The sequence below is a fragment of the Jaculus jaculus genome, chromosome 1 (genome assembly GCF_020740685.1).
Source record: "Jaculus jaculus isolate mJacJac1 chromosome 1, mJacJac1.mat.Y.cur, whole genome shotgun sequence".
Lineage (NCBI taxonomy): Eukaryota > Metazoa > Chordata > Mammalia > Rodentia > Dipodidae > Jaculus > Jaculus jaculus.
The window spans coordinates 311,301,691-311,445,869 of NC_059102.1; positions in this window are offsets into that span (position 1 = coordinate 311,301,691).

A 144,179-nucleotide genomic window follows, 5' to 3' on the forward strand; every position below is an offset into this window, starting at 1 on the left:
GCAAAGACTCTCGAACCAGACCTTGTGAGGTTGACTACTATCTTTGTCATTAGCTGGTTGCATGACCTTAGGGAAGTTCCTGAACCACTCTGTGCCTCACTTAACTCATCTGTTAGATGGACATAGTAATTCCATCACATAGGTTTGATATGAGCACTTGATAGATCTATGAGAATGTTGTTAAAGTAGCTCACACAGGGCTTCACACATGGTAAGCACTCTGTAAGTGCTAGCTGCAATGTGGCTATGATGATTGCAATCTGTTGCATCTTCAGGTCACCCCATGTCTATAACAACATAATCTAGAGACATGGTTCCCTGGGTGACATTCTGAGTGAGAAAATGAGCCTCATAATTGGGCTAAGAGGTTGAACTTATCTGGGTCTGTGTCGATAATTCACCATGATAACAGATCATGCAGCAGGATCAACATTACACTGGATATTAGTGCTGTTGCAGATTTAATCCCTAAAGTGTTACTTAGGTTTAATAGTGAGTAGGGTTTAATTAATTGTGATTGTGGGGATATATTCTAGGTCACCCTCATGTAAACACTTATTTTATTTATTTATAGAGACAGAGAAAGGGGGAGAGAGATAGAGAGAGAGAAAATGGGCATACCAGGGCCTCTAGCCACTGCAAACAAACTCTAGATGCATGTGTCACCTTGTGCATCTGGCTTACATGGGACCTGGAGAAATGAACCTGGGTCCTTAAGTTTCTCAGGGAAGCACCTTAACTGCTAAGGCATCTCTCCAGGACCTCTTGTAAACAATTATAATAGTTAATTCTCAGTTCTTTGAAAGGGAGCATGAATTCCTAGCAAAACAAGTCTTCAGGTTCAGTATAAGGCCTTACCCTAATATACCCATTCCACAGAGGAATGGGGAATATTTCCAAGTTAATGCTGCCCATGGTGATAGCCAGTTAGTACTTTGCATAGAGAGTTTCTTCTGTTGTTATTTAAGTATCAGTTGGGAGCCCGCTTCTTGATCTGAGCATACTTTGATGATGTAGGAATTCACAGCTATGAGCAGAGGGAGATCCATTTCCTTCAACAAATGTAGTAGAGGTAGAAAAACATGCAGTAAATTAAAGCTGATTTGCATGACACTGTGCACGCATGCAGTCCTTCCTGTGAGGCAAGGACTGCTCTTTGATTGAATTTCTCTATTTCTCTATGCTTGTATGGTATTCTGGGAACAATTGAGGAGCCCTCTGTTGGCTAATTAACACCTGTAAATTCACATTGCCTGGTGTCTTTCTTATATTGTAGAGGTAATGAGTCCAAGTCCTGGTAGGGTTGTATTTTTATTAAAATTTCTTCGTATCTTTTTCTTTTCACGTCAAACAGATTGCTACACTTTTAACCCTTTAATGCTTTTCATGTTCTGTCTTTATCCTGGGAAATAAAGCAGAAATTAGAGAAGCTATTATTGGGTTGCTAAAAGGGAGAATTCACACAGCTGTGGAGGAGGTGACTAATGAAAGATAGATTCTAACTATGTATTTGTAGTGACATAATGGTTGGGTGATGAAATTACAGCTAACTAGTCAGAATTTTAGCTTATGTGATACCAAATAGATAATGATTAATTCATTAACAGATATTTTCTGCTTGACACAGAATGAGCAGGGCAAGTGGTTTGCAAGAAAGAGTAAAGACACAGTCACTGTCCCCTGTCCCCAGTCATAGTGTGATGAGAAAGATAACAGCATAAAATCAAAAGTGACCAACATATAGAAATATGCTTTGGGAACTATGGAAAAAAGGCAGTGATAAGGAACCCATTTTGAGAAAACAAAATACTTTTTTGTATGTGCATATATATGTGATATGTGTACATATATGCATGTATGAATGTGTGAGCATGCATGTGCCAGTGTGCACACACATTTATATGTGTGTGTGGAGGCCAGAGGGCTATATGCCTCTCTCTCTATCACTCACCACTCTATTTATTTACAACAAGATCTCTTACTGATCTCAGCATCTGCTGATTTGGCTCATCTAGCTAACTTGCCCTGGAGATCGGCCTGTCTCTGCCTCCCCAGCCTTATGATTACAAGTGTTTACCAATATCCTTGGTGTTAGTGTGGATTCTGGGGAGCCAAACTCAGGTCCTCACAACTGTATGGAAAGCCCTTTACCTGCTGACCCTGTGTGACTGTTAAAGAGAACCTTAGGTTCTCTGCATTTAAAAGTCTAATTTATTCATCATACACAAATGACATGTAAAGGGATTGTTTTAGACAGATGAGTGGCGAAATTTAGTCCATTATATTTATAAATTTGAAAAGAAACTTAACTAAGTTTGTAAATGAGGCCAAACATCAATGAAAGTCCTCCTTTACCAAAATATGATTAATTAGCTCAATTTAAGGGTAAAAAAATCATAAATTGAACTGAGCAAATTAAGGAAGGATCAAATTTTGGGATAAAAACTAACAAAATTGCTACTAATTACCACAATCAAAGAAGACACTGATATCTGATTTGAATTTTCTGGCACATAAAAATCACTCCAAAGGACATACACACAAACACACACCCTTTATGACTGACAAATTTTATATCCAGGTTTTATGTTGTCTGTGCACGCACATGCGTGCGTGTGCGCACGCACACACACACACACTTGAGATTGGTGCTTGTCTTTTCTTTCCATCACGCAAGAGAGACAGGGTCCCCTCTTGTTGCTTTCATGTTGCCTGCACACCCACAAGCTTCCATGTCTTCCTGGCTCTGCCTCCCATTGCCATGGGCACCCTGGGGCCACAGACGTGTGTGCCACTCTGCTCCCAGCTTCATGCAGGTGCTGGAAACGAACAACTACGGATGGCAGGCTTGCCAGCAGGCATTTCCTCAGCCCTTGGTTCATATTTCTTAGGAAGTTTAGTAAACCTATGAAAGATAAAATGAGTCAACAGTTTGATGCAATCCACCACCTTCGGTTTCTTACTCTGGAGTCTCCCCATGAACAAGGCAGCAGGGGCTCGATTCTTTCTGTGACGTGTTCTTCCAGCACAAACAGTGCGGAAAGCCTCTCTTCCAATGAAAATAAAATGCTCAAAGATTCCTCACTTAAATTATTATTCTATTACTTAAATTTATTCATCATAAAGATAGACATAAACTGTACTAAGAACTCTAACAGGCACAAAATAGCTTAAGCAAGTAAATACATACTGAAATACAAACACAGTAAAATTCAAACAGCATTAATGGGCTGTGATGAATAATGTTTGGCTGAAACTCCATCACAGTTTTTAACATGAACATGGTAGTGGCTATTACCGTGCAGCTTCCTTGGAGTTCTGCATGCTTATGTTATCATCTTGTGGGCTAACCCTGCACTCCGCTTTCCTTTACCTGAGCAACTTTGTACAGCCTACTGTGACGTCATTTGGCCTTCATTTGGCACTAACGCATCATTTACTATTCAGCTCACCTCTGTTCTTTTCTCATTAGCAGGAGCTGCTAAAGTAGTGGCACTTGGCAAAGACATAATTGCTGACAAAAGCACATAAGAAAGCCTTGTGGCGGTGCTCACATGTAAGTAAGGGAGCCAATGAGAGATCTCAACACAACAAGGGCCCTGGATTGTGAAAAATGAAAACAGCTTAAAGCTGTACAAGTTTATAGACCTTGGTGAATTTCCGCTTTGAGGACGGTGTGGTACGGTGAAGGAGGTTACACTTTGAAGAAAGACTAACTCAAGTTCGAGTCTGAGCCGTTCCACATAGATGATGGCTGTGTCCTTGTGCCTGCTTTCCCTGTCTTTAAAATCAGGATAATGCTATCAATCACACGGAAGTTAAATGCGATTAAAGATAAGATTTTTAAAGTGTTGAGTGAATGGTTGAGCACTCCGCAAAAGGCAGTTATTACTATCAGGAGAAATTAACTACTTTTCAAATACTGTGAACTTGTGTGTGTGGTGGTGGTGGTGGTGGGGGAATCTTTCAGTTAGACTTTAACTACACCAGGAATAAATAATACAGAGCAATGATTTTCCAAAAACGTTTCATGGAGAAGTAGGGGCACTGGGCTTAGGAGATCTGGTGGATCTCAGGGTCTTTTCTTTTTTCAACCTAAGCAAATTTATTTTACATACATGTTTCACACAGAGAGGTTCCAATTAAGATATTTTAATAATGAATTTTATGACTGAAAATAAAAAAATTGGAAACCATTTGCATAGTCGCCTTTTATAACGATTGAAACAATGGTGATGAGCATCAAGCAAATCTCATGAGTTAGGTATAATTTTTGCTTTGAAAAATTAAATAAGGATATATATGTACGTTTATATTCCTGTACGTATGAACGTGTGCATATGCAGATAGATATGTTTGCACTTGTGTACCTCAAGTACTTTCACCTAAAACATGTTCTTGACAGTACTATAATAACTTGGAATATTCCTTAGTTTTGAAAGCCCTTGTGAACAGACCTCCTGGTCTAAACTTCAAATATTACTTATGGCTTAAGTAAGACCATGTTCTCACTTTGTTTTCAAATACTAACCTCTAGCTATGCACAGCCAGCAGCTAGGAATTCACGCCTCTCCCCACAGCCTCTTAATGAGTCAGCATACTTCCTTGGATTCCTATCACAATGAAGAAGTGTAAACCAGTGTCCACCAAGTTGAGAAAAATAGACTTTTGCCTCTGAATTTTTCACTGTAATTTCATCCCATGGGCCCTAGAAATGTAGACACATGCACACTAATCTAATACACACAGACACGTACCATACACACACTCACACACACACACTCACACCACAGAAAGGGTTTATGATTGTTATGTAAATTTATCTGTAATTAAAAACTGGGATGCCAATTTTCTAAGAAATTTATTAATTCTAACTGGAGAAGGCCCTCTCACAGTGAGGGAAGATACTGTAACATTTCTTATAGAATGACCAACACCTTCAGCTACTTTGGTATTACAGTCCTTTTCTTGTCTTCTAATGTATGTTTCACTTTGGATTTTGGTCAGTGGTTTAAAAAAAAATAAAAATAAAAAACTCTTTTTGCTCCAGAAAAATGATCACATCTGCTTGGCAAAGGATCCCTTACATGTTATCACAACCAAATGGACATTTACACTGTTGCTCAAATCCTCAGACACAGGAGCTTTCGGTGCTGTTTTCCCTCCCCTGGGCTGTACAACTGTGGCACATTGGACTTGAAGATTTTCCTTAACACCCACAGATGGCCTTTGAATTGACAGTTTTTTCCTTACAGGGAAAAGTTATCTCAACAATTTTAAACAGTTTATTTGATTGAATCAACCATATCATTATTTTAATAGGTCATTAAAATAAATTAAAGAATTCAAGTGATTATAAAACCTGTGTTTTCTGTAATATAATCACAGCCAGAAGCTCTATGTATATAATAAAATACGGCAGCTTTACAACTGCCACATAATGACATCCAAGTATTTTATGAAACCAGGATATAAATAAATAAATTAGTGGAAAAAGAAATATCTAATTGGCATTGTCCAGGGTTGAAGAACATGCTGTGAAAGAAAGACGTTAAACTAGGACTTAGGATGACACAGAATTAGTGTCTGATTTCCAATAAACAAGCTAGATTATATGGCAAGAGTCCCTACATCTTTGAGTCTTGGTCTCACTTCTTACGTTAAGTAGAGAGATTTCCGGCATTAATTTAGGTAATTGCTTATTGTGATAATATGTATACTGTAGCTGAATAATGCAGCTCAAAAAGGTTTCCAGCCCTCCGATTGTAGTGCTGAGGCCAGACACAGTTTATAGGAGAAATGGAATTTATTGAAGCTTACAGATTCATGGGGCGTTCCATACTGGCAAAAGACGGCCGTCTTTCACAGATCCATGCACAGAGAACAAAAAGCAACCACCACCAGCACGAGCACACCTCAGGAACCCCATGCAGAACTTGGGCACTTTGCACACTTTTAGCCTAGAATTCCAGGTTCACCCCCACAGCTTAGGACTGGACCGTAGGATCTGCCCACCAGAACACCAAGATACAACCAAACTCATAATGTCACAGAATAAACACACTGCAAAAGATGGCATTGGGCATAGAAAAAAAAAAATACTCAACCAATACAAGATTTAAACAGGGCAAACGTCAAACTCTGTAGTTCCAAGTTCAACAACTCTATTCAGTGAGAAGTTTCCGAGTCCAATAATTCTAACCAGAAACAAGTCTCTGGAGTTCCAATTCCACCCCTTCAGCTAGGCTACTCACAGTCCCAGAAAACTTTATCTGGGGCCGGCAGCTCTCCTTAGCAGCCATCTCATGGTGCTGGTTTCTCCAGTGTGTCTCCTCCATGAACCCATGGTTCATCCTCATGGCTCCATCGGGTCTCCATGGAGGCATCCAGCAAACCTGCTTCACACTGCCCATGGCCATTTCCAAAACACAAGACCACATTGCAAACTCAATGACCCTCTCTTTCCTGCATTTCTTATATGCCACAATACCAGGTAGGGTGCCAATTTGTTAATCCAGGGGGAATAAAGCAGGCTTTGAAGAACAGGACATTCCTTAAGCACTTAGGCCCCTTCAAAGAGTCTACATTCTTCCTGTTGCCCTAGTGCTGGCTCAGTCTCTCAATTGCAGCTGAATGGGCAGAAGCTTTGGCCCAAAGATTTCATTTTTTTCTGTGCCATATCCCCTCTGCTCACATCAGTCTGTTTCTATGCAAAGCAACCTTGCACAAATTCTCAGGACATGGGCATAACAGCAAGCCTCTCACACAAACTGCTTCTAGCCCAGTTCAGGAAAAGCTCTTTGTCACCCTCACAAGGCAGACCTCACAGTCCATAGTTCTTACTGCATTCAGCTCTTTCAACTCTGACCAGAATAGTCCATCAAACCATACTTATAGCACTGTAAGGTGTCTCTCTGACCAAGATTTCAAATCCTTCCACATTCCTCTTGAAAACCAGCTACAAAAGGCCAAAGGCACACAGTTGGGTGTCTAGCAACAATTCCCCTCCTCTAGTATCAACTTTTCCTTTGCAGTCAGGTTCACAATGCTGGCAGAAATCATCCAACCAAGAACAGCTTGTGGGAAAAAAGAAGGCATATTTTGGCTTACAGATTCAAGGGGAAGTTGCACAATGGCAAGGGAAAATTATGGCATGAGCAGAAGGTGGACATCACCTCCTGGGCAACACCAGGTGGACAACAGGAACAGGAGAGTGTGAAAAGGCTGGCAAAGGGAGACTGGCTATAATACCCCTAAGCCCACCCCCTACATTACACTGCCTCCAGGAAGCATTAATTTCCAAATCTCTATGAGCTGGGAACCTGGCATACAGAATACCTCAGTTTATGGGAGACACCTGTATCAGATCACCACAGGTACATAAGTGACCATGATAAGCAAAGTCCCTATGCTAACCTATGATGGGTATGGAATATTCATAAGAATTATTATTTCATTAGTCTTTGGAGCTGTTTATTACTACAGCATCACCTGGCACTTCCTTACTGATACAGTGTATGCAGGCACTTTGAAAAGCATCTGGATCATTTATACTAAGAATAATGAAAACACTGTTTTTTTTTTAAAAGAAATTTATTCAGCACAGTTCTAGAGACTTTTATTTTTAAGTATGTTTATTTATTTATTTATTTGAGAGCAATAGACACAGAGAGAAAGACAGATAGAGGGAGAGAGAGAGAATGGGCACGCCAGGGCTTCCAGCCTCTGCAAACGAACTCCAGACGCGTGCGCCCCCTTGTGCATCTGGCTAACGTGGGACCTGGGGAGCCAAGCCTCGAACCGGGGTCCTTAGGCTTCACAGGCAAGCACTTAACCGCTAAGCCATCTCTCCAGCCCAAAACACTGATTTTTTTTTAAAATATTTTTTGTTCATTATTTATTTATTTATTTGAGAGCGACAGACACAGAGAGAAAGACAGATGGAGAGAGAGAGAATGGGCGCGCCAGGGCTTCCAGCCACTGCAAATGAACTCCAGACGCGTGCGCCCCCTTGTGCATCTGGCTAACGTGGGACCTGGGGAGCCAAGCCTCGAACCGGGGTCCTTAGGCTTCACAGGCAAGCACTTAACCGCTAAGCCATCTCTCCAGCCCAAAACACCGATTTTTAAAAGCATGGAGATACATTTGTTCTATTTAAAAGTTTAAAGATCTACAAAAGAAAAGAAAGAAGTTTGCTGTCTTGGCCCTTTTTGGTTGTGGAAAATCAAGATATAAGTGCACAGTGGTGACCTCATGCAAGAGAAATATAGGAAAGGCATTCCTAGGAAGGACAGCATAGTATGTAACAATACTGCTGGTAAGCAGGGGTGGTTTGGCTCCCTCCTCCCTCTCTTCCTCATGAAGAGGAGGAATGTGGGCTCAGGATGTAGGAAAAAATATTGTCTCATGTGATTCAGAAAGAAATGTGGGGAGGGCTTTCATAAACACACTTTGTTTTGTCAGCACAGTATTTTCTCTTTTCTTGTTCTGAATTGGTATTTCTTCTGTGGGCATGACCCTAGCTGTTCTTCAGAGCACCTCTTATTTGTTCTCCCAGCTCCTCTAGGTAGCTGTCACTGGTCTGACTTTTGTGGACATTCAGAATTTGGCAGTCCTTTTACTCAAGCATATAGATATTTGAAAGAAGTAGTAGCAACTAAAAACTAATACAATGATTATCTAATATATGACTTATTATATATATATATATATATATATATATATATATATATATATATATATATATGTTTTTTTGAGGTAGGATTTCACTCTAGCTCAGGTTGACCTAGAATTCACTATGTAATGTCAGAGTGGCCTCAAACTCATGGCGATCCTTCTACTTCTACATCCCAAGTGCTGGGATGAAAGGCATATGTACCATGCCCAACAACAAATATGTTGTTTAATCAAGGAAACACTGTTACATAAAAGTAAACAACTGAACTTCTCTATTCAACTAGAATGTGGTTAGCACTTGGACTAGGAAGATACTCAATGGATAAAGCACTTCCCACATCTCCAGCATACATATTAAAGAGAGACAAACATGCCTGCCTGTGATCCTAACAGTTGAGGGGCTAGAATAACTAAATTGGAGAAGTCTGACTTCAAGTAAGAGACTCTATTTAAATAAATGAGGCGGAGAATAATTGAGGAAGGCACTTGACATCAAACTCAGATCCTCATAATTGTACAGCAAACAGTCTTACCCACTGAGCCATCTCCCCAGCCCTCTCTTGTTTCTGAAGTGTATGTGAGTGTGTGTGTGTGTATTTCCATGTGTGTGGACATGTGTGCAACACAGTGGAGGGTACCACATACATGGGTCAGCCTGTGTGGCTGAAAAACAGCAGCTCCAGATTCCATGAGGGACTCTGTCTGAAGGACATCTCTGAAGGGCAATAGGAGGACAGTTGGCATTCTCCTCTGGCTTTTACACATATGCATATCTGTACACATACATTATATGCACACCCCCCACACACACAGACAAGAATATAAAACAGGAAAAATGGGGCCACTAGAATCTGTGGCTAAAAAATCGAGAGACAATGTTAATGTTGTTGTTGTTGTTGTTTGTTTTGTTTTCTGAATAAACCTAAAGCAAATTTAAGAGCCAAGCAATGACTGAAGCTTAAGCATGGACTGGGTTAGTTCAGAAAGCAGCTGTCTTCTCCTTTTGTAATGCTCTTCACAGAGACACTGCTTGCTGTACAATGTCCATCTCTGGTATTATGTCACCTCTATAAAGAAACACTAATGGCATGGCTTCTCCCTGTGATGTTTAATTTCCAATGCCATTTTGATTGAGTTAGGAAACGCCTAGGGCATTAGTGAAGTACACGTCTGAGTGTGTCTGCAAGGGTGTTTTCAGAGAGGATTAAGTGACAGTGTAAAACCCACACTGAATGTGGATAGCTCCATCCCATATGATGGGGATTCTGCACAACATAAAAATGGGGCAAAGGATCAAAACTCCTTTCTCTCTGCTTCCTCACTGCAGACTGACTGTGACCAGCTCCTTCATGCCCCTACCACCACGTCTTTCCTTTGTAATGGACTGTTCCCTCCAGCTGTGAGCCAAAGCGAACACTTCTTCCCTTAGATGCTCCTTGTCATGCGTTTGATCACAGTAACAAGAAGAGCAGCTAACAATTCCTCTAATGCAAATTTAGTTTTTTGTTATTAAACTTATTGATTTTTTTTTTTTTTTTACTTTGAGGATCTAAAGCTGAGAACAACGGATGAGCCATCACTCAAATAAGACATGCTAACTATGGCTCTAATAAAACATCCCAAGATTCATTTGGGAAGGGGGGTACTTAAAGAATGTTGGAGTAAGGATTTATTTAGAATGAGTGCCAAGTGGCAGAGACAAGAAGGCTGAATCCCAAGAGACCTATCTGTGAGAACTTAATACATATTTCCTAGAGTTTGAGGGTAGGGAGGAACTGGGACCTGGCTTGAGAATTAAGAATAAAAACCTTGCAGGAGGGATCTGGCTGATAGAGCCTCCGTGGGGACGTGTGGTGGGAGCCTGCATGGCCAAAGTTTGGTGGGAACAAGTATGTGGCAGGCTAAAAAGTGTTCCCTGTTCCAGAAGGTTAAAGTAACGTCATGAGAGGTAGAATGGAGGCTAAGGACTAGATTGTGAGTGGCTAGATCAAGGACAGAATGAAGGAGGAGGTGTCTAAGTGTTTGAGCTGAACGCACAGAACCCAACCAATGCAGGACTGTCCACCAAGATTATTCCCCTATTCATTCATTCGTTCATTCATTATTTTTTGCCATCCATATCTCCTCCTGGATCAGTGAACCTGGAGAGGCCAGCAACTGGGGAAGCTGGGGAGTATAGCCCATTTTTCACAGCAGGCTTTAGGCCTCAGTCAGTCCTGAGCTGGAAGGCTGGGAAGGAAGGAGAAGCTGCAAAGCAGTTGAGACTCAAGTCTTTGTTAATAGATTTGAGTTTTACAGAATGTGCAAAGGAAATATTGCCACATCTATTTTGCAAAACCGACTCCTTTTCCACCTAAAAGAAGTAGCTAATCTGTGTGTGAGGACTGTTAAACAACCTCATGTGGGACAGCTGTGATGGCAGCAGTTGGAGAGATGTTTAGAGATGAAAGACAGGCCCTCCTGAGTGGCCTGTGTCCCCTTCACAGGGAGGGGACCTTCCTTGGGTACCTGGTCTCAGGGTAGGGAAGTACCCCAGAAGAGAATTGTTCTGCAGGCTGTTTCCACTTTCAGGAGACCATGACAGTCTGGATAATATTTGTGGAGTTGTGACATTTGTGGATCCAAGACTTCAGAACTATTTTTATTTTTATTTTTTATTTTTTAAAAATTTTTATTAGCGTTTTCCATGATTATAAAAAAAATCCCATGGTAATTCCCCCCCCCCCGCTTTCCCCTTTGAAATTCCATTCTCCATCATATTACCTCCCCATCTCAATCACTGTACTTACATATATACAATATCAACCTATTAAGTACCCTCCTCCCTTCCTTCCTCTTCCCTTTATGTCTCCTTTTTAACTTACTGTTCGGAACTATTTTTAGATGTTGGCCACTGGGAAACATTCCTGGCACCTCTACCAGGAAAGCCTACTAAAGATTGTGATTTAACTTCTCAGTGTCCTAACAAAGGTGGGGGGGGGGGTCAGAGTCATGTTTCATTGACTTAGGAATATTATTCTAATCTGTTCTCCTACTAAATAGAATGAAATGGTCGTAAGCTCATACCCACCTCACAGGAGAATGAAGTCCTAGGGCATACCTGGACATCAAGAGGAGCAGCTGAGACCATCTCTAGTTACTGCTTTATACACATGTCATGGAAGGACTCTGAAGTGAGACACTGAGAGGACCAGAGGACTGGCCAGAGCTGGAGGTCAGACTGCCCTGCTGTCACCTGACCACCCTAATATTCCCCTTTCTAAATCTCTAGGGCTCCAGGAAGATTTAAAAAGAAACATGCACAGCCCTCACTGGAGACTGAATGGATGCCTGCCAGGGGGTGGAAGTGAATCAAAGGGGAATTTACAAATCCATCAGGGAAAAGAGAATTACAGAGAAAAGAGAGCAAGTTATAAATGAGAAGGGGTGGGAAATTAATGGGGGACTAAAATAGATTAGAATTTTATGTGCTCCACAGGGTTTACAACACTTCAAATGCAATTAGGAAAATCACAGGGACTCCCCAAGCCCCAGTTCCCTGGAGGCAAAGAAGGGAAGAGCTAGGTCTCTCTTTTTGTGTGTGTGTTGGGGGTGGGGAGAGATGGACTCAGAAAGGACCTCTGTTACTATGACATGCCAGGGTGGACAGCTGGACAAACTTCCTGTTTTACACACACTGCTGTGGAAAGTAAACCACAGAATGAGGCACAGCAACATTCTGCCAGCTGTGTTAATAAAACAGTCAGAAGGGAGGGTTGAAGCTCACTATGGACTCCTGGATGGCACTGTCTGAAACTGAGTCCTCACCTCTCTTGTTCTTTCTTTAGGGAGATTCAGGGACCAAGTGCAAACACGCACTATTGCAATACTCTAGCTGTATGTAGAAATTCTTGGTTCTTGATATGTGGATATGCCGAGACCACAATTCCCAGTGAAATGGGAGTTTTAGGGTGTCTTTAAGAGCAACAGAGCCTTTCCCCACTCCTGGGCAGGTAATAGCTCAGGAGCTAAGGTGCCAAATGGTCAAGGTCACTCAGAACCTCCACTGAGTCGGTGACCTCTGGATTCTTGTCTTATAAATTCTGATGAATGAAACCCACAGACCACTGCATAAAGTTTAGAAAGATTTTACTATAGAGATTGTAGAACTCAAGAGAAGGAAGGAATGTAGAGCTCCTGCCCAATGAGGGGGAAAGAAGGCCCACCTAGAGACCCAGATTGTTGTCTGTTAAAGGAGTTTACTGGGTTTATTGGGTTTACTGGGGGGTGGTGAACTGGATAGTCCTGCCTCAATAGCAGATGTCTTGGTGCCATCTGCAGAGGGGACGGAGTAATCCTGCTACATTCCTAGGAAAGGAAATTATCTTCCTTAGAAGGGGGTGATTATCTCTTCAAGAAAAGGGGGAGGCCCTTTAGGGAAGAAGAGATAAGGGAAGACAAGACCCTTATACATTTTTTGCCTCTAGCAAAGTGGAGGTTATAAGGACTCCTTTAGACAGAAAGAGATAAGAAAAACATATAGATTTTCCCTTATAGGAGGACAGTCCTCAATTTTACTTTTGGGGGACCCTGTTACCCCTAAACTGCCTCACTAGGTTATCTGGTAGTGAGTCCATTTTATTTCTTGTGTATGTGCATGTGACTATCAATAGCTCCTTCTTTTATTACAGAATGTGTCCTGGTTTGGATAATAAAATATCTGTTCTTCTTAATAAAGAGAGAGTAGGCAAAGGCAAGTCTCTATATCCTATACATCTGAGAAATAATTAATCTCGCTGATGATAGCTTGATCTTAGACTATTCCTGGGCCAGCTCTGTTTAGTGCACAGGACCTTCCTTCCTGGAGGTCCTGTGAATCATGCAGTCCTCCGTGTCCTGGCCCGGGGTTGTGTCTCTGCTGCTCACTGCTCATGTCTCTCCAGGTTCTTGGCACGGTTTGGGCAGAGACATGTGTGTTTTGGTTGGGCAGATCCATATCCTACATGTTACCTTCTAATTCCTCCTGGAGAGCGGCCCCCTCCATTCTTTAGACCCCAATGTTACCTTCCATCCCCACTGCAGAGATCTCTTACAAGGAAATGCTTCAGAACAGAGTGTGGAGAATCGGAACTTTTCTATAACTAGGATAAGAGGCAAAGCAGAGCTCAGGGCACGGGGGCGGGGGCACCAGGTACTCTAGTTTTGCAAGACTGTGCTGGAACTCTACAAATGTTCACCCTCATAGAAAGAGTCATGGTGACGTATGATCTAAGGACAAAGTCTGCAAATTAGTCATCACTACACCTCACAGATACTGGCACACTCCCTCTGCGGCCTCTCCTCAACGTCAAAGAACTCGGGTCTAGAGGAGGCTGCCCCTGTCTGTCACGAGGTGTGGCTGGAGAAAATGATATATTGAGAGGATTTAGGAAAACATGACTAGGCTGGACATGTGGCTCAGAGGTAAGATAATTTCCTAGGATAACTGAGGCATAGTTAAATTCCCAGCACTCCCGCCCCGTAAATTTCTAGGTACTCAATGTCTGATTCTTCTCTAGAACACCTCCATTGTCATGCTACAGTTATCCATTGCACAATAACAAAAATAACTTCTAGCATGTCTTGTATAATTATCAAACTTTCTAAGTATTGTTGTTTCCTCTGGAGTGTGAATTCCTCATGATTGTGTTTAGAATGGACATTCCTTCTAGGGAAATTAAAATACTATCTGCATTTTTTTCTGGAAGATGCACCTTCAGGTTGTCCCTCTGGAAGTATTTGAAACCAAATATAAACCATACCATACAGCCACACTTCTGAAAATTTTGTCAAGTATTTTTTCATAAGAGCAACACACACACACACACACACACACACACACACACACACACACACAATTCTGTACCAAGAGATATAAGCAGTTTGAGAAGTGGACACATCTTGTAAGGAAATGTGTCAAATTTTAGAGTGATGTAAGAGGGTCATAGACTGCCTATATTTCTGTGGCTAGTAATTTTATCTGCTATAAAGACAGTACATATAAAGATAGAAGTAGATGAAAATGATATCTTATTTTGCTTCCTGTATCTTTAAAAATAAATGGTAAAGTTGGACTTTTTAGTGTGTGTATTAGCAGGCTTTTATTGTCTTATGAATTGTTGGTTTTCATATTATTAGCATTTAAGACTCTGTTGTTTTGCTCATCAGTTAGCATGCATTTTTGAAATAGAGTTGCCAGACCTTTGTCTCACGCCATTTTCCGCAGATGAGGAGATGTGCCTAAGGTCACATAACTAGTGGCTCAGATCAAATTCAAACTGAGGTTTGTCTGACTCCAGAGCTTATTCTTTTCCAATTACACTGGACTGCTTTCCATCGCGCCAGGGAATGGTGAATTAGACAACGTCTGTGTTGGGTCTGAGGCAACTCAGAGCCAAGACCTACATAAATATGGAGCTTAATTACTTCAATGTAGGTCTTGGAAATGTCTCATAAATAATTTCTCATTTAACCTCAAAATACTCCTATTAAATGAGAATCAAGTATAATTACAATATTGACATTTTACAGATGAAGCTGCTCGGGGAAAGTAACATCCATGTGCATTAGGTCAAGTAGAAGGCCAGTGGAGTCTTCGACTCAAAACTATTATTTTATGTTAATATAGTAACACTCCATTTATCTGTCACCATCAGAAGGAAGAGTCGGGTCACGTAAGTTAATTTTCAGTTAAATAAAGATTACCCTGTTAAATACCAATTTATAAAGTCTTCTATATAAAACTTTCACAAAAATATGACTGATCACATGCATTTATTATTTCCTTCTCTTGAGAAACATCCAAAGGGCTAGTAAATAAAAAAGAAATCATACATAACAAAACACAGCAGTGAAGGGCAATCCTAAATTAAATTAAGGGTTAGGGTGGAATCAGTACAGAGTGGGGATCCGTAACTGTTAAAGCAGGGCACTGGTGGCTTCTCTCAAGAGATAGTGTTTTGCCATGATGCTTAGATTGGCAGAAACATCATCAGAAGCCATTAAGAGAGTAAATTCATGGGTCATTTGTAGGTTCCTGAATTATTCTGTATGGAGTTGGAAGTAGGAGGGGTGTGTGTGTGTGTGTGTGTGTGTGTGTGTGTGTGTGTGTGTGTGGTGTATATTAATGTTGGTGTGTATGTATCCACATATGTGTGCAGAGGTAGGGATGTGTGTGTGTGTACATGTGGGGTCCAAAGGGCAGCCTTGGGTATGGTGCTTCAGATGGCATCAGTAGCTCTTTTTCTTTGCTTTTTCTTCTTTTATTTTGAGGCATGGTCTCTCACCAACCTGGAACTCACCAAGGGGGTTGGAGTGATAGGCCACTGAGCCCCAGGGACCTACCTGTCTTTACCTCTCCAGCTCTAGGATTACAAACCGTGTCATCACATCTGGCATTTTTCAAATGTGGGATGTGGGAACTCGGGAACCAAACTCCAGACCTTATGCTTGCAAGGCAGTGACTTTACTGACCAAGCTATCTCCCCAACCCTGGCAATCTGTACTTAATATGGTCAGGTGATTTTTAAATATTTTATTTTTATTTATTTGACAGAGAAAGAGGCAGAGAGAGAATGGGCATGCCAGGGCCTCCAGCCACTGCATACGAACTCCAGAAGCATGAGCCCTCTTGTGCATTTGGCTAACGTGGGTCCTGGGGAATTGAACCTGGGTCCTTTGGCTTTGCAGGCAAATGCCTTAACCACTAAGCCATCCCTCCAGCCCTCAGGTGATTCATGTACAAGTTAAACATCTTTTATTTGAAAGGCTTGGGAGAGAAGTGTTTTAGGTCTCAGATTTTTTTTTCAGGTTTTGGAACATTTGCATATACCTAATGAGATTGTCTTGAGGAAGAGTCTAACATGAAATTCATTTAGGCCTCATATACATCTTAAACACATAGCCTGAAGGTAGTTTTGTTTTCTTTCCTTCTCTTTTGTTTTGCTTTTGTGACAGTCTCTCTCTGCAGCCCTGACCAGTATCAAACTCATGTTCCTCTTGGCTCATCCTCTGGAGGGTTGGGTTTATAGGAATGTATAACCAATCGAAACTAATTTTACATATTGCTTCAAAAAACAATTTTGCATGTGAAACAAAGTTGTCTCATGCAGAATTTCCCACTGGTGATCTTATGTTGGAAATCCAAAAGCCTGAGATTTAGGGGCACTTTGGAATTTGTATTTTCATATGTGAGTGATCAGTTGTATACAGTCAAACTTGAGGAACATGAATTAGGAGAACTTCTGGGTGTTACTAACAATAAAGCTGTGTTTTCCTCACACTAGAGAGGACTGGAGCTCATGATTATGAGGTACGAGTCCCACTGAAGCAAATAAGCCCCCTCTTATTATTCCCAAGAGCCAGAGCTACAGTAGAAATAAGGTCCCTATGGCCTTCAATAAACAATCCTGTTTTCCTTACCCACAAGGGGTTTCCTGTGCTACTGTGTTGTCATTGAATGGTTCCAATGCTAGCCAACTATGAACTATGATTGAGGCCTTTGTAGACTCTGGAGTCAACTGGTCATGGAATGCTATGTCCCCCAGTATCTAGATCCTGGCCTAGAAGAGGACCCGAGAGCTTTGCATGGCTCCTCCCTTGGTCCCTTGAACTCCTTGCTCAGTTCACAAAGCAGCAGTTTCTGCAACACAGGGGCTCTGCCATGAAGAAACGTCCCCTCGAGACTATAAGCAGAAATAAACCCTTCTACCAACTGTTTTCGACTGGGTGCTTTGTCCCAGCAATAAGGTAACTGCTACAGTGTATGATGCAATAAACACAAAGGAGGTTTGAAGAAAAGACTATTGTGGGTGGGACTCAGGGGACAGTTTTTCACACTTTTGAAAAGGACATAAGATTTTTCTTTTTCACTCCAATCCAGTTACATGAAAACATAATGTTCCTGGTTGCTGCCATCTTGAACTAAGAGTTTATTAGTCTAATGGTCAGGATGACCAGATGAAGCTACCAGAGGCCTTGTCATTAAGTAGCTGAATTAATAAACCCTATGCAATCCCCAATGGATTTTTTGACATGGAAAGACAATATCTTTCTCATTAAAACTATTTTGAGTTGAGATCTCACTTACTTGAAGGCCAAGAGCATCTTAATTGAACTATTAATTTGAAAGTTTAGAAAATGATGCAAAGAACAATCCCTCAAAATGTAGAACAAATAGGTCCATATGGAAGGTATAAGTAAAAGTTTAGGCTTTTAAGGTCTTCCCAGGAGGGAGTTTCAGAAGAGAGGAGAAGTAGATGGCGGGGTGAGGAAGGAGCCTAAAGACGCAGTGCAGTGGTATTGCCTAGAACAAGGGCCGCCACTTTCCAGAATGCAGTCTTCTCTGCTGTCAATCAGAATGAACGAGCAAACATGGAATAGCAGGACACATCCTAGTGGAAATTTAGAACAGCAAGGACAAAGGAAGCTTTCAGAGAGGAGGAAGAAAGGTCACTACAGAAAAGACTAGCATGTTCATGAGCAGCTGTAGAAGCAAGAAATCAGTGAGACATTTCCCTCAATGTGCTAAGGAAATAATATTTTCACTGAAGAATTTGACTCAGAAAGCTCTACATCACATGAAGGTAGACCAACCTGACTTTCAAATATGCAATACAGGACATGTGTGAAATCATACTGTTGTTCAGCAGAAATGCGCTTGTCTGTTCTGGAGGAATAGTCTTTCCTGCCTCTTCAGGTTGGGATGGTCATGTGACTTACTTTATCCTGCCAGTGTGAGCACAAATGCCATACCCCATTCCTACCAGAGACTCTAAGTGAGCATGGGATACACACTTACAATAATGGAGAGCTTGAACGTAAAGTAGTACAGCCCCAAAGGAAGGCAAGAAGAAATGCTAGAAATGAAACATACAAGTGACAAGGCAGAAAATATAGTCATAAAACCATACCATTCTCAGTAAATTTTAAAGATTTAACCAAAATGATAGATCAGGGGTCAATGTTTATATTTTCCCTCATACTAACTAGTATTTTTTCTTTCTTCTGTGAATTGTCTTGTATTTATTGAAAATGAATTTACTCTGTATGGGGTCTATAACTGGGCCTCAAATCTAATCTGTCATTCTGCCACATTTATTTGATTACTCTGGCTTTTTTGTTGTTGCTGTTGTTTCAAGGTAGGGTCTCACTCTAGCCCAGTCAGGCTTGGAACTCACTTGGTAGTTCTAGGCTGGCCTCGAACTCATGACAATTCCCCTCCCTCTACTTCCTGAGTATTAAAATTAATGGCATGTGCCACCAAGCCTGACTTGATTACTTTGATTTTATGGTCTTTCTCTCCTCCTTTGGTTATCACGTTTCCATGAATATTTTAGAACCAACATCTGAATTTTAGCTTTTTTTTTTTTGGTTTTTCAAGGTAGGGGTTTCACTGTAGCCCAGGCTGACCTGGAATTCACTATGTAGTCTCAGGGTGCCTTGAACTCATGGAAATCCTCCTACCTCTGCCTCCCAAATGCTGGGATTAAAGGCATGCACAACCATGCTCAGCTGAATTTTGGTTTTGAAAGCCTATACTTACTGTGAATAGGGTTGTGTTTAATCTATATGTCAATCTCAGAACCGGCATCCTAACAGCACTGAAGTATCAATGGATGGTGGATCTGCCTCACAGTAGTGTTTGGGTTTTTGAAAGTAGACCACTTGCATAAGTTTTGTTAAATATATTCTTATTTTCTGTTTATTCATGCTCTAATAAATGACATTAAAAATTTTTTCATTTTCCATGTCTTTGAAATAATTTCGGCATGTGTCTGTGTTCATGTGTGCATGCAGATGTATGCCACCTATGTGCACGTGTACAGAAAGCAGGACGTGTGTGGTATGTGTTGTACACATGTGTCTGTGCAAATGTGCTGTCCCATAAACACATGAGAGACGCAAGAAAATGTTGAATGTCACCTAGAATTGCTCACCTCCCTAGTTCCTTGAGATCGAGTCCCTTCAGTGATCCTGTAGTTTGCTGTTTTCATAAGGCTTAGCATTCTCTTGCCTCTGTTCTCTACTTGACTATGGTGCATGGCTATGCCCAGATCTTTATATTTTTTTTCTGGAGAATCAAACTCAATGCTTGTTCAGGGCCCTTCAGGCCCTCATGATTGAGCAAGAATCATCCTTAATCACCGAGCCATCTCTCCAGCCACTTTAAATGATCACACGTATTTTAAATAAATATCCGTTTTCGAATTGAAACTTCTTTCTGGTCTTAGGTTTCCTAATATTTTTTATTATAAATGTACATTGTATTTTGTGAAAGTTTCCTACCTCTACATAGATGGTCAGATGTTTTTCCATTTGTTTCTGTAATTTCAATTAATTATGTTAATTGATATTTAATTAAGTCAACATGGCTTTTCTAGAATGACTCCCATGTTATCTTGTTGATGTCTACTACCTTTTAAAATTGTGTGATCGTCTAATGATGGTTTTTAAATTTTTTTATTTTCTTGTGATACAATTTTTTGTCTATTTTTAAAAAAATATTGCCTAGGCTAACCTTGAACTCATGCTTCTTTGGCATCAGCCTTCCAAGATGGTGGGACTACAGGTGGATGTCACCATGTCTGTTCTTCCTTTCTTTACTCCTTCCTTCTCCCCCTTCTTCCCTCCCTCCCTCTCTCCCTCTCTTCCTTCCTTCCTTTTTCTGAGAGAGAGGGAGGGAGGGAGAGGGAGAGGGAGAGGGAGAGGGAGAGGGAGAGAGAGAGAGAGAGAGAGAAAGAGAGAGAGAGAGAGAGAGAGAGAGAGAGAGAGAGAGAGAGAGAGAGAGAGAGAATGGGCATTCCTGGTCCTCCAGTCACTGCATACAAACTCCAGATGCATGTACTACCTTGTGCATCTGGCTTAGGTGGGTACTGGGAAACTGAACTTGTGTCCTTTGGTTTTGCAGCCAAGCATCCTTACTGCTAAGCTATATCTCCAGCCCCATGTCTGTTTTTCTAATGGTAGTTTGTCAGATATTAATATTATTTTTTTTGTTTTTTACAAGATAAGGTTTCATTCTAGCCTTGGCTGACCTGGAATTCACTCTGTAGTCTCAAGGTGCCCTTGAACTCATGGTGATCCTCCTACCTCTGCCTCCCAATTACTGGAATTAAAGGTGTGTGCCACCACACCCATATTACTATTAAAGTTTTGAGTTTTATGAAGAAATTGAGTTTTTCTTCTATTTTCTGGATATTTGAATTGTGATTATCTCTGTCTTTGTATATTTGATAGACTTTATTACTGAAGTATATAGGTAAGGGTTTTCTTGGTGGGAACATTTTATTTTTAACTATCAATTTAACTTTTACAACACATATGAACTACTTATACTTTCTATGTATTCTTGTATCAGTTTTTATGTGTTGTTATTTTACAAAGAATTTGTCTATTTCATGTAAGTTAAAATGACGAGTATGGAATTTAATAGCTTAATATTGGTAAAATCACATTACCATGTTAATAAAATATAAATTACATTTTTTCATTTTAGTTTTAGTAATAGAACACCTATATAAAATGTCTATAAAGCTATGGCAATATCAAGCTATGCATAATACTATCAACCATCTTTAGAAAACATTAAAATAGAATATACATTCTTTGAAAAAAATCTAGATTTTACTTTGCTAAGCCATAGCTGTTTCAATAAATTTCAATAGACTGTTTTTAAGTCTTGCCAAACACCTGTGGTAAGGAATTTTGATAAATTTATATTAATGTTTAACATGCTTCCTGTATAAGTAACGAAATTGTAAACTGATTTTTCTACAAAAATATTGGGTTTTTCATTTATCCATGACACTGAATCCAGAGCTTTTGTTACAGTCACCAGAAAAATTTACAGACTTTTTTTTCACCCTAAGGTGTAGTCTCACTTTAGCCCAGGCCTATCTGGAATTCCCTATGTCGTCTCAGGGTGGCCTCAACCTCATGGTGATCCTCCTACCTGTGCCTCTCAAGTGCTTGGATTAAAGGATTAAAGTAAACCCATGCCTGGCTGGGTTATAGCTCTTAATTTACTATCTGGAGCCTGATGGGATCTGGATCTGGATATAGCTCTAAGAATAATGATAAGTTTTTGGAGAAGATCTTGTGGGGATCAGAACCTCCCTACAAATAGGAAATACCTTTACAGGTTCTTCAGGGAAGAGGAGACATCCCCTCAGAAAAGGGACAAGTTTAGTCACAAACTGGTCTTTGTACAATATGGAGAATTGAGGTCCTTAGCTTTATTTGAGTCTGTCTACTCATATGCTTTCCTTTTATTTATTTTAATTTCTTGCATATGTATGTGTATGCATGTTTGTGTGTGTGTGTGTGTGTGTGTGTGTGTGTTTGTGGAAGGAAGAATTCAACACTGAGTATCTTCCTTTATTACATCTCCATCTTTTATGTGATAAGGTCTCTCATTGAACCATGGGATTCACCCATTTGGCTAAACAAGCTAGATATCAAGTCCCAGGAACCCTTCTGTCTCTTCCTCCCCCGGGTTGGTTTACTCAACTTGTCCCCATGCCTGGCAGTTTTACACGGATTCTGGAGATCCAAGCTCAGCTCCTCATGCTTGTGGGCACTGCGTCACTCACCGCGCCGCTTCCCCGACCTCGTGTCTTCATTTTAAGTGCTGATGTTCTTATACTGATGCCCTAACTGTATATACCATGAAGAGATCTTGCAAGCTTGCAAATTCAATTTACATTCTAATTCAGCCACTCACCAGATTAAACTTGTAGTTCAACCACTCTCAAGATTAAACTTTGGTTTTCCCCCTATCTCCGTCCCCACCCCCGCCAGATATCTCAACCAGAAGCTGGAAGAATAGTGAGTTACATGATTGTTTGATAGTCATTTCACCGAACTGGGAATGTTAAGTTCAAAACACCTTATTTTCTTTCTTCATTCTCACAGGTATACTTCTATGCAACCAACTAATTCATAGCTTTATATTCTTTATTTCCACTATTTTACATGTACGTGCATATGGTCTGTGTGTGTGTGTGTGTGTGTGTGTGTGTGTGTGCGCGCGTATGCATGGATAGGTGCACATAGACGTGTGTGCATGTGAAGGTCAGACGTTGGCATGGAGACATTTTGCTTTCTCACATGGCCCTTCATTCGGCTGTGGCAGAGCCTCTCAGTTGAGCCCGGAGCTCCCCAGTTCAACTACTTTAGTTAGCCAGCTTGCCCCGCAGGTTCCCTATCTGTGCCTCTTGCATGCTGAGATCGTAGGTAGTTGTAGGTCCCCCAGATACATGTGTGGGTGCTGGGGACCTGAACCATGTTCTTTGTGTTCGTGTCGCAAGCAATTTACCAACTGAGCCATTTCCTCAGCCTCCACTAAAATGTTTCAAATTTGCAGCAGCTTGATCACTGCAAGCCTTCTTCTGCAAGCACTTGCCCCCTAGTGACCACCTATTGCTACTTCATCCTACAGACTAGTATTCCCTCATCCATGTCCTCCATTTGCTGCCAAAAAATGGGGTCCACTCAGACAGCCCTGCTTTAGATTCTGCTCACCTGGAAGCATTTCTGGATCAAGCAACTGCTATTTAGGGTTCAGTGAGGTACACAGGAAGATTCAGAATTTTATAAGATGAGTTATTTTCCATGCAAATGCTACTGGAAATCAGAGTGTGGCATGAGAAGTTAGACAATAAGAGGGCAAAGGTCCTGTTGTCTAGCGAACGAGTTATAACTTCTAAGGGAACAGAACCACCAAGCATGCTAGGTGGTCAAAAGGGGGAAACTGGCAAGGACACTTGGAAAGCTGCTCTCTCTGCAGGTCTGCCTCAGTGAGTCTGCTCCAAGATGCTGGATGTGGACTGGGCTGCTGCTGCTCAGTTGGATGATGAGTTAGACAGAAGGGCTCCGTGACAGAGTAAGCTACAAGTAGACAGGCACCTCTGCTCCCTGTTTTTCCACTGCTCAGACCCCAGACAAAGTCTTCTGCTAACAACTTCACCCCATAATCATGTAGAAAGGGTCTCTGGGAACTATCATGTTCCTAAAAGGACACAAATATATCTTGTATATCACTAATTTTCTCATCCCAAAATTATTTCTCAGGTCAAGAGGCATAACATTGGATTTACTGATATAGATCTTGGTCATAAATTTGTATGTTCTCAGTAAATAATTCTGCATCACTCTCAGTGAACATTAAAATTAAATTATAAGCACATGTATCACATTATGTGTGCTCAAGAATTTTAATGTTAATCACATTAAGACAGTGTAATCTACATATATATGCCAATCAGGACATGGTTGAAAGACAAAATTTTTCTAGTGGTTCTGCTGGGGTGGCAGATTACATATCATTTGTATTTTTACAGCTGCTTCATATGAATATGCATCATCTTATAATCAGAAGTGTCATAAGTTAAAAGCAAAAAAAAAAATAACATGTTGTTTTGCCTTTATTTTGAACTAAATATTCGGCATATATGCAGAGAGTCAACATTACATTGAACCTATGACATTTATTATCTGTAACCTCAGAGTTTCTGGGCATTGCTGGGCTGTATTCTCAGTTTTAAATTTCACAAAAGGATCCCTGATCTCTTTTGGTACTTTTTACTTCCACCTTTGGTTAGAATACGAAGAAAAGGCTTATTATTTGATTGTTTTCATGTATCCATAACCACCCCCATCTTCTCTTTTACATAAGTGAAAGCGCTAACCTCTTCAACTGGTGAAAATCGTGGCCCCAGGTTTTGACATTGGACAGAGGCATGGACTCCCTGCCTTTGAAGGGCAAAATTGGAGTTAGGTGCCCCTGGCTGGACCTTTACACTGTACACCCCCCACACTATAGTCAATGACTTGGCCTTATGGAATGGTATTTGAATTTGGCTACCGGGAAGTAAGGGTAAGCATCCAACAACTGTGTCTTGGTTTCATCTGTGAGTTAGAGGCTAGGGATAGGGTTTTCTGTGCCCCTCGGGGAACAAAGGAGCTGGGCTGGCATTTAATTTCATCATGGGAGTCATCCACTATGACCATCAGGGGCTGTGCCCGCCAGTCCCATTCTTTTTACTATATTTAGTCCATTATGAATATGGAATAACACTGAAAATGATTCACATCGACATCTCTCTGTCTAGCCTAATAACGTCAAAGTCATTAACAACAAACCAAAGTTCACCCTGACAGTGTGATTTGGAAATCTCAGCTCCCCCAATGTCTTCCCCTGCCTGTGCTGATAGATAGCCTGGTCTCAGCTCAGCATGCATGCTTTTCCACTTCCCCTCCCAAGGAGGGAAAAAAAGAAATTCTGAGGAGAGAACAGGTTGCTGTTGGCTAAATGGACTGCTGATAAAACATGGAGCCAGGGAGAGCACGAGGTGAGCGCAGAATGAAAACTAGAGAACTTTGTTCATCCCCCTCCCTCCCTTTCTGCTCTTTTTTCTCTCTATGGTCCGTTGCCTCTGCACATCTATTTGAGTCCTGGATGTGCTACACCACCATTATTCCCTTATCTGGCAATCTAACATCTCCATTGTTTTTATTTTCCCACAGAGGAAATTTCCATATATAATTTTTCCATATGTTACTGTTAAGAGGTGAGTCATGGGCTGGAGAGATGGCTTAGTGGTTAAGTGCTTGCCTGTGAAGCCTAAGGACCCCAGTTCGAGGCTCGATTCTCCAGGACCCACGTTAGCCAGATGCACAAGGGGGCACACGCATCTGGAGTTCGTTTGCAGTGGCTGAAAGCCCTGGCGTGCCCATTCTCTCTCTCTCTCTGTATCTGCCTCTTTCTGTCTCTGTCACTCTCAAATAAATAAATAAAAATGAATAACAAAAAAAAGAGGTGAATCATCTTGTCTTTGTCTCTGTAGTATTTTGTGAGTTCCATTTAAATAAACATTTTAGTAAAGATCTGTGAGAGAGAACAAGAGAGGGAGAGAGAGAGAGAGGGAGAGAGAGAGAGAGAGAGAAAGAGAGAGAGAGAGAGAGAGAGAGAGAGAGAGAGGAGAGTAAAACATCAAGTTCATTTATGGAGGGCGACAGTTGCTGAGTTGGTAAGTCCTTTGATTCAGGCCCTTTGCTAAACAATGATTTCCTACCTTTACCTTCCAAGAGTGCTGGGATTAAAGGTGGGGGTTCTGCCAACTCCTAAGTATATCTATTCCAATTATGCATTCTGGGACCGGGGAAATAACCACAGGGTGAGTTTGGGGACCCACTGGACCCACTGTCAGTCTAACATTCGCCAAAACTCCATTGATCACCTGACCTCCATAAGCACCTACTTTAACTGAAGGGCCATGGTGCTTTTTGGGGTCTGCTGGAATCAATTGCAATTCAGAGCCAGTGTCCAGAGGCCCCAAAAAGTCTGATTATTTCCTTTCCCCCAGTGTACAGCTACCATAGCAAAAGGTCACAGGTCCCTCTGAGGAAGGATAGGTATAAGTTTAATATTGAAACTTTGGTGGTTGCAGGAGGGTCCTTCCTCAAAGGGACCCGGCCACCCCTTCAATCAAGGCACTCAGGATCAGTAAACTGGCTCAAGTCTGGAAACTGATTAAGAGGTCTTGATTCTCTGTTGCTATAATTCAAAGTGGCTTTATGTTCCCTTGCTCTGGAACTTTTCTGCTTATTCAGATCAAGAAGAAACTCAGTAAGCTTCTTATCTATTTGACTTCTGGGAACACCATGATTAATCAGCCAATTCCAAAGGTCCATATGAGTCATACCTTTATGTGCATAATTTTGCCTATGCTGTCTATTAAGAAAAACACGTTCACCCTGCGTTTGGAGAATCAGTGCTGCCACTTGGCCCTTGTTACCCTGAGATCCAGTTATACCCATTGCATCTAAATCACCTAATGCAACAACTGCAGCTCCCACTGTGAGGTCTTCTTTACATAAAAGACCAATGATAGGGGTCTTTAAGTATGCTGGTGTTCCTCTCACAAATCTGTTTCTTATGGTCTTAGTGAAGGGCACACCTTCTGGATGCTCCCATTATAGGGGCAAAGATGAGTTTACATGGCAAATCCACTCCAGCATTCCAAGTTCTCTGAGCTTTTTCATCCCTTCATTCACATTAAGCCAAGGGATATCAGGCAGCTCAAGCTCACTCACAGTAGGCCATCTTTGGATCCATACTTCAGCCAACCACCATGCCCAGCTCATATAATCTCTTAAAGAGAGTTATATATTTCAATTACTTTCCAAGAGGTAGGTTTCTGTGGTGCTGATTCATGCCATCATAAGTTTTATATATCTCCCCATCCCTTCACTCCCTTACCGCTATCCACCCCAGGCCCTGCATTTACTATTTTTATGTTAAAATGCTCAGAAGGAAAACAGTACTACTGGTAAGAAATACCTTAATGATGGTTCTCCATGACACATGACACAGTAAATTTGGACATTACAGTACCTAATTTGGCATATGACACTCAATCCTTGTGCACATATGAGAAATAGCTTCATTTATTTGTGGGAATGATCTTTTCTCAGGTCCTCAGGTCACATAAATTTTTGCTGTTGTTTTGCAAGAAAATGTAGATTTGTCATTATTTTCCAGTGATACAGATTTGTTTCTCAAATATAAAATTTATGATCTACTCTGTTATTTTTGTGTTTGTGTATATACAAGATATTTTAATTTTAATGCCAAGTCCTAGTATACTCTTTGAAGATATTTTGAGTAGCAGTTAAACTCAATCCATAAAACTTGATTGAAGAAAAAAAATACTTCATTGAAGCAATAACAAAACAGGGACATCCACAACTAAGCCTGACATGTGTTGCTCACAATCACACATTATATCAGACTGCAAGACATTGTGAGACATCATTGGTTGTAAGAAGTACCCTGATTCCAGAGGTGTTAAATATGGGAAAAAATGTGGATCTTATCATCCATGCAATACAGTACAGGCTATGCTTCTCCTGGCAGGCTATTTAACTTCCTTGTGCCTCAGGATCCTAATCTATAAAGTGAGGCTAATAACAGCACTTGCTTGATAGGGAACAAGTGAAGATAGAATGAAACATTTAACACAGAAATGAGTTTATGAAAAACAACCAATATTTATTAACCACGGTCATCATTAATGATTATTTTAATTGAATCTTGGTATGCCAGATAGGTTGCATGACAGAAAAAAAAAAGAAAAACTTCTAACTTATTGGCTTAAACCAATCAATGGCCATTATCTAACAGTTTCTATTATGCAAGGATTTAACATGGTTTAGTTGGCTGCTTCTGTCTCGATCAGGGTCCTGGTAGGAGCTTAAGTTCCACTGAGGTTGGAAGATCATCTTCCAAGGCGAATAACTGGCATGGCTGTTGGCTGGTGTTTCACATCCTCCCAACATCTGTCTGTCCAAGGTTTCTCTAGTGTCTCCATGGCATAGAAGCTGGCTTCCGCAGGCAGCAAAGAGAGAAGCTCATCGAGACTTTTCTGGCATAGTATCTGACATTGCTGCATGCTGTCCTTTCCACCTTATTCTTCCTACTACAAGATCCACTAAGTCTTCCTGACACTTAGGTGAGGAGTGAGATGCTCCTCTTAAAAGGAAGAATAGCAGATTGTGTGGACAGACTTTAAAAATGCACACCATGGTAATTTGAGGTCAAAATAGTTTCAAACTTTCTCTTCTATCTTCTCAATTGTTACCTGTCTGATAGCTCGTGTCTCATTTTTCTTACCAACTATATTAGAGAAGCCTTCTTCAAGAACAACAGCAATACCAAAACTAGCACATTCAGACTAAGATGCTTTCTCAAGGCTTTCTTACAAGATTATGGCAGGTCCTGGGGCCCAGGAACCTGGGGCCAGCAGCTGAGCAGTCCTCCCCACAGCCCATGAATTAGCGTCATCTATAACTCAAACCACCTTTCGTTTTCCATACAAAAACTACAATGGAATAAACTATGTCTAATTCTACCATATTTTAGATTTCTCCCATTAATAAACTTGACCAATATTGGTTTTTCAAGGTTGGGTCTCACTGTAGCCCCATCTGACCTGTGTTCTAATTATAACTGGCCATTTGGAATATCACAAAGATGCTGGCCAAGAGTATGCAATGAAACGGTTTGGGCTGATGCCATTATATTCTTGTCTCTTAATGGAATTTGGGGCTTTTTTTTTTTTTTTTGCCATTTTGAATTCAGCCTTTGCTCTGTTGCTTCCTTTTTACAATGTAATGCTTCCATGTGGGTCTGGTTTTATGCTTCTGAGGCTCACACCTCAGCTCATATGGTCACTTGGTGACCCTCCATCAAGCATTTAGGGTCTACCAGTGACAAGTCATAAACTACTTGCCTAAGAAAAACAGTTATGTAGGTCTATTCATTGCACAAAATGTTGGGTTGCATTACAGCTTTTATTCAAGTATACTTTGGTCTTTGACCATATTCACTCCTGTTACTTTCTCTTTTTTTGTGTGATATAATATAATATTTATCCTAGAATAAAAAATACCCAGTTACTTAAAAGTATATGAATAATTATTCTTATATAAAGCTTGATGTTTAACACATAGTAGCACAATGAGACCAATATGCATTTGTGCAGTTCTAAGACTTTCAGGAATCATTTAATGCGAGTTTTCTCTGTGTACATTAAACTCTGTGATCCAGCTGAATTTATTATTGAGGATTTATTGTGTTTTTGAATTACAAAAAAATCAGTAAGCTACAAACCCGGTGTCATTTAGTATTCATACTATTTTCTCAAGATTCAATTAAGACACTGTTTCAAAATTTATTAACAGGCATGTCTTCTTAGATATGTATTGTGTCAGCTGACTTTATATGCATGTGTTTTCACAGACAATGACTCTGTCAAAGGACTAAAGAATCCCCATTTGGAATTATTAATGAGAATTCATATTTTTCTATAAAAATATGACCATTATAAATAAAATTTTTATTCAACCTAAAAATTGATGGAAACATGAAGTGCCCTTTTATATTTACTAATTTTTTAAAGTTTTTAAAATTTTTTTTTTTAGTAGCATCTGATTTAATTAGGATTTACTAATAGCGAGTCAAGAAAGTGCATTAACTTGCTTAGCCCACTAGGGGTTCCTGTTGCCTCCTTCCTAGCTGCCTTCTCTCTTTTTTTTTTCATTTTTTTAAAATTTAATTTATTAGTTTTCTTTTCAGCAAATACAGGCAGTTTGGTACCATTGTTTAGGCTCATCTATGATCTACCCCCTCCCATTGGACCCTCCTTGTTGATGTAAATGGGTCGTGCATTGTGGAGTTAGCTCACAGTTATTGGTATGATAAATGCCTCTGCAAATCATGACCCAACATGTGACTCTGACATTCTTTCCCCCTTCTCTTCCGCAAAATTTCCCTGAGCCATGTTGGGTTCATTTTTGGTCTGCTTCAGTGCTGAGGTGTTGGGGGTCTCTGAGGCTCTGGCTCTCTGATTTGGTAGGAGTTGATTTTTCTCTGTGTTGGTCTCCTTCCTTTTTGTGCTGGTATCCGGTTCACAGGAAAACATCACCCTTGCTTGTTTTGCAAATTGTCCTTAGTTTCAGTTGGGCCCCTTTTGAGGTATGTTGGGGCAGCTCTCTCCTTAGGATTTGCATCTATCTGAAAAAGAGAAGCAGATTCTCCAATGGAGAGTAAGTTAGCACCCGGAAAATTGAGATAACACTTACTTTTTTGATAGGGAGTTTGATAGGTGTAGGCCCTCTTGTACCCCATGATTGATGGTAGCTTGATATTGGAGAGTGGGCTTATGTTTGGGTATGGTTCTGAATCAACCCAGATGTCCGTCATTAGAAGAATGGATAACAAAGATGTGGTATATCTACACAATGGAATTCTATACAGCAGTAAGAAAAAAATGACACAAAGAAATTTGAGGAAAAATGGTTGAACCTGGAACAGATCATTCTCAGTGAACTTACCCAATCACAGAAAAAAAATTGACACATAGTCTCAATCATCTACAACACCTAACCTGAATTTACCCAAGATACCTTACATACCCGGCAAGCACCTCATGGACTAGACAATAGGATGGATGGGGAGGGCGGGGAGGGCATCGAAGGGTGGAAAACAGTAATCTGGACCCAAACGGCAATGGTACCATAAAATTCTACTCCCTAAAAGACAGACCAAATGGCTGAACCTTCACTAGACCCTTACAGGAAACACCTGAACCACAAGACACTGGAGAGGGTAGGATCAAGACTAACCTAAATCTTCTACATCTTCCCTCTCTCCCTCTCCTCCTCTCCCTATCTCTCTCCTCTCTAACTCTTGTATATTAGATATGTTTTTCCTCAGTTTCTTAGTGGGCACTGACCTGTAACCCCCACTTCCAGCTTGGGCCTACCATCCACAATGAGCTTTTGATCAGAGAAATCTACAAGGTTTCCCAAAACAATGACAGACTTCTGTCAGAGTACTTGATGACCCACCAAAGGCCAGTGGTAAGACCCTATTGCTGAAGACTCCATACGCAGCTGACACGTAAAATGGAATGGCATGGCTGGAAGCCAGGAGAGAGTCAGTTCCCAGACAGTCAGCGTGTGTAGTGCCAGAATGTGCTACATGGGCGACTGGGGGAAATGACCAATATCTGTCCAATCAACTCATTGTCTAACCTAATTAGCAACAAATAACCTGGTGTGATGCCCACACAAGTGCAATAGTGGCACACAGCCATGGTGAGGAACCAACTGCTCTTGATTTGGCTAACTGATCCCCTCAGTGGTACTAGACCCATAGCTGGAGCTGTTACTTTCTCTTTTGTCCCCATATTCTTCCCAAGTATTGCATGATAACATGCTGAGTTTGGCCTATTTTTGTTTAATATGATAATATCCAATTTCATTGTTTTTCTGCAAATGATGTTATTTTATTCTTCTTTATGGCTGAATACAATTCTATCACACACACATATACATCCCATTGCATGCATATCTGTATGTATTTCAGTTTTCTTTATTTATTCAACTGTTTATGAATAGCTAGACTGATTCAATTACTAGGCAATTGCGAATAAGCCACCATAAACATAGATGTGCAAGCATCTCTGTGGTGTGTTGATGTAGCTCTTTCAGACACATCCCCAGGAGAGAAATGGCTAGGTCATACGGTAGTTCTACTTCGAGATTTTTGCATACCTCTATACTGAAGTTCAGTGACCGCACTAGTTTGCTTTCCCATCAGCACTGAATAGGGTTCCTTTCCCCATATCATCACCACCACTTGTTTTCTTTTCTTTAAAAAAAATTAATTTAATTTATTTATTTGAGAGAGGGAAAGAAGGCGAGAGAGAGAGAGAGAGAGAGAGAGAGAGAGAGAGAGAGAGAGAGAGAGAGAATGGGCATTCCAGGGCTTCCAGCCACTGCAAATAAACTCCAGCTGCATGCGTTATTTTGTACATCTGTCCTACATGGGTCCTGGGGAATTGAGCTGAGGTCCTTTGGCTTTGAAGGCAAGCACCTTAACCCCTAAGCCATCTCTCCTGTCCCACTTATTGTTTTCTTAATTCTGGCATTTCTAACTAGGGGAAGGTGGAATATTGGATTCATTTTGGTTTACATTTCCTTGATAGCTAAAGATGTTAAATACACTTTCATATATTGATTGATCATTTGTATTTCACCCTTTTAGTCTGTGTGTGTGTGTAATTTGTGTGGTGTGCTTGTGTACAGTATGGGTGATATGTGTGCAGTGCATGAATGTATGTTCAAATGCGTGTGCCCTGTGCATATAAATGCAGGGGTTAGAGCAGGACATGCAATGCCCACCTCTATCACTGTTCTGCTTCATTTCCTTGAAAAGGAAGGCACCCCAGGTCCAGACAATTAATACACTAAATTCAGAGAAGAATGAATTTATGGGAGGAGCTACCTCTTCTGACAAAACAAGTTCAATAATTTTGGAAATTCAAAATTCTCAGCTCCACCTGGTACAGTCTAAATTTTCTTATTCCAAATTTCTGGTTCTGTTTCTTTCCACCACAGAATGTTAACCTAAGAGAAACAGAAGCACTATGATATTTGGGACCGCATATTTTTGAGCTTGGTTTTTAGCCACATGTGCCTCATAACTGTAGGAGATTCAGGGTTTTTGAAAGCTTCCATAGGGGCCTTACAATTTCATATACTATCGTTATCTGCATATTCACCACTTCAACTTTGTTTTCCCTGGTTTACAATTCTAGGACACACAAACAAGTACATTAATTTGTCCCAAACAGAACTGTACATTCACTTCCCTAAAATGATTTTGCATCTCATTAAACACAAGCAGTATCCACCTTGTTGCTCAAGTCAAAAGTCCAAGACCTCTTTTCTTCCCAAGTTCTGCCCATCCAATCTGTTAGCAAGTCCTGCGGCTCTACTTATCTGTCTAGTGTGCTTCTAGTCACTGCCCACTGGGCCTTACTTTCTGTAGCGCTGGTATAAGCCAGCACTGCATGTTGCCAGTCTCCTTGTTTGTCCTTTTGATTACTATTGATTCTCCACTCAAACTCAGAATAATCTTTATAATATTACATATGGAATGATAAAATTCTACCTTTTTTTAGTCAGATGAAACTAACCTTCAGTTAAATAAACAAAGATATGTTAAGATCCCAATGACAACTTCTACTTTTAGAAAGCTCTGCAATGTCTTTTTTAATCATATTCGGACAAAGAAAATGATTTTTTCATCTTGTTTAACTGCCACACATGCTCTCATCCTTGTTTATTTCTCATGTTCCTCCTTTCCATTGTCCCAGATCCCTCTTCTGCAGCCACACAGGCCCGTTTTGTCTTTGTGCACACAGCTCCTTCTCTCCTTGGACTTTGGCCCCATCTGGTACCTCTGCCTGGAATTTCTTCCTTCTGATCTTTGAAAAGCTGGCTTTATATATTTCAGATTGCAGCAGAAATGTGTTTTCCTCTGAGAGCTCAGCAAAACACTTTTCACCATGTAACTACTTCCTCTTAGTTACTCTTCATCTGCTTTTCTGCTTATCTATTATCTCCTTTTCCTCTTAGAACATAAGTAGAAAATTTTGATGGCAGGTAATCATTTATGAGTAAGTATTTGTCAAATGGATGAGTTAATGATGAGTGGTATTTCTTTGGCTAATATGTCACCAAAGAATAACCAAGAAATAAATAAATCATTAATTAAATTACTGTGGGAAACATATTAGTTATAAATCAAAGGGAATGTGAAGTTCAGGCAATTTTGTTTCTCTTAAAATACTTAAATTATTCATGGCAAAGGAAAGCCAAAACAGGTATATAGGATATTGATGAATAGAGACTTGAGTATCCAGATGGGAAATTACTAGGCTAGGTATTAGAATAGAACTCTGGTGCTCACTTCGGCAGCACAGGTTCTAAAGTTGGAAGAACAGAACTCTGATCCCCAGATGGCAAGAGACTTTCCAGGAAGTTAACACATGATCTGTAGGAAGTCAGTCTCAAAGTACATCAGATAGTCCAAGGGCCAAACAATTAGACTCAAATGGCCAAATGGCCAGGACTTTGTTAATACACAACTTCCACATTTTCCCCCTTTCCAACCCAATATCAATTAGACAATGCCAAATATGTGCCTCTATCCAAGCACATGAGATGCCCCAATTCTAGACAGCCTGTATGCTGTTTTCCTGTGCCAACAGCCTCCTATATGCTTCAGCACCCACCTGAAGTCTTCCCCTCCTTCCACTGTCGTACTTTCCCACTTGCTTACATGTAAGTCTCAGCCTAATGAATGATATTGGCCAACCACTTTGCTAGCAAGCTCTGAATAAATAACCCTTGCTTGTTCTTCCTTGGATGGTCATCATTTATTTCTGCAGTGACAGCAGCATGTCTAATACCTAGATAATTCAGGGAAATTAAGGTATTCCATAAGAATTTTCCAAATAATTGTACTTTGTGGACCAGATTGCTTTGTTTATGGATGTACTTTTTTTGCATTTAGATGTTGTCTATAGAGCAGCATATAATGGAGGAATACCCTAATGAGGTTGCACCATATTGTGTGATGCACATTCCCCTGGGTTTCCACTCAATACATCATTATGCAGTCAAATTGTGTTCTCTCCTCTGAAAAAGAACAGGGAAATGGGAAAAGGTGGTTGAGTTTGAAAATAGTATAAGGTTTCTTTAAGAAATGCCTAACAAATTAAATATATATAATTATGTATGGTTATTTATCTTCAAATGGATGTTTCAGAAACAGAATTATAAGGGAAAGTACCTTACTGTTGTGGTTGCCTGTTTGAGTACTGTGAACGAGAAAGAAATTGCTTTATTCAAACCATTAATGAAATGTCACTGTCAATCCACCTCTAACTGCATCATGTGCTTCTTAGTCTTTGTGTTAAAAATAAAGAAATAAAGGGAAGGATATTTCCAGAGAGCGTCGTGTTCCTGTAAAAATGAGCTATGTTCTAACCTTAAGCTTTATACTGATTTCATATTTATAAATTTCACCAGAAAAGAAAATCAGACTTCTAAATTTAAGTACATAAGAAATTATGATAAAATGTTTTTCTTATAAATGATTATTTCCAGTAACACTTGCTACTTTTCCACAAAAATTTAGTAAAATGACTTCCTCCTTTTCTCTCCCCCTTTTTAAAAATTTGGTTTCTGTAGGGAGAAGATATTTTCTCTAATTAACCTTTCCCTGTGGCCCTGTGCTTTCTTTCTGAAGCCCTGATAAATATTTGATGATTCCAGACTTTGAAAATAAGTATTCTTAAAAAATCATAGGCTAGTATTTGCTCGTATCTCCTGGAGTGATTCTAAAATAGAAGATCTCAAGTCATTTGTGGTATGCTTCATAAGCATTTCCAGGGGCTTCATGTATCAGTACATGTCTGGTTAAACTACGTCATGCTGGGGTGTACTTACCCGAGTCCTTAATATGAAAGGGGTGATATTTGAAGAGCTCAGTTTCAGGTCAGAGCACCCATACTCCACCTGACTTTGGTTCCTTCAAATTCCTTAGCTCCCTTGGAGATCGGCAAAAATAAACCAAGGTAGCTAACACCTGTATTGCTGTAACAGAGAATTTGGCTTGCTGTGAATGAGGATGTTGACTAAGTGTTTAAGCCTGTTCAAGGATGGATCTGACCTGCTGAGGATAGTGGGTGGTGAACAAAGCAGTATTAACTGTTGTATCTTTTTTCGAAGCCTTAGCTTATTCTACTATATTGAATGGAGTAAAAGAATCTGAGGGCCAGGCATGGTGGCACACGCCTTTAATCCCACACTTGGGGCGCAGAGGTAGGAGGATCACCTTGAGCTCAAGGCCAGCCTGAGACTACATAGTGAATTCCAGGTCCTACCATAAAAAAAAAAAAAAAAAAAAAGAATCTGAGGGACACATCTACACCCAGGACAAGATAGGACAATGTTGTCAGTGGGCAGGACAGAGCTTGTCTTCTGAGCAGTGAGTGAACTGGCTTGTGACATGTATGCACTCTCACATACACATTTACGTGCATGTACACACATATGTATATATATATATATATATATATATATATATATATTGTGTGTGTGTGTATGCATTTTTTAAAAATGAATGGGAATCCATCAAAGTAATCACTATATCACTTTAATGTTGAAAATCAGAATTTGGGATTTGAGATTGGGAAAAGGTAATTGGTGAGAGTTTTGGGGATCATCCATCTGTTATAGAATTTAGTTATGTCTGGAAGGACTCCTTAGCTGCCTTTAGAGGCACCAATAGTTTCACCCAGGGCTTTGTAGAGGAGCCAGTCTGGTAATCAATCAACCATGGGGCTGAGGCATGTTGAGTCTGTGGTAAACTGGCTTACCCCACCAACAGCAATGGTATTAACCACCATGGGCTAGGTACTTAGGTGCAGTGCCAAACACGGTATGCACATTCTTTCAGTATTCAGTGCAACTTAGTGATGTGGGTACGCTTATCCTCACCCTCTCCCAAATAATGACTGAGGTGCAGGGAGCTCAGAACATTTACCAGTCCCTCATGTCCAAGTCCATGAGTTTCTTTAGTAGGCGAAAGAAATGAAACTAATTTCTTAGCCCTGGCTCCTTTTTTTCTTTTGTCCTTGCTTATTAAAAATTATTTCTTAGTAATTTATGAAGAAATGAGAGAGTTTTTTGGACCTGTGGATGGAACTAAAAATAATTGGGACAACACTGGACTTGGCACTGGGCAATAGATTTAGGATTTGCATCATGATCCATGTCCCAGTACTTGTATTTGATTTCCATTATGTTTTTCTTTCAAGGTTGAGCAATAAACATGCCTGGGCTATCACTCACATTGTGTCCCTTACCTTTTCCCAATCCTAAGTCCAAAATTCTGATTTTCCTAAAGATGTTTATTTTTAATATCATGTACCAATTCATGTGGTTCCACTCCCATTTCTTTGATTTGTTTATTGTTGTTATTAGTTTTTAGTTTTTCTAGGTAGGGTTTTGCTGTACCTCAGGCTGACCTGGAATTCACTCTGTAGTCTCAGGGTGGCCTTGAGCTCCCAGCAATCCTCCTACCTCTGCTTCCTGAGTGATGGCATTAACGGCATGCGCCACCACACCCAGCTCCATTTCTTTTATTTTTTTATGTGTGTGTGTGTGTGTGTGTGTGTGTGTGTGTGTGTGTGTGTGTATTGGTTCTCACTTCAGTTGAGGCAGTCTGTCTCATTGTTTACCCTTTCACTTACCAGGCTAGGTGGTCCACAAGCTTTTGGGCCATCCTCCTATCTCTATCTTCCTTTTTATTATGGGCATGCTGAGATTACAGATACCCACTACAGCATCAAACTTTCCTATGCCCTGCTTTTTCACATAGGTACTGGGGATTGAATTCAGGTTTTCATGCATGCAAGGCAAGCGCTTCACCGACTGAATGAGCTCCCTAGACCCCATTTATTTTCATAATACATCATGAGCTGCCTGTTTCTTGTTCCCTCCTGACCGGCATGATCCTCATAGCCCTTTATCCCCCAACCCAATTTTGAAGAAATCATCTATAGCTATTAAATGACTTAACAAATCTTTCTGTCAGTGGGATACTTTATGGAAATTGAAAACTAATTAACATTTATCTCAGCAGCTAATCACATAAAATCTGCTGCCTTCCTATTGCAGGTTCTGAAATAATGATGGCCCACGAATTGCGCAAGGAAGATCTTGATAGGTCCTGACAGGACCCAAGCTGAGATGAGAGGGAAAGGGAAGATTTCTGCCTCTTCTGCTAATGAGAACCTCGGGTCCGCAGCAGCTGAGCGCTGCTAGGGAAAGAGGGCCTCACTACTCAGGCAGCTAGCTGCCAGGACCCACTGATAGGTGCGTGCGCACAAGCACATACGTGCTCAAGCACGCACACACATGCACTCACACAACACACACACACAAAGAAATATCAACCATCAAAAGTATTAACTTCGATGTTTAATAGTAATAAAGTAATCTTTTTAAAGAAAATAGCCATGCATTTGGTCATCCATCTATCCATTCCTTCTGTCAGTCAGAAACCATTAATTATTAACCAGCATGTATAGTTTGGGTTAAGTACTGAGGAGACAACAGTACCCAAGACATAATCCTCAAATTATTTCATTTAAGCTATGAGCAATAGCATGTCTAGGGCCATATCTTAGGAGAAAAGGATTCATTGTCTGCTACACATGACATAAACAAAAGAAAGGAAAGAAACTTGGTTTTGTTTGGCTTGGGAAAATAGGCTACATTTTCTGAGTTTGACAGGTTTCCTTACTGCATGACTTTTCAGGTACAATATCATGGTATTGTATGTTCATTTCAAAGAAGGAAGTTTTTTCCCCTCAGGTTTATGTAAATGCAGGGGCACATCTGAGATATTTATCACATAGGATAAAATTTTCTAAATCTATTTGGAAAATTATAGCCTATCGGAAAATCTTTCAAGCAAAAAATATTAGAAATTGGCATAAAAATCTGTATGCTATTTTATGGGCCCTGGGAGGAACAGTGTTAAGGGGTGGAGGCAGTTGCAGGTCTGAGTGTGTCTGTAAAGGACTTCCAGAAATGAATAACTGAGGGAGAATTTCCTACTCTCAAAGTGGTGACACCTTCCAGCTGGTGACTATGTGGCACACAGGTGTTTCTAGGCATGGGGCTGTTCTTAGACCATCAATGCCACAGAGAAAATCTGCACTAGGACTCCCTTCCTTTGGGAAGATTACATTTTGCGTGGGGTAGGTGGCTAGCTGCTGGGGTCAAGGCTGGGTTTCAGTCCTCTCCTCTCCAGCAGGTGCACTTGGACAATACACAGTGTGTGTACCTGATCTGGAGATGAGGGCTGTCATGCTTGCTGACCCTAATGAAGTTTCTCAATGACATACATCAGTATTTCAAATAGTAGGTCAACTAACTACATTACAATCACAAGGAAGTTATTGCAAACAGATTTGAGGTCCGTCTCCAATTCTACTAAAAAGAGGAACCAAGTATAGCCTATGAGTTCATCTTTCATAATAAACATTTCAGGTTATTTCAATGGATAGTAACTTCTGGAAATTACACACACACACACGCACACACACACACACACACACACACACACACATGAATTCCTTGATTATGTTTAGTGGCAGGGTACATACATAGCAATTTTGATCTCAAACCAAGATGCATTAGGCTTGGTTATCCAGGGGACATAACTAATAGAATGTATGTGTATGTATATGTGTAGGGTGCGTGCGGGTGTGTGTACATGCATGTGTGTGTGTGTGTGTGTGTATGTACTATGCATGATAGAGGCCAGGTAGTCCAGGAATGTCCATCTTCACAATCGAGAGGCACAGAACCCAGGTAGCTACATTGTCCATAACGCTGAATGTTTCAATGATGCTGGAGACCCAGAAGTCCCTGGAGAGTCTCTAGTGTTCAGCCCACCTTGGAAGGCCAAAGAAGCTGGAGTCTGATGTGCACAAAAGTAGTGAATAAAGACATATGTGATTCAGGTGAAAAAGAAAGCAGGCAGACAAGACGGCCTTTTACTTGGATTACCCATTGGGAAGTGCTGAACACTTTGAGAGTAGTTAACCCTCTTTGGAAAATACCTTCACAGACATGCCCGGAGATGTGTCTCTTCTATTCATTCTAGTTTCCTTCAGGTTGAGAATTAATACCAGCCTTTTGATTAATAGAAGGTTTATTAATTACTTTTATTATTGCTGTGATCAAGTACCTGGCAAGAAGCAGCCTGAGGAAGGGCTCAGTTTTGCTTTCAGTTTGAGGGGACAGAGTCCATAAGGCAGGAAGGTCATGGTGCCAGAACCATGAAGCAGCTAGTCACATTCAGTCTGTAGTTGGGAATCAGAGAAATGAATGAACAGAAAACGAGGCCAGGCTACAAAACTCCAGGGTCCTTCCTCTACTGAGGCTCAACTTCCCACAGGTTCCACAACCTCATGAAATGGTATCACCAGCTGAGAACCACACACATGAGTCTGCAAAGGACACTTCACATTCCACCTATAACACAAGGTGTGTTTGTTTGTCCCCAGTAATAAAAGGTAGTTGAACATTTTCTTCTGAGAAATACACAGAAAGTCTAAAATTAAACTGCTCTAAACTTAACCAAATTGAGTTTATTATTAAATTTTTATATTTTGTTTTCTATAAGGATTTAGATTATCTCACTAGCATGTCTTTTTCTGAGAAAATCAGTACTAATGAGATGAATCCCTCACAAAGGCAGTGTTAATGATATGTACCATGCTTCATGGTATCAATGCAGTCCCCTGTCTACACGCTTCATGGTGTTAACACAGTCCCATGTCTACCATATTTCATGGAGTCAATGCAGTCCCATGTCTACCACACTTCATGGTATCAACACAACCCCATGTCTTCTATGCTTCATGGTATCAATGCAATCCTGTCTCCATGCCGTGCAGCAAGAGATAGAGTTGGAAGCTGATGCCCGGAGTGGATTCACTCTAGCAGAGTAAACAAAGCCAGTCACCTTGGAGAGAACGAACACAAGGCATGATTTATCTATAGTCAAAGGAAAATTTGATGAACTTCAACTTTCAGTAATAGTAAGTCTATCAAGTTCTGCTAATAATATTAATAAAGTATATATGGTATAGAAGCTTCTGGAGATATGACCAGAATCTCATTGATATCTTCACCAGCCAGAACTGGGCATTAGTTAAATAATACATTGTGATAGGGCTGGAGAGATGGCTTAGTGGTTAAGTGCTTGCCTGTGAAGCCTAAGGACCCCGGTTCGAGGCTCGGTTCCCCAGGTCCCACGTTAGCCAGATGCACAAGGGGGCGCACGCGTCTGGAGTTCGTTTGCAGAGGCTGGAAGCCCTGGTGCACCCATTCTCTCTCTCCCTCTATCTGTCTTTCTCTCTGTGTCTGTCGCTCTCAAATAAATAAATAAAAAAATTTTAAAAAAAGTTGTTAATACATTGTGATATCCTATTATTTGACACACAATGACACTGCTCTGAATATTTGTGGAAATAATATATTTTATTGTTAAATATTAAACATGCTTCATCTGTATTATAACTTGGCTGATGTAAAATCTGAGCCATGGGCACTGGAAGGTGTAGCTTTGACAAAGTATGATTCAGTTTCAATAAGCTGACACCTCCTGAAGCAAGATGTCCAGTGTGGCATAAGCAGAAACCAGGCAGGTCGCAGGAGGTCTGGACGAAGGAAATAGAACATTACCAGGTGCTACCGTTTTCTTCTGCCCTCCCTCTTCTTTCCACACCACCCTTCCTCTCCTTCTTCTTCCCCTCTTACAGCTTTTATTGCCTTACTCTATAACTGTTGTCTCTCAAGGGTCCCAAAATCCTATGTTGTCAGTTCATTTGAATACACTCTAGAGTATGAATTAGCCAGGCTGTAAATCCCAATGCCAAACTCTCAGAGAGGGAATCTGATTGATTCATCTTGAATCAGTCTTCCTCTCATGGTCAAATATCGCATAGCTGCAGGTAAGGACAGAAGGGGAGATAGCTTAAATATGACCGCCTGGGTCCACACCTGTCAGCCGTATGATGCTCTCAAAGATCTTGGAGGATTGCAGCAAATCCACTACCACAGATCCTTCCACAATATCCTTTACAATTTATATCTGCAACCATCTACTCCATGTTTAGGTAATCTTTATGCCTTGCCTTTTGGGGGGATTTTGTCATGCTCAGGAGTGTGTCAGGGCTGAGGAGACATGCCAGAATATAATAGTGTTTTCTGAACAAGCACACGGGCTTGAGAGGGACTGAATTTCATTCCTGCCATCTTCATAAAAAGTGTGGCCATGAGGGCCTGTAACTCCAGTTCTGTAGGGGATTGAAACAGGAGAATTGCTGGGGCTTGCTAGTCAGCCAGTCTGATAAGAAACAGCAGCTCAGGGCTGGAGGGATGGATTAGAGATTAAAGCGCTTGCCTGAAAAGCCAAAGGACCCAGGTTCAGTTCTTCCAGACTCACATAAAGCAGATGCACAAGGTGACAGTGCACGCATGTACAGCTTGTTTGCAGTAGCTGGAGGCCCTGGCACACCCATTCTCTCTCTCTCTCTCTCTCTCTCTCTCTCTCTCTCTCTCTCTCTCTCTCTGTGTGTGTGTGTGTGTGTGTGTGTGTGTGTGTGTGTCTCAAATAAATAAATAAATAATATTTAAAATTTGGGCTGGAGGGCTGGAGAGAGATGGCTTAGTGGTTAAGCGCTTGCCTGTGAAGCCTAAGGACCCCAGTTCGAGGCTCGGTTCCCCAGGTCCCACGTTAGCCAGATGCACAAGGGGGCGCACGCGTCTGGAGTTCGTTTGCAGAGGCTGGAAGCCCTGGCGCGCCCATTCCCTCTCTCTCCCTCTATCTGTCTTTCTCTCTGTGTCTGTCGCTCTCAAATAAATAAATAAATAAATAATTTAAAAAAAATTTGGGCTGGAGAGACTGCTTAATGGGGTAAGGCATACGCCTGTGAAGCCTAAGGACCCAGGTTCAATTCTCCAGGTCCCATGTAAGCCAGATACACAAGGGAGTGCATGTGTTTGGAGTTCATTTGCAGCAGCTAGAGGCCCTGAAGTGCCCATTCTCTCTTTCTATCTGCCTTTCTGTCTCCCTCTCTCAAATAAATAAAATATATTTAAAAAAACCCAGCAGCTCCTTCATAGAAAGTCCATCCCAAGGAAACAACATAGAGTGAAGGACAGCTGACATTCTCTTCTGGGCATGGCATGCATGCATTACACATTACACACACCACACAACACATACACACCACACATACTGCAGACACACATGCAAAAGAGATAAAGTTGTGTCAATTATTTTTAGGAAATGAGGCATATGGTTTGGATTTTGCAGGAAGACTGTGTGTGGTAAATACCTTAAAATTACAACAATAGCATTCATTTAATATGTTCTTTAAGTGGAGATTATTACATTTCCCTAAAACAGGCAATCTAGTATGTTGTACCTCCCATCCCATTTTCTGACTCTGGTTCTCTATGTAACAAACAAGGGATTTGAAATAATGCTAGTGATGGCCAGGGTTTCCACTCAACAGAAGAAACAAACAAACAACACCAACAAATGTTGTAGACTCAGAGTCAGGTGGGAACTGACAGATCATAGAATTTCAGGCCCTCCACTTTAGCAATGAGAACTCAGCACACTATAGTCCTTTGTCCAAGATCACACAGAAAGCTCGTGGACCTTATATGAGCAACACATACTTCTCTGTGTATTATTATCAATTTTAAGTTATTTGTCGTCTAAGTAACCTCTTTGCAATAAGAGTGTTAGCTCAGAATTTTATACAGCTTTTTTTTTTTCCATCTTCTCCACTCCCCCAGCCCTTAATTTAATTACAGGACTTGGAGACTGCCTTGCTTTAAGTTTCTCTCCAAGACAATGCATGTTGACAGCAATTCTTCTATTGAAGAGGCAGGGAGAGCCAGCATCTGTATTTAAATATTGTTAGCACAATGGAATGAAGGCCCTGGTGAATTTACCCAGACCTTTACTGTTTGCACAATCCACAGGGGCCTCTGGGATGGTCTTTCCCCGTTGTCTCTTTTGGTGGTGGATCGAGAGACAGTTTTCTAAGAGAGCACTTTGGGCTTGGACAATGGGCTTTACATCCACAAAGGGCTCAAGGGCTGCTTGGTAAGTTGAAATTCTGCACTGAGTTGTCTGTGGAATTACTGATTGTCTCTGCTGTTTCTTGTTTTTGTGTGAAAGTTATTTGGGTACAATATCTTTTTCCTTTTTTGGTTTTCTCTTCGTGCTCCAACAAAGCCTTTGTTCCAAGATAGCGTCAAGGAAAATGGCCAGAAAACAAATATCACAAGTACAACATTGAGGTGGAAATTTTATTACATTTTTTTTTTTTCTTAACAAAGCCCAGATTGAAAAAAAAAGGAAAAAAAAAAAAAAGATGTCTCAAAGCTTCTTTGGCTCAAAAATCCTTGGCTTCCCAGTTCTTTTCCCCAGTTCTTAAAGCCACATAGACCCATAGCAGCAAAAAGAAAAGCCATAGGCTGAGGTTACAATCAGAGTAAATGCTTCGTACCCAGGCTGATCACAGCTTTGCCTGTCCACACCTGTAGATGTTTAAGCCTTCTGACACCTCCCAGTGGCAGGTGCCACTTGACCATCACTGTTCTTAGGGTGTGTGTGTGTGTGTGTGTGTGCATGTGCGTGTGTGTTTGTGTGTGTGTGTTCATGTTCAGAAGTTTACATGAGTCCTGGGGAGTCAAATTCAGGCAGTCTCAGTCCCTCTCATCCCCTCATGATTGCGGCAACCTTTCCTACCTGCTGAGTTGACATCTCTCCAGTCCTTCTCCTTATTTTTTAGGACACAGGACCATTTAATGAACACAGATCTCACCAAATTGTGACAAGCCAGCTAGCAACCCCAGAGACTCCCCCCACCCCCCGCCAGCACTGGGATCACAGGTGCTCACCACACTCCTGGTGCTCTCCTTGGGCGTTGGTGATCCAAATTCAGATCTTCATGCTTGTGTGGTAAACACCTTATCCTCAGAGCCATATCCACAGCTCCTGATCCTGGTTTTTACAGCCACACAGACCCTGTGTGGAGCTACCTTGACCCCCAGGGCAGTATTTCTCCGGCACTGGGGTTCTTGCAACTGTCATTACTACTGGATGCTCCATTTTAGAGAAACTGAAAAGGCAATTTCCTTCTTAGGACAATGATTTCAGCCCAAGACCAGCCCTTCCTTAATTTGCTTATGTGTAGGATGCTTCTTCCCTTCACTAATGAAAAAAGAGAATTAAATTCGTTTTTGGCAGAACACACACCTTTGCCTCCTGGTTGTACTCAGATGTTGTTTGGTGACTTTTAAGCAGTAGCCTGAAGGAGATAATTTATATGCCAGGATTCTTGCCCCTCTAGGCTAATGCATTGGTTTCTAGTCTAACCTCCTCATCTCTCCCAATGAGGGGAGCATCAACTCCCCTTTGTTTGTTGGCAAGACCTGAAGTCCCAGATTTTAACAATATCTTTTTTAGGTGAATTAAGAAACCGTATAGAAACTTGCCTTTGGAAGCTCCAGTGCAGGGGAGTGGGAGCTGGAATGTGAAATCTAATAAATAACTTACCACGATGAACTCATTTTCCCCTTTGAATGGAACATAAACTAATTTGTATGTGGGCAGTGTTTGTTTTAGAGACCGCTTGCTTCTACTCTCACATCCTTTGCCCAGCTCCTGCTGTCCAATGTTTGGTTTAAATGATGCCAAATTGGATGTTTCAGGGTGTTTTTTTTTTTTTCCTTCCCAGATGTCTGCAATCCTGTGGACATTGTCAAAGATTAGTTTATTATCATCCAGCATGTCATCATGCTGGGCCTGCAGAATCTTCGTCTTATAGTTGAAAACTGAGGATGTCAGTCAGTCAGTCATCCAGATGTCTCCAAATGTCTGGGTGTTTGTCACTGCCAGAGAACATCTGGATGCCTGCATTTTTTGGGGTTTCTGTTCTTGTTCATGTCTGTGGTATAGAGAGTTTAGTTAGTTTGGTTGCTCTGGATACAGTATAATAAATAGACTAATGGGGATGGGTAGATATTTAACAGAGATACATTCCCAGGTTTTTTGTGGTTAAAATTCCAGGTCTTAACACTTGGAAAATCATCCCTGTTTTAGGACGTCTCTTAAGAGGAGTGCAATAGCAATCCCCACATTGCTCTCCCCAGAAGCCTGTTAGCACAAGACGAACTTGGAAGTTGTGTTCGTCAACATTTATGTAGAAAGGGCCTTTAGGGCTGGGACACATGCTTCAGAGAGAAAGAAGAAAGCTTGGCACCCTTTATAGCCCCAGTGATAAAGGCCCAAAATAACCATTATAAACACAAGCTGATATATAAATAAATCTGAGGGAAATGGTCTGCTGTTCTGGGCAACTGCTGAATGTGAGGACTGAACTCTGAGACCGCTAAGCTCCCTTCCACTCTGGGCAGCTTATTCTGCGAGATCTGCATGCCCACTGCACAATGGAAGCATGAACGTAGGAAGGAAAAGACATGAACTTCCAGGTCCGCAGAACCTGTTCATAAATTGGTGCTATTCCTTACCTCACCATACATCTCACAAGATCCTGTCCTTAAAATTTGCCTGTCTTGTCCCTAATAGTGTCACCATTTGGATCATTGTAAGTATTAAATGAGGCAACCTATTTATAAAGCTTACATTGCTTTTGGTGTGCCACTCTTTCTAGGAAAATAAATTCAATGTAGAGATAAGATTGATCTTTTTTTTTTTTAATAGAGCGACAGACATAGAGAGAAAGACAGATGGAGAGAGAGAGAGAGAATGGGTGTGCCAGGGCTTCCAGCCACTGCAAACGAACTCCAGACGCATGCTCCCCCTTGTTCATCTGGCTAACGTGGGACCTGGGGAACCGAGCCTCGAACCGGGGTCCTTAGGCTTCACAGGCAAGCGCTTAACCACTAAGCCATCTCTCCAGCCCCAAGATTGATCTTTTGTTAGCTATAGGGAGCCTGGAAGAGAGGCATTACTGGTTATAAAATTGGAAGGCACATAGAAGAGATCAGAGAAAAAGTAGGGAATGAGGACCAGAGGAGGATATTCAAATCTGAAAAGACCCAGTGTACAAAGCAGGGTGGAAAGGGAATGTCCAGCAAGACAGGAAACCAGGAGGTGCAGGGAAGTGATTCATAAACTTAGGTGTTTTGAATGCCATGTCCCCAGCTGATGGCAATGTGTAAATTAAAGCCCCTGGAGGCAGTGTATTGTTTGGGGGTAGGCTTCTGGGTGCTACAGCCAGCTTCCTCTTGCCAGTGTTTGCCACACTCTCCTGTTGCTGTTGTTCATCTGATGTTGGCCAGGAGGTGATGTCCACCCTCAACTCATGCCATCATTTTCCCCTGCCGTCATGGAGTTTCCCCTTGAGTCTGTAAGCCAAAACAGATCCCCTGCTTCCCCACAAGCTGCTCTTGGTTGGGTGTTTTTTGCCAGAAATGCAAACCTGACTGCAACACCTCCAGAAGCAAACCTAGAAACAGTAAATCAAGTAAAAGAGATTTAGTTAAGGGGTGAAGGACCAAGCATGATGAAGCACTTGGGAGGCTGAGACAGGAGTATAACAAGGTTGATATCAGCCTGAGCTACATAATAATAACCCAACTTTTAAAAAGGTAGCGGAATGAAGAAAACAGTCAATAAAGGAAAACAATGAGCAACGATGTGTTATCAAGGCAGTCCTCCAGGTGGACAGTTGATATTGATGCCACAGGAGAGGCTTGGGAAGCCATGTAAATATATTCCCCAGAAGGTCACACCACCCAAGGAGTGTCATTTATGCATCAAACCCTGTCAAAGGTTGTTTGAGTCCTCTCCATGGACTCAGAAGCAGAGAAAGGGCCTTGATGTGCCTGCCCCTCGGGTCTGCACTGTAGAGAAAATGTGGGTGTCGGTGGGCAGAGAAGAGCTTAGAGTCCAGAAGGGCGGGTGCTGCAACTGCAACTGGAAGTTGAGCCCACAAGGTTCTAATGTGGAGTAAAGGCAGGTGATGAGGGTACAAGCCAAACTCCAGAAGCTGAAGAGCAAATCAAAAGTGAGGAAATGGAAATTAAAGTGCACTGACAACTTGTTTGAGAAAGTCATGTATACGCAGAAATAAAGAAATGGACTCTAGTGGCCCCTGCGAGTCAGGGAAAGTGCTTTGAAGATGAGATAGTCTTCCTTCCAGTGTGTTTGTATGGTAGTTGGAATGGTCCAGTAGAGGGGAAGACTGGTGATGAGAGAGCTGGGGTGAGATCCCTAAGAAAAAAAGAGAGGACTGGGGTCTTGTGTAAACAGAGGGCTGGTTTTCAGGATAGGGGTTCAGCTTTTCTGTTTTCACGAAGGCAGAAGTGGAGGAGATGGGCAGACACAGGTACACATAGGCATTTTTTTTTCCTACTATTTAACTAATGTCTGTGTGGGACAGCAAGACAGGAGCTTGGAGGTTCCATGAGATGATATGATGTCATTTGCTCAGAGAGGGAAAACATTCTTATTTTATTTGGAATCTATTTTCTGACCTTTTTCTTTACCTAGAGTCTCACCTGAAACCCACCTGTTCCTGAGTCTGCAGTTTTTCCTTACTGCTCCGAAAAGAGAAGGCTGCATTTTTCCTGCCATCCCATCTCCAAACCAGGACGGAGGCAGATGCCAATCTTGCTTCTTGTTGCGCAGCTAGTTCCACCGTATTGTACCACTCCTTCCTTCAGGCAGGAGGGAGGCTCAGGAAGCAAACACAACTCATAAGACTCAGGAAGTAACAGAAACTTACAATATGTACAAAGGCTCTCTCTGGGGTAATATAAACTAACAATTGCTAGAGAGGGAAAACTCTTCAGTGGAGCTGCCTCCAAGTTGTACAGAGATCCAGCTTTGGTGAGTTGTCACCCATGCTGGGGATGAGCTTATTGGTAATAGAGCTACCATTGAATCAACCATGCATCTTTAAGCAGCCCCCCAATGATGCTCTGGTAATGAACCCAAATAACCCCCTTTCTTTGGTCTCTCTTCATTGCTCTTTCTGGGTTGAATAGATGTATGTTCATATCTCTCCAGAAAAAGTTACATGACGCTCACTCGCTACTGCTACCACTAGATTATTTATCATCTTTTCCCACCTCCCAACATGTGTTTTTACATCCTGAAGGCCATTGCAGCATTCACATGGTTTCCTGCAGGAATGCTTCTGCTTTATGACTTCCTCAGTGAGGGTTTTGGTCCTACAAGGCTTTGCGGTGGTTCTATTGGATCAGTATCCTTCATCTCTTTTCGTCTCACACTGCTTTTCCCCATCCTGTTGTCCTGTCTCCTAAGTTTGCTTGAGTTTTGCCATCCCTTTCCGGCCTCCTTTGTGATGCTACTGAGTTTCTGGACACTTTTTTCCTGCTACAAAAGGGCTATTTGCAAGGAATGCTCAGATCATGGTGTTTTTTTTTTGTTTGTTTTTTGTTTTTTTTTTTGGTCTGGGTCTGAAGTTTTTTTTGTGTGTGTGTACTTTTTCTCCTTAGTAATCTTTGTGCCCATATTTTGCCCATGGTGAAACACTTGGGTTCACATCTGGATTGTGGTGGGGTAATCCTCTTTCCAAATCTCCCACTGAAGGATCAGCTGATATATCTCAATTTCCACACAAGTGCATTCAGTGCACCATCACTCTCCTGAGGTGGTACCTTATGTCTACTTATTGCTTTATGTTCTAATATTTTTACAAAGCTTTTATCTATAAAATGCATGGCAACCTGGACTTTTATAATCTGCTACCAAGAAGTCTTACCTGATATAGCTATTTCTAGGATTATACACCTCACCCAAATGATAACAGCCATGTATGTGGTGGGGAGAAGGGATGACACTGGGGGACTGACACTTTCCCTATCTACGGAGTCAATCCAGACAGGGGGAAGAACGGGAGGTTGTTCAGCTTCACTATGAGTGAGTAGACAGGTGAAGAGAGGGTGAACAGCATTTTAAAAATATCCCTTCAGATAGTCTCTGGCCCAAGTGCAATCAAATTAGACCACATGCTCCAGTCTGGTCAGGGCTTTCTCCCACCATATTGGATTACTATTATATTCAATTCTTCCCATTTCCAACATTTTTTTCTCATTGTCTTGGTCACAAGTTGGAAAGATTAATGACATCTTCTGGACCAACAGTTTGTCTCCTAGAAATAGTGCTGGTGAAGGGAGGCTCTGTGTCTCATGGAGGCAGCATGGTGTGTGATATCTGGTCAGTGCTACAGACGGATGATCTAATTTGATAAATGATTGTTATTTCATTTTATGATTGTGAGGTGTTTCTCTTCTGTTAAATGGGGTTAATCAGACCTGTTTCACATGGTTTATGAAATAATTATATGTACCAGTGTTGATATTTGATAACATGTAAAACACCTAACCCAGCACTTGGTAGATAGTAGATATTTAATATCAGCTCACTGTTTTGAGGCACATGACACACTGGCTTTGTAACAAACCCAGTTTAAATAGCTTAATAAACTGGGAAAACTAAGTTATACCAATAATGTTGCAATAACTTTTCCTAGGGAGATGAGACTGAAACAAGTGTCTGTTCACCTCAGATAGGACACCACTGAAATACCGAAGTATGCTTCCACCAGAATCCAACTTGACAATCCAGTGAGTTGAGTGGGCTAGTTATAAAGCACAGGTAACTTGCAAGAGTGTGGATGACCCAACATATCTGTATCCTTACAAAGTCCCACCCCATCATGAATGACAACTTCATGCAAGCTGCATCATGGACTCTCACTGGTAGACATTAGAAGCAAGGTACCTTGCTTTTGTTGGTAGTGAGTTATGGACACAAACACAAAAGAATGTAAATGTGAACCTACCCTGCCAAGATTAGATGGCACTCCAGTCAGAAACTAAACTTGGCAGGGCGTGGTGGCACATACCTTTAATCACAGCATCCCTAAGGCAGAGGTAGAAGAATCACCATGAGTTTGAGGCCTCTCTGAGACTACATAGTTAATTCCAGGTCAGCCTGGACTAAAGTGATACTCTACCTCAAAAAGTTTTTTTTTTGTTTAAAGAGCTTTGTCATAAAAATAAACATAAAAATTCAAAATGAGGCCCGAGGCCAACTGTGGCAGGCCATGCCTTTTATTCTAGCACTCAGGAGGCCCAGGTAGTAGGTAGTAGGATCACAATGAGTTTAAGGCCAGCTTGAGAATACATAGTGAATTCTAGGTCAGCCTGGACTAGAGTAAAACCCTACCTTGAAAAAAATAATGAAAAGAAAGAGAAGAAGAAAGAAAGAAACTAAACTTGATTTGTGGAGATGATGACTGTAAGCCATCTTCTACTCTTTTTTTTTTTTCTGCTCTTCTTTATTTTGGGAGCGTTTTGGTGGGTTCTTCCTGCATCTGAACTCCTCTCCTGGATGCACCACCTATCCCTAAATACATTTAAGCTCAACCAATAAAGCTTGTTACAACTAAATACTTATTTCACATGTAGGCATGGGCCAGCTAAACTCTTTTTCTGTATATAAAACATCCTGTTAGAGAATTCTGGCCAGCTACCAATTTTTCTGAGACTACTCTCCACCCTGGGAAGATTTTCCCTGGCTTGCTCACTCTTTCTTTTTTAACTGTTCTCATTTGTCATTCCTTAAAACTAGGAAACAATGAACTCTAGTCTGAAAACACGTAATACCACCTCCAGTTAATTTTCCTATATACTGTAGCATTTTCCAAGATCACTTGCAGCTAGGGGTAGGCAGGAAGGAGGAATAGCTGGACTCCCAGGTGAGGATCCTGTGCACCTCCCTCCACCATCTACCAGGAAGTGTCAATCACTCCATTACCATATACATGGATTGTTCTGTTTGTTCATTACCATGGCTACTAGACCAATCTCTTCTTCAAGATGATCTCATGCTATTCCCTGGAAAAACACCATTCTATAGATTGTGTTATGTTTCTGTGAAGTCCTTTCATAGAGTTTGTATAGTGAATTCCCATAGGATACTTGGAAGGTGGGAGATTTTGCCATCAACTCATCTTGCAGAAAGAGCTTAGGGGAGGAAAGCACATTCTGGTACAACTAACTACTTTAGAGCTGAGACTTGAGCCCAGGTCTTCTCATTTCAAAGCCTGTGTCTTCAGCACTGTGTCTTGAGTCTTTGATGATACACTGGTTGGGCACCTGCATCAAGAATCGTCAACAATGCACTGCTGGTTCACCAAGTAATCCAGCCCTCAGAGGACCCTGTGTATCACTGCCTTATTGGAAAGCAAGTGAGCTTTCCTGGTGCTGGTCTTCAGGACCCAGAAATAAACTTCTTTTGCTTCCTTTAGTCACATGTAACTTAGCTGAACTAGAGAAGTTTTTTTTTTTTTTTCTTTCTTTTTTTCCCCATCTCTTAGTCTCATGAAGTTTAGCTGAACTTACTGAAACCCAGCTATGTAAGACTTCCTATCCACTTCTGTTTGTGGTCTGTGTAAGAAATCTTTCCTGGGAAAACACTTCAGATACTACTATTTGTTTTATTATTAATGAAAATTGAGCAGCAACCTTGCCCCAAGGCAACATTGTCACTCAAATCATTTATGTCTTCTTTTAAGACTAAAAGTAAATTCACAGACAATTGAGAAAAATGAACAAATGTTTTAACAAAAATATTACCATTCAAGGAAGAAAGCTAAAATGGAAAGTGCATGGGCATGGCAGGGAGAGAATTCTAGGTCTTTGGGGCTTTATTTCTGTTTTTGTGGATGGAAGATAAAGACAAACTATACTCTTCACTTTACTTGAGGTTAGAATAGAGTAGGTTGAAGCAAACTTTCTCCTACCAGTTTTAAGACCTGCTAGAAAATGCACAGGAACTAAGAATGGTCAATAAATTCTCAGTCATCTCCCCTTTTTCATGGAGTTACAATAAGAAGGGCTTTTAGACATTTTTTGAGTTATGGGCCTGCAACAATAGAGTTGTGTTGGTGTTTTCTTAGAGAAGTGTTCCTACAATTTGTCAGATTGGGTATAGTCTATTACATTTACCCTTCTGAGCCTTGCAAAAACCAAAAGCTCAAAAAAAAAATTAAATAGGGGTAGAGAGATGGCTTAGCAGTTAAGGTGCTTGTCTGCAAAGCCAAAGGCCACAGGTTTGATTCCCCAGGGTGCATGTAAGCCAGATGCACATGGTGGAACATGTGTCTGGAGTTTGCGGTGGCTGGAGACCCTGGCACGTCCATTCTCTTCCTCTTTGTCTTCCTCTTTTTCTCTCAAATAGATAAATAAAAATAAATATTTAAAAAAGCAAGATCTCCTGTGTAAAGTCACACAGAAATGCCATATAGAAGGCACAGGTGTCATGCTCAGCTGTCCAAAGAGAATGCACTTCTCTAAAGGAATGACATGAAATTTGACTAGAAAATGAAAATAGAGCAAGAAGAATGAGAACCTAAAACCTTAATAAGTAATCCTAGTACTCAGGAGGCAGAGGCAGGAGGATTTCTGTGAGCTCAGGGCCAGCCTGGAACTATAGAGCAAGTTCCAGGTCAGCCAGACTAGAGTGAGACCCTACCTTGGAAAAACCAAAATAAACAAAAATAAATAAATAAAACCTTCATAATCCTTGACTGGTTGGCTAATGATAACATAGTCATTTGCATACATGAAATAAAGTGTTGTCCCTATCATGTAATTTACTCAATCAAAAATATTGATGTCCTATGTGCCAGGCTGTTTTATAGACATTAGAGATACGGTAATAAATAAGACTTGTTCATGAGAACTATCCTCTAACAAAGGGAGACTAACAACCAGTAAATAAATAGAAGTACATAGCGTCTCAGATGGTGATGAGAAGAAGAGGAGGATGGATGAAAGAGGATGGTTTAATTTCAATGGCTAGCTAAGAGAAAGTCTTAGAGGAGTTTTATATTTGAGCCAAGATATAAATGAAAACAGTAGCTATTTCTCTAGATAAATGTTTATGTAGCTTGTCCTCTTCCCTTCTTTCTTCTCTCTTCTCTCTTCTCCTTTCTTCCCTCCCCTCCTCTCCTCTCTTCTCTTTTTCATCACTCCCTTCCTCCCCCTCCTCTTTTCTCATTCCTTCCTTCTTTTCTTTTCCACTTTAATATGTTTGCTTGCTTTGTGCCTACCTTGGTAGGCACAAATTTGGCCTTGGTTATGATTGCTTTGTTTGCCATGCTTCTTGAAGGGGATCAGATTTACCCTGTAAACCCTGTGCACCAGCGCTTGGGATAAACTCTCAAGTGACCTTGGAACTAGAAATAAAGAGCATGTGACCTTCAAGCTTCCATGACCTTTGTGTGTCTGCCACACTGCTGAAGGCATCTCAGAGTCACACAGCCAACCGTTGCTGTTGACATTCCTTCCCAGAGGCCCTCTAAACATGATTATTTTTATTGCAGGATATTTTAGGGAAAACAGTGGGTATAAATAAAAAATTAAACTATATATTGTTTATTGCAACACTATTTTATGGAACTTTTAATAGCACATGCTACTGCTCATGTTTTCCTCATTTCTAGGACTCTGGTGTTAGAATGCTTCAGTTCAAAGTCCATCTCTACACACCCTTTAGCTATGCAGCCTTTAACAAATTACTTTATTCCCCCAAATTTCAGTTTTCTCACATACTTAGGAGAAAAGCACTCAATAACAGTCAAAGGGAATAAATGCTCAAAAAACTAATATACATATATATATATATGTATATATATATATATGTATATATATATATATGTATTATATATATACAAATATATAAATACACACACATAAATATATGTTTTTATGTATACTTAGCATGGCACTCACAATCTAGCAAAAGCTTCATACTGTTTGCTCAATTATATAGAAAATTATGTCCAGACACTGGGTATCTATTGACTATCAAATAAATTTGATTGTATAATGTGTTATGGTTTGATAAAAGAAATGTTGATAATGAATACATGATTCTTTTCAGTCCCAAATTAACAAATATATAAGGTCTATGCAATGGCCCAAATATAGCTAAATAGCAAAACAATTTGAATAACTGATTTATTTGTTTAAAATAACGTTTTCATTTTTTATTTCTGGCACTCAGAGTCAAATTCCTATCCTGTTCCTTCCACCTCAGAGTGATAGAAACTTCAGAAATAAATGATATTGGGTATGGAGTTGTTTGAATACAGCTAGACGTGCCCGTGGTATCGAGGCCTATAAATTTGGGTAGCTGACATAAGTTCACCTGCCCTTCGATAACAATGCAAAATACAGCATTTAAGTCTCTGGAGCAGTGTTCTGGAATGATGTGAGTGATGAAATTAGCGGGGAAAGTGTTTGGGGTTGAAGTTTACAATCTGTCTTTGTGGAAGTAGCTTGAAATGCGACAGTGAAACCTCAGCTCCAAGAGCAGGTGCTTAGGAAGCCATGTTGTCAGGGGGTAGCTTCTTTGCTTTTGTGTAGAACCAGTGTCTCACTGAAACTGGAGGTCACTGACAGTAGTCATTACTTTTCTCATTGCTCCAATAAATTACCTGACTAAAGCAACTTAAGGGAGGAAGCCTTTGTTGTGGCTCACAGTTTGAGTGACAGCCCATCACAGTGGTGAAGGCATGGCAGCAAGAGCTCTGCACAGCTGGCCTCATAGGACTCCTAGCCAAGAAGTAGGCAGAGGTGAGTCTACCACTCATCTCACTTTCTTCTTTTTATACAATCCGTGACCCACAGCCAATGGGATGGTACTGTCTAAGAGTGGGTCTTCCCATCTCAATTAGCCTAATTTGGAAACAAACATGCCCAAAAGTTTATTACCACTGTGATTCTGAAATCCATTAAATTGATGAGATTAACATCTCAGGAACTCAACTAGACAAGCTAGCCAGCAAGTCCTGTATCTTCACCTCCTCATCTTCTTGCCTATCCTTGTGGGTTCTAAAATATTGTCACCATCTCCATCTCCCTGACCCCCGTCCCTGTGGCTTCTGACCTGATGATTTTCTTGTCCTTCCATGTTCTCTGTCTCCTTACTTTTGTTCACAAAGAGTGTTCTCTCAACAACAAGTTGGTATGCAGTGTATCCTACCTTGGCACAACAACAGTGTTGGCATGGACTGCATTCTCCTGCCTTGGCACAACTTCATGATTCTAAGGTCTTTCCAGTATGGGGAGTGTGATGGGATTGTGCAAGGTCTCACAAGCCTTTTGTGACCTCAGAGGATTCAGCTAAGGCACACATGACTCACCTAAAACTGTTAAAGACTGAGCTATCAAGATTAAAAACTATTAAGTAGGTTCAACCGAAGAGTGTTGTCTGTCAGGGTTCATTTGGATGAGTGTCTGGATGAAATTTAGGAATAGCGAATGGGTTTCCTTTTATGTGCTAGCCTTAAGCAATTGGGAGTCACTGTCTGGATCATTCTGAAGAGAGTGGTCTAAGCCACACCTTCTGTAAAAGACAAAAAAATAACAGAGAAAAATAGAATGAGTGCTGTGATTCATTAGAAATGCTTATGGCAGACAATGGAGCCTGAGTGATGGTTGCTGCTGGCTTATTTTAAGTCACTACATGGCTAATTGAGACTTTTACTGATATTTGATTTTTTTCTGTCTACCTTTGGATATTTGAAACTTTGCTCTAATATCCAAATAATAAACTTTATACCTTTCTACCACTAGGGGAATAAAACTATATCTTGGGGAATTTGGGATGTTCAGTTACAAGGAAGAGAAGTACTACATTAAAATTTGCTGTGGTTCACTATGTCTTACACAGCGATTTGTTTTTTAGACACAAAAACTGTGCAACTGACAATTTGCCTGTTGGCAGGGATCAAAGGCCCCAGCTGTTGGAAGAGGAGCTCAGGGGGTCAGGGAGCCTACAGGCCTGATAACTTTGCATGATATAGTCCCAGTTGTGAGTCAAAGAAATAGCCAAAGCAAATAATGAGAGACAATAACAGAAGTCCCTCAACATATCTTATAAGTGAGGTAACTCAGGTCCAGAAAGCCAAACTCCATATGTTCTCTCTCATATGTGGATCCTTCCTACAAATATTTAGACTTGTATGTGAGTTGGACTAAAAATCAGTAGCAGAGGCCAGGAAGCTAGAAAGGGGCTACAAGGGAGGGAGGAGAGGGGAGGACTTAGGAGGATGGTATTGTATATGCAAGTGGATGAACAGATTATTGGGGTGAAAGGGCCTAAATGAGGTCAGGAGAAGAGATTGAGTAAAGGAAGGGGGGGCTAGTAAAAATTTAGGATGGTATAAATAAGTCACATGGAAACCTACTTCTTGGACAATGGAACTCTCAGAGACCATATTGTTACTAGAAAAATTTCATGCCATGCCAGGGATGGGATACCTTCCAGTGAGTTGTTGGCCAGGTATGTTCCTCATGTCCCCAAAACATTACAGGCAATTTCCAAGGCTCTTGGTTTCCTGCCAGGAATATATTGTAATATATTGCTGAAGACACCACATACTTGGACTGCAAGGTCACTGAGAAATCAGGTTGGAGCTGAGCAGAAAACCTCCTCCTTGTAGACCAGCTGACAGAAAGCTGGAAAAAAGCTGCAGTCCTATGGAAGATAAAAAGAAAGTCATCAGTGGAGATTAACAACAGTGGACACTGCAAGCCTTAAGTTTGGCCAGCCAGGCCAAATGACTCAACAGGAACAATAGTGGCATGTCTATTATGGGGGAAACTAACTGCTCACTAATTGGACTAGAGGCCTGCTCCATAGGAGGGAATACATGCCTGGTACTGAAAACCTAGTCAAAAGCCTATGATGGGGGAGGTCATGTGCCATAGGGGTATGACGCCTACTGGTATCTGGGTAAATACATATACTATGCTCACTAAACTGCCCTGTAAGCCCTGTTCTTAGCATTTATACCCATATATTAGTACTACTGTCACTTTTGGTTAGAGAAGCTTCTCTTTTCAGAGGGCAGTGACCTCTGGGATGACTCAAAAGGCACCATAGTGCTGAGAAGAAGTGACAGAGGAGTGCTTAGCATATCTCTATCTCTATCACACCTTCCAAAGCTTAGGGTTCTTGGCAGAAGAGGTGGCAGAAAGAATATAAGAGCCAAAAGAAGGGTAGGACTGCTTACATTGTAATCTTTCAGACACAAAATGGCCTGGATATCTATGACCTCACAGAACCTGGTACTACCTACAGAAGACCCTCAGAATAGGAGGAAAAGATGCTGACATCAAAACAAAAGAAAGATTGATTGTGGGTATGATGGAGAATGGAGTTGTTAAGGGGAAAGTGGGGTAGGGGAGGGGATTATCATGGTTGATTATTTATAATTATTGAAATTGTCAATAAAAATATTTAAAACATTAGTACGTGACATTTCCCCACTGTCTTTAAGATCCCAGGTTCTGCCTCATGCAGAACACTCTCTCCAGATCTTCCAGTTCCCTGCTCTGGGTACAGCTCTGGATGCCTATGCTTGGACTCCTCTTCCCATTTTCGGACATGCCACCATCTTAAAGTGTGGAGTGGGGAAGAGACTGACTAGGGTCCATATTGGGTTTCAACAACTTCCTGTTGGAAAAACTTCTGGAAATCCTAAAACTTCTGACTCCGTTATCTTTTCTCCAAAACGAGAAACTGAATGTCAATCATGTCCCATAAAATTTTCAGTTTCTCTGGACTAAACTGTAGGCATCTCCTCAAAACAATTTTTTTTTAATTTATGGAAACTGGACCAGTGGGAGGGTGAGGGCAAGCAAGAATGGCTAATGGGGTGAATATGATCAAAGTACATATTATGCACCTTCATGCATGTTTGAAAAGGTCATAATGACACGCATTAATTTGCATAATTAATATGCACTAATGAAAATGGAGAAACATTGAACCACCTCCAAACCCTAGGCTACAAATGCTTTTTGTGTTCAAAACCAGAGTTCAAAGGCCTGAAGTCTTCTCATGAAAGCCAGAGTTAGCAAAATCCACGTCAAACACAGTTTTGCATGTTTAAAAAAAACAAGTCTATAGCTGGAAGCTGAAGCTTAGCTTTGCTGAACAGCTTAGCCATGGCTTTTTCTTACATACAAATGAGGCTCTATCAGATTTCATAGTACCAGTCTCACTGGCACTGGCTTGGGAAGGATTTTATGATAAGAGCAGCCCCCCTCCGACATGTATGCACACCCTCCCACACACATGGATACCCAGGCTCACTCAGGCCAGCCCCAGCACCCATGTCCAGTAGCCCCCTGTGAGTAGCTCATGTGGACTCAATAGTAAACCCAGGCAGCCCTCTGCTTTCTGCCGCCAGCCGGTACCATTGCTTCCCCCAGTCTTCTGTCATCACCAATTTGGCCGCTAGTCTGCTGGGTTCCACTAACTCCAGCAAACTGACTCCATTGTCTCCTGACAGAAGCTACATGTTTCACCATGGTGGCCATCATTCGCCAGACCCTAGAGATCTTCCAGAAACTGCAGAAATTCTTTTTCTTCTTCTTCTTTTTATTTTGCATGTGTGTGGGTGCTGTGTATGTTGCACTGTGTTCAGATGCACATGCATCCTTGTGCACGTGTATGTGCAGGCTGAGGGACAACCTTGGGTGTCATTATCAGCATCTTTTTCACCATTTGTGTGGCTTGGAGCACAATGATGGCCATGAGCCTATCTGTACACCTGGATGAGACACCTGGAGATGTCACAGGAAGCGGATGCAGGAGCCCCGGGCCCTTCAGTAACACAATGGAGCACAACATACTCGGCACTGGCCTTTTTCTCTATATATGGTTTTAACTTCATGTCTTCTTTGTTACAACAGTATAAACTGTATTCTGGCTGGCTATGTGCTTGGCTTTTCATTTATTGTGAGTAAGCTCTCTTCTATGAGACTTCTTCAGAAGCATGAGAAGTAACTTCTAATGGGCTACTTGATGCATTCTCCAAATACAGCCCAGCATGCTCTAGAACCTGCAAAGGTCTGGGTGGGCTTCCTTTTCCTTTTGGAGACTGTCCCTCTTTAGCTGTCTTCCAGAGTCTACCCCAAGGCTTGTCGAGGCTGCTGTGTATCCAGCTCAAGAGGGCATCATATTGATATTTACAATTCTATTTTTGGAGGATCTTAAGTTTACACCTTGCTAATTCTTTTATGTACTCTTACATGATGCTTATGGTACTACCTTGAGAAAATTTGAATTTTATGAGAATTTTAATGGGAGGAAACTCTGCTTTTAGGACACATTTAAAGTGGTACTAGACTCCCTTCAAAACATTAGGGAGTACCAAATGTGCCCAAGAGCCTCGATGAATGCATTTTCTGACTGTAATCCACCTGCTGCTGTGTAGGATGGTAGGGAGGAGGAATTCTTCTGTTTCTGATGTGGAGAAATGCCTGAAACAAGTCACCAGTTTGATGAACCCTATGTATGTGGACAGGCTATTTTTCTAGTTCATATGTTGAAGAAGGCAAAGCTTTTTGTGGTACCTTCTGCTCATTTAGGTAAAATCAAAGACAGGAGCTGTAGAAGATTGAGGTCAGTCTTCATCATACCCTCTCCAGTGTCTTGTGGCAACAACTAATATCTAAGTTGATAAAGATGCTTTTCTAGACCTCATGCCTCCTTTCACAAAAATTGTCATGTGACATAGGGCCTGAGTGTGTGTCACACTCATCACCAGTGTAAGGATGCCATTCAGAAAACAGGCCACTTGATTTTCCCAAGTCACAGGTGTGAGTCCTATTGCAAAAAACAAAAAACGACAATCACCTCCAAATCTTGTTCTAAATTCTATGTCCTAATCAGTTTTCCACCTGACTCATTCTTGTTTGTCCTTCCTCATCTTCCTTTTTATTCTTACGGGTGATTTGACATCAGATGATTTTTGCAGACCATGAAAGCAAAAGGGATTTCAGATGCAAGCTTTTAAGTTGTGTTACACAGAGGAGGAATTGTGGCACGATTATCCTAAGAAGACAGAAGGCAATTAAGTAATGGATCAGGAGTGTGTACAGCCACATACGAAGTTCTGAATCATGCCTTTGAGTGAAAGAACAAATATAAAACGAATAAAAATAATAATGTTTTATCATGAAAATATTCATATAAATTAAGCAAATATGTGTATAAGGATGACTGTTCCATATTCACATTAGAGATATACATTAAATGTAGTAGGGTAGGTGCCTGGGGAGGGAAGCAGGGTGAGATTGGGGCTGTTGACAAGAAAAAGAAGGGAAAGGAGAAGAAGTAGGAGGAGAAGAAACAAGAAGAAATCAAGCCAGAGAAGGACTAGTTAAGAAGAAGGAATTCAGTGGAAGGAGGACAAGGGATGGTGAACAAAAGAAGGCAATGGGAGGAGAGTATGATGAAAATATATTGTGTACACATATGAAAATTTTCAGAACAAGTTTAAAAGAAAAAATTAGAGTTTGAGCCATGCCTTCCTTTTCCTTTTTTTAAAAAAAATTAAATTTTATTTTTTAAATTGTCATATACTCTTATAATGCCTCTCCCTGCCCACATTCCACTGAGGGCTCCCCTGTCAGTGGGATTATTGGTATTCACTATGGGTCCTGAATGCCTCATCATGCCTGTATTTTCACAGGCAGGTGAATAAATGCAAGAGAGCCACTCTTCTCCAGTATCTACAGGTCTGGTTCCTCTGACTTAAGCATGCTATGATTCTGTTGGTACTCATTCATTATCTGAAAGCAATATTACATTAGTTTGTTTCTTGTTATTATCTTCTCTGAGTGGATATTCAGATGTGTCCTATAAATAAAGAGTGAATCTGTGAGCATTTTGCTTCTCTCTCTCTCTCTCTCTCTCTCTCTCTCTCTCGTACTCCCGGCCTCAGAACTGTGCTCTCTAGGAAGGTCAACACCTGGCAGAGCCTTCATGTACTGGATAGTTAACGGGAGAGAAGGAAGAACTATCTTATCTTCTCCCACAGTCAAGTGTCCCTTTTCTGGTCCCATGTATAACAAAATAGAAATGTTGACAGAGAATGCCAATGCATCTTTGGGCACTGCACAGAGCTTCCTATGTAATGGGGGAACTGGGGGAAAAACATTGACTGTTCTGACTGCATAGGGTTTCCCCAGTTTTCTCCTTTGGTAAATGAATCCTCTCTGCAAAAGATGCCACAGAAAAACAGGAGTTGTCACATTGGAAGATAGTGACTCAGGAAACACACAGGAAAGCATTTACCAGTAGCTGCTTCTGAGTGCCTTTATCACTAAAAATTGCTGAGGATAAGCTGGTATCAAATTAAATGGGAGACCTCAGTATATCCACATTCCCAATAAACCACATTTATTACTTTGCAAAAGTGACAGTTTCCTGACAGTGAAACAGTAATGTTCAAAAAAAAATAATTGTCTGTAATATTGTTAGTTACTGACATGCAAAGTTATTCTCAGACATTAAACTCAAATGATGTCCTTGATGGTATTATCATAATAAAAAGTGGACTGGGCTTTGTTGTCATGGAGGGGTTGGTGGAAGAGGAGCAGAAAGAGTATTTCCCATAATCTTTCTATACTAAGACCTAAGATTAAAATCTGAACACATGGCTATGTATGGCTATTTACTCCAAGAATGCTCATTTCATATTACTGAAATGGACATCAGGTAAATTTCCCTTTCCCTGGTGGACAGAGTGACACTCAGATGTGGGGAATTGGAAAGGAAACACATTAGTTGCTTTTATATTATTTGTGATTTCTGAGAAGCAGCACAGAGTAAGTGATACCCACCAGTAACATTTGTGTGGCAATTAAACTTTACAGTATTTTTGTCACATGAATTGACCCAATAGCCTTGTGAATTAGAAATGATCCTGGTCAGTATTTCTTCTCTTTTGTTTTGTTTTATATGTAAGGTCTCACTGTAGTCCAGGCTGACCTGGAATTCACTATGTAGTCTCAGGCTGGCCTTGAACTCACAGCGATCCTCTTACCTCTGTCTCCTGAGTGCTGGGATTAAAGGTGTGTACCACCACACCTGGCCATTCCCATAGGGAAAGTGAAGTGCAGAGAAGGCTGTTGAATCCAATATTTTATACTATCATGGACTTACGGAATCAGGTTTGGAAAGCACTTCAGGAATGATTGGTCAGACTCTAGGTAAAATCAGTTTAATTTAATTTGAACCCATTGGAGCCTATAAATATTCACACAGTATCTGTGTTTAGCACTGTGTCAGGCACTGGGAATAAAGGGAATAGGCTGTAGTGTCCGTCCTTGAAGAGCACCCCCTTTTGTGAGAGACACAGACAGTGAACAGATGATTTAGCCAGATGAGGTGGACTGTACCCAGGACAGGCATACGGGATACGCTGGGACGGTGCCATTATTCCACTGGAAGAGCTTTTCTGGACTTTGTTGAGAGGACAGTGGCTGGCTCGCAGGGCATGATCTGCCGGTAGAGGGGAGGACAGAGAGCCGTGAAAGGAAAGCTGGCAATCCTGTATGGTTAGAGGGTAGTACGGCTGGAGAAGGGAGAGGAATGATAGTTGGAGAGGGAAGTTAGGATCAGAATCTGCAGGGTTATGAGGACCATTCTAAGTAATTCAGAGTTTCTCCTATAGGAAAGAGGATGATATCAAAGGCTTCATCACAAAGTACCATCATAGGGATCATATTGAGTGAATGATAACAGATGCTGTTTGCTGAGCACTTAACCACAGGCCAGGCACCTTGCTAGACATTACTTGTAGAAGCTCAGCTAATCTCAAAAACACATTGAGAAAAGAACTACTACAATCCCCATTTTCCAATGTGGAAACTATGTTAGGGAGCTAAAGTGGCCAGTCGTGACGGAGCCAGGCTCTCCAGATGTGACTGGCTCAGAGGGCTGTGTTTATTGTCAGCTTTACTAGGGCCTTGTGAAAAGAGGACTTCAAAGAAGAAGGGTTTATCCCACCCTGGAGAGTGTGAGTTGGGCTTCCACAGGTTGTCCTTGGATCTGGGATTGAGGAGGAAATGTTCCTCTTTCAGGCTTTCTTCTTCTGCAGAAAGCTCAGAGAAGGAGAGTAGGCTAAGTCAGCTGGGCATTTCACTCCTGTCTCTCCCTGTCCTCACCATCCCTGTCCACTATTCTCTCATTCTTATTAGTGCTATTGCTGAAACCCATTGCTATTGGCTCAGCCTTCTTTAAGCAAATTGAGGCTGTTCATTAGAGAAAGTGGGCAGCAAGCAGTGTAGGGACTACTTATGGCCCAGGACCTATGGGGAAAGCATGATGAAGAGAGAACTGTACCATCTCTAGCTTGCAGAATAGACCTCAGAAATGCTCCAATTCCATGCTGATTAAGTGCATGCAATGTAATTGTGAATGTACTGGTTAAATAGATGAAAATGACTGAACTGTAAATCAGTTTATTTAAATGCATTTTTTGATAGCAGAGTATAGGCACATCATTAGCTTGCAAATGTGTCTAATAAGCCTGTCTTCACTAATATGCCAAAAAGAGTCTAATTAACTTCTTTTCCTTCAGTTAGACAGTAGTGTGAGGATCCCTGATCACATTTCCACACTATCTTTTTAGCATCAGCAAAGCAGCACTAAAACAGCCCCTGTGACATCTATAAAAATGCTAGTTTATAATTAGGATGATCTTGGCTTGAACAATAATGTTGCAATTTGTAGTGATGGCTTCTGTTTCTCTTTAATTTTAATGTATTAGCCTACAATACTCAGGAGATTTCTCAACAGACTAGTCTGCTTCTGCTCCCAAAATTGCTGGCATTATGTACTTTAGGCTAAGGAAGCAGCAATAGTGGTGTGTGTGTGTGTGTGTGTGTGTGTGTTTTCTGGGAGATTCTAATGAGAAAAGCTGAATATAAGATCACCTATTTATTTTTTAACCTGTCATGAGAATGTGAGGAACACATTGTGGAGATAATGATAATGGGGACTAGACACAGAAATGCCCAAACAGAATCCTGGTACAGCCCAGTGTTCTCCAGTGCAGGAATCCTTAACTTCTCCCATCAGAGTTCCATGGACCTGGACAAGTCTACCAGGCAGTCCACATCTTCTTCTTCTTCTAGCCTCACAATTCAGTATGACTCCATGTGGATATTGAAACTAAACGCCAGCATCTTAGTGAAGAACACTCCCCTAGGTTTTCTTCACTCTCAGGATATAGTTTCCAGTGTTACCTAACACAAATATTGGGACAGAGACATCTATGTATGGGTTCCAGAAAATGTGTGTATACCCTGAAATATAATGTGATTCTGAATGGGTACCCAGAATATGAGGATGCAGTCACCACAGTCTGAAATATCTTTGTCATATGCTGCATTTAATTTTGTAGCTACAATACTTGTCTATGAAGAATACATACATACATATATAGTGTTTGGTGTATGCACAGTAAGGCACACTGTGTCCTTTAACTTTTAGGGAGAAACCCCTATTTACCATTTCATGCCTATGTATAACTGCATATATATATATATATATATTTGTATATATGCATATACAAAATTACATGTACAAAAGAACAAGAAGAATAAAAATCACTATTCTCTTATTGCTCATATGTAATTTCTCCCAATTTCCATTAGTTTCTTGTAGAGTTTTCTTCTCGTTCTTTGGGTATATTTTAAAGAATCGCTTTAAATGCCTATCTGTTAAGGTCCATGCCTATGTTTCTTCAGGGATGCTTTCTGATGATCTATTTTTCTCTTTTGGTTGGGCCATGTTTCACTGTTTCTTTCTATGCCTTTGATTTTTGTGGAAAATTAGGCACTTGACAAACAGCCTCTCCTCATCTTTGTAGGCGGGCTCTGTGCAGGGGCAGAGCTTGGGTCAGAGCTTGCTTGAACCCCTGTTGTAACTGGCTGTGTGTGGCTTTTCCAATTCTCCCAGGGCCTCACCCTGTCTTCTCTTGGCTCTTCACATGGTCTTGAATATCTTTCCAGAAATGTCTCACCACAGCTTCTTTAAGTCTTTAGTCCCCAGTGGTTTTTAGGAACAGTTAGGCCCCCTCTCACCTGAGTGACCCTCAGAGAACCCCACACAGGTTAGAACATTTAAACACTGGCTATGCGACTGCCTCTGTTTCAAGGAAGGGACTAGAGACGACTGATCCCCTCCTCTAGAAGAGTGGGACAAAGGTAAATAAATCTACCAAGAATCTTCCCTTCCCTTCTCTCCTTTTCTCCCTGTCCCTGCCCTCTCTGTTTCCAATTTCCGGTTTCATTCTCTGCAACCCAAAAGATATGTCTGGTTACACACAATTGATTTGCCTGAAAAATTCACATTCTCCTCATAACCAAACATTAAACTCAAAGTTTTATTTCTAAGAGTGTAAAAGATAAATCTGGAACTTGTTCTATTCTGATTTTAAATTACCTTAGATTAAAGATATATGAAACTCTACAGAGAAATGTGGATGTGACAAATGTGTATTCAGACTAAAGAGAAAATCTGTTATAAAGTAAAAGAGATCTAAGGCATAAAAGAACTGCTAGGGCCAAAGGTCAAATGTTTTAGCATGGAAGCTTTATGTCAATCTTAAAAGAAAATTATTAACCATAGGTCCATGTAGCTGTTTTATTCAACCCTTGCTTCTTATGTGGTTGAGTTTTTTAAATGGACCTATTATCAGTAGAATGCATAACATTATATTCTAAAATCATACTCCATAATTATTGTGTTATTCTATAAAAATGCCACTGAAGGTAAATGTAATAGCTTCACCTAGGTTATCGTTTAATTTTTCCCAGTACTGGGGATCAAAAACAAGACTTCACACAGGCTAGTAAGCAAGTGTTCTATCTCTGACCTATATCTCCAACTCTAAATTTTAAAAAAAAATTACTTCCATTGCAGTAATAGAATAGTGGATAGCGTGTATAATTTGGACAAAAGGGCAATTCTCTAGCCGTTTGTCAATCTTAGTTATTCCTGACCCTGAAGTTATTTCTTCTTCATGATGATAAAACTTAGAAATTTACTGTTTCTGCTCATTGGTAGACCTATTAATTGTATTTTGTGGATAATTGTTTTTTAAATATGTGGTTTACTATCTTTTTTGTGTTTTTTCCAAGGTAGGGTCTCACTCTGGCTCAGGCTGACCTGGAATTCACTATGTTGTCTCAGGGTGGTCTCGAACTCTTGGTGATCCTCCTACCTCTGCTTCCCGAATGCTGGGATTAGCACCACCATGCCTGGCTGGTTGACTCTCTTTGATTAAATATCGTGTGAATGTCAAAGTAGCTTTTGAGCCTTTAGTTAGCTTATAATATTTCTTAGACTTAGAATCACAACCAATTAGTCTTTAGAAGGTGCTATTGCTCACTGGGAAGTACCTTACAACATGAAGGGCTTTTTTTCCCCCTTAAAAACACTTGGGAGGTGGGAAGATGGCCCTATGCTTAAAACAACTTGTTTTCAAAGCTTACAAGCCCATGTTCAATTCCCCAGTACCCACATAAGGTCAGATGCACAAGGGGGCACATGCATCTGGAGTTTGTTTGCAGTGGCAAGAGGCCCTGGCATGCCCATTCTCTCTCTCACTTTTCTTTCAAAGTAGGTAAATAAACATATTTTCTAAATACTGGACTTTTGCTGGAAGAAGGTATAAAAGCGGCAAAATTTATAGTCTTTTCTATGTCCAGAATTAGGATGTCAGGATTTTCTTAAGGATAATAAAGAGAAAAAAATGCCATTACTAAATTGCTGTACACTTCAGACTCATTCTTTAATGTCGGATTTAAGGGTGTCTCAAAACTGGACTAGTGGAAGAGAGGTGCCAAATACAGCTATGGGTGCTTACAATGCCATACTTTAAGGTTTATTTTTGATTCTGTCTCAATTAGTGGTGGTAAGGGTGGGTATCTCTGAACACTGTTTTGCTTATGCTGTTGAAGAATATAATTCATTCTTAAGCTTCATCTCTTGTCTGTTTACTATGTGAAAGTCTTCTTAAAAATGCCATCAATTATTGTTGTTTTCTAACAAAATTCCTCCCTTAAAACAGCATTTCCACTGAGAGTAGCTATTATTTATATGTACTTAAGTGTTTCCTGTACCTGAACACTTGTTGCTGCCTCACAAAAAATATAATTTTAAGTTAACAATAGTTTGATCTTGATAAGTGTCATGAAATTCTTTACCATTATTTGCCATTTGTCTGATGGCCATAGACTTTTGGCTGTTTTCAAGGGTTCTGAGAATGTAATTTTAGACAGGGTTTTGATTTTATTTTGGTTTAAATATTTCTCTAGGTTAATGCAGGATTACAGTCATCTTCTTTTTTGTATCAGATATTTATGGTCATGTCTTTTGTTATCTGTCCTCTGATTTTCAGGAAGTGAATACCCTGTATCTGGTGCTCTTAAAATTGCAGACTCGCCTGTTTAAAGAATAATAAAGTTATGAAATAGTTAGAACAGGAATGGGCTTCAGGCACTATCTTCTCTGAATCCCTTGTTTTTCTGTGTGAAAGGAAGGCTTCCTCTTGGAAGTGGAGGGATTTTTTTTTTAAGTCATTCAGGGAAGAGTGGCAGATGTGGGTTTCACACCCATCTTCTCAGTGTCCACTATGGTCATCTCAATAGCACACATTTCTCAGGGTGGGGTTCACTGGGCAGGATTTAAGCAGCCTTGGCATGCTGCCATTAGGTATGGCTTCTTCTTGGCCCGTTTCACCCACCTCTGGCCTCTTCGTGTTGTAAAGCTGGTGACGCAGCTGCTCAGACAGGAGGGGTAGTGACTATTTTCCCTGTCACCGAAGGTCTTCAAGCCCCCAGCTGATAACCAGAGAAGAGGGGAGAGGAGAGTGATCCTCCCTGATGACCTCAGGATCCACAGGTAATTTCTGGCTTCTATTATGTTTAAAACACTGAGTCTTCCTGGAACCTGAGACAGAGATAAGACAAGGTCTTTGATACAACAGTTCAGATAACCTCAAAATTAATGTAAGGCCAGTTTTCCCTGGCACTGTTTCCCACCAAAATTGGATGCCATCCATCCTGATTTTGCATTCATTTGCTTATCATCAGTGGTAGTGTAGAACATGGAAGCAGTAGTATCACTCCTCAGCTGTGCAGTACAGTGTTGCAGGTCCTGGTTTTAAGGATGTTTTGCAGACTGGTTGTTGTTTAGGAAATTTATAAAAGCTAAGGACTCTTTCCCAAGAAAATACACATACAAATGATCACACAGTTACATGAAAGTGGTAAACAATCCAGACCTCAGGTTAATGCTCTCCATTGGCAGAAACTGGCCTTGATGGCTCTGTTAGGTTATCTGCTTTGCTGCTTCAGATAAACCAAGTTTTCTGGTCCCTATTTGCTTGTGTCAGGCTTGGTGTCATCATACACTCCATTCCGCCAGCACTCAGGAGGCTAAGGCAGGAGTATTATGAGCTCTAGGCCAAGTTGGTCTATATAGTATTTCTAGACAAGCCTGGACTACAAATGACGACTCATACAAGAGGGCCAGGAGAGGAATATGCCACCACTGGAGTGGACAAGTAGGGACTACCCGTGGAAGGGAAGGGGAGAATCTGCTCGGAAGAATGTTTGCAGATCTACAAGGAGGTTAGGTGATGGGACACTGGACTGAGAAGGACACATTCTCAGGAACTGAGTGAAGGTGGGTGGGTTGACAGAGTCCAACAGGCAGAATATTTTAGGAGTTGACGATTTTATATGTCACAGCAAGGAGAAAAAGTAACCAACACGGTCTGCGTGTATATAAAATTGTTAGACCTCACCATTAGTTCTTAACTATGAATTAAAACAGCATGCTATCTTTTGCCTAACAAAATAACAGACTTTTAATAACTAAATTTTAAAAAAGCAAGTGCTGATTACAGATTTTATAGAAATGCATACTCCATTCTAGAGAAAGAGAGGGAAAGAGAGTGTGTGTTGCATGCGCACACGTGTGGACCCAAGAGGACAACCTCTGATATATGTCTTTCTTCAGATACTATCTACTCTTTTTTTTTTTGATTTTGAGAAAACTTACCTGGAACCTGTCAGCAAGATTTAGGGTCTACCTTTGTCCACCTTTTCCAACTGAGCTAGATCCCCAGCCTCTAGATGGACATTTTGATGGGTATAGTTTCTCCTAACTTGAAAAGTGGTGTCAACAATTTGAAAGGTAATCACGTGTTTTGGCCCAGTGTTTTCACCTAGAGAAACTGATGCTAACCAATGTGTAAGACAGGAACATGACATGGCAAAGAAATTAGGTTTCCAGTGAGAGGCAACTAGTTAATCAATGACACAGTATCCATACACTGGCTTGTGATGAGCAATGTGACTGATGGCATCCAGTTGTTCATTGGCACACACACACATACACACACACACACATTGTATATATGGGGATGGTGCAGCTCTGATAAGGAGAACATGTACCAAAATTAATTATTACCCTACATGAGTGGACAATGGAAATTCTCTTTCTTCCTTTCTTGGTTCCATTATTTCTTTCTTAGATTCTTTCCTTTTTTTTGAGATAGTGTCTCACTCTAGCCCAGGCTGACCTAGAATTCACTCTGTAGTCTCAGGGTGGCTTCAAATGCTCAGTGATCTTCTCTGCCTCCTGAGTGCTGGGATTAAAGGCGTGTGCCACCATGCCCGGCTTTGCCTTCTTTCTTTTTTTCCTTCCTTCTTTACTCTCTTTCCTGTTTCTCTATTTTGCCTTCAGTGGGCAAATTAAAATTAAAATTTACTCTTAAAAGTGCAGATCCTTAAATGGATGTCTCCTTTGCCAGTGGTCTAGGAAACACTATCCAGCAAGCACTGCAGCGCATCAGGCTTAGGGTTCCATTCCACGTCCCTTCGTGCTTCATAAAGTCACTCTCAGGCCCATCACCAGATCCTAAATGCCCCTAGAATACTGGCCTGCCTCAGAGGAGCTACTCACCCCCTCACTGTCTGCTAAGTATGTAAACACCAAATACAGAAACGCCCCAGAGACAATTATGTCTGTTTTGTATAAAGTGTCATCTCAGTTCCTGTTGTACAGGGCTGGGCACATGATGGATGCTTGATAAGCAACTGAGTAATTTACAGAGTGGAATTCTTGTAAAATAAGCTGAAGAAAGGGAGGAAAGGAAATAAAGATTAATTCCCAAGTACCTCCTATATGCCAGATACTACATTAGGCATTTGTTTGTGTGTGAGTCATAAGAGTGTGTATGGAGTGATGGTCAGAGATAAAGCTCTGAAACTCAGGATGTCTGGGTCTATTTACCAGCTCTGTAACTCAGTTCTCCAAGCCATAGTTTTCTTCCAAGTAAGATAGAGACCTTATGGCTATTCTCCAAAGCTAGTCTAGAAACCCAGGTTACCTGGTATTAGTGTGACTCCCTTCCACAGCTAGTCTCTACAGGCCTACAATATGATTAAAAGTGATGCTTGAGGGATTCCAAACGTAGGCATTACAGGCTATGGTAGATGATGGTATTGTGCTTTTAAGAGCCCAGAAGGGCCAGGTAGAAAGTTTGTCTTTGAAGACAGACCTTAGAAGTAGGATCCATGGAGACGTGAAAATGTGAGCACATGAAGGGAGCAACGCTGCCATCCCAGAATCCCCGTGACGCTCAGGGCGCCCTAGCCCGAGCCACACCTCACTGTACCCACAAGAGACCTCAAGCAAAGCAAGCAGAGGACACTATCAACTCCAAGAATTATAAGAGATAATAAAATCATTATCCTTCAGTTTATTTTTATTAACATAGAAGAAATTTTGCTGTGTTTCAGGCAAATTTTATTTTGTCCCCCCGCCATGCCTTCTCTCTACCATCACCTCTTTCTGCTTTCATACGACACGTTCCTTTTTGCCCATTTCCACCCCATTACCACTGAGAGTGACTCAAATTCATTATTTTTAAAGTTATTTTATTTATTTACTTGAGAGCGATAGAGAGAAAGCAGAAAGCACAGAGACAGAGGGAGAGAGGGAGAGAATGGGCACACCAGGGCCTCTAACCACTGCAAATGAACTCCAGATGCACCACCTTGTGCTTCAGGCTTTACATGGGTACTGAGGATTCAAACCTGGGTCCTTTCTGGATCCTTAGGCTTTGCTGGCAAGTGCCTTAACCTCTAAACCATCCCTTCACCCCCCTTTTTTTTTTATCATTTATTTCATTACTTAGGGCATCATACCTTGGAACAGATTATTACGGACCAATAGTCAATGTAAACCCCAAACAATAGCCTCTACCTGGTAGATACAGAACAATTGTTCACATTAAGTACTTTAAGCATAATAATTATTCAATATATGTTGATTTTAGTTATGGACTGTTTGTAAGCAATTCCTCAAGGCAGAGGCTGGCACCCCATTTTCAGGCCGGGGAGCCTGCAGAAGGGGCAGCTAGAAACAGGATCCAAGGAGCCAGGTTCTTGGGACTCCCGAGACAGACCATTTCCTGCTTTACAGTTGTTTCTCTAGGGGTCGGCGGGGTGGGGGGAACAAGTTGTCCCCAAACCATGGGAAGCCACAGCCTATTTCTTACATAAAATCCTCTCACTGACAAATAATAAAGGACATGAGGCTCCGCAGCTGGAGCGTGTGCTCTTGCGGATGGACTGGTTGCGGCGGAGACTGGCGGTGATGATGATTTCCGCTGGGGAAATGAGCCGCAGGAGTGGATGCACCAGGAAACACGACGCTCTTTCGCCTAATGCAATGTAATGAAGGAAGTTAAACTACAAATGAATGAAAACAGGGGTGGAATATTTTCTAAAGGTAACACTTGACGGCATCTCCTCGGCGCTCTAACTAATGCGCTGAGCTGGCAGGATGAGAACCGCAGTAAGAGCCATTCAGTGTTAATTACATTTAAATGTAAATCTACAAGCATCAGGCTCAGACAAGTCATCTTTAATGACACCTCATCCTGAGCTATTAAAATTTTTATTTGTCATCATCTAATTGATTTGTGTCCATTTCAATTATTTGTTTACTTCTGCTCGTGGCTTTCCTGGGCTAGGGGGAACTGGCAGGCAGCAGCCTTCATTTCCTCCCTCCCCTTGGGCTCGTTCTCATCAACACCTACTGTCCCAACTATCCGGCAGTGGGCCTTTTCAAAATAGCGCGCTTCCTGCCTGTCTCTCTCTGCCTGTCAGTAGGGTGCTGAAGTGTCTCGGTGTTTTCCAGAACCCTTCCAAAACAGCATGGCATAAGTGTCTTCCACCAAACATCATTGGTTTCCAAACCCACCCTCCAGTCTAATCGTGAGGAACATGTTCCCTTTTGCTTCTGAGGGTATTCTGCTTACTGTGTATACATATGCTTCTCTCAGTAGGTATCTATAAGTTCTTCTGAGGCAAAGGTGCTGGCTGTCTTCCATCCCAGTTGTTTTTCAGGTGTGTATACTCACGCACTCGCAGCGATGCCGGAAATTTCCCCATCAAATGTCCTCCTTTCTTACATCTCTATACAAGGCCAAGCACACTGATAGATAAGGTGATTAATGAAATAAGATGCTCCAAATGTGGTTTTTTTTTTTTTTCTGTGTGGCCTTTGCCAGGTAATAAAGTGTTTCTAACTAAGTAAAAAAAAAATGCACATCTTCTTAAAATGAAGTTAATGGAGAAAGAGCCAATGTATCAGACTATCAGGGGTATATATATCACTTTAAAAATGAGGTGACTTGTGAACCCTCAAATTGTGTTACTCGATTGAGTATTTGGCGCTCAGCTTGGGAGGTTAGGTTTGTAGGTATGATGGTGATAAGTATCATAATTGGGTCCTCCAGGGCCCCTAAACCACCTGCCATGGAAAAGCAGATAGGAGAGCCTGCTCAGCGACAGAGGCTTTGGGGACAAGTAGAGGGTGAGCTCAGCGGCAGAGGTGCAAAGGAGTGCATTCCTCCCCCTGCTCTAGGGTGCTTGCATTGTCTCTTCTCTCACACCCCACGACCACGCTCATTCTCAGTGTGCCCATGTCTATGAATGCCTCCAATGCTGAAATACAAAACAAAACAAAAACACGCCTTTTTTCTTAACAGTATGAAGCAGAGTAGACGTGGCTTCCAAAGAGCCAAAGGGAATGGCATCCACCCATCACTGCAGGGACAGGCACCGGAGGCTCCAGCAGTTGACAATATGTTTGTAACAGATCACTGGGCAATTTTCCAGTCTGATACTTCCCCTCTGCCTTGTGTCCTCCAAAGCAAAAGGTATCAGGAAAGTTGGCAGTCTAGTGTGATGAAGGCTTTGAAACACAGCCCCCATCACATGCCACACGCTGGAAGGCATCCAAGCCACAGGACCCCCGTTGGATTCATTTGCAAGTCTCTGAGTCCCAGGTTAATTGTACAAAACAATGGCCCTGACCCATCAGCACAGAAAGACGGCTGGCAGGCTCACGGCATCTGTTCATTTAACTGACTCCTCTACTTGTCAAAGTACATACATGGCCACGTTCATGGCGGTTGGTGCATATTAACTCAATGTACACCTTCAGTGATGGTTACATGCACACATATGCAGAGATTGTTGTGCAAACACACACACACACACACACACACACTGTAAACTAGATCAATCATCCTCAGACTGGCTCCTAAGTCAAGCCAGTTGGACTAGGCCTTGTCAGTCTGTTTCCAGAGCCAGATTATAGCTCTTCAGGGCTCTAGAAGGGAACACATTCTGGCTACTGATATTCATCTGAGCCTAAATTCTCTTCTCCAATACAGCCTGGCTACATTGCTTTGAAATTCATCAAGACCCTATCCAGCCACAGAATCAAAGGTTTCTTACAGCTGCCTGACCTGTGTCCAAGATGGTGTGGCAACTCTTTGGCCCAACGGGTCACTTGGCTGATGAGCATCTGTCCACTCTTGCATCCCCTCCTGTTACTCCAGGTCTAAGTCCAGCTGGCAGAGTTGCCCCGTGTAGACTTTGTAAAGATGCCATATGTCTACTTAACACACACCTGGAGGCTTCTGGCTGCACAGTGGTCCAGTGTCGCAGGACAGCGAAGAACTTGAAAGCAAGGTCATTAGAAAGACACCCATTTGATTTGAATTACAGTTACTTAGCCATGTAGCCTTAGACATGCTGTTTTTGACCCTTATGGTAAAATGTGGCTGCATAATGCCCACCTCATAGTGCCGCTGTGATGGCTTAAGTACACGTGATGGCTAATCATGACTGTCAACTGATGGGATTTAGAATCACGATGGCAGCATGTGTTTGGATGTGTCTCTAAACCTGTTTCCAGAAAGACTTAACTGAGGAGGGAGAACCTACTCTGATTTTGGGCAAGTCCATGGACTGGGGTTCTGGACTGAATAAAAGGGAAAAACTAGCCTAGCAGTAGCATTCACCCCTGTGTCCCGACAGGATGCTTGTGACTTGCTGTCTTACGCTCCTGCTGTTATGACTTCCCTACCACAATGAACTGTACCCTCAAACCATAGCCAAAACAAGCCTTTCTTCCTTTAATTTGCTTGTAAGTTATTTCCCCCCTAAATTTCCTTGTGAGGTACTTGGTCACAGCAAGGAAACAGGTAAGTACTATGTTATGGGATTAGCCCTATGTCAGGTGCAAAGAGCTCAGCAAGCACTGGGCACTGTCCTCAGCATCTTTATTATCTCACACCATCGCTCTGTGGAAGGAATTCTGGGTTCCCATTTTGACCAGTGTTTCTTACTCTGTGATCTTTCTTGTCTTGCAATCTTGGGTTTTCTAACTGGGAATTTAATGTTTTGAAATTCCTTCTTTATGAAAATTATGAATTAATATATGTATGTATTGTGTTTGCTTTGATATCCCTTGTTAGATTTGGTCAGAGAAAATGAGAATTTAAGAAGAAGCAACTAGATGCCAGGTACTTAAGAGTTCAGAGCTATAAAATGCCCTCACAAAATCTGGGTTCCATCTTCAGACAGAACACTGAGTCAAGGGTCTTTGGAGTGAGGGGCGGAGCCGCTACTTCCGAATGCGGAGAAAGACATCCCTGCGCGGGGCTGGTGGCAGATGCAGCATAACTCACTGACGTTTTGAGAGAGAAGGACAAACTACCTCGAGGCCTTGTCAGGAAGGAGAAAGGTCAGGCTCTGAGGATGTCAGCAGAGCAATCTGTAAAGTATATCTATAGAAAAAAGCAGAAAGGTTTCTGATTCAGGATATGAAGAAGGATGAGTGAAGGAAAAAATGACTTCCTTCCTTAGAAGATGAAGATTATAAGAATTAGATACTTCAGGCTGGAGAAACAGCTCAGCATGTAACTGCACTTTCTGGCCTGTGGGGACCCGAAACTGCATGAGTGCAAATCTCTGGGCCCCTCCTAATGCCCTGTAAAGGGGAGCACAGAGCAGGAATGAGATGGGCTACAAAAGCAGCAGGCTCCAGTACCAGTAAGAGACTCTAGCTCAAACAAGAGAGGAACAGGACACCTGATGCTCTGTTCTGGCCACCACAAGGTGAGTGTCCCTCCGACCCTTCACCCCTTGCATAGACTAAGGAATGAAGTGCCACAAGGACACGGACATGTGCATGCTACACACCACTTATTTCCAGCACAAATTCACACAGCAGGCAAATGGAAGGAGTAGGATGGAGCCCTGAGCTTTGACTCAGAAATCTCCATTAATGGTGACCAAGGACTCAAGGTGCCACGGAATTAGTTATGGATACTCAAAAGCAGGCCATGGTGGCATCAGGTGGTGACAGATCAAGGATGGCCTATGGAACCTCTCGGGGTAGGAACAATGGCATCTCCTTATTAATCTTTGTGGCCAAGTGACCACACAGAGCATGGGCCACTAAAACAGTTTGGGAACCTCAGAGACAATGTTTTCCACTCCCCTTCACAGGAGTGGAAGCTCAGCTCTGTCCATAACTGAGGGTGACGAAAGGACTCTAAAAGAGAAAATAACTCTGTAACGTGCTTGAACTTTGAACGTGCCCCCTGGCAGATTTGGCCTAACGCAGGAATAAACTACTTCAAGCCTGCAGGTAAAACTGGCCTGACACCAGCTTTTGTAAGTAAAATTGGGCATGGGTTGGGGAGATTTCTCAGTAGTTAAAAATGGTTTCTTCCAAGGCCGGCTCGAGCAGGTCCAGTTCCCCAGCACTCACATGAAGTCGGACGCAAAGCTGGACGTGCAGCTACGATTCCAACCCAGCTACGCAATGGGAGGTGGACTGACAACCACCCGAATCTCACAGGCCAGCTCAGCTGAGGTTTGTCTGTTTGCAGTGGTGAGACGGGGCACAGACACCTCAAAGTTGTCCGCCCGGGCACCCCAGCATGCACGCACACATGCACAAATAGGTTAATGAAAAAAAGTATTTTTTAAAAAATATTGGGACAGTCATACTCATTTACTTACAAACTTCCTGTGGTTGTATCAACACTACAGTAGTGGAGTCAAAAAAGTTGCAAAGGACAGCATTTGGTATGCAAAGTCCCAAAGATCTATAATCTAGACCTGGGTAGAAAATATTTGGCTGAGTTCTACTTCTAGTGCTCTTTAACATTCCATCATTTCATCTTCCAAGTCCATGACAACAAGTTTTATTTTCCCTGTTTTATAGATGGAAAAATCTGAGGCAAGAGAATTTAGGCATTTTATTCAAAGTGATATGGTCTTAACATCCTTGACTCCAAAATGCCTTTCTCCAATGACAAAAGTATCTTTCTTGTCTGGAGATAAAATAGAAGCCTCCTTCCCCCCCCACCCACCAAATCTTACAAATAAAGCCCTGAGGAAGAAGGAGTTAATTTATACATACATGCACTCAAACAGATTGTTAGTTTCTCTCACTTTGTGCATCCAAAAACTAAAAAAGGGCTGGAGAGGTGACTTAGTGGTTAAGGTGTTTTCCTGTGAAGCCTAAAGACCCAGGTTCTATTCCCTAGTACCCATATAAGCCAGATGTACAAGGTGGCACATGCATCTGGAGTTCATTTCCAGTGGCTAGACGTCCTGGTGCTGCCCATTCTCTCCCTTTCTCCCTCTCTCTCTGTCTCAAATAAATAAATAATAAAACTCAAGAACACAGGCTAACAGTTGGGTCAATTTTCCTGTACTTTACATGGCACATTTATACACAAAGACTTTAGGTTTCTGTTTACCTCTAAGACCATGACTTTTAAAAAATGTACAGGAACGTTGATATCACAAAGCGATCAACTGACCTCAAATCTGAGACATTCTACAGGTAGAGGGTAAATGCAGGCAAGAGCTCACCTGGGGTACACATATTTGGACCTGCGGAGGAGGAAGGGCAACATGGCAGGTGCAAGATGTCCTTGTTCCTTAATTTCTTCTAAATAATGAAAGACTTGGGGCTGGACAGATGTCTTAGTGGTTAAGGTGTTTGCCTGCAAAGCCAAAGTACCCAGGTTTGATTCCACAGAACCCACATAAGCCAGGTGTAGAATGGGGTGCATGCATCTGGAGTTTGTTTACAGGGCTGGAGGCCCTGGCGTGCCCATTCTCGCTCTCTCTCCACCAGCCTATTTCTATATCTATCTCTCCCTCTCAAACAACAACAACAAAAATATTTAAAAAAAAAAGAATTAAAGACTTAATCAGCAGGGGGAAGGGCAAGAGGCACTTCTGGGTTTAGGACATTCGGGAACCCTCACTTCAGCTGGGAACAGAGGAGCAAGGAGTTCATTTTCATGCCTAAGGAGAGTCCCTGTTGACACTGCCCTGGTAAAATAAACAAGAATGCAACCCCAGCAGATGGACTATCAAGTATTCCTGGTGAATTACACTGTACAGAAAACATATCACACCAAAAATATGGAGCTTCAGTCTATTCATCAGAAAGCATAGCATAAATCCAACTAAAGGACAGTCTATAAAATGACTGACCAGTAATCTTCAAGAGTCAATATCAAGAAAGTAAAGGTAGGACTAAGTTACTGCCATGGCATGGAGGACAATGAGACATGACAACTAAATTTAGGTCAGTATCTTCGACAGAATCCTAGAACAAATAATGATACATTAATGGGGAAAATGTTGAAATCCAAATATATTTTATGTTCTTGTTAATAGTGCTGTTAGTTAGTAATAGTATAAAATTAGCTATAATTTTATAAATGTTTATCTAAGATGTTAACATTCAAGCATGATGAGTGTAATGTACATGAGATTTTACTATACTTCACAATTCTGTTGGAAAATTAAACTAATATCCCCAGTTAAATATTAATCATTTGCAATTAATAGGAAAAAGGAAGTCAAATTAGTCCTGTTTGCATACAACAAGAACTTACATACTTAAAAACACTATAGGACCAATCTGAAAATATTAGAACTGTTAAATGAGTTTGGTCAAGGTTCAAGGTATAAAATTAACATACCCAAATCAGTAAAGTCTCTAATGTTAATGAAAATAATGCAATTCATAACAGGCACAAAAATATCTATTAATCAGTTTAATCAAGGAAGGGGAAAATCTTTCCATGAAAATGATAAACAAATGAGAGAATTATATTGTATACCTGTAAGGAGAACAGATTAGTTGGGGTAAAAAGGCCTAAGTGAGGTCAGGGGAAGAGATTGAGTAAAGGAAAGGTGGATGGAGGGCTAATCAAAATGTAAGAGTAAATAAGTCATATGGAAACCTACTTTTTTGGACAATGGAACACTCAGGAGCCATAGATTGTTACTAGAAAACTGATACTGGAGAATTGAACCTAGGCCACCAGGCTTTGCAAGCAATCAACTTTAACTGCAAAGCCATCTCCCAAACTACTTTTTTTTTTTGAGGTAGGATATCCCTCTAGCCCAGGCTGTCTTGGAATTCATTATGTAGTGCTCAGCTGGCCTAGAACTCACAGTGATCATCCTACCTCTGCCACCTAAGTGTGCCACCATTATTTATTTATTTATTTATTTATTTTGAGGTGGAGCCTCACTCTCTAGCCCACACTGATCTGGAATTCACTATGTAGTCTCAGGGTGGCTTCAAACTCACAGCGATCCACCTACCTCTCTGCCTCCCAAGTGCTGGGATTAAAGGAGTGCACCACCACACCCGGCTATAATTTTTTGTAAGACTCTTATAACATAGGCAACAAATGCAGGAATAAAAGAGACAACCTGCAGATTGGGAGGTAATATTTATGACATTAGGGGCTCAATTGGAGGTAACTGTCAACAGATGAATGGATAAAGAAAATGTGAAATATATACAAAATAGACTCTTAGCTACATAGCAGAATAAAATTCTGTCATTTGAAGCAACATATGTAGGACTGGAGGATATCATGGTGACTGAAATAAGTCAGACATAGTCAGGCAGACACTGTATATTCACATGCATGTGGAACTGGTAGAAGCTGTTCACATACAAATAAGCAGTGGAATAGCAATCACTAATGGTTAAGGGGGATAGTGAGGTGGAGGGATGCGAGAAGTTGGATAATGAGCGTTAAAATATATTTAGATAAGAATATTATAGTGTTCTATAACACAGGAGGGTGAGTGGCATTTAGAGTAGTTCATTGCATATTTCAGAATAATTAGAAGAGAAAAATCTATAGTTTTCAAATCCAAAGAAATGATCAATGTATGGGGCAATGGAAACACTAAGCACTCTGGGATGGTTAATCTCAATTGTAAACCTGATAAGATCTATAATCACCTTGGAAACAGACCACTGTGCATGCCTGTGAGAGATTGTCTGGACTAGGTTGAGAGTAGAACCCCCACCCTATACATGGGCAACACTGCACCATGAACTAGGCCATGGCCTGCATAAAATAGTGGCTTCTAAGTGAACTCCAGTATTGCACTCCCTCTGTTTCCCAACTGTGGATGGAATGTGACCAGCTGCCTAAAAGTTCCTGGTATTATGGTTTCATCACCATAACGGATTATATCCTGGAATTGTGAGCCCAAATAAATCCTTTCTGTCTTAAATTGCTTCTTTCCGGGTATTTTGTCACAACAACGTGAAAAGTAATTAATACAAAACATCAGTACCTAGAAAGAGGACTGTTGCTTTGATAAACCTGACCATATTATTCACTAGCCTTTGTCATTGGTTTGTGGGAGAAAGGTGGATGAGTTTGAAACGCTGGATTAGAAAAGCTCTAGAGTCCAATAAAGCAGAGCTGAATGGGTCTTTGTGGTGGGAATCTAAAAGGTCAGAATGCAGACAGAAGTGCAGACAGGGAGGCCCAGCTCATAAGGCTTCAGAGGGGAAAAATACTCTCTTAGGAATTTCACTAAGGCAGTTCATATTTTATGCTGGCCAAGAAACCGTAACTACTTTCATTCTGAGGCAGAATTCAAAACATAGACTAATTTTTATAGCAAAGGAAATCTGGGCAAGGTAGCATTAAAGCTGAAGCTGAAGAAGTGCTATGATTTTTTAAGAGAAACTGGTTGAGGGCTGGAGAGATGGCTTAGTGGTTAAGATGCTTACCTGCAAAGCCTAAGGACCCAGGTTTGAATCCCCAGTACCACATAAGCCAGATGGCCCATAGTTGTGGCACCTCTGACATCATGATGCCTTAGGTTTCTCCTTCACAGCTTCATGCAATGGCCTCTCAGGACAGCCTTTCAGGGAACCAGACTCTGCCACATATTTCTTGGTCTCAGTAACTTTCTGGAACTGTGATGCAATGCTCCATGATGCCCTCAATCCCGCATCTGTCATACTTTTAAATGCAGTAGCATGTGGGCAACGCCTCCACATTCTGCTGCCAGCTTGAGATGTAGCTTGGCCTTCTTGGACTCCAGTTGTCTTTGCTTCCTTGTGCTTTCCAGGCTAATCCTGGACAAACACTTTCTTAGGTCATTGGGTTCAAGCAAAGACACCCCCTCAGTGACATTCTCAATGTATTCTACCTTTTTTTAAATGAATTTGAATTTTTACAAGATAGAGACTTTGAATGATGTGGTCTTGCTCTCAGCACAACTGTCCTATTGAACCAGTATGACTCAGCCTATTTCTCTCTTTAAAAAATATTTTATTTATTTATTTGAAAGAGAGGGAGAGGAAGAGACAGACAGAAAGAGACAATGGGTGTGCCAGGGCCTCTAGCCATTGTAAACTAACTCCAGATATGTGTTATACCTTGTGTATCTGGCTTATGTCAAGTAACAGAAGTGACTTTGCACATATGTTTGAGCAGAGCTGTAATTGTTGAAAACGATAGAGAGCTAGGCAGGGTGGCATATGCCTTTAATCCCAGCACTCAGAAGATACAGGTGGGGGGATTTCCATGAGTTTGAAGTCACCCTGAGACTACATAGTGAATTCCAGGTCAGCCTGGACTAGAGTGAGACCCTACCTCAAAAAACAAAACAAACAAAAACTTTGGAGAGTTCGGAAGTTGGATAGAATGTATTTTGATGAGTAAGAGCTACACTATGAGAACAAGAAATAGAGGGTTGTAGCTTAAAAGGGGCACCTTTAAGTATCAAGTTGACAGGAGGTGGACTTGTGATAGTGAACAGCAATTGAAAATATGATAGGATTTATAATTACATTGGAAATAAATCTCTGGACATATCTGCGAGGAATTTTCTAGATTAACTTAAATGAGATGAGAAGATTCCCCCCACCCCCCGCAACACACACACACGCACATCACCAAACATAAGCAGCTGCGTTCCACAGGGCTGGATCCTAGATTGCATTCAGAGGAGAAAACTAACTAAGCACTGGCACTTCATTTGTAACTGCTTTGTGACTGTGGATTTGATGTGACCAGTTGCTTTATGCTCCTACTGCCATCCCTTCCCCATTATGATAGACCACGACCCCTAAAACCAGAATCCAAAATACATGCTTCTGTCCTTAAATTGACTCTCGTGTTTTGTCACAGCAACAAGGGAAACAACTGATACATGCTCTTACTTAACCATTATGTGATGTATATGAATGTGGAAAGTCCTCCACAGGCTCATGTATTTGTATAGGTGGTCCCCAGATGGTAGCAATGTTTGGGGAGGTTGTGGAACCTTTGGACATAGGGCCTACCTGACAGATATAGGGCCATAGGAGTGAGGCTAATGGGTGGCACCCAGATACAATTCCAGCCCTGCCTCTGTTCCATGATTTACCAAGATATGAACAAGCCATCTTGTACTCCCGCTGCCCTGGACAGGAGCCCCCTTTTCACTGTCATGAATGTCAACACGTCTTCCTCACCATGAAGCTGTGAGCTAAAATATATCCTTCCTCCCCTAAGTTCCTTCAGTCAGGTATTTGGCTATAGCAACAATATAGTAAATTGGCACCAAGAAGTGGGGTTGTTGCTATGAGAAACTTGACCTTAAGAACTGCTTTGCAAAAGGAATGTGGAGGTGCTTGGAGCCGCGGTCTAAAGGAGGCCTAGAATAGTGTAGGCAGAACTTAATGGGCTATTCAGGTAGGACTGCAGAAGACCAGAACACAGATAGAAATGCAGATACTCAAGGCTGTCCTTATGAGGTATCAGAGGTAATAAGGGCTCTATCCATGATTTGGCCAGAAGTAATTCATACTACACTCTGTCAACAAACCTGGCTTTGCTTTGCCTTTGTCCTCAAATAGCTAAACGAAGCTGCATCAAAAGGAATAGACTAATTGTTTGGTGGCATTCAGGCAGTGGCACAATGATTACTCACTGCCATTATCCAGGTTAACAATGCAAAGAAAAAAAAAACTGAAAAATGAAGTTGACATGAAAAATGTACATCTTGGTAAAGAAAGTAGCATGAACTTAGTTTAAGTTTTATATAGACCAGATGCCAAGTATAGTTAATAAAGAGTGCAAAACTGAGAACACATTGAAAAACATTCATTTTAAAGATTTTCTGAAAAGACAGAACCTCCAGGGTGCTGCTACCATTAAACTGAGTGAAAAAGATAATCTCTCTTCCCCTAAATTGATGCTGCCAGATATTTTGTCACCACCATGAGGAAAGTAACTGACACAATATGGAGAATCACTGGAGATATGCTCATGTATGAAGTAAAAGGAAAAATGGTGGAAGGCATGAGAGGTGAACTTTACACTGATTGCCGTGAGAAGTCCAAAATGTATTTTTTGATTGCAATGCCTTTACAGTAGTATGATATGATAGTTTAATACATTTCTAACCTTTCAATCCTCACACTTGTCATTATTTATAAACCAACAGTTATTTTACTACTATGATATTTGATACAAATCTTGATGCTTTTCCAAGCTTGAGTAACATCCAGTATTTGTGTGTGTAAATGTGTGTGTGTTCAGGTTCAGCTTCAATCTAGCTCAGGCCAAAATGGTACTCACTTTATAACTTCAGGCTGCCTTCAAACTCAGTGTCCTCCTATTTCAGCCTCTTGAGCTCTGGCACTCAAGGCATGAGTCACCAAGACAAGCCAGTGTCTGTGTTTTTAAATTTAAGTTTTAATGTTAGATCCTATGTGTAAATCTGTAGCTAGCAAAGTGAGTACATCTCATTACCTTTGCTCTTGGTACTTCTTTAGCCCAAATCATCCTCTAGCTTTGTTTGTTATTCATGTCATTATTCAGAATTCATTCCTGTTTTTCTCATTCTGTGCTTCCTGAATATATATATATTCTTAATTCTTTAATTCTTTTTTTAGCTAACTTTTTTCTGTTTTTTAAAAATATTTTTTTTCTCAATTTTTATTAACATTTTCAATAATAATAAAAATATCCCATGGTAATACCCTCCCTCCCCCACATTTTCCCATTTGAAATTTCATTCTCCATCATATCCCCTCCCCATCTCAATCATTCTACTGACATATATACAATACCAACCTATTAAGTATCCTCCTCCCTTCCTTTCTCTTCCCTTTATATCTCGTTTTTAACTTACTGGCCTCTGCTACTGATTTTTTTCCTTCTCACGCAGAAGCCCAATCATCTGCAGCTAGGATCCACATATGAGGGAGAACATGTGGCGCTTGGCTTTCTGGGCCTGGGTTACCTCACTTAGTATAATCCTTTCCAGGTCCATCCATTTTTCTGCAAATTTCATAACTTCATTTTTCTTTATTGCTTAGTACAGCTCCATTGTTTAAACGTGCCACATCTTCATTATCCACACATCAGTTGAGGGACATCTAGGCTGGTTCCATTTCCCAGCTATTATAAATTGAGCAGCAATAAACATGGTTGAGCATGTACTTCTAAGAAATGAGATGAGTCCTTAGGATATATGCCTAGGAGTTCTATAGCTGGGTCATATGGTAGATCAATCTTTAGCTGTTTTAGGAACCTCCACACTGATTTCCACAATGGCTGGAACAGATTGCATTCCCACCAATAGTGTAGAAGGGTTCCTCTTTTTCCATATTCCCACCAACATTTATGATCATTTGTTTTCATGATGGTAGCCAATCTGACAGGAGTGAGATGGAATCTCAATGGAGTTTTAATCTGCATTTCCCTGATGACTAGTGACGTAGAACATTTTTTAGATGCTTATATGCCATTCGTATTTCTTCCTTTGAGAACTCTCTTTTTAGCTCCATAGCCCATTTTTTGATTGGCTTGTTTGATTCCTTATTAGTTAACTTTTTAAGTTCTTTCTATTTCCTAGATGTTAATCCTCTATCAGATATATAGCTGGCAATGATTTTTTCCCATTCTGTAGATTGCCTCTTGTCTTTATTCACAGTGTCCTTTGCAGTGCAAAATCTTTGTAATTTCATGAGGTCCCAGTGATTAATCTGTGGTTTTATTGCCTGAGCAATTGGGATTTTCATCCTTCTACAGATACATATCCAGTTTTCCCAACACCATTTGCTGAAGAGGCTGTCTTTTCTCCAATGAGTATTTTGGGCATTTTTTTTTTTTTATCAAATATCAGGTGGGAATAGATACCTGGACTTACATCTGGGTCCTCTATTCTGTTCCATTGATCTACATGCCTGCTTTTTTGCCAGTACCACACTGTTTTTATTACTATGAATCTGTAGTATAGGTTTAAATCAGGTATGGTGATACCACCAGCCTTATTTTTGTTGCTCAGTATTCTTTTAGATATTTGAGGTTTTTTGTGATTCCAAATGAATTTTTGGATTATTTTTTCTATTTCTATGAATAATGCCTTTGGAATTGTGATGGGGATTGCATTAAATGTGTAGATTGCTTTAGGTAAGATTGCCATTTTCACAATATTGATTCTTCCAATCCAGGAACAAGGGATGTTTTTCCATTTCCTAGTGTCTTCTGCAATTTATCACTTGAGTGTTTTAAAGTTCTCATTGTAGAGATTCTTTATTTTCTTGGTTAGGTTTATTCCAAGGTACTTTTTTTTTTTTTTGATGCAATTGTGAATGGGAGTGATTCTCTGATTTCATCCTCTGTGTGTTTGTTGTTAGCATCTATGAAGGCTACTGATTTCTGTGTATTTATTTTGTATCCTGCTATGTGGCTGTAGGTTTTTATCAGTGCTAACAGTTTGCTAGTAGAGTCTTTAGGGTCCTTTATATATAGAATCACATCATCTGCAAATAATGATAATTTGATCTCTTCCTTTTCAATTTGTATCCCTTTTATGTGTGTCTCTTGCCTTATTGCTATGGCTAAGACTTCCAGAACTATATTAAATAAAAGTGGCGACAGTGGACACCCTTGTCTTGTTCCTGATTTTAGTGGAAAAGTTTCCAGTTTTTCCCCATATAGAAATATGTTGGCTGTAGGCTTGTCATAAATAGCCCTTATTATATTGAGATATGTACCTTCTATTCCCAGTCTCTGTAGAACTTTTATAATGAAGGGATGTTTGATTTTGTCAAATGCTTTCTCTGTGTCTAATGAGATGATCATGTGATTTTTGTCCTTCAATCCATTTATATAATGTATTACATTTATCGATTTGCTTATATTGAACCATCTCTGCATCTCTGGGATAAAGCCTACTTGGTCAGGGTGAATGATCTTTCTGATATGTTCTTGTATTCTGTTTGCCAATATTTTGTTGGGAATTTTTGCATCTATGTTCATGAGGGAGATTGGTCTGTAATTTTCTTTTTTTGTTCTATCTTTGTCTGTATTTGGTATTAGGGTGATGCTGGCTTCATAGAAGGAGTTTGGTAGAATTCCTTCTTTTTGTATTCCATGAGAAAGCTTAAGAAGCAATGGTGTTAGCTCTTCCTTGAAGGTCTGGCAAAATTCAGCAGTGTATCCATCTGGGCCTGGGCTTATTTTAGTTGGAAGATTTTTGATAACTATTTGGACCTCCATGCTTGTTATAGGTCTATTTAAGTGATTAATCTCATTTTGATTTGATTTATGTAGGTCATACAAATCAAGGAACTCATCCATTTCTTTCAGATTTTCATACTTTGTGGAGTATATGCTTTTATAATATGTCCCTATGATTTGTTAAATTTCTCTGGCATCTGTTTTGATGTTACCTTTTTCATCTCTAATTTTATTAATTTGTGTCTCTTCTCTCTTTTGGTCAGATTTGCTAAGGGTTTATTGATCTTGTTTATCCTTTCAAAGAACCAACAATTTGTTTCATTAATTCTTTGGATTTTTTTTTTGTTTCTATTTCATTAATTTCTGCCCTAATCTTTATTTATTTTTTTTAAATTTATTTATTTATTTATTTGAGAGCGACAGACACAGAGAGAAAGACAGATAGAGGGAGAGAGAGAGAATAGGCGCGCCAGGGCCTCCAGCCACTGCAAACGAACTCCAGACGCGTGCGCCCCCTTGTGCATCTGGCTAACGTGGGACCTGGGGAACCGAGCCTCGAACCGGGGTCCTTAGGCTTCATAGGCAAGCGCTTAACCGCTAAGCCATCTCTCCAGCCCTGCCCTAATCTTTATTATTTCTTCCCGTCTACTGGTTTTTGGTTTGCCTTGTTCTTCTTTTGCCAAGGCTTTAAGGTGAAGCATTAGATCATTTACTTGCAACCTTTCTAATTTCTTAATATAGGCACTTAAAGCTATAAATTTGCCTCTTAGAACTGCCTTCATTGTGTCCCATAGATTTTGGTATGTTGTGTTCTCATTATCGTTTGACTCTATAAATTTTTTGATTTCCTTCTTGATTTCTTCATTGACCCATTCATCATTTAGTAGTGTATTGTTTAGTTTCCATGATTTTGTGTATGCTCTATAGCCTTTCTTGCTATTGATTTGTAGTTTGATTCCATTGTGGTCAGATAGAATGCAAGGAACTATTTCAATTTTCCTGTATTTGTTAAGATTTGCTTTGTGTCCGAATATATGATCTATTTTAGAGAATGTTCCATGTGCTGCTGAAAAGAATGTATATTCTGCAGCATTTGGATGAAATATCCTGTATATATCTGTTAGGTCCATTCCTTCTATGACCTCATTTAGTCCAGATGCCTCTCTGTTTATTTTTTCCTGGGATGACCTGTCAATTGATGAGAGTGGGGTGTTGAAGTCACCCACCACCACTGTGTTTGGTGTTATCTGTGACCTTAGTTCTAATAATGCTTGTTTGATGAATTTGCGTGCCACCATGTTAGGTGCATATATTTTTAGGATTGTAATGTCCTCCTGTTGGAGTGTGCCCTTAATCAATATAAAGTGACCTTCCTTATCTTTCCTGACTAACATTGGACTGAAGTCTACCTTGTCAGATGTTAGGATAGCAACCCCTGCTTATTTTCTAGGCCCATTAGCTTGAAACCCCATTTTCCAACCTTTCACCCTAAGATAATGTCCATCCTTTGTAGAAAGGTGAGTTTCTTGGAGAAACAAATTGTAGGATCCTGCTTTTTAACCCAGTCTGCAAACCTATGTCTTTTAGTTGGGGCATTGAGGCCAGTGATATTATTGAAAAGTGTGTATTTATGTTTGCCATGTTTTTGTGGTTCTGGTTCTATCTTTGCTCTCTTGTGTTAATTAGTATTTGAGTATTGCTTGTTTTTTCCAGGTTCCTTATATGTGTGATTTTCCTTCTCTTTGGCATGGAGGATTCTTTCAATTATTTTCTGTAGAGCTGGTTTTATCTTCAAATACTCCTTTAGCCTGCTTTTGTCATGGAATGTCCTTATTTCTCCATCTATTTGAATGGATAGCTTTGCAGGATAAAGTTGACAGTTGTTATCTTTCAGAATTTGGAATACATCACTCCAAGCCCTTCTGGCTTTTAGTGTTTGTGTTGAGTCATCTGCTGTAATCCTGATGGGCTGCCTTTGTAGGTAACTTGATTTTTCTCTCTGACTGCTTTCAATATTTTTTCTTTGTATTGTGTGTTTGGTAGTTTGATTATAATATGGCGAGGAGAGGTTCTTTCCAGGTTTTGTCTGGCTGGTGTTCTAAAGGCTTCCTGTGTCTGCATTGGCACCTCTTTCCCAATTTTGGGGAAGTTTTCTTCTATGATTTTATTGAAGATGCCTACTATGCCTTTGGAGTGAAATTCTTCTCCTTTTACTATGCCCTGAATTCTTATATTTGATCTTTTCATAGTGTCCCGAATATCTTGAAATTCCCATTCATACTTTTCTATTACTTTGTCTTTCTTTTTGTTGGATTGTATTAGATCTGCTACCTGGTCTTCTAGCTTAGATATTCTGTCCTCTCCTTCATCCATTCTACTGGTGAGGTTTTCTATAGTGTTTTTTAACTTCATTAACTGTGTTCTTCATTGCTAGTAATTCTGACTGTTTTTTTAAATTATTTCTATTTCCTTATTTATGTCTTGTATTGCCTTCTTTATTTCATTAAATTGGTGTCCTGCATCTTCTTTGATTCCTTTGATTTCTTCTTTGTTTCTTTTGATTTGTTCTTTGACTTCTTTGAACATATTTACAATCATTCTTTTGAAATCTTTCTCAGGCATTTCCTCCAACTTGTTCTCAGTGGAGGTCATCTCTGATGCATTAATACTTTTTGGTGGATTTATATTGTCTTGAATTTTGGTGTTTCTTGTGTTATTATGTATATATTTTTGCATCTTGGATTAAGTTAATGCTTGGGTTTTCTAGTCTGCTGGGTATTCTTAGCTGTATCAATTGATCTGATGTTTTATATCTTCATTATATGAGATTAAGATGTTAGGTGTGGCTCTTAACACTCTCAGAGTATCCAGAGAAGTGTTCCTAGGGGCTGTGTTTGCCTGCTATGGGAGTATTCAAGTAGGCTGAGTGGAACAAAATACAGGTAGATTCTAAAATTTAACTAAACACTGTATATGTTCAATCAGCAACAGCACTGAGTATTTATGCAAGAGTAGGTGTTATAACAACCAGATCGTCTATCAACAAAGAGGTTAAGATTTCTGGTCTGTTGAGTGCTTCAAGTCAGCTTGTGACCAAGTGAGACCCTTCCCTGGTGCAATCCCAGTTACCTTTTTGGATGATTTTGGTCTTAGTCAAGTAGGTTGGCTGGGTCGCTGGACCACTGTTATGTTTTCTGGAGCTGGGCACTGGCTTTTCCTGCAGGGCAAACCGACCTAGCAACTGAGGCCCTGCAGATGGGCACCCCTGCTGTTGGAACCACCACTGCTGCTGCTGAGTCCACCACTGCTGCTGAAGCTGCTTCAGCTGGACCTGCTGCTGTTGCTGCTGGACCCGCTGCTGCTTCTGCTGAAGCTGCCATTGCCGCTGGTGAAGCTACCACTGCGGGGCCCGCTGCTGCTGGGTCTGCTGCTGCTGCTGCTGCTGCTGAAGCTGCCGCTTCTGGGTCCACTGCTACCGCTGCTATAGCCATGCTGCTGGAGCTGCTGCTGCCACTGCTGGGGCCGCTGTTGCCAGTGCCAGCTCCACTGGTGTTGCTGCCAGAGCCAGAGCCACAGCTTCCAGCACCGCTTCTGCTGCCAGAGCTGGGGTGCCACTGCCAGAGCTGCTTCAGCCTGCCTGTGCAGGCTCTGGATGCTCTGGGACTTTCCTTCTTCTCTGCTGCCATTTTAATTTCTCATACACCTCACTTTTCAGTAAAAGTGTGTGTTTTGCTGGGTTTTCTTTGGCTTTTTCTCCCCTAGGCTTCTTTGGCGAGGTTCCTATGCCGTCATCTTAACTGGAAGTCCTGAATATACTTTTTATCCTCCTACACCTACAAGAATTCTGCAGATGGATAACAGCAGAATTTTTGCTGAAAGCAAACATCATGAGGAACTTTTATACTTATTCACTTTGTCTTCTCAACACTGCCTCAATGTTACGCTTGTCAAAAGGCTCCAGGGACTACAGTAACACATAAGGGCATCTTTCACAGAAAGAAAAGGCAAGAGGAGAAAGTGCCCACAGCCCAAGATATTTCCTTCATGTTGCTGTCCAGAAGAGGCTCACATTTCCTCCACTGGTAGTAAGAAATGGTATGCCTGTGATTGACTTCTTCCAGCCACAATTTCTACTCTGGAGCTGGGATGGAGATCTTTCCAGAACATGAGGCAATCCATGTCATACCTGAGAACATTTTGGGTTTTATTAGCAAAAGGGCAGATAGAATGACTTTTGGAAAGGCATCTACCATCAGCGACATGTGTTCTTTTTAAATTACATTGCCATATATATAGTATCTCTTTAGTTATATCTTTAGTTATATATAATGGGATGGGTTACAAAATAAAGGAATCACAACCCAATGTCAAAGATTTGAAGGCCCTTTCATTCACATGGCCTCAATATTTCTAAGCCAGCCTCATATGGGTCCCTTCAGTATACTTGGAAAGGGTGCCAACTTGGAAGAAGGGTACCAGGAATTCTGTGTATCAATGTTCAGCTCATTGGCTGGGCATGCACACATGCCAAATTGTACACCAGGCAGACATTGGGACCCCTGATTTGACAAAGCCTCTCTGTTATTGGATTTGTATAGCTACTAATGCCAGTAGCAGAGTTCCCTGCATCCATCATGTTGTGACTCATGCCCATGCTTTTTCCCCATGTTCTTTCCTTTTCCTAGAATACCTTTTCATCTTCCACCACTCCTTCATAAATGAATCCTGCTCATCATTTAAATACCTCCCAGGGCATCTTCTCAGATTCTTGCTACCAGCCTGAATTTGGGGCTTCTTCCTCTGTGTTTGGGGATGACAATTCTAAAAGTTGCACTGAACAATAAACTATGTACAAATGATGGGTCAGAATCCTCTTTTTAGGTAGAGAGCACATGGAAGAAACCTAGCGGGTACCTCAAACAGCAGGAGGTGGAGAACCCTATATATAAACACATCACAGTTAATCAAGTCGAGATGGCTACTCAGTGACTAAGGGTGGTGGGCACCATACACAGAGAGGATACAGTGGATGTATGGATAATTTATGCCCCGGTCAGGATAGACCAGGATGGGGAGATGTCATCATGCCACACAGAGCAATGCATAACTTAAAACTAATAAAATATTTATATCTTGGGGTTATTTTTGAGACAGGTTATTATATAGCCTAGGCTAGCCTTGGATTCATTAGGTAGCTGAGACTGGCCTTGTGCTCATAATCTTTCTGTCTCCACCTCTCGCCTGGTATTCCAGGTGGGCAATACCATGCCCAGATAGATGTTCTGTTTAATATTTTTAGATAGTGTTTGTCTGTGTGAGACTGAAACTGTGAAAAGGTCATGAGACTTGTATTTGTTATATATTAGTTAGCTAAATCTTAGGCTTATGGTGTTTTAAAAATAGGAGCTGAATCAGATTATCTCTATATGGCATTGTTGGTCTTTCTTCTTGATGGGGAGTACAATCAAATAATGACAATGAAAGCTATTATGACAAACTATGAAGAGTGCTGTGGAGAAAATACAGAGCCCACGAGCATCAAAATGGGATAGCAGACCTAGTCTATCACAAGGAAGTAACACAGACATTGGCTGTGTTGAGGGAAGAAGAAGAGAGGCTTCAACAGAGAACAAAACGTCGGGAAATCACTGAGGTGGGAGCAAGTAGGAGAGAGAAAAGGAGGGGGTTAGATCAGTGAGACCAGCAGGGAGAGGGGAAGGGGGTTTTGGTGAAACTGGAGCATGGACAGTGACCTGCCATACAATCCTTCAGGTTCTCTAAATGACCCTGTGTTGTTTGCTTAGGAATCACTGAAGCACCTATCTTGGAATGTGTGTGTGGTGGAGGGTAAGAGCCACATGATCATGCTTCTGTTTGAGAATTTCCCTTTGGGCTGCAGAGGAAAGAGCTCATAGGAAATGAGCCAGAAGCTATAAGAAGAGTAATGGGCTATTTCAGTGGCCCAGTAAACAGGTAATAATGACTTAGGTTGGAATGATTTTCATGGACATACACCAAAACAGAGTTGAGTTGTATTCATTTTCACTTGCTGCCATAACTAATGAACACAAACGTGGTGGCCGAAACCAACAGTCTTTTTTTTTTTTTTAATCACATAGTGGTCAGACATCAGGGCACAGTGGCTCGGTGGCTCCTCTGTTGGTACTAATTCTATGAAAAGATATGATGAATTCTACATATGCCCATAGCTTCCTAGTCCTTCCTCGCACTGGACGCTGAAGTTCACGGTGTTGACCACCTGGGCTTTTATGGATGTTATGAGGAAGATTCTACTTACAAACTTGTTTGGGTTGTGGGAAAAACCTAGTTTCTTGAAGTGGCAGGGCTCTACTGCTGATTTCCTTATGTTCAAGTCAACCATGGTGCTTCAAATCTTTGGATTGCTGCTGATCTCTAGCTTCCCTTTCTACTTCTCTCCAATTTCCTTTTCTGCCCTCCTCATCTTCTTGTGTGGTTACATTGCACCAAACTGCATCATATAGGATGCTTTTCCCACCTTAAGCTCAGCTGGCCAGTTGCTTTATATCTTTACTGCCTTTTTATCATACAATGTGACATACCATGGGCATCAGAGGGCAAAGACTGGGGCCACAATGCTACCTATTACACAAGCTCCATGAAGCAGATGAAATTGGAAGTCCTTGGAAATGAGTTGAAGGGATTATCATTACATTATTTTTTCAGTCATTTATTCTTAGAAAAGGAGGCCTCTTTTCTTGTATATATTTAAGACCTTCATTTAGAGACAGTTGATATAACATCCAACATGCTGTTTAACTGAATTTTATATGTAATATAATGGATTAATCTCTTTTATCCCCTGGCTCCCATTACACTGGAGACCTTCCTCAGTGGGGTTATTATATTCATTGTGGGGCATGAAGGCCCTGTGGAGTAGCAGGGCAACCATTTCTCATGCTGTCACTACCCATTTTTTGACTCTTATAATCTTTTTACCCCTTCTTCCTCAATGTTCTCTGAGCCATGGCAGGCCTATTGGCAGTCTGATTTCGTGTTAAACTTTCTGTGGCCTCTGGATTTCTGCTTTGATAGGTTTTGATTGATTAACATGTCTGTCACCATCACCCTGGGGCTGGTTGTCAGGCTAGCAGTAAGAGCAGTATTCATGTCGCCTCTTCCTCTGCAATTTTTCCTGGGTCCTAGCAGATGTGGTAGAGGTAGCAAGTCTCGTGGTGTGCAGTCAGCTATCTCCTTGTCTTATTGATGAATCTTAGCTTTCCTCCATTTCCTCTGCCTATAATTACATTCTTCTTCCTTGTAGACACACGTAAATGGAGAGGAATTACAACCTAATGTCTAGTAACAGGCCACTGTTACCTTCCAGTGAGGCTGTCAGATGTGTTGGAGGCCTGGCACAACTATGAGTTACCAGTACTGGCAGAGGGGGACAGATAGCTGCTTTTGTTCCTTAGGTGAGCCAGTCTACCTGCGCTGCCCTCGGTTTCCTTGTTTGTAAAAGGATTTGGAAGAGACAATTTTCTTCACCTGCAGATTTCTAGTACTGAATTAATCATATTCATTTGTCTCTTTTTCTTGGTACCCAATAGGGACTAGGCCAGGTGCAGGGTGGAGGAACTGCAGAAGTGCTGGCATGTGCTGAATTCACCACCTCTTCTCATAGGGTTTAATGCTGAGAGATGCTTCTGAGTTATAATAAAAGGTTAAATATTTTAATAAAAAAGACACATGTTGAAGGTGATTTGGGTTTCTATTAAACTCCATCATACCACGTTTTACTCACATGCAAATGAGCTGGAAGCTTATTAATGAGATGAGAGGCTGGAGCTTAATTAGCAACAGTACTGAGGAATGAACACTTGGATTTGCTGATTCAGCAAACTAAATGGATAATTACTAGAGCTGGACTTTGGCAACTTCTAGAAAACCTTATTAATGGAACTCTCACAAATTGCCCCGATTACAGCCTTTCAACCTATGGGCTTCATGCAAGCCATAGATGTTTGATAGTTATTCTGTGCAGGGAATCACACTCTTCCATCATCATTAGTAGGCAGGCAGAACACAAACCATCCCCGTAGCTTACAGCTTTATCAACTCAGGGACCCAAGGGAGTCTCTGTGCCTCTTACTGACCCAGTCATTTCTCAAGTCTAGTCTTTACTTACTCCTTGGCTTGGAGACATGCACCCAGTGGTAATTTTGCCATGTTCTTTGCCTACATGGGACTAGGAAGTCAAGCATTTTATATAGCAACCTTTTTAAAAATTTTTTTTTGTTGTCTGCTTTATTTGTTTTGTTTTTTTGAGGCAGGGTCTAATTCTAGCCCAAGCTGGCCTCAAACTCATGGTTGTCCTCCTGCCTCTGCTTCCAAGTGCTAAGATGAAAGAAATGTGCCACCAGACCTGGGTTATATTAACTTTTAATTTAATAAACACATGGTGTTCATCATTCCACACACTGTTCTAAGTGATCTATACTCATGAAACCTCACTAATCCTCATAGCAATCCTGGGAGGTAGATATTGTTAGTATCCTCAACTCGCACATGAGGAAATTGAGGCCCAATGCAATTTACTTGTGACTTGAACTCACAAGCCTGTAAGGCTGAGCCCTGATATTTAATTATGCTGAGTGAAAGTAGTTAGGTAGCCTGTACCCAATGAAAAGAGACACAGGGATTTGATATATGATCTCCTTGTTACACAATTCTAGGACATCCTAAAGCAATCTGAAATGATAGCAGGAAGGTGAGTGGCTGCCTACTGTTGCATGTACGCAGTGGGAGAAAAAAGCGCCTAAAAGGCAGGAGAAAATTTGGGGGGGAACTAAGAATATAGTAATGGTTTCCCATGTGAACATAAATTCCAGCAGTTATCAAGCACATACTTTAAATAGTGCTGCTCTCTGTGCTTCAATTACAACTCAAAGTGCCCTCTCTCTCTCACTCACTGTTGTGGGGAGTTAAGTCCAGGCTCTCTGCCTACTGGGAAAGGTCCTCAGCACCCAACTATATCTCTGACCCCACTCAAGGCTGTTTGCAGAACAACTCATATGGTTCAGTGGGGAAGAGCACCTGCTGTATGAAGTCTTCTTGGGTTAGAGCCTGCCAAGCTTGACTCCCAAGAACCTACCTAAAAAGGCTAGGCATGACAATTCACGTCTGAACCTCATTCTGCGATAGACAGATCAGAGAAGCTCTGGTGCTCACTGATAGGTAGCAGCTCTGGGTTGAGGAAGAGCCCATCTCAAGGAAATACACAGATGAACAATAAGAAAAGGACTTTCAGTGTTCTCTTCTGACTTCCACACAGACATGCATATATCACACTTTACATACACCACACTACACACATCCTCTATAGCACACACACACACACACACACACACACACACACATACAGAGTACCACACATATTCTCAAAACACATGCCAATACTCTACATTGTCTATCATGCATACTCTACACACACAATAAAAAGAAAAGAAAAGAAGGAAAGAAAAGGGAAGGGAAGGGAAGGGAAGGGAAGGGAAGGGAAGGGAAGGGAAGGGAAGGGAAATGGAAAGGGAAGGGAGGGGAGGGAGGGAAAGGGAATGGAAGGGAAGGGAAGAGAAGGGAAAGGGAAAGGGAAAGGGAAAGGGAAGGGAAGGGAAGGAAAACTAGGGGATTGGGTTGGGAAGATGCCTCTGTGGGTTAGAACACTTGTGCCAGTATGAAAGCCTGAGATGGCCCAAGTTCTACTTCCAGCACTCACATAAAAAGCCAGGCATGTGAAAACTTGTAAATCCAGTCTAGTGGGTGGCAGAGACAGGAGACTGGCTGGAACTTGCAGGTAATCCAGACTGACAAAAGAAGAAAAACAACATAAAAGAAACAAAGGGAAAGACTGTGTCAAGCAAACAATGTAGAAGAGAGATGGAGGACACCAGCTTTCTCCTCTGGAGTCCGCAAACACAGGCGCAGGGCTTATGCATCTGCATATATGCATACATGCACACCACAGTCAGTGCGACACACATTCTACACACATGCCAAAGTAAAAGAAATACTGAGAACTACCACTGGAGAAGCCTTGTGGATCACTCATAATTTGAAAAGTTATAAAACAAAGAGAAAAGAAATAAATACATATAAACAACACCCCATCCTGCCTTTGAACTATACTACTGGGTCTCCAAATTAGATGCAAAAGAAAATTTCTCCTATGGAAATATTCCAACCTTTAACAGTTAAAGACCCATGGTTGCTGAAACTTCGTGAGGAGTGGGAACAGCCCTGAAATACCACCTGATGCCACAAATAGCATCACTCTGAAGCAGTCTTGCCAAGAAAAATTTGAAATTACGTACCCACCGACTAAGTTTCACAACAGCCAGAGGACAGGAAAACCATGGAGGTGCAGTAGGTAAAAATCTAGTCAGTACCAATCCCTCAATAAATGAATTTTAAGAGAAACAAGATGAAGAGAACTAATGGATTAGAAGAAAATTAGTTTCAGCTAATTAGATGCATACAATTATTTTGAATTCTGAGTTTTTAACATAAAAAGTTGACATAATCAATATAAATTTAGTAAAATTGGGAGTTATAATTCTAGGTATACATGATGTCAGATTATTTTACTTAATATTTAAGCTGTGAAAATAAATATGTATTACATTTTAAAAGTTTACTTATCTGAAGAATTATATACCCAAATATTTATGAATGAAATACTATGACATCTGGAATTTTTTTTAAAGAATGAGTTATGTCAGCAGACACATATATAGAAGAAATAAGATTTGCCATATGTTGATAGTTGTTATAGATGGATAACACACACAGTAGAATTTATACTATTTTTGCATATGATTGAAAATAATAAGATTAATTTAAAAATTATTATCTAGTGTGACTGTTGCATTTTATTTTCTCCCATAAATCTTATAGTTTACTTAAAATGATGTTCAATGACATGATATGGGGAAATTTGAAGATTAAACTAAAACTCTTAAATTCACTAGTAGTGAGGGCCTAAGTGGCATCTGGATGAAGCCGTACGATGTGCTTGTTTGTACCCTGGGACAGAAATTACGGTGTTTGTTTAAACCCAAACTGAACAAATCTGACTCTGCAAGCACGCACAGACCTCCTTCCCACATCGTTGGCAGAAGCCCCTGCCTCGGCGGGTGCACACATCCAGAGTCTTGGATGTTCATCAAGGCCAGATTGACTCTTTAGGGCTTCACCCATCACCAAGCAGAAGGATGTTTTGTGCTTTCCCCACCACATATGTCACTGAAGATTAGGGCTTCCTAGTTAAAAATCTTACCCTTTGGCAGTCATGGAGAGCACACCTCATTTACTTAAAGCCAATAGGTGGATCAACCTCAGCTCCCCTATGAAGTTTTCCTTTCCTATGCAGGGAATGCTAGTCTTCCATGCTGTGTGGTTCTCAGTGTGGAGGACAGCTTTGGAGGCCCATGCTGCTCTCTAGCATCTTCCTGCACAGACACCAAGCTCTTGACGAGATTTGCTGTAAGACATCATGTAAGACATCAAGGGCATGCAACATAGTGACCAGCCTCTCTATAGAAGGTGGTTTGCTCAGAATCCCACAGGAGAATAAGAGAAAGGGGTGATAATTTATGTCTCTCTCTCTCTCTCTCTCTCTCTCTGTCTCTGTCTCTCTCTGTCTTGTACTGTAGTCACAAAGACAGTGATTCTCCAACCCCAAGTTTATATTAGAATTTCTTAGCTGGGCGTGGTGGCACATGCCTTTAATCTCAGCACTCAGGAGGCAGAGGAAGGAGGATTGCTGTGAGTTCGAGGTCACCCTGAGACTCCATAGTGAATTCCAGGTCAGCCTGGGCTAGAGTGAGACCCTACCTCGAAAAACAAAAACAACAAAAAAAGAATTTCTTGAGTAACTGGTTAATACACTGCCATTATCTCAGGCATCTGTACTTTTCAAAACAATTTTCTGGCTGGTTCCAAAGTTTAGTCAAGGCTGGGAATCACTGATTGGAAGTCTTCACTTCCACTAGAGATGGTGATGAGCTCTGTCTGTGAGTAAACTTTATGTTGCTTGTCACATGTCCACCCATGAAGGTTCGTGGAAGGCAAAGGGAGAAAACACAAAATACTATGAAACTGTCAAGCAATTCAACTGAACTAAACTTGGTCACTGTTTTTTTGCTTTTCTAGAATGTACTGCCTGTGATCTCTTCAATGGGCTGTGGTCTCTTTCCCATTCTTTTATGTCTGCTGCTGCCCAAGTCTGGAGTTAACAGGCAGCTGTGAGTGTGGACAGGAATGGGACTTTGGAGGGACTGTTTCTAGTCTAGTATGGCTATTAATTTTCTAGCCTGAGGCAGAACTAGGTCCCAAGCTACCCTCTCTCTGCCTGTGGATATGGCCACAGCCATCCTGGAGACAGGGGTAGTGACAAGCCTCAAGAAATTCTGGACCTGCTTGCAACTCAGTTTCATCCCCATTGCCTTAAACTAACCTCAATTTCTTTGCCTAGCACCTATGGACTTCAGTGTAATTTAGTTCTGATCTCGCTCTTCCTCTGGCCCTGCCTTTCAGATATTCTACTTATAGAAGCCCAACTTCATTTCTACTAAAGCCTAGCCTGCTACAATCCTACCAACATGGCTTCAATTCTCCAGCACCCATGAAAAACAGGATGCTAAGTAGTACACACATCTGTGTTCCCAACCCACCTATGACAATGGGAAGCTGAGCTGGAAGACTGAAAGCTCGAATTTCCTTTGAAGTCTGGTAGTTCATCTGTAGCAGCCAGAGATCCTGTCCCAAAGAAGGTGGAACACAGTCACATTGAAGTTGTCCTCTGCCCTTCACATATGTGCCATGGCACATACACCTGTACACATTAAATAAATAAATAAATAAACGTTATCTTTTTGCAGAAAAGAAGGCAATGAGCTTTGAAGTTGGCCAAAGTTAGATTTGAATCCTCACTCTGCTGCTTACATGCTTTGTGATATTCCATAAGTTCTTTCCTTCTCCGTGTGATTACATTTCTCCTCGGAAATATAGGACGTAAGTTGGATAATATGTAAAATGATTTTTACACAATGTACCAACGTTTGTATATTGCTTCTCACATCTGAATGCAAACTTTGTTGTCTGCTTTTAGAGAATGGAGATGGACCTTTTCCATCTTTTTTTTTTTTTTTTTGCCAGCAAACACAATTCAATGCTCTCTCCATGGAGGATGCTAGAACACTGCTCCAGGATGGAGTTTTCCTTCCTGCTTCCTTTGTGTTCTCTTTTATTAAAATCTTTTTTGTTCATTTTTATTTATTTATTTGACAGTGTCAGGATAGAAAGAGGCAGATAGAGAGAGAGAGAAAGAATGGGCGCGCCAGGGTGTCCAGCCACTGCAAAAGAACTCCAGACGCGTGCGCCTCCTTGTGCATCTGGTAACGTGGGTCCTGGGGAATTGAGTCTTGAACCGGGGTCCTTAGGCTTCACAGGCAAGCGCTTAACTGCTAAGCCATCTCTCCAGCCCCCTTTGTGTTCTCTTGACTGCATCTTGTAGCTTAAGTGACTCTCGCAGAGCTCAGCTCCTGCAGTGCAAGTGTCAGTCCTGGGTTTCTGCTACATGCTTCCTCGCCTGGCTAGCACAGCTTCCATGAGGGGCACGGCTGCCCCAGTGCCAGGAGCTAATACAGTATGGGCAGCTTCTCTAGTGCCTGACTCCTGCAGCAACTGACTTCTCCAGTACTGCATTTTTATAGCATGCCCTATGGCCAGCAGATCACTCCCCTGCCACCTTAGGTGCCTTTGCAATAAAATTCACTGCCAAGGTGTCTCCCCATCATATGGCTATTGGTCAGTCCTTCATGGATATTTCAGGAAGTTCTTATGTGCAAGGACTTGTTAACAGCTTCCCTCAGCTCCCTGGTAGATGAGTTCTTAGCAAAGTCCACCTGCTTGGCACCTCAAAGAAGTCATTATTCAGTGAACCAAGGTTTCTAACTCTCTGTATTTGTGTTTTGGTGAATGGTCCTGTGTCCATCTGAGAGGTAGTGACCGCCACTTTATTCTGTCCTGTATTCTGGTAGAACCTCCTTGCCTTGCTTCCCACTAGCCTGTCCTTTGTTTCTTCAAACCCCTGTTCTAATTAAATAAATTCTCTTTTTCTTTATCTCCCTTCCTTCTTTATTTTTTAACCTTTTCTGTGGGTGTGTGATGTTTTTTCAGATAGGCTCTCCCTATCACACCACATAGCCTTGGTTTGCCTGAGATTCCTGCTTCATCTTCCTGCTTTTCCCCTCTGTGTATTGAGTTAGAAATTCTTTACATTAAATTTCCTTCATTCAAATGGTCCTTTGCTTCCTGTCTTTGGTTTGGACTCTGACTGATAAAGGCCTCCATTTCCTAGCAGGCAAGTTTAAAAGGGAAGCAGTCAGTCCTAGAAAACCACTTGCATTTCTCTTCAAGGTCTAAGATTTTTAAAGTATTCTATAACTTACATTAGTTCTTAAAGCAAAAAGTACAATGTATAAATGGAATTAATACCCATAGGCAAAACAGCAAGGGAGGCCTTGGCGTGATATATGTTCATATTAGAACATGACCAGACCCAGGCCTAACAAGAATCTTCATCTCCTGCCACAATACTTATTTTGTCATAACGTTCCCTGCTATCGTGTCTTCTAAAGTAGTCTTTTTGATTTCACCAACAAGTTTGTTCTTTTCTGGAATGTCCTTCAATGTAGTTTCACGGGAAGAAATTGGATGAGATCAGAGATGAAATGGCTTATCTCTGAAAAACAATCCGTGCTTAGACCTCAGGATGAGTGAGTGGCTAATCGTCTACATGAGCGGTTGCTAAAGAAACATCACAACACAAACCAGTAAGGTTTGGATACCAGAGGTTGGAGTGTTAATTGTACTTCTAAGCTGGTAGTCATTTTAATTTCCTGCCAATGGGATACTGTTGAGAAATTTGTCTTAAAATTAAAGTCGGTCTCTTTCTCAGTGAGTCATTGGTAATTGGCGCCTTTGAAAAGATGGAGCAGGACTTATGACTTGAGTTTTCTCGCTTAATTTGCATTTTTAATTAGATGAGATCTCAAAGGGTTTCCTAGCCTTTTTTCTTTTTGCCTTTTGCATTGCCTTTTTTGGGTTGTTGCTCTGCAATTAGAATTTGTAACAAATGAGTTGCCGGCATATAAATGTCAGCTCAGAGGTAAAATATCACTGCTGCTGGAGAACTGAGCGGGGCTCTGGCCATTCCCTTTGAAATGAGAGCACTTCTCAGCACATTCCTCTGAGGACAGAGAGTCGACTGGGCCAGAAGGCAGGCTATTCAGATTTAACTCCAGTTAAATGCTTTCTGTCAATCGCTTTCTCCATGTATATGTGAATAATTTCTGGAAATAGCACATGGTCGTCCATTTCAGAGATATGGAATCCTTACTGAAAAGACTGCGCAGAACCAGAAAATGGACAGTTAACCCCAGAGAAGGGAGTTGGATCCACTGACTTTTCAAAAGGACTCTGGCCAAATAATACGCATCTGGTCAAAACCTGTTTTGCAAGATGACTGTGGGAAAATTACCACAGGGCCAATATTGAGCTAGCCACAAATGATCTGCAGTGATCCCTGCTAAGTGGTCTTTTTCAAACTCCCGACGTCACCTGTTACTCAGTCATGTTTAGAGAGCCCACTCTGGTGCCTGGTGCAGGTAAGGCAAGAGACGTGGCTTGCTGCCTCTGTGCGTACAGTCCAGGCCGGCATAACTGGACCCACAAGAGCATAGAACGTGTGAGGGGACACAGGCGAGGCAGGGCACGCATGGGCCATTCCACAGGCTATCTCAGCTATTTTTAAAGGCTTCTAAAGTAGAGGATTCTGTAAACTCCTGTGACAGCCCATCGAGTGCACCGCCAGGAACCACTTCCTCGTATCTAGTTTAAGCCCCTCATTCCATGGCTAAGCCATTATTCTCTTGTTCTGTTCTCAGCTGAGAGAGAAAGCAGCTGTTCCCCATCCTGCTTAGGTGAGCCTTTTATAGACTTCACGACAGTGTCTGCCTTCTGTCTCCTTGTGACAAGGAAGAAACTAGAGCTGCCAACGAAGATAACAATAATAATTTTTACTTGGAGATGGAATTATTATTGCTATGGTTACTAGTAAAGCCTTTTTTTTTTTTTTTCCAAAAGGAAAAAGACATTTATTCAGCACTCTGCTTCCAAGAAGAACAAAGTGCTAATAAACCCTCCTTGGTTTGTCTGCTGTGTTGATTACTCAGAAATGTCAAACGAGCACCGGTCAAAATATCTCCCACTGCCATTTGGATCATGGAAGAGAACTTGATGAAAACCAGTCCTTCTCTCAATTTCTGAACTGCAAATGTTGAATGCGTAAACCAAATATAATCATCATCTTATTAAACCAGGGACTTTGAAGAAAGAAATGAGAGTGTTAGAAGTTTTAATTGTCATTAAGAGAAAAGGGACTAAATGTTTTTTGTTTTTTTTAATTGTGAAGAAAACCCTAGAATAGTCACAAAGTGTTCAGGGCAGGCTTTAGTATGATTTGATGTCTGGGTCCTGTGATTCCAAGAATGCCAGACACGACTGCTTTTCCAAAAACACAACTTCTCGTGGCCAGCCAAGATCCATTTTTCATCTCTATAGTTTAAATCAGAAAAATGCAAAATTAAAGTAAAATTGTCTGCATGGATAACAAGACATTTAGTCATTATCAGTTCTTAATTCTTGGACTCAAATTAGTTTTCCAGTTACACAGCCAGAGGCAGGACACTGAGAGAGCAGATTTAGATAGATATAAGCTGTCTGCACAGAGAGCACAGGGAGGGGAGGTCTGGAGACTAAAAGAACCTTGGCCCCTCAATGACATTTTTACAACAGAGGGGAGTAGACAGGGACAGGCACTGAAAACAGTCAACTAATGTCCCAATTTTGCCTTAGCCTTATATTCTTAGCCCACACATTATTCAAACTTTTTTTTTTTAGTAAATCAAATTAAATTCAATAAATGAATTTCAATTACAAATAATTTCATATATTTTTGTGCACTTATTCACTTGCCCTTTAAACACAGCTTTATGGTGACAAACTATCAAACTGTAATATATTATTCAAGAGTTAAAAGTACAGGTTTAACAAGTATTCAATAAAATTACCATACTGAGATCCCTGGAATTGGAATGAGAGGTTTCAATTCCCAGGTAGAGCACAAAGACCCAGAGAGCATGCACTGACAAGGGCACCAACAGTTGACTTTACCCACATTATGTCTCCCTGGAGGCTCTGTAGCATTGCATGGAGAAAAATCCCTTTAGCTTAGAGGTGCTCCTGGAGCAAAAAGGGAAGACGAAATGAATGTATGACTTCACTGTGGGCACATGAACTAGGACTGCAATACGAGGTCTGCTTCCACTTCCCCGGTCTGTCTTGGGCACCATGAGCAGGCCTATCTGCTGCAAACTCCAGCAGAAAGCCCTCCTGTCCTCAGGCTCCCCAAGTCAGCCCACACAGAATCTCCGCGACATGGTGATGGATGAAGGGTTTTCGGTGGTGAAGTTAAAATGCAAAGATTGGATATGCTGACTTCTTCAAAGATGCAGACACCAGTATAATCCTGAGGGGCCAGGGAGGCATGGCACTGCCCAAGGAACAAAAGAAAGCTCCAGGCCTGGAGAGATGGCTCAGTTGTTAAGATGCATGTGGGCAAAGGCTAAGGACCCAGGTGTGTGCCCTCAGTACCACATAAAGGCAGATGCACAAAGTGGCATATTCATCTGGAGTTTGTTTGCAGTGGCTAGAGGCTCTGGCATGCCCATTCTCCATCTTAAATAAATAAATAAATATGTAATTTATAATTAAATAAATAAATACTGAGGAAATGGAGGTCTACCAGCTCTCTGACAAAAAAAAAATCAAGACAATTAATTTCAAGAAGTTCAACTATCTACAAGAGGACACAGACAAAACTCAAGAAATCATGAAAACAACACATACATTAATTTAGTCAAGACAAAAAAAATGCAAAAGAAACACATTTGAAACTGAGCAACAAAATAGCTGAAGTAAAAATTTCAGAGAGCTTTGGCATCAGCCTGATCATGGAGAAGGAAGAAACAGTGGGCTTGAAAACAGGTACCTTGAAGTCACCTAGTCAGAGGAATGAAGAGAAAACAAGAGAAATATGGAGAACATCTAATGGCTATGGAACCTCCTGAGACAACCCAAAGTGTGCCTTGTGGGATTCACTGAAGAAAAAGAGAAAGAAAAAGGAAAAGCTTAGTTAAAGAAATAATGGCTGAACACTCCCCAGTCTTGGAAAGGAAGTGGCCGTCTCCCAAAGGCCCACAAGATGACGGTGAAGTTTGAGGCTTAATCACAAGCACATGAGGCAACTGGCGGACATTTTACATTCAAACCATCACAATCACTAATCATCAGAGGCGTGCAAATCAACAGTGCATCACCTCATACCTCTAAGTATGGCTAATATCTGTGTAGTATATATGATAATGACTGAGGTAGATGTGGAGGAAAGGAAACTTGCAAGTTCTAGGTGGGAGTGTAACTTTGTGTAGTCACTGTAGAAAGCACAGTGGTTCTTTAAAAAAGAAAAGGCAAACTATGATATGATGCAAAATCTCTGTGCTGGATATTTACACACACACACACACACACAGAGAGAGAGAGAGAGAGAGAGAGAGAGAGAGAGAGAGAGACGGAATTGATATTAAGATTTTGAAGAGAAGCCCAGCTTCATTGTGCTCATTCTAGCATTACTCACAATAGCTAAGACTTAGAAGCAAGCTAAATGCTCATAGATAGACAACAGTAAAAATAAAACACGGTTTAATTCTCAGCATCAGAAAAGAAAGGAAATCTTGCCATCTGTAATTGCATATAAATATGAAGAACATGATGGTAGGTGAAATAAAACAGACATATATATTCTCATGATAGCATTCACAATGCCCCTCAGTCAAGCTCAGGTAAACAGAGAGTGAAATGATCAGGCATGGGCAGGGGCGAATCAGGTACATCTACCCTTACACTCAGCTCCTTTTTCTTGCACAAACTACTTCTATCTGGTCTTTGTTAACTGCCACCTGAAAAACATTAAAAACGTAGCAATAGATATCTGACTAGGAAAGTATTGTTAGCACATTGTCATCACAAATGTAATGTATCAGGTAAGGTTAGCTATTGCTGCATAGAGTAGAAATGTTTCTCTTAACTCAAACACAACTGCACTTTAAAAAAAATATTTATTTATTTATTTGACAGAGAAAGAGGGAGAGAGAGAGAGAGAGAGAGAGAGAGGGAGAGAGAATGGGCATGCCAGGGCCTCCAGCCACTGTAAACGAACTCCAGATGCGTTCACCCCCTTGTGCATCTGGCTAATGTGGGTTCTGGGGAATTGAACCTGGGTCCTTTTGGCTTTGAGTCAAATGCCTTAACTGCTAAGCCATCCCTCCAGCCTCACAACTGCACTTTTATCATACTTGGACAAAGTAAGGTCAGAGGCAGGTAGCTCAGGGCTGACATGACAGACCTTCTGGTCAATCCAATTGGCTGGCTGAAGGAGCAGCCTTCATGTTCATGTTGAAGGTTCAAAGTAGGAGGAGAAACATGGCAAAGGGTGTTCTTAGGCTGTCTCTTTCTCCGTGCCACATAAGTTCCTCTAATCATTGTTTGGTCAACTGGCCCCTTCTTACTGCCAGCAGGTATGGAAAAATGCCTTTTATCTGGACACATTTCTGGCCTCAGTAACATAAAGGTCCCTTAGAAAAAAGAATGAGAAAGTAGAGTTTAATGGAGATCCAAAACCAGCCCTTGAAAGTCCATCATGTATGTAGCTATGTCCACAAGAGGGCATGCCAGGGCTTTCTCCCTGAAAGCACACAGATCTGCTCATGGTCATGAACTAGTGACCTGTCAAAATGCTCCCCAGCACTCACCAGGAAGGAGGGAGAGGTGAAGCGACCACTGGACCCATGACCACTCTCCCTCAAGAAAGGCACGAGAGAGACACCGACATGACGCAATAAAAATCTGCTTCTGGGGTTCACAAATCAGTTTGCTGGAAGGGTTTAAATTTCCCATCGCACATTTCCTGTGAGATGTTTCCATGGAACCAATTTCTCTCCTGCAGAGACGGTATGCATTGTGTTTTCCCAGGAAGCATACAAAATGGGTTAGTTGGCACACAGTTAAAATAAGTTCTCTTGAGGCTCTTGTTGTCTTAGACAGATGCTGTATCTTTAGCAGGCACTCTGTGGAGAAGAGTGGATCTTTTCCATTTGAGCCAGAAGCCCCATGATCCAGCAAGGCCTCCAAAGACCCCATGTGCAGTAACCACAAACACAAAGGTAAAAAGGGCAAAAGCACTTGGAAGTAGAATAAGAAGGAGTTGGGAAAGAGGATCACACTCTTAAGAGTGAGTGCTATATATTTCTTAATATCAGATCCATTGCCTGCAAACTACAGACAATAAAAGGAACATACCAGCTCACCTTGGGACGTGCAGGTACTTTTGAATTTATGAGAGTGCACATCTGTGGAGCTCCACAAAAAAAAAAAAAAAACACATTAAAAATAGGCAGCAAGATTTGCTTTTGGACACTTTCTGGACTAGGAATTAAGACCTTCTCAGATTCAGAGCAAAACTTTTCTGTATTTTGTTCTGATCCTTCAACTCCCTTGCCCCCAACTCACCACCTCTGTTTGTGCACTATACACCCTGGCCTATCGACCTTGAGTGGACAGATGCCTGCACTGTTCCTGTTTCCTAATGCCCAGGAGATGCCCTCTAGTTGTCAGGATATGTTCTAGGAGTTACCATGTTGCTCAATGGAACATAGGGTAGCTAACACAATTAGGTTAGGGTGCAGCCTTACTTTTCATCATAACTTCCATGGTTGCATTGGTTTCCTGAGGCTATGGCATTTGAATATTGTTTGACAAATATTCATATGCCTAATTCTGCCTCATAGATACTTCAGGACATCTTGGAAGCAGAAATGGATGTTGAAAAAGATAAGTAGTTGCACCGGGCATGGTGGTGCACACCTTTAATCCCAGCAGTCGGGAGGCAGAGGTGGGAGGATCGCCATGAGTTCGAGGCCACCCTGAGACTACATAGTGAATTCCAGGTCAGCCGTGGTTAGAGTGACACCCTACCTCAGAACACAAACAAACAAACAAAAACAAACAAACAAAAAGATAAGTAGTTGTTATTTTATTTACTAAGAAAAAAGTGAAAGGGAAAAATATATAAGATTTTAGACCATGCATAGAATCAGACCCCATGAATTTGAATATCTTGAATCAACTATTTAACTGTGATTATGGGCAAGACATTTGGCTTCACTTTGGCTTAGATGCTGCACAGCTGTATTAACACAAATTAAATTCAAAACAAAACTCTTAAAGGTGCATTAGCACATCTTAAGAACTCTAGACCCTTTGGCTACTATTATTATTGTTAATGACCAGGATGCCATTAGCTACATAACAGGTTATCTCTCTCAAAGATCTCTCTCATTTCAAGAAAACTAAATATGTAACAGGTAAAGGAAACTTTTCCAACCTATTTATTTGGACATGCTTAATCTACATACTCCTCACTTACTGTTAAGAGGGGTTGGATAGGTAACTCAGTGAATAAAGTGCTTATCTCACAAACTTAAGGGACACAGTTTGGTCTCTGATACCTGTGAAAAAGGATGGTCATGGTGGTGAATGATACGGAAGTGGAGACAGGCATATGCCTGATACTGGCTGACCAGCCAAGTCCAGCCTGGTCAGTGAACTCCAGGCTGATGAAACACTCTGGCTTCCACATACATGCATACACAAGTGCATGTGCACTCACACACATGCATGTGCGCCAACACATATGAACACATATACACATACACATATGCCAAAATAATTCCTGAATGAAATTGTGTGATCAATGAATACCTAGACAACTAGACAACTTATTCTCTGAGATGAAGAGATGTTAAGTTACACCAATCATAACTACCTCTATGGCTCACTCAGATCTCAGCCTCACATATCTCTGGGTCCCTTAACTGAGACCTATTCTGGTGGGCCATTCTAAAGTCACGTTACTTATAACTGGGACAGTATACCTGAGAAGAAGTAGCTTGAGGGAGAAAATGGGTTATCCTGGCTTAAAGTTTTAGGGGTGTTGTAGCTATCTTCTGATAACTGGGACAAAATACCTGATGAGAAGCAGCTCATTGGAGGAAACAGTTTATTTAATCCTACAGTTTTGAGGGGATATCTCAACATAACAGGGAAATGCCTTGCACAGCACAAACTGGGCATCACATTTTGTCACATCAGCTGGAAGGTAGCAGCAAGGGTGAGTGAGCTGTGAACATCCAGTGGGCTATTGTCTGCTCCTGGTGACACACCTCTTCCAGCAAGACTCCACCTCCACAGCTTCTACCATCTGGGGATTGATTATGAGACTGATCACAAAAACATGAAGCTTTGGGGACACACACCATGCACCACAAGGAGATACATTCCATCATGATGGAGAAACGGGGCAGCAGGATCAAGTGGTCAGTTGGCCACCCTGAATCATAATCCAGAAGAGAGGGACTGAACAGGAAGTGGGACCAGGCTATAACACCTCAATATACACCGCTAGTGACCCATTTTCTCTAGCAATACTCCACCTCCTGTTTCACAACATTCCTAAACAGCTCCACCAGGTGGGGGACCAGGTGTTAAGCACATAAAGCTTCCAGATTATTTAACATTGAAACTACAACATTTTGCCCCTGAACCTCATGTGTGTAAGTATCACGTGATTCAAAAATGCATTTATTGCAACTTCAAAAGTCACCTAGTATTTAACAGTCCCAATACTGTTCAAAAGTCCAAATTCTTTTCTGAGACTCAAGGTAACCTCATAACTGTGACCTCTTGTTACTTTTTTAAAAAAAGTTACGTATTTCCAACATATAATGGAAGGAAGTATATCTCAATTCAAAAAGGAGGAAAAGGGCACTCCAAGGAATGATTGGACCAAAGCGAGGCTCAAACCCAGCAGGGCAAACTCCATGTCCACAGCATTTGGACTCATGATAGAATCTTCTGGGCTGTAAAAAGTGTTGGGGTTGGCCCAGCCCTCCAGCTCCTCTGCCTGTAGCACTCATGGCCCCTCTCTCTCAGGGAGGCCCCACACCAAGGTTATAGCTATTTTGTTTTTTTGGCTTTTTATGGTTCTGGCATTTTCAAAATAATAAGATCTCCATTGCAATTGAGGATTCATAGTCACCACTTTACTGAATGGCCTCCTCTCAGGGTACCCATGCAGAGAATCTGACCTTGCCACATATGGTCCAGCCTTGGTGAGTCTCAGAAAGTATGCAGCAAGACTTTATGACCCTTTAATCTTACATCTTACCTTCCTACAAAATTGGCACCATGTGGACAACTTTGCCACATTCTGCTGCCAATTCAAGCTGGAAGCTGCCAGCCTTGGATCTCAATTGCAGAGCCGCTGTGTACTGGCCCTGGAGATACACTTCCTTAGGTAGTTCCTTTCCAGGAATAGCAAACTCCTTCAGCATTTTCCCTTCCTCTTCTTTCAAAAGAATTTATACTCTCACAGGCTAGAGCCCTCAGTGAGCTAGTCTCACCCTCAGGGCATCTTTTCTACTATCCCAATGAAGAGTATGACATTTTCCTTTAGTCCTGCTAATCTTATTAACCTCCTTAACAATAATTGGTGCTTTGTCGGTGGCAGTCTCTGTGTCTGGAACTTTAAACATGCTCACAAGGTTTTCCCCTCTAAACTTTACTTTTCTCCTGCCCTTTTGCTGTCTTTCAGTGCAGGTATGAATAAGAGCAGTGAGAAATGATCAAGATATCAACAAATTTCTTTGGTAAAGGTTTTATTTGATTACTCAGAAATTTCTTTAATAATATTTATTTCCATGAAGAATCTGAGGAAATCTTAGGTTACAAAACTTGTCTGCCTATCTCAGATAAATACAACTGAAAATGCTCATCTCTTAAGAGCTGTCCAGCCTAGCTCCACCTCACATGCCCATTACTCTGCATGCAGGGCTATTTGACACCATTAGCTTTCTTTACTCCCTTTATCTCATAGGGAGATAAAGCTTTTCTTGATCTCTTTACAATGTCCTGCTCTGGTCCCTTACCCCACTACTGGAAATGAATTCCAGAACCCCACTCAACCACTGTCACATAATGGTATTTACACTCTGTTATTTATACCAACTAAATGTGACATGTAATGAGATATAATATGAATTTGACTTGGGTGCATTGGGGCTCCCTAAATAAGTCTTAGCTTGATATTATTCACCAGGAAGCTATTTATTATTGAGTTATGTTTATGACTATGTAGCTATATGGAAAAATAGTATCTGCTGCAAGACCCAGCATGTTTTAATAGCTTTTCACTTTCTCTTTTTTCTTCCCTGCTGATTCAAGAAGCCCTTTGCCCAGTATTTTTCTTTTACAGAGTAGGTAATTATGAGAAAGGTAGCATCCCTATTCCTCTTCTTTCTTGTCTTGTTCTGCCTCTTATCTAATTTTAGGATCAATCTATGACATAAAATAATCACTTGAAGTATCAATATGATACTGCTATCCCTGGTGCCCACCCCGGATTGCAGTGACCTATTTATTACTCAGTATCCAGGATGGAGATAAATAAACATGAAAATCAATTTTGGTTTTTGTTCACTTGAATAGTCCTTTCCAAGACAACATTTTGGGAGAAGATGGGAGGTGAGGTATTTTAACACACACAATGTGAGTTTTGAGCAATGAAAGAAAGGCTTTTAAGGACACGAGGATTCAAATTTTTGGCACATGTGGAGAGTTGGAATAAGATATGCTCAGCCCATTTTCTCCCATGTGGGAGGCAGAAGAGGAGAGGAATAGACTTGGACTTTGGATCTGTAAGATGAGTGCCTGCATTCTTACCTGCCCCATCCTACTCCCAGGATGAAGTCTTCCTCATCTCAGGAGCTTCCTGAGCCTCATGGGGTTCTTCAGGAGCAGCCATCATCTCAAAGTAGAAAGGGTTTGCAGTAGCCCATCTTCTCATGACCCCATAGTGGTGCTGGAGAATAATTCTTCCTGTCTTAGATCTCCATGACAGTGGCCTGGCATGGCTCCAGCATGCCTATAAAGGCCTTGTGGTAGGGCTGTCAGGGGTTGTGACATGGAAAATGACCAAAAATCGGCATGGCTTCCATAAGATGTAGAAAATTATGAGGACTAAGCATATGGCTTGAGAAATTATCATGAGCTCCAGCTATTAATTCCATGAGTAATCAAAAATCCCCCAAAAGTTCATGACTTTTTTTCTATTTTTTTTTTTTTTTTTTTTTTTTTTTTAAGATTGACTATGTGCTCAGGCTTCTTCTCAGCCCAGATAGTCTGTGTCAGCAAATACTGAGACTTCAACAGTCTATCTGGGAAGATGGAAATCAAATTCCCTTGTCTAACTGTCTTGAAGCCCCATTAATCCTTTAACTTGTTATTCTCTACCCATGATCTCCAGCTATGACTTTTATAAAATTATGAACAGAAGTCAGTGGCCTTAAAACATGTAGAACTCATGTTTAGCTCCTTACCTTTCCCAGGCCTCTTCATGATGCCTTTCTTTGCTTTATTCTCCAGTAAAAGGAGAGAGTGATGTTTGCATCCAATTTGTGGCAAGGTAGAAATACATTAGATGACATTTGAGCTGTAATGGACTGACGTTCCTCAGGGAAAGTTGCTGAATAGGGACAACACACATTGTAAACTTTGACCATTTCACACACAGCCAGATACTAAAACTACTGCATCCTTTCTTTCCCCTTCAAGATGTCATATAGTGTCTTTGTAAGGCTTCCAGGGAACAGAAGTATCCATCAATTTAAACCTAAAGCTATTAAAATGTTACATTGTTAGCAATAATTAAGGTGTTCCACCAGGCTCCCTATAGATCACACTTAGAGTCAGTGCTATATTTTTCTCTTAGAGAACCTAAGGTGTCTTAAATAAGCAAACACTCAAGGGAAAAGGGACCAGTAAGGGACAAGTTGGGTTGGGCAGGGAGCAAGACAGGGAGGGAATTGCTTTACCCATACAGGGAATTTCTTTTCTATAAATCAATTTCTCCATCAGAGTATTCTATAATATTTATATTTAATTTGTCAAAATGCTTATTTTGAATATTTCTCTGGTTTAATTGTTTTCCAGTGAGACTTTTAAGTGATGAGAAAAACTGTACTATTTTTTCACATTAATTTTGGTTTTCAAAGTATATAATAAAAATCACATGGTTTCTGCAATGCAGCTATAGATTATCAATTGTAGGTAAAGCTTCTATCATGCAAATATGGCTTCTCTAATGCAGCAAAGACTTCTCTAATACAGTATGGCTTCTATGATGCAGCTCTGGAATCCCTAATGCAGCCATGGCTTCTCCAATGCAGCTCTGGAATCTCACGCAGCCATGGCTTCTCTAATGCAGCTCTGGAGTCTCATGTAGCCATGGCTTCTCCGATGCAGCTCCGGAATCTCTAATGCAGCCATGGCTTCTCTAATGCAGCTCTGGAGTCTCATGTAGCCATGGCTTCTCCGATGCAGCTCCGGAATCTCTAATGCAGCCATGGCTTCTCCGATGCAGCTCTGGAATCTCTAATGCAGCCATGGCTTCTCTAATGCAGCTCTAGAATCTCACGCAGCCATGGCTTCTCTAATGCAGCTCTGGAGTCTCATGTAGCCATGGCTTCTCCGATGCAGCTCTGGAATCTCTAATGCAGCCATGGCTTCTCTAATGCAGCTCTGGAGTCTCATGTAGCCATGGCTTCTCCGATGCAGCTCCGGAATCTCTAATGCAGCCATGGCTTCTCCGATGCAGCTCTAGAATCTCTAATGCAGCCATGGCTTCTCTAATGCAGCTCTAGAATCTCACGCAGCCATGGCTTCTCTAATGCAGCTCTGGAGTCTCATGTAGCCATGGCTTCTCCGATGCAGCTCTGGAATCTCTAATGCAGCCATGGCTTCTCTAATGCAGCTCTGGAATCTCACGCAGCCATGGCTTCTCTAATGCAGCTCTGGAGTCTCATGTAGCCATGGCTTCTCCGATGCAGTTCTGGAATCTCTAATGCAGCCATGGCTTCTCCGATGCAGCTCTGGAATCTCTAATGCAGCCATGGCTTCTCCAATGCAGCTCTGGAATCTCACGCAGCCATGGCTTCTCTAATGCAGCTCTGGAGTCTCATGTAGCCATGGCTTCTCCGATGCAGCTCTGGAATCTCTAATGCAGCCACGGCTTCTCTAATGCAGCTCTGGAATCTCTAATGCAGCTTCAAGAAAAATCCTGACCTCTATGCCATGTTTCCTCTTATTTTCATTTTCTTCTCTGGTCATCAACAGGATTTGGAATCACCATGGAAACAAATCTCTGGTCATGTCTATATAGGATTTTCTAGATTAGAGTAGCTGAGTTTCTAGAAACATCAACACTGAGAGTAGATAAACAGAAACGGAGTGAGAGTGGAGCACTTGGAGCCACTGGCTGAGAGCTGCCTGCCCTAGTCCAGCTTATCTCAGCTAACCTCCAGAGAGCCTGGAGATGACTGACTGGAATAAATGATTATTGCTGCACACCACTGAGAATGTGTGCTCATTACCTAGATGATCTTCCTAAGTAATCTCTCAGACCGGTTGTAAATTATAGAATATATGGTTGTACTTTCCATAATCAGACTCCTCAGACTGAGGCAAGAGGCAACTGCCAGGTTACAAGGAAATGGCAGGAGGGTCCTGAAAGCTTTTCAAATGTTATGTAATGGTTATTTTTTCATAGGGTCAATTCCCTGCCACCTGTGTTTATTGCATTTTCTCTCCTTAATTTTTTCCTTATTCTATCTATCTGCTGTGGCTCAAAATGCTCTAAGAAATTATTAGATGTTCTTTAGAAGTAGACCTGAAGGTGAATTATGAATTAAGCTATACTAGTGACTTATAGAAAGACTTTGTTTTCTACTCATCTGTTTTAGGACACATTATGACTTGTGCTAGAAGGCTAATGAGCAGGTAGGAAGAAACGGAGGGAAGGTGGGCAAAAGGATGGACTTTCAGAGCCCTATGAAGTCTAAAGGAGTGTTCAAAGACTTGTTTGTTCAATTTTTATAGACCCAAAGGGACTGTAGGACCTCTGCCCCTCTAAGCCCGACACTGTCCCTGGGGCAACTGTTTAGCCCATGCTGGCAGGCAGCAGACGACTTCCTCCTCTGCTATATGTAAGTCTCAGGGGCAGAGATCTTTGCTTGTTTTCTGATGTATCTCAAATACCTAAAGTCATGTCTGGCACTCACTAGGCATTCAACACATATTTGTTGAATTAAAAATAAACTGAATTGCCCAGCGACCAGGCCTCAAATAGTTTCTGGGAGTAGCTGTTTACTGGGCAGACAAATTGTTGCTCAACTTTCACCGTCTCTGAGCTGGCCTGTCCTGAATGTGGCCACATGCCAGCTTGCAGCTCCCAGCTCACTCCCCTTTCCCCATAACAGTAAACTTGAGAGTAAGATCTCCATATTCCACTTATATGTAGCTATTTCGTTTTCCTGTGAATTCATTTTCTCCTCACTTGGTTTCATTCCTTTTACATCTTCGTCCTCCCACTATTCCTCACCCCTGAGACATTTCAAATACTTGGGGGGGGGTGTTGTTGTGTCAAGTATTTTAAATGCATGTTTAATTGACAAATAGTAATGGTGCATGTTTATGGGGTACAATGTTATGTCTAGACCTATATTATTTGTAGAGTAATGGATTTGCACTTTAATTTTTGTTTTTTTGAGGTAGGGTTTCACTCTAGCTCAGGCTGACCTGGAATTCACTATGAAGTCTCAGGGTGGCTTTGAACTCATGGTGATCCTCCTACCTCTGCCTCCCGAGTGCTGGGATTAAAGGCCTGAGCCACCACGCCCGGCTGGTTTTGCACTTTGTAGCAACTTTGAGATGGGATGATAGAGGCATGGTATGCCTGTGGAAACTGAGTTATATATATATTTTAATTTTTAAAATTTTTATTTATTAGAGAGCAACAGACACAGAGAGAAAGAGGCAGATAGAGAGAGAGAGGGAGAATGGGCACACCAGAACCTCCAGCCACTGCAAAAGAACTCCAGATGTGTGCACCCCTTATGCATCTGGCTAATGTGGGTCTTGGGGAACCAAGCCTCGAACTGGGGTCCTTAGGCTTCACAGGCAAGCGCTTAACAGCTAAGCCATCCCTCCAGCCCCTGAGTCATATTTTTACATGTAATCATCCCAGTATCACCCAGGTAGCTGGAGACAGAGCTGAGATGGGCTTGCATATAGCAGCAGTCCCCTGATTATTCCGAAATACCTGGAAAGATTTTGGTTCTTTTGGGGGGCCAAGTTAAATTTGTGACTCCAGTAAAAGCCCATTTAGGTCTCTGAGACTATAAAGTAAAATGTCAGCTGCTATGCTACATCAGGGTGATGAAAATACCTGACACTTCTAGAACACTCTATTGCCTGTGAAGCACCTTCAAACAGCCCTTTTTGATAATGAAAGGCTCACCCTAGTAAAGCGATAGCTTTCTTGGCTGAGCCCTCTGCTTCTAGAAGGGAGAAAGTACACAGAACAACGCAGTAATAAATAATGCTACAGTGATTCTATGGCTTTCCAAGTCCAGCGGGCCCATGGACTGAGGTGGGCTGCAGCTCTGATAAAGCATAGATTATTCTTGGGGACTCAGACTAGAGCCTGGAAGTGAGATAATTGAAAATGGAGCAAGAGTAAGGAACAAGAGGCAGCAGGAATGGGAAGTCTCCACACCACCGAGGCAAATGCTGACAGGAATGTGCACAGTAAAATATTTTACTACGAAGCAGAATTACTCCAAAGACTGATGGACTTGCTCGCGAGACCCACTCACATTTATGAAGGTCATAAGTTACCGACGCCTGGCTCACTCACAGGAGCGCAGCCATCACCTTTTATGGGTGAAACTTCCTGCAATATATTAAACTCTCCAGAAAACAGACAAGGGGTTTATGGCAAACGATAACTTTAATGCCTAGAAACCATTCGGTGATTTTGGGAGGATTATTAGTAACAAGGGCAAGATGCTGAATCGTTTCCAGGCCCAAGCCCAGTCTCTCTCCTGCCTGCTCATGCCAACCCTCTTTTCTTCTCTGTCCCAGCTATAAACATGGGCCACAAGCCCATCTGTGTGAAGAGGGGGCTGGGGAAAGAAACCTGAAGAGGGCAAAGCCTTATTGGGTGAAAAGTAGTCATACCCAAGGAGGAAGAGGGGTCACATGGAAATCTCTAGGCTGTAGATGAAACTGTCATTGGGAACCCTGTGTAAATCATCCTCTTCAGTTGGTGGAAGTTATATAAAGAAAAGGCAAGAGTCATTTCAAAAAATGTATTTCTTGGGGCTAGGGAGATGGTTCAGTTGTTAAAATGCTTGCCTTGCCAGCATGAGAACCTGAGTTTGATCCTTACATTCCACGTAAAAAATGCCAGACACAGTGGCCACACTTACAATCTCAGCACTGGGGAAGTAGAGTCAGGCAGATCCTCGTGTTCGCTGACTGTGAGCTACAAGCCAATGGGCTACCCTATTTCAAAAAAAAAAAAAAAAAAAAAAAAAAAAGGGCGGACAGTGTTCCTGAGGAATGAAAACCAAGGCCATCTTGTGGCTTCTCCACATGCATATGTATATCTGTGCATGTATACCCCTATACACACATACACACATGTGCATAAACATGTGTGCACATGTGCACCCATATGTATTTTAAACAGGAAATGCATTGTTCTGCATGATTTATAGGACTCGGGGTCCTCCCATTAAGGTTTGGTCATTCTCAAGTTGGTTTATTTCAAACCCTCCGGGGTATCTCAGATCCTCAGCCTTTAGGGTGGCATGTCAGTGGCTGGCTGATGAAAGCCAGGCTAGATCTGCTCATGGCCGAGGCTGCAGCATCCAGCAGGGTGAGACCTGGGGGCTCTTCCCTGCACACATATCTTACACTTCCTAGGATCTGGAAAGGGCAAGAACATTGGACCTGGACATGTGAACTTCAAGAAACAATTGGAGCCACACACGTCATACAGCCTCATGGCCTGGGTTTCTGCATCCATAACAAAGACAGACAAGATTCTCCTTTGAGTTCTTTCCTTACAACTCCCTGCCTGGACCCTGGCTCACACACCCATAGCACTCAAATGGCATGTGGATGTTGCTATTTTCCCTGGGCACCTATTTTAAAAAGCATCCAGCTTCTGAGCCAGCTCAGAGAAAGGGGGGAAGAGCAAAAACAGAAAGTATCCCAAAAGGAAAGAGCCGAGGCCTGGTATCTAGTCTTCATGGAGTAGAGGGCAAAATTGACCAAACCCCTCTTTCCACACAGAACTTCCACTTCCTCCACAGACAGTGAGTGTTTGCATGCAACTTTGCTGCCAGCCATGGTTCTAAGTTCTTTACAAATGCACAACTCTCTGAGGTAGGCATTGCTATTATCCTTGCCTTAAGGTGGGAAAGGAAGGTGCAGGAAGATTAGTAACTTGTCTTTAACAAGTGAGTCAGAGCAGGGCTGGCTGGCCCCAGAACTCAGCTTGACTCCTGGATGATGTAACATCATGCTTGGGACTGGGACAGTGGGTGAAGTGGGTAAAGTGCCTGCCCCACAAGCATGAGGCTCCACTCTCAGTTCCCAGCATCCACTGAATGAACCATGGGTAGGTGTGCATATTTCACACACGTGTGTGATGGTGCATCTTGTAATCTCTGCTGGGAAGATGAAGACACGAGTGTTCCTGAACCTTGCTGCCAGCCAGTCTAGCCTCACTGGCACACTGTAGGCCAATGGCAGACCCTGTCTCTAAAATAGGTTGTTTGCATTACTGAGGATAATACCTGAGGGTGCTCTCTGTTCCCCACAATGACAAGCACACATAGCTGCACACATATGTGCTCCCATAAGCATGCACACATAACACACACACACACACACACATACACACAAACATGAAAAGCCAACCAGACTTGAAGGCAGTGGCTCCCAAATTCTAGCGTTCTTCTGTATTATCTTGAGACTTCTCTCTACCCTCTAGGTATTCTGACCCCATCATTACGGTGCAGGGAAGCTCTGTATTGCTGTCCCAGTTACCAACAGAATACCAGGACATGAGTGTTAGAACTGTCCAAACCAGGCAGAAAGGGGCTCACTTAAAAAGCTTGTTTGTTTGATTATATATATTTTTTATTTGCAAGGAGAGAGAGAGAGAGAGAGAGAGAGAGAGAGAGAGAGATACAGAGTATGAGTGTGACAGGGCCTCTTGTCAACACAAATAAACTCTAGATGCGTGTGCCACATTGTGCATCTGGCTTTACATGGATACTAGGGAACTGAACCCCAGACAGATGCTTTTAACCACTGAGATATCTCCTGGTCCCTGGAGGGGCTTGAAATGACTCTACATCCCTCTCCTGTATGTGAACACCACAGAAAGAGGCATTGACACACTGAGTGAGGAACAGCTTAAAAGGGGTGCTCCAGGTAATTTCTGCTTGAGGACCAAACCCGGCAATATGATGATGTATCTGCCTCTGTTTATCAAGAAGAGTTTGCTCACAATGTGCTTTCCCCTACCGCACACATTGGAGAAGATGCACAGGTGACTGTGCCCACCACACCTTGCAGCAAAGCTCCCTCTCCTCCCACCCACATCTATCAAATGAACAAACACCTGTGCTTGTTGTGATTCATCACTACTGTGTCCTGGTCTGAATGTGGCTGTCTTGGTTGTCTATGAGGATGTTATTCCCCATGATGCCTTTCTGGATGGCTTTATGACTACTTTTAGATCATTGTTACCTGCAGACACAATTCAGGAAATCTGTAAACTTTCTTAAAGGAAGGGAAGTCCTCTCTTTCCCCCAGGTTTCATAGATATGAGCCTCTACCAGAGATGTTCTCCTTCAAGGCATTAGACTCTCAAGCCCAAGTGACTAGCATCTGAGCTTTATCAAGACACATAATTATCATTATTATTGTTTTGCAATCTAAGTTTCTTCATCTGTGAAACAGGGCCTTTAAATTTTATTATGCCTGTCTCACATGATTTTTTTTTTTTTTTTTTTAGATTCAAGGAATAAAGTGTGAAAGCAGCTGTTCTCAAACTTGGCCACACTTCAGAATCACCTAGGACCCTCCTAAAGTTGCTAACCCTAGATGTTGTGAATTGTTGGATCAGAGTACAAAGGGTCTTCAGATTTTCTCAGGTAACTCTAATGTGTGGCATAATTTGGAAAGAAGAGCATTAAAACATTAGCTGTAGCGTAGGCATCTGTTAGCTACTGGCTTTTCGCCTTTGCTTTCTCTTCCGTGATAGAGTGTCTGACAGCTTCTCAGAATGCATAAGTAAGATGTTCTGTTCGTGATATCTGGCTTGAACAGGTTGGGCCAATTTGTTGGGAACTGATGACTTTAAGTGATAAAGTTCTCCCAATCAAGGGGCGATGCTCCAAGGAACAATATTCATATACATATTGCTTTTTATTTCTCATTCGCTCACGTTTACACTGTCCAGTTTCCCAAATATCTGCAATCCTTGCTAACGTTTTTAAGTCACGATGAAAACCTGCCTCAATCTTTTTCTCTTCTCTCATCCCCCAGTTAACACGCCCCTGACTAGTACCTATTTCTAGCTTCCAAGCCCTTAGATCCACAAGCTCTGCTGTCAGGAGTGAGTGGCTGCCCTTACCAGCAGTTCTGTTACTTAATGGAGAGCCTGCACCTGTGTCCTGTCTCTTGGGGCAATTATCTCTCAGCTGGGCATTCCCAAGAGACACTCTTACTCCTCAATTCCCTAATCTCAAAGTGAAATTATTTACTTGCATACGTTCTTATTTTTTGGTGCAGTTTATCTCCAGAACTTGAAAGCTAATTAACAACTCCTGTTAGCATGCTGGGGAAACACAAAAGAATGCGCCCCTTTCCCCCCTCCCCATGCCCAGGCCTTCCTATCACTACTTGCGACGTCTCCTGAATCTTCCCAGTGGCTTCCATCTCTGACACTGCACTTATTTCTGAAATAACCCTTTGGCATTGGCTAAAATTGGCTTCAAATTGTGGATGTGGGCTTCTAGCCACAAGGAACATGGATGGTGCCATCCTACTGGGGTTTAGTCTCTAAGATAGCCCTGGCATGGTGGTTCTCAGCAGAATTTGGGAAAGACAGACATCAGATAAACCTGGAATCTTTTCAAAGATCCACATACATCCTTTCTTCTCATGGCTGCAGTAGGCGAGGTGCTGTTATGATTATTTTGGAAGAATGTTAGATGCCTACGATGCTTTTAATCATGTCCTTTAAGAATGACTGACTAGCTGGAAGTGGCGATGCACGCCTTTAATCCCAGCACTTGGGAGGCTGAGGTAGGAGGATTGCTGTGAGTTCAAGGCCACCCTGAGACTACATAGTGAATTCCAGGTCAGCCTGGGATAGAGTGAAACCCTACCTCAGGAACAAAAAAAAAAAAAAAAAAAAAAAAAGAATGACTGACTTAGTGGGCACACACCTGTCTGTGGAAGCATTCTTTCCCACCTTGATCATGGTAGTCATTAGTGGAACATTTACAGAATACAGGTTCCCAGGTCCTGTCCAAAGCCTGTCAAGTCAGAATCCTTCAAAGTAATGTCAGAAGCCTGTAATTAGAAAATAAGGCTCTCCTATGGCCATGGAGTCAGCCAGGGCTGAGAACTGTTGGCATGGTGATTAAGAGTCTGGATTCTGGGCCCAAATGTGGAATAAATTTTTATAGATGTCACACCTCACCTAGCACCTCACATCTCAGGGGTGATCATAAATCATAATTAAAACTTGCCATTATTGAGCACCTATTATATGTAAGGGATGCACTGCGGGCGAACACACAGTATTTCACTCAGTTCTTACAAAACCCTTCTACATACCCCAAGTTCAGGGAGACTGAGGCTCTCTGTGGAGGATTCCAGCCTGAGACATCAGTCTGATTCCAAAGCTCATGACTACTCCACATCATACAGTCCTTCATGAATGTAAATTGTATGTGTCTTGCTTGTTATAGCCTTGCCTAGAGTAGAATCTCTTTTGTTCTTCTAGTCTCAAATGAACAGTCACTGTCTCACTCAGGCAGGTGAAATTAATAATCACTTAAAAGCAAATGAAAAGAGTACCAATTTTCATGAATACCTTTGAGGGAACTTTCAGGTCAAACGTAGGTAACCTCTGAATCTTGAGTTTTAACTCACAGTGTCTTGTGGGATTATATAGCGTGTCAGGCCATGGGTGAGTGGAAAGGGCGGCATTCACACTGAGGCTAGGAGGAAGTAGACTGGTGTTGTAGAAAGGGACAAGATGCGGATTGTGAAGAGAAAGTCTCATGGGAGGGCTGTGAATGCTCACGTGCACATGACTATGAAACAAACTGCTTGATTACTCACCAGGGCTTTTCAAAAATATTTTACTTAGTTATTTGAGAGAAAGACCGAGAAAGAGGCAGATAAAGAGAGAACAAGAGTGGGTGTGCCAGGGCCTCTAGTCACCACAAATAAACTCCTGATGCATGCTCCACTTTGTACGTCTGGCTTCATATGAGTACTGTGGAATTGAACCCAACTCCTTAGGCTTTACATGCAAGTGCCTTAACTGCTGAGCCATCTTTCCATCCCCTCACCATTGCTTTTTATCCCTAGAAAGTTGTTTATACAACACTTGTACTGCCCATGCAAAGTATTTCACAGTTAATCGTATGTCCCACATACTGGCTTGTATATAAATGCTGGCATTTGAGATGAGTTCTCTAGAATGATCATATACTATTAAGTAAGTAGATTCTGACCCCAGGGGTGGTGGTGGGGGACAGGGGAGAGAGTCAATAAAGTGTCAAAGAACCGAAAATAAAGCTCAGAGTCCTGTAAGTGAAAGATGCTACTCTGAGTAGGCAATGATGCCGGCCTTGGCTGGCATGATGAGCTCTGGGTTGTCAGTTTGTGGTTGGAATCAGAAGGCTGTCAGCCATTGAGTGTCTACACAGACATACTACGAGAACTTCCGGTTCTTATGGGTGGGCTGTAGGCTGGCTTGGAATGCTGCAGTCAATCCTCATCTTAAACAATTCCATGACTTGGAGTGAGGGAACCTCTGTGTTTTCAGGTTAGGGCAGTGAAGATATAGAGCTATAGTTTGGCCTATGACTGCCATGTGCACATTCACAGGCACACGGGCACACACTCTCGTATGTACACGGCATATACACAAGGACACACAGGCATACACAGTCATTCACTTGGGCATATATAAATATATATGTATATACAAATATATACACAAGGATACTACACAGGAATACACAAACATATGCTTGCAGTCATACAAACATACATGTGTGAGACTATACAAATGTATACACATGGGTCTAAGCAAACACATACATGGGCACACGCAAACATCCACATACAGGATGATACGAAAACACACACACACAGACATACTTAAACATATGCACATGGACATACACAGACGCATGCTCTAGGCACACACCATCACCAGATCCCTGTCCCTACATATGCATATGTGACCACCCTCACTCAGCTCTTCCTTCTCTTGTGGAAGCTTTAAGGGATCCCCATGGAAAGGGAGATTCAAGATGCTCTTACTGGAGGCCATGCCTGTAGCTTCATCGGGCCTCTAGGAGCAGGAGAATGAGTCCAAGGGTAAGGGACACATTTTGAAGGGGACAGCTGTCTTTGCAGAGAAGCAACATGACAGGGAATCCTTCCATTACAGGACATGCCTTCCTTTCTGTTCCGTTCTACTGCCATCAGTGATGCAGTAACTGAGTCTTTTTTTTATTCCCTGAAAGTCATTTTTTAAAAATTAGTTTTCCATTCAGCAAATACAGGCAGTTTGGTACCATTATTAGGCTCATCCGTGACCTACCCCCTCCCCATTGGCCCTTCCTTGTTGAGGTATATGGGTCATGCATTGTGGAGTTAGCCCACAGTTATTGGTAGGATAAATGTCTCTGCATATCCTGACCCAACATGTGGCTCTGATATTCTTTCCACCCCCTCTTCCGCAAAATTTCCCTGAGCCATGATGGGTTCTATTTTGGTCTGCTTCAGTGATGAGGTGTTGGGGACCTCTGAGGCTCTGGCTCTCTGATTTGGTAGGAGTTGATTTTTCTCTGTGTTGGTCTCCTTCCCCCTTGAGCTGGTATCCGGTTCATCAAGAAAAGAGCAACCTTGCTGGTTTCACCAATTTTCCTTAGTTTCAGTCGGGGCCCTTTTAAGGTATGATGGGGTGACTCTCTCCTTAGGATCTGCATCTATCCGAAAAAGAGAAGCAGATTCTCCAACGGAGAGTAAGTTAGCTCCAGGACAAATGAAATAACCCTTACTTTTTGTTTTTTATAGAGGGTTTAATAGGTGTAGTCCTCTTGTAGCCCATGATTGATGGTAGCTTGATATTGGAGAGAGGGCTTATGTTTGGATATGAGACTGACTTGTTTCCCAGCTCCAGCTATGGGACCCGTACCACTGAGGGGAGCAGTTAGCCAAATCAAGAGCAGTTGGTTCCCCACCATGGCTGTGTACCACTATTGCATTTGTGTGGGCATCACAACCGGTTATTTGTTGCTAAGTAGGTTAGACCATGAGTTGCTTGGGCAGGTATTGGTCATTTTCCCCAGTCACCCATGTAGCACCTTCAGTAGATACGCTGACTGTCTGGGGACTGACTCTCTCCTGGCTTCCAGCCATGCCATTCCATTTTACGTGTCAGCTGCATATGGTGTCTTCAGCAATAGGGTCTTACCACTAACCTTTGGTGGGTCATCAAATACTCTGACAGAAATCTGTCATTCTTTTAGGAAAACTTGTAGGTTTCTCTGATCAAAAGCTCATTGTGGATGATAGCCCCATGCTGGTACTGGGAGTTACAGGTCAGTGTCCACTAAGAAAATGCGGAAAAATATAACTAATATACAAGAGTTAGAGAAGAGAGATAGAAAGAGAGAGGGGGAGAGGGAGAGGGAGGAAGGGAAGATGTAGAAGGTTTAGATTAGACTTGATCCTACCCTCTCCAGTGTCTTGTGGTCCAGATGTTTACTGTAAGGGCCTGGTGAAGGTTCAACTATTTGGTCTGCCTTTTATGAAGCAGATTTTTATGGTACCATTGCCGTTTGGGTCTAGATTAGTGTTTCCCACCCCTTCGATGCCCTCCCCTCCCTCCCCATCCCTCCTAGTGTCTAGTCCATAAGATGCTTGCTGGGTGTATAAGGTATCTTGGGTAGATTCAGGTTAGGTGCTATAGATGAGTGAGACTATGTAGTGATTTTCTTTCTGCGATTGGGTAAGTTCACTGAGAATGATCTTTTCCAGGTTCACCCATTTTTCCTCAAATTTCTTTGTGTCATTTTTTTCTTACTGCTGTGTAGAATTCCATTGTGTAGATATACCACATCTTAGTTATCCATTCTTCTAGTGATGGACATCTAGATTGATTCCAGCTCTTAGCTATTATGAATTGAGATGCTATTCTAAAATAACTAAGTAAAATATTTTGAAAAGCACTGGTGAGTAATCAAGCAGTTTGTATCCCTTTTACTTACTTCTCCTGTCTTATTGCTTGAGATAGGACTTCCAGTACTATATTGAAAAGCAGAGTGAGAGAGAACAACCCTGTCTTGTTCCTGATCTTAATGGGAATTCCTCCAATCTCTCTCCATTAAGTATTATTTGGGCCTTTGGAGCTCTGTATATTGCCTTTATTATGTTAAGATATGAACCAACCATGCCAATTCTCTCCAATGTTTTGATCATGAGGTGATGTTGTATCTTGTCAAAGGCCTTTTCTAAATCTATCGAAATGATCATGTGGTTTAATCTTGTTTATGTGGTGTATTACATTGACACATTTCCGCATGTTGAACCACCCTTGTGTTCCTGGTATAAATCCCACTTGGTCAAGGTGGATAATGCTTTTGATGTGTTGTTGGTTTCAGTTTGCGAGGATTTTGTTCAGGATCTTTGCATCTAAGTTCATTAGGGAAATAGACTGGTAGTTTTCTTTTCTTGTGGCATATCTGCCTGGTTTGGAATTAGGGTAATACTAGCTTCATAAAAGGAGTTGGGTAGCTTTCCCTGTTCTTCAATTGTGTGGCACAGTTTTAGGAAGATTGGTTTGAATTCTTCCATGAAGGTTTGATAGAATTCAGCTGAGAAGCCATCTGGTCCTGGACTCTTCTTTTGGGGGAGGTTTTTTTTATTACTTTTTCAATCTCCATGAGTGTGATAGGTTCATAGAGGTGATTAATCTGCTCTGAGTTTAGCTTTCATAGATGGTATGTGTTCAGGAATTTACCTATCTCCTCACATTATCCAGTTTTATGGAGTAGACGTTTTTGAAATAAGTCCTGATGATTCTCCCAATTTCACTTATGTCTGTTGTGATCTCTCCCTTTTCATTTTGAATTTTGTTAATTTGAATCTTCTCCTTTTTTTGCTTGATCAAATTGGCCAGGGGTTTGTCAATCTTGTTTATTTTTTCAAAGAACCAGCTCTTTGTTTTGTCATAATTGTTTCCTTGGTTTCCAATTCATTAATTTATGCTCTGATTTTAATTATTTCTTTCCTTCTGGAGCTCTTTGGGTTGGATTTTTCTTGTTTTTCCAGTGCCTTTAGGTGGATGGTTAGGTGATTGATTTGGGATCTTTCTGTCTTTTTAATGAAGGCATTGAGTGCTATGAATTTTCCCCTGAGGACTGTGTTCATTGTGTCCCATAAGTTTTGGTATGATGTGTTCTCATTGTCACTAAATTCCAGAAATTTTGCAATTTCATTTTTTTATTTCATCCACTATCCATTTGTTGTTTAAAAGTGTGCTGTTCAGTTTCCAGGTGCTGTTGGGATTCTTGGTGGGTCTTTTGTTGTTGATTTTTAGCAATATAGCATTGTGATCTGATATCATGCAAAGAATTATGTCAATTTTCCTAAATATGTGGAGGCAGTCTTTGTGACCCAGTATATGGTCTATTTTAGAGAATGTTCCATGGGCTGCTGAGAAGAATGTGTACTCTGTGGATTTGGGATGGAAAGTTCTGTAGAAGTCCATTAGGTCTAAGTGCTCTATGGTTTTGTTGAGTTCTCTTACTTCCCTGTTGAGTTTCTGTTTGGATGATCTGTCTATTACTGATAATGGTGTATTGAAGTCCCCAGCTATGATGGTGTTGGTGGTTATTTCTGTTTTATTGTCAAGTAGGTTTTGTTTTATGAACTGTGGTGCCCCTGTGTTTGGTGCATACAAATTTATGATTGTAATATCCTCTTGATGGATCATTCCCTTGATGAATAGGAAGTAGCCTTCTTTGTCTTTTTTGATTATTTTTGGTTTGAAGTATATTTTATCTGATATTAATATAGCTACACTTGCTTGTTTCTTATTCGCATTTGCTTGGAATATTGTTTTCCACCCCTTTACCCTGAGGAGGTGTCTGTCTTTAGTGGTGAGGTCAGTTTCTTGAAGGCAACAGATTGAGGGGTCTAATTTTTGATACATCCTGTTAGCTTGTGTCTCTTGATGGGTGAATTAAAACCATTAATATTTAGGGTAATGACTGTGGGATTTGATTTGATCCCTGCCATATTGTGGTGGTAGATGTGTGTTGGTGTTTTTATGGGCTTTGAAGTTTTTTGTGACTACTCTGGGTTTGGTTGTTGTGATCTGCTTCTTGTAGTCATTTGAGTTTGGTTATTTGTTTCTTCTTTGTGGAGAATTTCCTGAAATACTCTCTGTAGGTTTGGTTTTGTGTTCATATAATTATAAAGCTGAGTTTTGTCATGGAAAGTTTTTCTTTTACCATCTATTACGAGGGATACTTTTGCAGGGTAGAGTAGTTTGGGTTGGAATCCATAGGTTCTTAGACTTTGGAGTTTCACTCCAGGCCCTTCTAGCTTTCAGAGTTTCCATTGAGAAGTCTGAAGTAATTCTGATGGGGTTACCTTTGAAAGTGGTGCGCTGTTTTACCCTAGCTGCTTTTAGGATTTTCTCTTTGGTGTCAATGTTTAGAGTCTTAATGATAATATGTCTTGGAAAGTTTCTCCTTTGGTCCAGTTGTTTTGAGTTCTGTTGGATTCTTGTATCTTGATGGGCCTTTCTTTTAAGAGACTGGGAAAGTTTTCTTCAATTATTTTGTTAAATAAGTTCTCCATGCCTTTGGTCTGAAATTCTTCTCCCTCTGGTATTCCAATGATTCTGATATTAGGATGTTTAAGTGTATTACACAATTCCCTAATGTTCTGTTCACAGGAACTTTTGAACTTACTGAAGTTTTTGAACTCTTGAACTGTTTCTTCCATCTTGTCTTCCAGATCAGAGTTTCTATCCTCCACTTTGCTGACTGTATTCTTGAGAGCCTCTAGAGAGTTTTGGACTTGTTCAATTAAGTTTGCATTTTCTACTACTTTTCTATGTATCATTTCCATTGCTCTGTAAAGCTCCCTTTTCACATCATTTTCTGATTTTCTTGATGATTCTTGGAATTCATCCTTGCATTTCTTTATGTCTTCAGTTAGTATGGCCAGCTGATTTTTAAGGTCCTCTTTTTTTCACTCTCCCTCAAATCTTTTAACTATCTTTGAACTCCTTCCAATGTCTTATCAAATTATTCTAGCTTAGTGATGGTAGCATCCACACGATTATCAGTCCTTTGTTGCTTTCCTGCAAGTTCTACCAGTAGGTTGGTCAGGGTTGCATTGCTCATAGCTTCAATTTGATGGTCTAATCCTAATAACTCTTCTATGTTTTGGTTCGATGCATTTATTGTAGGACTGGGTGGTCTAACTGGGTTTTCTTGCATGTGAGTTTTCATGTTATTTCTTTTGCTGTGGTCTGCCCATGACAGTGTATGGGCAGGTAGGTGGGCAGATCAGCCTGGGCTCTAGTGCAATGGGAATCTGAGGCAGCCTGGGGCAGTTGCCAAGCAGACTGGGCTTTGCTCCCACTTGCTAAAGCCACCTATCTACTACCTGACAGGGGCACCAAAGTTTCCTGAATTCTCAAGTGGTACTGCACCAAAGCTGCCTGCATTCGAGCTTGGAGTGAGACTGAGGTACAAAGCACTGAAGCAGCCTAAACTCTGGCTGGGAACACTGTGACCCGGAAACAGTCTGTGCTCCCCCGCCACAGGAGAATGTAGGATGACAGGCCTGGCAGACAGGTAGGGGAAGGCTGAGCTGGTGCAAGTGAGAGACACAGTCTGGGCTTGTGTGGCAGTTGCTGTGGGACTGGGTTCGCTGAACAGTAATATGGGCAAGTGTGCAGAGCAGTTTAAGTTTCCGCATGCAGGGATCCGTGCGCTATCGAGCGTGGGGGCAGGTGTGGCGGCGGGGCGCAGGCCGCAGTGGCAGGCCACGACAGCTATCTGGTATTACTTGTGGTCTACCTGCCCGTGAGGGGATCGATGATTCCCTGTTTCCCCCCCCTCTGTGCCCTCCCACTGATAAGAAGACCTTGAAAACCTTTAATGTCTTTTCTTTCTTTCCCCGGGATTTGCAGTGCAGCTAGGCAGTCGCCATCTTGGCCGGAAGTCTAGTAACTGAGTCTTAATGCCTCATTTGTCTACAAATACATTGTCTCTCAACTGAGTAAATGGTGCCCAACAACACAGAGAGACCTTCACAGCAAAAGTTTCACCTTGCATCACTTTACCTGTAAGAAGCCTCTTGGCTCATTAAAAAAAATTTTTTTTGTTCATTTTTATTTATTTATTTGAGAGCAACACACAGAGAGAGAAAGAGGCAGATAGAGAGAGAGAAAGAATGGGTGCACCAGGGCCTCCAGCCACTGCAGACGAACTCCAGATGCATGCGCCCCCTTGTACACATGGCTAACATGGGTCCTAGGGAAACGAGCCTCAAATGGGGGTCCTTAGGCTACACAGGCAAATGTTTAACTGCTAAGCCATCTCTCCAGTCCCTCTTGGCTCATTTTAATTAAAAGAACTAGTAGTCACCATTCACATCCTAGAGCCTCCCTGGGCTTGAGAGAGATGAGGAGGAAGGGTGGAATGGGAAAAAATTAAGGGTGATGCTCAGACTTACTTCACCTCACTGAAGGGGTGGGGTGATGAAGGTGGCATTGTCATAAAGAAAATCTTGATTTTTTTTTTTGTTTTTAGGACATTTACTCTGAGCTCTTAAGAGCTTTGAAGTTTTTTGTGCCTACTCTGGGTTTGGTTGTTGTGATCTGCTTCTTGTAGTCATTTGAGTTTGGTTATTTGTTTCTTCTTTGTGGAGAATTTCCTGAAATACTCTCTGTAGGCTTCACATTTACTCTTACTCTACTCTTACACAGAGAGCTCTGGGTCTCTCATTGCTTTTCTTCCCAGGGCCTGTTTTCCTTTTTTTCTCCTGCTTCCTTAGTAGTGTGACACTTTCTCCTCAGCCTACTCTCACTGTCTTGCTATGGCTCCCCCTCTTGGTGTGACTAATAATGCATGGCCCCTCTGTGGAGGGATCCTTAGGTTCTTTAGAACACTCCCAGGCATCATCTCCTTTTCCTCTACACAGTGGCCTTCTTCTTAACCCACAGGCACATGCATCGGGTCACTGCTACTCAAATAGTACAATGGGCAGCTGTGCTATGGCCACCTTGTGGGGTTTTCCTATTCATTTTTCTAGATACAATCTACCTTCCTTGTTGATGCTTATTTTAGTGTCTACATTACTTACCCTGCTAGAGAACTAGTGCACATTGTAGTACTCCAAGGTGCAAGCAAAGAGGATGCTGGAAACTCACCATCACATCACTTACTCAGGTGTGAGGTCTATGATTCCAGGTAGTGGCACTCAGAGCTGCCACATAACAAAATAAGCCACTCTAGGAGATGACAAGATCCCTGTGTCAGGTGCTTTCTCATTGCTCACAAACCATCCACCAAGATTTAACTTAGGGAAGGAAAGAGTTTCTTTCATGTTCCAGTTCCAAAGAGTAAAGTAGCCCCCTTCCCAGTCCCCACCCCACCCCCCCAAAAATGTACCCTTGGGTCAAATTCTTTGGTTTTTCATTCAGTGTGTCTTCCATCAAACCGCGCATAGCAGCAGCCTCATAGCAGCACAAATGCCCTGTTTGCAACTTCTGAGGCAAAGTCCTTCCCGCACAGCAAAATTCCGCAGCCAGAAGTTTCCTAGTCAGCAGAGGCAAGGCAGGAGTATCGGCTCCCCCTCCTGCCCCTGGGCTGATGAGTTCTCCTTCCTTCCGTCTCCCTTTCTGTTCAAACCTCCTGTGGCACTTTTAAAATCCATTCTTCAGCAGCCTCCTGGGCTCTTTCCCCAAGCATCATTTGGTCTCAGAGAATGCAAACCATTTTAATGTTAGCCCCAGGAAGCGTTTCCCCAAGTGTGATTAGAGGAACACTTGCCTTAATAGGTGCTTCTGGTAAAGAGGTCCTTGTGCTCAAATATTGTTGCCTGCATTCTTCCCCTTTGGAAAATTTCAGCGCATATCAGCATAGTAAAAGTGTGGAGGAATCTTGCACTGAGAGAACTGCTCTGCATTGCTAACCCAGAGATTCTCAAATATATTTGATCCTTTCAATCTTTTTTAGAGCATGAGTATTAGTATTGTTGTTATTTTTTTCAAGGCAGGGTCTCACTCTAGCCCAGGCTGACCATTATTTTTTTATATATTTATTTTGACAATTTTGCACATGCATGTAATATATTTTGATGACATTCACCTCTACTCCCCCTCCCTTACCCCCTCTTGCTCCTGATAAATCCTTTCTTCTTTACAACAAATCCCCTTCCATTTTCATGTTGTGTGTGTGTGTGTGTGTGTGTGTGTGTGTGTGTGTCTCATTAGGTTTATTTGGGGGGGTCTATATACTGTAACATGGGTAACTTACCAGCAGCTACAACACTGAAGAAAATGACTCCCATCCCACGCAGCAACCATCATCTGCTAATAGCTCCTGAAACAAGAGTAGGGCCCCATGAGCCAGTTTGCCACCCATGACAGAACACTGACTAGTCAAATATTGTGCAGGTATCCCCAGCTGTTGGTAAATCATGACCATAATGGCCATGTCATGTCCTGAAGACAGTGTTTTATAGCACTTCACCCTATCTTCCTGCTCTTAGATTCTTTCCACCCCCCCTTCCACAATGTAGTTCATTTATTTTTATTTGGGGGAGGGTTGGGAAGTGGCCTATGGCCAGTGAGTAGATACTTAAATTGTTGACAAAGTCTGCCTTTTATTGAACAAGGGATCACGTGACTGCAGAATCAGGGGAAATTACCTATTTGGCACCATGGGGAGTCAGCAATAACATCAAGGTCTTTCACCAAATGTAATTCCCTAGCCTGTCCCCTTGGAATCACTCCTGTGAAAGCCTGTGACTTATCTCCAAGTCATGGAAAGTGACATCCAGGGCAGGATGACCTTCCTCTTCAGGGATATGGCCAGGTGGGATCTGCAGGTTCCTGCAGGGCAGCAGCAGGTGTAGTTCATCTTCCAGCTCCGGGGCATCGGCCCTGCAGCACCTGGTGTGGAACAGTAATTCCTGTCATGGGATGCTCCTGGTGAGCCACTTGGCAGGAGCCAGGGACTCAGCGGCTCTCTTCACAAATCTCTAAATCAACTGGCCATGCAGATGCGGGAGCAGCAGCAGCTGTTTCTGAGGCAAAGGCCATTCATCTTCTGCCTTTTATTTTCTTGTTCCTGGGGATCCTGGAGGAGAGCAGGTCTCTGCCACCACATGTGTTGTGCCTCGGTGCTTGCCAGGATTCACCGGGGACTACAGGCTGTGCTAGATACTTTCTGAAAGCCTCCACGTGGAGGACCAATATCTTTTATGAAAAGGGTTTAGAGCCATGAAGATTCTATTTTAAAGAGCTTGGGGAATGAAGAGTTCCTTCTCTGCAGTTTCTGTTGTCAGTACTCAATACAAATTGGAGATTTATTGTGGTAAAAGTCTTGGGCTAAGCATGGAGATGCAGCAGGGAAAGTCAAGGAAAGTATTTGGCCTTCTGGTAAGGTAAGGTTGTCCACACTTAGAGGGGGCATGATAAATGGGCTTTAGTTACCCTTAGAGAAACCCTGCCCTTCCCCAAACTACATCAAAGAACTCTGAATTGAATGAGAAGATATGCTCATTACACCCAGCATCTCCCACAATGACTCCATAGGCGTTCCTTACTCTCTGTAAAGGTAACCACCTCACCTTCACTTCTAGCCCAGAATGTTTCAGCTAACAGTAACTCCAGACAGTGTCCACCAGTTCTACTTCCCAAACTATGCCCAGTCTTACTACTCTTATATCCTTTACTCTTCAGTGTTTTGTATGTGCTGACCCTTCTACATGGGAATCCCTTTCCCCAAAGTCTCTGTATAGTCAACCCTTTATCCTTTGCAGAGTCTTTACTTAACTCTTTTTTTTTAAAATCACTCTTACATCAAAAAATTATTTTTTGGGCTGGAGAGATGGCTTAGTGGCTAAGCGCTTACCCGTGAAGCCTAAGGATCCTGGTTCCAGGCTCGATTCCCCAGGACACACCTTAGCCAGATGCACAAGTGGGCGCACGCGTCTGGAGTTCGTTTGCAAGTGGCTGGAAGCCCTGGCGCACCCATTCTCTCTCTCTTTTATCTGCCTTTCTTTCTGTGTCTGTCGCTCTCAAATAAATAAATAAGTGAACAAAATAAATATTTAAAAAAAATTATTTTTCCCATCACTGCCTTATTTTTCTATGATTTGTCACCATCTGCTGCAGTTTATAGCTCAGTTTTGTTTCTAACCTCCCCTTTTGAGCATGAGATCTTCTTAATAATAGTTTTCTTTTTTTTTTGGCTCAGTTGGATCCAATCTTCCATGGGCCAGAACTAAACATGTAGAAAACAACCAGCAAATATTCATTAAACAAAGAAATCAAATAATAGTAATGGTCACTGAATATCAACCACCCATGAGGCAGAAGCCAAATACACATTTCACTGACTTTGTACAAGTCCCTAAAGAGTGATGGGGCTCCACGTTAGTGCCTGAAACAGGCAGCCCTGCATTGCTGGGGTGAACCTGTAGACCAGGCACAGTTATGGGAGGAAAGGATTTATTGCAGCAGAATAATGGCAGAAGAAGCTGGCCCACTTTCACAGGTCCAAGCAGAGAGAGAAAGAAAAGCCACAAACCAAACTCCAAAAGCCACACCACATAGCAAGCACCCCTCAGGAACTCCAGGCAAAGCTCCAGCTCCTTGCATATCTTTAGACTGGAACCCCAAATCCACCCCCCCGCCTTAGGGCTGGGCCCTTGGTCTGTCCACCATATACTTTGTCCAGCCAGGTGGCTGCAGATCTAAATTACAAACTTTAATAAACTCCCATGTCTATTCATTCAGACTACCACAGTGCCCCTCCGCTGAGTGTGAGAAAAGTGGAGTGTGCCCAGTGTCTCCTTCGGATTTTTAAGCTCACGCCTACTTGGGCTGGAGAGATGGCTTAGTGGTTAAGCGCTTGGCCTGTGAAGCCTAAGGACCCCGGTTCAAGGCTCAATTCCCCAGGACCCATGTTAGCCAGATGCACAAGGGGGTGGGCACATCTGGAGTTCGTTTGCAGTGGCTGGAAGACCTGGCGTGCCCATTCTGTCTCTCTCTCTCTCTTTCTCTGTCTGTTGCTCTCAAATAAATAAACAAAAACAAAAATAAATTTAAACTCATGTCTCCTCAGTCCTCATCTATATTCCCATCGCTCCACTCTTTCTCCCCTTTGGCCCATGCAAGTACCCACGTTACTGGGGCTCAAAGGAAAGAAGAAGAATGGTTGCTTCAGAGGCTCTGTGAAAGCTTTACCAGGGAGCTGGAAATTGACATGAGCCCTGGCAGATGAGTCCATAGCTACCAAACAGCAAAGGGTGAGGCCTCACAAGCAGCAGCATGCAGCATGGTCAGTGGGTGGTTGAAGCAAGACGACTCACAATTCCCTTCAGGCAGGAGTGACTTGTACATGTAACCTCCCCGCCCCTATACTTCCTGATTATAGCACCAAAATTTCCATGTTTCATAAATTCCCTTAAGTTCTGGCAAAACTGGGATACCAAGTCACACTAAGTGGCAAATGGATCACAGTGCTTGAAAAGAAAAGTGAAGATGAATTTTGAGGCTGTGCAAAAGAGCCTGGGGCTCATGATCTTTCAGCAGGGACTTTGCAGGTGTGTTAGGAGGGGTAATGGACAGCTCCGTCAGCAGCAGACGGGAGACAGAAACTGGCTGTGCAAGCCTGGCTACAGGAAACTGCCTGACGTGGGGCAGGCCATGGATGCCAGGGTAGCAAGTAGGAGAGGCACACCTGTCCCTGGTCCTCTGACAATGGCTGCTGCCCTGGGAACTGCTCCCCTCCCCCCGTACCTTATGACTATCAGTTTTATTGTATCTGTCACTAACTCAGCTCCCAATAACAGACAAAGACGTGTCCTCTTCCAGGCCTTTCCTGCCAGAGGTCTTAACAACCCCAGAGAAGGCCTGTATTATGGCTCCTATCCTAGGTCTCACCTTCTCAGCTTTCTCCTTCCTCATAGCTGCTTTGCTCAGGAGCCCAACAGCTTAGGGCCAAGGTCATCTCAGACCTTGTGCACCCTGGTTGCCTCTGTTTTAGCACTTTCCATCATTTCCTTTGGGAATTCTGTGCTTAATAATTCAGAAAGTCTGAATTTTGAAGAAAAGGATGAGTGCTGAGTCCATGCATATTTAACTAAATAACAACGAAGTACTTAAGGGACTCATGGATGTCCTTAACTCTTGGAGACACCTATGATCATTTGCAAAAAAAAAAAAAAAATTACACTAAGAGCAGTGATGTTAGACATGACCCAACCCAAATAAAAGCATCTGCTATGCCCTTCCGTATTGTGATAGACTTAGTATCAAGTACAACAGTCGCACCATCAGAGGTCCTCAGTACTTCATTAACTAAGCAGCAAGGGCAGGCAGGCCTCGAGCAAACTACTGTGCAATGCTGATAAGCCACAGGGTGTTCCGAAGACAGCACATAGATATATGTCCTGCAAACACACACACACACACACACACACACACACACACACACACACACACACACTTTCTTTTTAAACCTCCACAGCAGACAAAAGAATTTTGTCTTGAAAATACAATTAATATGGGAATAACTGACTTCAGTGTGTGAAGAAATTATTTGTCTCCAATTTTCTTTAGGAGTAAAGTTAATAAAGGCCAAAGGTCATAAAACCATCCTAACCTCATATTGAGCTTAGCTGCTAGGTGAGCATGACATGGTACCCGAGACAGGAGGTGTATAAAATGAGCCATCCCAATAGGCACAAGCCTCCCCTGGCAGTGGCTATGGGTAATGCCTAGAACCTTTCTAGCTTTTCTTCACGCTCGTTCATTTGACTGTTGCTAACATGAAATCAGGCGAGTCTGGACACATCAGCCGCCGTCTATGTGGACCAGAGAACATTTAACTTCTTCCCGTTGTGCATCCATGTTCATGTATATGCCCATGTGTATTGGAAGTCAGAGGACAGGCTCAAGTGTTGTTCCTCAGGCTCCACCCACCTTTACGGACACAGTCTCTCATTGGCTTGGAGCTTACCCATTACATTAAAGTAGCCAGCCAAAAAGTCCCACGAATTCACCCGTCTCTGTCTCTTGAGTACTGGGATTACAGATGTGGCTTTTTATAAGTGGGTTCTAGGAATCAAACACAGGTCCTCACACTTGTAATGTGAACATTGTACTGACCAGGACTGTCTCCTCAGTTCAGGTTACTTAATTTCTAACCTTAAGTTTATTCATCCGTAAACCAGGGAAACTCTACTCCCGGTCACTTGAAAAGAGCCCCAGTTATAGCAGCTTACCACGGTGCTGCCTGTCCCGCCGGGGGCAGGGCCTGGAGCTGGAAACAGTATACTTCCAGTTTCTCCTCATGTTTCTGCTTCCTCTCTCTTCTCTTGCTCGCTCTTTTCACACATCCACCTTGACTCTCACAAGTGGATAAAGTGACACCCGCTTTCGCCTGTCATTGGTTGACTTGTGAGCTGGGTTGCCTCACAGAACCACTCTTAGGAAAATAACTGGATTTGAAATTTAAAACCATCTCTTATTCATGGTTGGCTTAGACATTTCTTTGGATCTGGCGAGTAGAAAACAAAAATTTAGGCTGGATGTATGTGTAGAAAGCTCACAAGTCCTCCTGGGCACCGAATGGCTCTTTGGAAAGAATCCTTTGACAAGTTAAGTGTAAATGAACTGGAAACAGAGAGATTCGATTTCCCTTGAAACACTCCTGGGTGTGGGAATTAAGGAAAAAAGCCATTGCAAGATGTCTCTAGTTTTGCAGACCTGCATGCAGCTGGCTCTCTGTAAAGAAGGAGGCCTTCTGAGCTGTGGGATAAACTGTAGTGACCGAGCCAGCCTGCAGGGTGCCCCATAGCAGCGAGGTGACCTGTTCTCCAGGTGGGTCAGCTGTGGCTATTTGATGGCTGGGGGACTTTCATTCCAATGCTATTCTGGCAATGATCCTCTCTGGGAATTTCAGACTGGCTCCTTTCACCATTGTTCAGTTTTTTTTGTGTGTTTTTTTTTTTTTTTAAGATAAAAGCAATACCAGGAAAACCACAAGGGAGGAGTCTACGCAGTGACTGACAGACAAGCAGGCTCTCCAAAAATGCTCAGCTGCCAGCCCAGCCTCTGCAGGAACAGCCAAGCTAACCGCCTTGCCTCCCACAGCCAGCGTTTGACAAATGGGAGGGTTCAGTCCAACTCCTACGGGGCTTTGGTCCTTTGTTTTCCATGGTCTCAGCCCCTGTGCATCTAGCCATACCCTTGCCATCAGCTACTAGAGTGGGGACCCCCTGCTTGTGGAAAGTGAGAAGCTTCCACGTGGGCCCGAGGGTGGTGAGCTGTGGAGCGTGGACTACGAACTCACTCTTGTGACGTTAGGAGAGACAGTGTGGAGACTGGACCCAGCAAACCATAAAGGATGCATGGCCTGTCAAGTCTCTTAACCTGTTGTTCTTTTCCATCAGAGTATCAAATCACGTTGGCTGCCTTGGTCTTGTCTCGGGACTATGCACAGACACCCAGTGGGGCTGTTTGCTAAGATGTGTCACCATGCAACCCGGCATGATCATGCGGGCCTACAGCACAGGGCTTCTGAAAGATTTGCTTTGTTTTTGGAAATTATTACTATCATTTTGGTATAAGATACAGTTTCATTATGTAGCCCAGGGTGATCTGGGACTTGTAATACTCCTGCCTCCACCTCTGCAGTGTTGAAGTTACAGATGTGAGCCCAGATACCTGGCAATTTTTGGAATATTACTAAAATGGCTTATTATAGGAAAACAATTGAAAAACATAAAATTAGAAACATACAGAGAAAATTGCAATCACACGAAGTCCACAACTGAAACATGTTGGTTGGCTTAAGTACAAAGTCTTTGTGGCCACAAGTCTGGGCTCCCATTCTGGCTCTGCCATGTCACAGCTCTGTGAACTTGGAAGACTCACTTGACTGGTCTGTGGTTTCATTTCCTCATCTTTAAAATGACAGTAAGTACAGCCTCCTTCCTGGAGTTGTTGTGAACATCATGAGGTAAAAATAAGTCCAATACATAGTAACTTCTCAGTAAACATTGTCATGCCCCACTGTCCCCCATGCTTCGGATACAACTGTAATTCCATCAGGTCACAATTCTTGCCTGGGGAGTGTTGAGCTCAAAGGAGATGCAGCAGTGTTTAGAGATGGTTTGGGGTGTCGCATCTAGATTATGGATTGATTCATGGGTAGAAGGCAGGCCTGTTACTAAATATCCAGTATCACAATTATGCTCCCAGAGACAATGGCATCAACAAGTGCAGAGGTTAAGGACCTCTGAAACAGACTGCCCACAAGTCAAGAGGGATCTATCCTCAGTTGCTCACCCTGGAGTTCAGATCTGCCTCAGGGTGTGACCAGTTCCTGGAAGAGTGGTGTGATTAATGCCTGCAGGGGCCCTAGATGGTATGTTCTGCGCATCTCTTCATCACCGTCCATACTGCCACTGGCCTGGAGCTGGACCCTCTGGCCACACAGCCATCTGGTGGCTCCGAGTGGAGCTGTGGGTGAGGAGAGGCTAGGTCATCAAAGCTCCCTCCAATCTCTGACACACTAGTCCCGTGGGTCCCTAAGTGATGGGCTGATGGTAGTATCCCTTCAGCGTCTCTCCCTGAAGTTTCCCTCGGTGGGAAAATCTGGCTGGATCTTGAAGGAGAGTTTGAAACCACCCTCCTCTCCCTCCCCTCCATCTCTGGGGAATTTCCATCCTCACAATGTCTATTTCTCTCTTCATCTACAACCACTCACATGCCTCATGCATCTTATGTAGTCTTTCCAGGTCAAACAAATAGGTGGTCAGGAATAGCAAACCCAAAATAGCTGTATCTCAGTAATATCGTTTCCACTCATGAAAACCTATAGATGGATAACTTTACTTACTTTATCACATGTATGTGAGCGTGGTGTGCATGTTTATGTGTGTGTGTGTGTGTGTGTGTGTGTGTGTGTGTGTGTACACGTGTATCATACACTCATGCATGCAGAGGACAGAGGTCAATGTCAAGGTCTTCCTCACTTTCTGCCTATCTTCTTCTTTGAGACAAAAATCTCTTGCGAAACCTAGAGCTCACTGATTCAGCCTCACCAGCTAGCCAGCAAGCTCCAAGGATTCCTTGTCTCTGCCTCTCCAGTGCTAGGAATTACAAGCATACCCCACAGTGGCTGCTAAGGATCTGAACTGGGGTCCTCAGGCTTGAGCTAGGAGCACTGTACCCACGTAGTCATTTCTCCAGGCCTTACTATGTATGTTTAAAGTATGGTGACTCTCCCATCCATACCAAGTCTTGAATCTTTCAATAAGCAAAGTAGCATGAATGCACTCAGAGGTCATTCAACTGTCTTCTACATCAAAATTTTATTGAAATAGTATACAATACAATATGATTACATTTTATTCTTGTATAATATTTTGGTGCCCATTCCACTTTTTATAAAAGTTTTTTTATTAACAACTTCCATGATTAAAAAAAAATACCCCATGGTGATACCCTCCTTCCCCCCACTTACCCCTTTGAAACTCCACTCTCCATCATGCCTCCTCCCCATCTCAATCAGTCTCTCATTTACTTTTGATGTCTTGATCTTTTCCTCCTCTTACGATGGTCTTATGCAGGTAGTATCAGTCACTGTGAGAACATGCATATCCAGACCATTTTGTGTCTGGAGGGAGCATGTTGTATGGAGTCCTACCCTTCATTTGGCTCTTACATTCTTTCTGCCACCTCTTCCACATTAGACCCTGAGCCTTGGAAGGTGTGGTAGAGATATTGCAGTACTGAGCACTGCAGTCATTTCTTTCCATCACCGTGATACCTTCTGAGTTGTCCCAAGGTTACTGCCATCTGAAAAGAGAAGATTCTCAACCAAAAGTGAGAGTAGCTTTAATATAAAGGTGTGAACATTAACAGAAGTGTTTACAGGGCAGTTTGATAAGCATAGTATATACATTTGGCCAGATAGCAGCAGATGTTACACCCCTAGGGCTCATGAATACTCCTGTTTTAAGTTTTTAGTATCAGGGGTGTATTCCCAACCCATGGAGCGGGCCTCCATTCCAATTAGAGGACAGTTGGTTTCCCCCATAACAGATGTGCCACTATTACACCCGTTGGCTCATATGGCCTGGCTGGCCAGTTATAAGGCTTGCAGTGTCTGCTGATGAGCATCTTCACTGGTGATTTCTCTTTCTCCCATTGAATTGAATGCAGAATGGCTTCTTCCAGCTTTCTGTCAGCTGGTCTACATGGAGGAGGTTTTCAGCTCAGTTCCAGCCATATTTCTCAGTGGCTTTGCAGCCCAATTAGATGGAGTCTTCAGCAATAGGGTCTTACCATCTATTCCTGGTGGGAAACCAAGGGCCTTGGCAATGGCCTATAATATTTTGGGGGCATCAGGGATCTCCCTGGCCAACAACTCACTGAAGATATCCCATCCCTGGCACTGAAATTTTTCTAGCAACAATCTACAGCTCCTGAGTGTTCCATTGTCCAAAAAAGTAGGATTACATATGTCTTATTTATATCCTCTTAGAGTTTGATTAGCTGTCCCTCCACCTTTCCTTTACTCAATCTCTTCCCCAGACCTCATTTTGGGCCTTTTCACCTCCATTAATCTATTCTTCTACTTACGTATATACAATACCATCCTATTAAGTGCCTCCTTCCCTTCCTTTCTCTTCCCTTTCTATCTCTTATCTAGCTTACTGGCCTCTGCTACTGAGTTTTTTCCTTCTCACACAGAAGCCCAGTCATCTGTAGCTAGGATCCATTTATGAGAGAGAACATGTGATGATTGGCTTTCCGGGCCTGGGTTACCTCACTTAGTATAATCCTTTCCAGATCCATCCATTTTCCTGCAAATTTCATAACTTCATTTGTCTTTACCACTGAGTAGAACTCCATTGTATAAATGCCCCACATCTTCATTATCCACTCATCAGTTGAGGGACATCTAGGCTGGTTCCATTTCCCAGCTATTGTGAATTTAGCAGCAATAAACATGGTAGAACATTTATTTCTAAGGAAATGAGATGAGTCCTTAGGATATAGGCCTAGGAGTGCTATAGCTGGGTCATGTGGTAGATCAGTTTTTAGCTGTCTTAGGAACCTCCACTCTAATTTCCACAATGGCTGGACCAGATTGCATTCCCACCAACAGTGTAGAAGGGTTCCTCTTTTTCCACATCATCACCAGCACTTATGGTAATTTGTTTTCATGATGGTAGCCAATCTGATAGGAGTGAGATGGAATATCAGTGTAGTTTTAATCTGTATTTCCCTGATGACTAGGGATGTAGAACATTATTTTAGATGCTTATACGCCATTTGTGTTTCTTCTTTTGAGAAATCTCTATTTAGTTCCATACCTCATTTTTTAATTGGCTTGTTTGATTTCTTATTATATAATTTTTTGAGTTCTTTGTATATCCTAGATATTAATCCTCTATCAGATGTATAGCTGGCCAAGATTTTTCCCCATTCTGTAGGTTGCCTCTTTGCTTTATTCACAGTGTCCTTTGTTGTACAGAATCTTTGTAATTTCATGAGGTCCCAGCAGCCAATCTGTGGCTTTATTGCCTGAGCAATTGGAGTTATATTCAGAAAGTCTTTGCCAAGACCAATCTGTTGAAGGGTGTTGAAGGGTTTCCCCTACTTTTTCTTCTAGCAGTTTCAGGTCTGATGTTAAGGTCTTTAATCCATTTGGACTTAATTCTTGTGCATGGAGAGAGAGAAGAATCTATTTTCATCTTTCTACAGATAAATATCATTTTCCCAGCACCATTTGCTGAAGAGGCTGTCTTTTCTCTGGTGAGTATTTTTGGCTTTTTTTTTTTTTTATTGAGTATCAGGTGGCTGTAGCTACTCGGACTTGCATCTGGGTCCTCTATTCTGTTCCATTGATCTACAGGTCTGCTTTTGTGCCAGTACCATGCTGTTTTTGTTACTATGGCTTCAAATTGAAAGTTACAAAGAATGCTGTACTGCCTTATCAAGCAACTTTTCACACTAACAGTTATTTTATTAACATAACCTTCTAGAATATAGTCTAAGAATTTTTAAATTACTTATATATTTATTTATTTGGGAGACAGAGAGAGAAAATATGGGTGCACCAGGGCCTCCAGCTGCTGCAAAGGAACTCCAGTTGCATGCACCACCTTGCACATCTGGCTTATGTGTGTCCTGAGAAATAGAACCTTGGTCCTTTGGCTTTGCAGGCAAGCACCTTAACCACTAAGCCATTTCTCCAGCCCGAGTCTAAGAATTTTTGATACATAAAGGTGTTTTGTGACTTGCAATGGAGTTAAATTCCAATGCACTCATGGTAAGTTGAAAGTATTAGAATTTAAACCTGCCGTCCTAACTATCCATATCTCAGTTTAGCTATGTAGCTTCCTCACATGGCTGACCCGGAGCTGGGTGCTCTGCTGCAGGCTGGCATCACAGAAGGTATATAAATGCATATGACTTCATTGGAGAAAAACAAAGATTCAAAATGGAAGTATAGTGTCTTCTGCATATGCATTGCTTTGGCACCATCGTACAGTAGAAAGATGTTAAGTAGAACCATCACATATCAGGGACTATTTATATTGTATATTGTTTTATGCATTGTCACAATTGGACTGACTGTGGGGTACCCAGATAGCTTGCTAAACATCTCAATCTCATCTATAGTATGTTAACAGAGAAAAAAAATAGAATTTACTCTGGTGGACTGAATAAAGCAGATGGCCCTCCCATTTTCCATTTTTGAGGGCCTGATTGGAACAACAAGGTGGGTTGAATTTTTGTGTGTCTGTGCGAGCTGGAGCACACACCTTCAACCCCTTGGGTTTTCAGCCTGGATAGAATCTGTACTGTGTGCTCTCTCACAACTTCCCACGGTGCGCCAGCAGATGGCAGCCGGTAAAGCTTCTTGGCTCTCAGGACCACGGGAGCCAGTGCTTGATAACACATGTATCTGTGCCTATTTCTACTTCTCCTAGCACAGTTCTCTTCCTCTGGAGAAGTTGAGCTAATAGCATAGGCTCAAGAATTCTCTCTTAAGCAAAAATGTCTTGCCACTGAAACTAGTCTGGAAAGGAAATCCAGTATCATAAATGGCTAGGAAAGAGAAGAAATTCAATGACTAGAATGTTCCACCTGGCTTAGAATTTCCATCTGCCAAGACCACGCATGAGATAAACACATGAACACTTAACAGTGTATCACACAGAACAGAATGTCAAGTCCCTTTGATGATTCAAAGGCACTCACCATACTTAAAGGTGATTATAACCTCACTTCTCAATGCAGAGTTCAAATGATGTGTGCAAAGCTCTTTATAAGAGTATAGAAATGTAAAGTTTCATTATTTTGTGTTTTGAATGGAAAGAAACTGCATTGACTAAATTCATCAAAATGACATAGGGTTGGAGAGATTGCTCAGTGGTTAAGGCACTTTCCTGTGAAGCCTAAGGACCCCATTTCAATTTCTAGTACCCGCATAAGCCAGATGCACAAGGTACATGATACATGCATCTGGAGTTCGTTTGCAGGGGCTAGAGGCCCTGGCATGCCCAGTCTTTCTCTCTGTGTCTCATATAAATAAACAAAACATTTAAAAATTTTAAAAAAGGAAATGACATCTTGAAAGATTC